Here is a 121,271-nt window from a genome sequence, read left to right as displayed (position 1 = left end):
TCAGGCCTCCGGGCAGGTGGGCACATAAGCGACGGATGAATCACTTGGCAGTTGCAAGGGTTTCGCGATAGCCCCGAAAATCGATTCGGGGCGGCATACGGAACATAAAACATATGCACCAATCGATCCTGAGGTGTTTCGAGAAGAGAGAGATTTGGTAATACACTCCAGAATAATTATAATATTTATTTTAAAAATTTGGTTTATACATATATCTGAATTGTTTTGTGTTTTAATTCATATATCTAAAGTGTTTTGTGTTTTCTTATTTTAAATCTTCTTTTTTAAATTGTTAAGTTTATCTAAATGTTCAAAATCAAATGGCACATTAAAAATATTGTAAACTTACTTATTCTATACCTTCTATATCTAGTTAGAAGTGTGTTAATAAAAAACAAAGTTAAGGTTATGACTTTTTTAAATATACCTGTCATATTGTTTTCATTCCATAGTTATGTATGATAATATAATTGAATTGTAAGGTCAAAAAAAGTTTAAGTTTTGATATTTTTTAAGTATACCTACTGTATTGTTTTCATTTCATAGTTATGTTTGAGAACTTAATTGAATTATAAGGTCATCTCATATCATCATCTTGTCCAAAAAGTCGTAAATAGAACAATGGGACTAAAACGTTATTTATTAAAAAAATTAAACTTAAAGAGACTTATGTACAAATAACCATCCCATTGTAAAACATCGGAACGAGCGAACCCTAAAAAGATAAGACAACTAAGTAAAGCCAATCTTCAAATAAAAAATAAATAATTTTCAGAATTATCTAATCCTGTAGCCAATCCAGAATCAATGATTGATATGATTGAATTAAAAGATCATATCATATTATCATCTTGTCCGAAAACGTCTTAAATAGAACAATGGGACTAAAACGTCATTAATGAAAAATTGAACCTAAGCATCCCATTGTAACATATCGGGACGAGCGAACCTTAGAAAAATAAGAAAACTAAGTAATGCCGATCTTTAAATAAAAAATAAATCATTTTTAGAATTATCTAATCCTCTATAGCAAATCCAGAACCCTGAATTGAGATGACTGCGGGAACATCCTTCGCCGTCTTGAGCTTCTTCAATTTAGTTAGACACAGCGGCGTCTGCTCTCTCGATAAGGACCCTCAATCTCAGGGCCCGTGCTCTCCCGCTCCTCCTTTCTCTCGCGCCGAAGGATGCCGTGCACCTGCCTCAATGTGCGTGCTCAATGAAAAGCTGGGCCAAAAAGAGAGCGAACTCTCCCCGCCGCTCCGAGATTGATGTAACAGAGCTTTTTTTTGGCCCAAAACCAAGCACAATGCAGGGCGCTTCCTGTATTTTTTTGCCTCACGGGGGGTGGCGCCTCGCCTTCGCGGCCGCTGAAGGCCGTCGCAATCATTTTTTATTAGGAAAGGTTAGTTGTGGTTGCTGCTGTTGTTGTTGGCCCGGTTGCCTCTGAGGCGTGAACTGTTAAACAGACGAAAGCTGCTGGATGTGCTTTTTGCGAAAGGCGTGGGCGTGGCCGCAACAACGGAGTTGCAGCGCTTCCATGTTGCAACAGCGAAAGGTACAAAGGAAGTGTAAACACCCAAGTCAAATAAAGCTGGCCAACAAAAGGATTGTTTACCGCCAGAGTCTGTAAATGGTTTCACTTGAATTGAAAGTTGTTTTCCCTTTCATTTGGAGGCTTTCTCTCATTTTTTGTTGACTTCGAAAGCCCACAAGTTCCCTTTTTCACATCAATTTTTGTATTTAAATGGATACCATTTTTTTGATAAGCTTGGGTTGATTTGTTTATGTTAAACTGAAAGCTTATTTTATAAATATTTAGTTATACCTAAATAAATTCAAAAATGTTGCACTATTGTCGTTAACAAAGATGTAAATATTTTTAGAAGCCATTTTCAAGAAAACGTTATTTTTGATATTCAGTAAAAATAATGATAGTTTTTCTGTTGTGTCATCATTTTTTATATTTATACATGTTCTAAGAACTTAACTAGTTATTTCAATCAAAAAATGTATTCAAATTTTAACGATACTTTATAAATCGTTATGAGCGCTTCTTACGTTGCGTATACGTAGAGCTTAAACCTATGCTTGTTTCATTCGATAAGCTTATTAGTGGTGACTCAAAAGTTTTCTTAGCTTTTTGGGAACAAAGCTTTAAATTTCATCGTTTTCACATACCTTTTACCTGATTTTCCTTTCCATTAATTACATGTCGAAAACATAATTCTTGCATATTTTACAAAAATTATCTAAATTTATAAATTCTAAATGCTAAAATTGACTTCAAAATAAGACTTAACAAAAATGTTTAATCCCATGATACAAAAATTGTACCTATTATTTCATTTAAGTTTTTAATTTTTAAAATAATTTATTATTTATTATTTATTATTATTTATTTAATTAAAAAACCCAATTTGCATCAAAAAAGTGTAAGTGTTTTTGCCATCGTTAAAGTATTTTCCTTTGAGCGAACTGTAATTTGGAATTCTTAAAATATGCCGGCCCAATTAGATGTACAAATGTACAATGTACATACATATAAATATTGATACAATACCTTGTACTTAATGTATTTCACCAATTATCATTATCCCGGTAGACTTCATTATCTTATGATTGGATAAACAATTTAAAATATTTTCAGTTGATATCCTTCAGCCTCGCTGCTGATTTCGAAATTGTCATAATACGCTTACGGAATAGTTATGCACGTTACTCGTAGGATAAAAAGGTATACTAGATTCGTCGGAAAGTATGTCAGAGGTAGAACGTAGCGTTTCTGACCCTATAAAGAATTGATCAGGATCACTCCATGTCCATGTCCATCTGATCGTCTATCTGTCCGTCCGTATGAACGCTAAGTTTTTGTAAACGTTAAAGGATAGAACGTTGGGACTTGGCATCTAGATTCTTGAGCTTCCTGCGCAATTCAAGCTTATTTCAGCAGAGTGCCACGACCACTGTAACGCCCGCAAACGCCCATAACGCTAAAACCCGTCTAGCAGTCACCAGTTTGAATATTTAAAAAAATATTAAATAAGATCCTGCTGCAGTTTTGATTATCAATTACCATCTACATGCCAAAATTTTTTCCATTTGAACCATTCATTTAAAAGTTATGAGCAAATAATTTGTGCAATTTTGGGAAAGACGCTTTGCTACTTGTATGTATATCTCTACCTCCCTCGCACTCCCCTCAGCAGAGTAAGGGGTATCTAATAGTCGATGGCATCAACTACAGCGTTACCTCTTGTTTTATTTAAATGCCTAGGATAATGTAAAGTAGGTCTATGATACGTATCTTTTCGTCGAAGTAGAAAATGATTCGGATGAGCTCTATCATTGTGGCACTTTAATAAGCTTATGTCTGCGCTTGGCAACAAGCCAAATATTTATGTAATTCCGTAATACTCAATTAATTTATAAATACACCAGTCAATGTACGTATATTCTCGTATTCACCCACCCATCGCTTTTGAGTACACATTAATGCAATTAATTTTTGCATTTGTCGCAAGTTAATAACAGAAAAATATAATTAAAGTGTTATGGAAATGTTTTCAGCAGAGTTTTTTATTTCAATAAGTAAACATAGATTTTCATACACAGAGAAGATTTATAACTTAAAATTAAACAGCATTTATCAGTTTTGTTTTGCTTATTCTTTGACTATAAGTCAATGGAAAAAATTTAAAGTCTTTTCTATAACATTAAATCCTTTTACTTAGATTATTTTTAAATATTGTTTAAGTTTGTCAAACGTTAAATCAGGGACTGTAAATATTGATAATGGATCTGTTTTTTGAATCAAAAAATCAGACACTTAGGATCGACTAATGCAGAAAATGAAAATACAATAGTAATTCTCTTTGCGAACTCTATCCATTTTCATTTATATACAAATTGTATACTCCTTGAAGTATGAATCTTATCCACACACAAACTATCTGCTTAATTTTGAAAGCTGTTTTCAATGTTGATACATTTTTATTTAATGTGTATACCGCTTATAACACAAATGGGACAGAATTAATGCATTTTTACTGTGCGCCGCAAGATAAGTTCGACGTCTGTTGTACCGACTGTGTGGGTTTTTTCATGCACATTTAAATTGTGTTTGCAGTAGTTAATTATATTTTACAGCTAATGGCGAAATGTCAAAATAATTAAAATGCCCACAACAGCTCAGCATTAAAAACTGTCGAGCCAAAGGTACGAGTGCATGCGAATGTGGCTGTTGCATATATTCAGGACATAATTGACAAGCGGTTGTCAACTGTCAACGGCGATTAAGGTGCAAAGCCGCTTAACGATAAATTAAATATAAATATATGTTGTAAGTCACACCGTTGTGGGTGATTCGCACTCTAAAATACGTATTGTTTAAACGACATCGGCTTGGAATTTTAGTTTATGTAATGAATTTTGTTAAATTTTATTAGTAAAATTATAATGTTTTTAAAGGACGACTAGGTGGTGGCTAATGAATTCAACTGCTGACTTTTATATGTATTTAATGAACCGAAAAAAATACCCAATCCCTGTATGGGGATGGGAAATTTATTATTAATAGACAAATGCGTGACTAAAGCTGCGGAATTCTCAACGTTTTGTAATTAGCCGCTTGGAATGATGCACCTCAACATAAAGGCACACGCAAAAAAGGTGGATAATTACACGGCATGAATGCAAGTTTATAATTATATATTAAAATCTAATTAAATTAGCAGTCAGGCAGACAATTCAAAAACCGAATGAATAGAAGGCTAGGATTTTGAGAGGGAGGAGGCTAATGAAAGGGTTTGTCCACAATGACCGGCACAAAGGTCGAACTATTACGCGCCAATGGAATCACATAAAGAATTGAACAATTTAATAAATCACTGAGCTTAATTAAAACATTTGATTGCACTTCAGTGTTCGCGGGAAGTGTTTAAAATTTAAATGCATTTCTGTTGCAAGTGGGTTCAATTTGTGTATTAGATTGCAAACAGTATCAATCGCTTTTAATAAATTCTTTTGGGAAAAATATTTGAAATATTTTCTAGGGGGTAATGCATTTTCCTAAATATCTACAAATTAGAATTGAATGTCTGTTCTTAAAAGCTATCTTAAGTTTAACATGCCAATGAGAAACGGCCCCTAATTTAGCAATTTGTCAACAAAGTTTGCAAACGAACTTTCACTAAATCAAAACTGAACGGCGCCGTTTGAGTAGACGACCATGTTATTTGGCTAATTGCCAACAGAGTTCATTACCAATGCCCTCCATCTTTCTTAAGTGCTACACATGTTTGTGCATTTATGCCAGTCTCATTAGCATAGTGATATTGATTTTCTGGTTAACCATCAATCAACAAAACGTTAGACACACAGGCCCAGATTGCTATGCAATTGAGGCTTCAAACCGCAGCACGCCATGCTCGAATGCCTTAAAGCGCCTGTTGGCATGCAGCAATTTATGTGCACATATGGGAGGCATCCCTATTTCCAAGGATGCGTGGCTGTGGCTGTGGATGTGGCTGTGGATCCTCCTTTCGAGCAGGGAACTGGGCCGAATCCAGGGCCAAATATTCGGTCGTTGTCCCTGCGAAGCCATTGGCTTTCGATAAACAATTATGCCAGCGATTCGCACAGCCAAATGAATTTACAAGACGACGAGAACAATTACCGTTTGGGCAAATGTCACTAATTAACTATTACTGAATGGCAAACCAGTCATTGACAAAACCAATAATGGGCGAGGATTATCTGGCTTTAAGGGGCCCCAACACTGTAACATTTTCAAAAAATCGATTTTTTTTTTTTTTGCTAAATCAATAGCTTAGACTTCTAAGAACATGTATGTAAAGTTTCAAACAAAAATTCGAACTCTAAGTACTTGAACAGAGCGCCAGACGCTGACGATTCATGGTACGAAGAGCACGAGGAATCAAAACTTTAAACGCGATTATCTCGAAACCATGTTTTTTGACCTGGTTGACAGCATAACTGAAAAAATTCTTATCCGATCGACCTGATCCAAATGGCATTCTATTCGGGAAAAGTGTCGTTTCAGTTGGACGTAGCCGTTTTTTGATATATGTAAATTTTTTTTTTTTATAAACAATTAAGTGCAAAATTTTACGCGAAAAAAAAATTTTTTTTTTCAAACAGCTGCCATTTTTTTTCTAATCAATATTTTTAAAATCCCATATGTCGAACGATAGCCAGTAATGTATATTTCAAGAATCTGTTTGGTTTTTTGATCTAGGTGGCGCCGTTTTGCTGATTTGCTGTCAACCAGGCAAGGGAAGTTTCAAAAAGACGCCATTTTGGATCAGCTACAGAAGAAAAACATGGCCGCCAAAAAAAAAAAAAAATTTTTTTCCGATAATTCAAACATTGATTAACATATTTGTAAAGTTTAAAGTTAATCGGAACGTCCGTTTTTCTGTAATAAATAAAATAAAAACCATGTCAAAAATCGCAGTTTACAGTGTTGGGGCCCCTTAAGCTGATGCGATTAAACCTTCTAAATGCTGGTGTCGCAATCAATTGATCGAAAACAATTGCTTTCATAAAACGGTTTTAGTGTATTACAATTAAAGCACTTATTGCAATTTACATTTGTTTTGTAAGATAAAGATGTTAAAAGTTGAATTTGGTTTTCTTTGGAAGGAATAAACAAAATTTGCAGTTTTACTTATTTTTTATAATTTCATGTTAAGTTGATTTGTACGTATTTTGTTATAAGCCTAATTTGTGAGTGGGCCTGAATATTTAAAACTTTATATATAACGTTTGTATGAGGTGTGAGTGTTTTTTCTAAGGTTGTAAAAAAATAGGGTATTTTTAGTTTTTGTTATTGCATTAATTATTTTTGTTCATACACTGAAGGCTTACGTTAGGACGTACACTCAGAGATAAAATCAAGTATTTCGTGATTGAATCAAGTATTTTCAGTGTCAAAGCTTCGCCAAGCGTGGAAAACCCCAATATCGAAAACAAAGTACAGCTTTCAAGTTGGAATTCTTAAAAAAGAAAATTCTCGATTTAAGTTCTTTTTTATAACCTTTCGGTAAGCTACAATTAAGTATAATAATTCTAAAGTCGAGTCATATTTTTACTAAAAACAAGTATGATTTATTAATAAAGTAAGAAAGTTGCAGGCACGATTTAAGGACGAATAATTCCTAAATCGATTTACATATATTGTAAATTTAAATTGTGTTTTAATTATATGCTAGTAAAGAAATAATTATTGGAAACTGAAAATAAAATAAACGACATTTATCCAAATTACATTAATATTATAGGTTTTCTTACGACTTGCCGATCACGGGCATTAACACTGTTCATTTTTTGCGCCTTATATACCAAGCACCTTCAGAATAAGCAGTTGAAATTTTTAGAGTTGATGGATAAATTAATTAAATTTATTAAATCCATAATGTGCTCAGTGTAAGACCTTTTTTAATACGAACGGTCGTTCTTAGATCAAGACTGTTTGTACTTGATTTTAGCACGGTATTTTTTCCTGAGTGTAAGTTATCGGTAGCAATCAACCATATTAAAACTATTGTTTTTTTCTAAAGTAAAGTTTACTTTTTAGTTTACGAAGATAAACAATGTAGTTTAAAGTTGTACTTTTATAAAAAACGAGGACCTATACGCTTCCTAAAATATTAAGTCCTTCAAGATAACGTGTTAGTTTGTTTATGTCACAGATATTTCCCCACAAAAGCCGGAAAAGCCCGGCGAGTAAGTAACCGCTGGAAAAGTGGCATCAGCAACATGCATTGATTTCCACCCAGACGAACCCTGCCCGCCGGTTATTCTGCATACCATTCGTATCCCCAGCCCCATTCCTCCCAAAAACGCCGGCATTCTTCGAGTCAAAGACACAATCAAGTCGCCTGAACTTGGTATTGCATTCGTTGACTGACTTCCGCTCTATTTGCTGCGACAAAGTAATAGTAAAATTTCATACTTCCGCAGGATCTGTGCTATCCATTCCCTCCTCCGTTCACACGCAGAGTTTGGCCCGAGCCATGCTACGCCCGCATTTTTGTGCCATCGACCGCCCCCTGGCTTCTGTCGCTTGTCGCATATTTTGTGCCCGCTCAATTATACGCTAAAATGAAGCTGCTTTTCAAGTCGCGCCCGGAGGCCAACGTCAGTCGAACAGTCCAACAGTCCACCAGTCCAAGTAGAGTCCCAGCAATCCCAATCCCAGACAATCCACCCAATCTCCTTCGCATACCAACTGCAGCCCTTACCCATGCGATTTAACTGTTTGGTTTTGTTGGCATTTCATTTAAGCGCAGCAGCATATTTTGTTGCCATTGTTTGCAATGCGTCCGCATCCGCATTCTGTTCGGGGATCCCCCATTTCCATTACCATGCCCCTTTCCCTTCCATACAATCCCAATCCCAATCCCGATCCCCGGGGGGCGTGGCACAGTGGCGTCTGCCCCACTGGTTTGCAGCTTATTTGGCGCAGATTCAGGGGGAAAGTAAATCAGTTATTGATAGCCGAAGTAATGAACGATTTGCATTTGCACGACTTTGGTTACTCGCGGCATCTGCTTTGTTTTAAAGTGTTGTTTTAGCGATCAATCTTATGGTGAGAGAACTTGGAAAGGATTTTTTTAATACTCTTACACTCACAGAAAATGTGGGTCACACACGTACTTAAATGCCAATAGATGACATAGGTCAAAAAGTAAATCAAACATATTTAAACGGGGGTGCCACACAAAAATAACTATGGTTTGTAAATTATTTTAAATGGGATTTTAGGTGTTTAAAGGTATGCAACAATAAATTCAAAACTCAAAAGTACTATAAATTCATGCAAAAAGACTACTATTCTCTATTAACTGCAAAATTTTTGATGGCTAAAATTACATTACATGAAAGTGATTTCAAAACACAAGTGATTTATGTGGCACCACGATACATAAATGTTTGTATAATTAATTAAAGATTGGATAAGTTGTGTCATTGTTTCTCGTTTTTATTCTTATTACTTTCACGTTCTAAAAGTGAAGCCTATTATAAATTACTTACTTACTATCGAAAATATTATCTTTACCCTTATCACACACTCAGGACTTAGAAGCTTCTGAACTTTTTATTAACCCTTTAATTTAAAGGAAATATGAATATTATAGCGTCATAGACACAACATTTAACATTACGGAAATGCTCTTGTACAGTTTTTTCCTTGTTGGGAATGCAAACCCACTTTAGGAAACTAGTTTCAAGACTATCTTGATTCTGCAAAGAATACTCCACAAAAAACATCTCATTACGGAATCCGTTGAGTCAGTTGTGCGGCAGGAGTGACACCTGCAGCGGGAACATCAAAGAAATGTGTCAACTCGGACGGGGTCTGTCCATGAAAAAGGTGAACGCCAGCCCAGCGAAAGTGCGCCAAAAATGCGAGGGCAAAAAGCAGGATGCATCGCATGGCCATATGATGTACACGCCGTGTGCTCCTGGCTGCAGGAGAACAAAAACCGGAGGAGGACTCTCGACACGTGGACAGGTGTGGCGGGGCGGCCAACTGACATTGAGTGTAATATGCCAAACACAAGCCAAAGCCAAAAACCCTCCTGCCACCGCGTTCAACCGTTGCTTATGCGAAAAGTAGTAAAAAGGTAAAAACGTGTTGCATATGCTCTGGCAAAAACTTTAACTACTTTTTCGATTGTTTGTGAAATGCAAATGTGTCGCCTGTCCCCCCAACAAACGCTCCTCTAAACTAGGACGGGCTATATCCGTTACTCATACAATATTATTCGATTTTTTCCTCTTGCCTTGCGCCATTTTTCTGTTCATTTAATTTTAAATGTATAGAGATGAAGTGGTGATTATTTCCGATCATACACATTTCTGCTTTAAAGTAAATAGTATTTTACCCAAACAAATAAAACAATGTAATTAGTAGTGCCATGTTATTTAAATATTATTAAGTATAACATATTTTGAAACATAGAAAAAATGTTCAAATACTTTAATTTTCTTATTTTTAATTAAGATTTTTTTTATTTAGTTAAAGCTTCAATGTTTAAGTATATGAAATAATGTTCTTTTAAATTAAATTTTTTTATTGTACTCTGTTGCCAAAAGTTTAAAACTTAAGGTACAGGGAGGAATCGGCCATAGTTGCTAAGACTTTCGGCCGGACTAAATTGTTTTTACAGGTTTACTTAATAACTAGAATTTTACATATGAGTGGGAAGAGAAGGAGATTAACAATTTAAATGAGTTGAAGTAGGTTAGCTGATTTGAGAAAGTTAAGAATTTGCTGGAGATTTTCATATGAAGGGTTAATTAAGAGATCAGATAGTTTTATATTTGAGTTACTAGGTCTATGTGTTTAAAATGCGGTGCAGTCGTTGAGGATATGTGAGATCGATTTTAAATTAAATAAATACTATTTTATTGAAAAAAAACCTATTATATATTGTGTGTTATCCCACACATTTCAAGCCTTTTCCAGCTAGTCAAATTTAGGCAAAGTTGACAGAGGAGAGGCGGCATTTAATGACGATCCAACTCAGACATGATGGCTCATCATCATCCCGTCTTGGTCGACAGCAAACATCAATCAGACAGGAGGCACTGAACCACGCCGTCAATCGCTTTGCGCAGACAAGTAGGCAGTAATTTGCACTTATATATATCTACTTCTTTATACTGATAAATATACAAATATCTTTGCACCAGCAGTATGTACTTATACACAGACTAGTTTCGTTCGGTTGGGCCAATTATGGCAGCTTTGATCATCAATCAAGGGCGCCAAAACGATTGACCCAAAGAGGCAGACATTGGCGAATCAGTTGGCCTCGAACAACTAATAGACCGAGGACCAAAAGGACTCAAGGACTCTGCAGTCCCGCCATCCACGGAGCGTGTGTGCAAATTTTTGACAGCTGCCAAACAAACGTTGCACATTAACAGCAATTGCTTTTAAATTGATTGATTTGCCTAGGCGAGGCGATAAGCCCAAGTCTCTGCATCCCGTTCCCAAAAGTGGGCGTTGGCGGGGGTGTGGGTGTGCACATGCAAACATGAGCAGGACGTGCAGGACGTGCAGTCCTGCCACTGACAGAGGAACCTGATTGCATCCCACCCACTGAGCCACCCACTGAGCCACCCAGCGAGCCACCCACTTCGCCCGTTAGCAGCGGCACCACTTCGCTCAAGCAGCTCTTGGCAAACAAAATATGATTGCTCGCAATTAGGCGCCACGATTTTGGCAGGCTTCAAAACCGACCAGCCCACCGCGCCAGTAACACCCCACTAATTTCCCCAACACCTCCCCTCCCTCAATAACCGAACCAAAAACCAAAACCATTCCTCCTCCAGCAGGCGCATTAAATAAGAAATTTTCAAAAATTGCCCCACAACACGCCAAAAACTAATTACCCGCCTGACCCACGGCTGCACTTTCATCTGCAGCCGAATGCTAATGAGGATGGGAAGCGAATGGGCCGGAGGTCCTGCTGCCAGGTGCTGTTTTTTTTCCAACTGTCAAAGTCCTGCCACAAAAGCGGGACAAAGATAACCCACTGGTTAATCAAGCCAATTTAATCGAACTGTTTTGATTTATGCCTTTGGTGCATTATGCATTTCTGATTGCCTTCAATGTAATTAATTATGTGCCTACATTTTTTATATATTTACTGCAGAAAATTCTATTTATGGGAAGAATAATTAAAATGATTTTTAATAACGTTTAGGTACACTGCGTTACTCAGTTAATTTTAAAAAAAGATAAATTGCTTTGATTCAATTTGAGCACACACATGTTTTATATCACTTTAAGGATATAAGTATAAAGTAAGGAATGTTTCTTAATTTAGTTTAAATTTTAACTTGACTTGACTTGATAAGGCACAAGACCTCGACTTCGGTTAATAAGTAAGGAACTCCGGTGGCATTAACACTGAAAAGGATCCCAGATGCCAGCCCTTAATTTCGGTTCAACGCACTTTTAATCAACAAACTGTTGATGCAGCAGCGGCTCAGAATCAGACGCCCTCCTTCTGCCACGCCCACAATGGGGGTAACACAATGCAGCAGGGCATCTGAAATTGGCAATTTTACCGTATCGGCAGTTTTGGGAGCAATCAATTTCGATGCAAATGCACTTGTACTTGACGACTCAATGAATGGGGTAAGAGTCTCTTGCAACGCTGAATGATCGTTGGCCACCAACAGTACAATCTTGGTAATCAACAATATTAAGGGCTTAAAGGTTCATTTATTGTCCTTACTCAAATTGCATAGCTAACAATTTTTTAGCGGAGAAAACAAGGTTCAGCTGTCTTTAAAATAACAAAATTTTTATAAAGGTGTCTAAAAGTATGCAATAATAAATAAATAAATAAATATTTTTACTGCATACTTTCAGACACCTTTAATGGTGATTTCAACCTCTAGTGATTTTTGCAGCACCCCCCATCTAAAATACTTGCCATCTGACTTTTAAATCACCAATTAAAATATTTTATAAGCCTATTATAATAAATACAAAATCCAACAATGTCGACAAATTCATTTTACCCTTATTTATTTTCAATTGTTTATTGCGTGGCCGGTAAAAAATGGCAAAAAGACGGGCTCTGCCGGCCAGCGAACATGTACGTGTTCGTGTGAATTGCATCAAACTTATGCGCATTCATTTCATGCCTCGTCCCAATCCCGCCAACTCAATGCCATTTAAATCGCGCTTTAACTTAATTTTTATTGTTGTGTCGTGATTTCCCCCACGCTCTCGTCGACGTCACCGTCATCATCTCGACCGCCAACCCATCGTCAGCATCATCATCCGTGGAATGTGTGGATTGCATTTTTATTTTAATTAAAAAGTCGTCATCACAAAGCGAATCGGCCGAGACCATTCCTCGATTCAAGTGGCCATCGTCCGATGCCAAATGTATTTACGGCTTCATTTTGCCCGATTGTTTGTTTCCCAGCTCTTTTGAGATCCAGTGCGTTAGTCAACGGTCGGGCTTTTCCATTCGCATATTGATCAATTAAAGAGACGGTCTATGAGACCCGACGATGAAAACAGTTATTTTAAAACTGATTACATTACAGAATATTGAAAATGTATTGAATTCTTAATGGATTTAAGCATGGCTGGATAAAAGGATTTACACATTTCATTACCCTTAAGCGTGGGTCTTCAACATAATCAAATAGTCAGCTTCAGGTTCGATTAAAATAAGCGATTAAAATGCATCACTTCATTTAAAACACCTCTTAGTCTATGTTAATAAAAGTAACTCCACTTAAAATAATACTGAAACTCAGCCTGAGCTCATGTACAAATTTAACTCATTTTCTCTTAAGTCAAGCGAAAAGTAAAATTCATTTGAGCACTTTTCAGGACGCTCACTTTGAGTTGAGTTAAGAACCGATTCCTTTTAAGACTCAACTCAGTTTCCGAGATGAGCATTTTGCATGCATTTTCCACTCGACGCATTTTCCGCACCAATACCACCTCAGTGCCAGCTTGCAAATTCCGTATTTCTGCACATACTTGTGCATGTATTGGGAAATTATGGCGCACACACACACCCATACAGAGTGGCACAATGCAGTGCATACATGAGTGCAGGTGAATAAAAAATTGTAGCAATTTGCAATGATTTATGATTTTGATAAATTTTCTTCGGGTGACTTTATTATTTTTCCTAATAATGATCTATGACATTGTGCAGAACCGTAGAAAGAAGAATGCGTGAATATCCGCGATATAATATAAATCGAATTGCTTTTACAGTCAAAGTTGAGGTGAGATTTATTGAATTATAAAGCCAAATAATGACACAAATTCAATGAATTCCGCACATTTTTTTGTTAAGCAAAAGGCTCTTGAGTCCTTGTTTGTATGAATCCATTTTGTGGCAAGGTCGCTGCTTTTTAATTAACCCATATATCGTTTCGCCACAACACTGTACGTACCAACAACAAATTGGTAGAAATAATAAATGCATTTTCATGTAATTGCCTTGTCTGTTACCCAAGTGGGTGGCTTGCCAAAAATATCAAAAATTTATTGAGGCAAAAAGTTTGGCACGTCGGCAAAAAATATTCGAGGGCAAATAACAACAACTGCAAAAATAACAAAAAAACCGACATCCTCTACAACGCATAAATAATGAAACATTTGAACTATAACACAAAAACAAGAAGAACTTCCAAAAACACCAGCGGCAACAAAAACACATACAAAATGTGCGGGTTTTTATGAAACTGAAAGTTGGAATACTCTGCCAGTGGAATTATTCTAGGGGAATATTTATCATATTGTTCTTAGCAAACAACAAATTACTTCGATGAATGTTCACGAAAAAAGTCCCCTACGCAAGGATTATAAGAAATGGTAAATATTCGGCTTTTAACCATTTTTAAATAGAAATTAAAAGCGAAAGGATTCTTAGGATATTAGTTGGTCAGAACATTTAATCAGTGCAACTCTTTAGCTTTCAATTTAAAAAATCAAAATAATTTGTAGACGTATGTCAAAATAGTAGTACTTTCACCGTCCTTTATCTTAAAAGGTTGGGTAACTATCCAATTCATCTGTTATCTTGATTATAATCAAGAAAAGACAATCTGGATTATACCTATTTTGAAATTCTCTGCAAGGGTATACGAATCGCTCTAGAAAAACTTGCCTAGTCAGAGGCGCGATTCGGGACTAAAATAAAGCAGAGTAACGTAAAAGGAAAAACCAACCGACAACGCGAAAAGCACGCAATATACCCAAACTAAAAACCAACAAATTGGCTAATATTAAACCTAAAATGTAATAACATTAATGGATATGGAATGCCAAATAATTGTTGGTGCTGTAGTCATATATAACCTTTTTAAAATAAATTTGCCAAGTCAAATCCAATTAATAAAATCAAATTTAGTTAATTACAATTGTGGCTCCATCAATTTCCAATCGATGCGGGAGTTATTCAAAAACACACAACCATTCATTGATGGAAAATGCAAAAGGATGATGCATAAAATCCAATGATTTGCGTATGGCGTTTGGCAGGAGTTGAGCTGGAATTCGTATCCTCGCCAGGGCATTTGACATGTCAACATAATTGCCCCGAATTAACTTTTCGTTTTTGCCGCTCCAAAGCCGTTCACAAGCTACAGCATTTTTGGGACTGGTGTTTTTCTGGTGCGAGCTGAATCATTTTACATGTGCCAAATAATTTGGCTCGGACAAAGTTTGATTATATTTTTGGGGCCAAAGCCTGTGTCAGGCGTTGTTTTGGCTGGTTTCCGACTGGTTTCTGGCTGCTTTGTTTCGCCGTTTGCTGCGTTGATTTATTCTGCACAATTAAATGCCAACGCAGTTGTCTGTGCTTGCTAATTTAATTAGCGGCTTTCATGGCCCTCCTTTTCGAGAATAGTTTTCCAACAATCGCCCCACCATGGCCGTTTGACAGTCAGATGTTTTGATAGCCAAATTGGACATTTACTCGACGCTACCACATAATTAGTGAGTGCATTTCGAACGGACAAAAGTGGCTTATCAAACGTGATTTTTCACTGCTTAAATAATATAAAAGCGTCTATAAATATGCAGAATATATTGTTGCCTGCTTTCAGGCTCTTTTCTAAGGGATTTCAAAACCCGATATCTTTCTGAGGATTCATTTTTGTAATAAAAACCTTCCAATATCGTGAAAAATAATACCTTACCCTCAAAAAACTCAATTTTCCCTTGTCAAAATAAGAATTTTAAACAAAAGCGCCCTCGAGCTTTGTAAATAAATTTCAATCTCTTATTATGCCTTCACTGTCTTACGGATGACATTATCGATCGGCCTGCCTTGCTGTGTGCACAACTTTCCATTTTGTGCACTTTAATGAACGAATTTCAATAAGCAGCCATACGGGGAAATTTATATATCGGAAAGATTTTTTAATAATAAAGCGCCATGCACACAGAATGCGTTTGCTTATGTCAGGCACACACTGGCACACCGCCCACAATGTCCAAGGGCTCCAAGGGATGCACGCACATAAACCCCCACATATTAAGGCCTATCGGACATCGAACAGACACGACAACGACGTCGGCTCAGCTGCCCGGTCTCGTGGGCTGATTAAAACTGATTTATTGCTTTAAATGCAATTTACATAAAAATCAGACAATAAGTTCTGCAGAAAGCGGAGGCGAACGGAACGCACTTTACTTTGTAAGTTGTAAATATTCAGTGCTTACACCAAAATCAGACCGAGGTGTCGTACAATCCTTGAAAAACAAAATTGTATTCAATATTTTATTTTATTATAACAATTTTTACCAGCATACTTTTGTTTTAACCATGTGTTTACTTACACATTTTACATTAGAGAAAAATTTAAAAAAAAAAAAGAAAAAACGGCTGTCTACGAGTTTTCCCTTACTAAGCGTTCATACGGACAGACGGACATGGCTAGATCGACTAGGCCAATGATCGACTATCAGATACCCGTTACTCTGCCTCAAATTTTGAATAAAATTAAATTCAAAGGCACTTCTATTAGCGCACATGCCAGTGCCACGACACCTAGCAGACAGTAGCGGTACTACAGAAAAAAGCCTGTTAAAGTTAGTTAGTTAGACATAAAATCACAATGTGATTGCTAAAATAAACGTGAGCTGCCCAAAAACATTTGAATCTTTGTTCTTAGTCCCAACTTGTATTATTCAATTTAATATTTTTATTTATTAGTTTCAATGTTGAACTCAAGATATTTATTTGTTTTGATAATTATATTTACTTATGGAATGGCATAAGCGTGCATGAAATTTTTGCCTGATAACAAACATTCTTGTTATCAGGAATGGTATGCTTGTAGGCGATTAACCTTGAAGCTTTCGCTTGAAAATCATTCTTGATCATACCTTTTAAGAAATATATATATGTATATATATATATATATATATATATATATATATATATATATATATATATATGTTGATATACACCCAGGGCAGAAAAGCATTGCGATGTCAATGCTATGCCTATAAATACAGAACAATGTTCTCGTTTCCATTTAGTTTAGTTTCAACAGTTATAGATCTTGTTTGTTAAACATAATGAGTCCGCGGTTTTTAGTTTTTTTTCTTTTAATTTTGCTTTTAAAGAAGCAACGTTGCGCGGAGGCAGATCCAATTGATACCCTATCGCCGAAATCTTCCAATCCGCTTTTTAAATCGCAGTGTGAAGGATATTTTTTGTCGATACTCAAGCCTCTTCTCGATCGCGTTGTAAACCTTAAAATAACAGCCCAAACGAGTGAAGAATGGAAAGCCAAGTCACATTTTGTGGCCGAAACTGTAGAAAAATTAGAGAATGAATTGGCAATTGCTGATCTACAAATCGAAATCAAACAAGAAATAATACAAGTAATAACTAGAAAAATTGAGAAACAGATTGAAAATATTAAAATCAAAGAAGATCTCATTATATTAAAGGAACAACAAATTGAGAAACAAACGGGTATGCTTGAGAACGTCGATAATAAAGTAAATAATATGACAAAAATTATTCAAAACTTAGAGAGTCAGTTAAAAACTGCTGAGAATAAAAAAATATCAAATGAAGAGCGCATAAGCGAAATAAATGAAGAACTTAAGAAAAACTACGAAGAGTCTAAAATCAAAGATGACCTCATTGAACTAAAAGAAGAACAAATTAGGGACCAACACAATACATTAAATAACAAAAGTTACATTATAAGTAACATGACGGACACTATTAGGAACTTGCAATATCAGTTAGCTATGGCTGAAGGTCAACTAGTTTTCGATAAAAATCAAATAAATGAAAAAAATACAGAAATTGAGGAAAATAAAGAAAAATTAAAAATCAAAGAGGATATAATTATATTAAAAGACAAACAAATTAAAGACCAACACGATCTGTTAAATACACTAGATCTTAAAGTGAATAATATGACGGAAAATATTAAAGACTTGGAGAGTCAGTTATCACTAGCCGAAGGTCAAATTACAGTCAACGAAGAACAAATAAATGAAAAAAATAAAGAAATCAAGGAAAACAGTGAGAAGATTAGAATCAAGGATGATCTCATTAATTTGAAAGAGGAGCAAATTGAGGAACAAAAGGAGTTGCTTAATAGCAAAGAAAATAACATGACTGAAATTATTAAGAATTTGGAGAGTCAGTTGGCACTTGCTGAAGGTCAAAATAAAATCAATACAGAGCTATTACTGAACCAAAATGGTGACATTGTAGATCTAAGAGAACAGATTCGAATGAAAGAAACGGAAATAAATACCAAAAGCTCGCAGGTTGAGGACCAAAGTAATCAAATTTTGAGTAAGGATTTGGAAATCCGTAACCTAAACAACAAAATTAAATCGGATTCCCAAAAACTAACTGATATAACCAACCAGTGCAGTCAATTGGACAATTGCCTCACTGGTTCAAATGGCTTTCGTTATATAAAAATACGTGATGTAAATATTTTCAAAATTCCCTGCGAAGCAAGTGGCTATATAATCATTCAAAGACGTCAGGATGGATCCGAGAACTTTAATCGAAATTGGAACGATTATAAGAATGGATTCGGCCGCGTAGAGGGTGAATTTTTCATTGGGCTGGAAAAGTTACACATAATGACTGAGGCAAGACCACACGAACTTTTGATAAGAATGCAAGATGTTAAAGGTCGGACTGGCTATGCTCACTATGACAATTTCGAAATTGGCAGCGAAAATGAAGCATACGTTTTGAAAGCTTTAGGAAAACATTCTGGTACAGCTGGAGACTCCCTATCACATCATGAGAAAATGAAGTTCACCACATTTGACCGAGATAATGACAATTGGAAGGAAAACTGCGCTCAATATGAAAGCGGTGGTTATTGGTACAACAAGTGTAGTACAAGGTATGTTATCAAAATAAATCTATTCATATTGTATTATTATAATAACTTCCAATTACAGTTCCCTCAATGGAAAATATATTGCAAATGGACGTAGAGAAAAAAATAACGGCCTAACTATATCTTGGGGTTCTTGGATTAAATACGATTTTAAAGTGTCGCTGACCCAAGTTGAGATGTTGATAAGGCCAAAGTCCTAAGGATTAACTCATTCAATGTCCTTAGAATCATATTTATCTAGTGTTGCTGATGAAAATATGTAACAGCGCATTTTTAAAGAACTCAATCCTAACTTAATCCTGTTCTAACCCCGACCATCCTTTGTTCTTAATAAAATGAAAAACCTCTGCACAGCACACCCCAAATCTCCGCATCATTTAGAATAGCAACTTGATTACAGTTACTTTTAATTATATAAATTAGCTACGTTTCCTTTTTAATCAACGAATTAATTTTCACCCAGCTTCTGTGACAGTAGCCAGATCGCTTTCCGAAATTTCCATGGGTTGAAGGCCTGGGACAACGGGAGAATAAAGTGATGGCTCCTGCGGCTGGCCGCATATGTGGGCCAACTTAGTGGCAATAAGTTAAATTAGCATAAACTTAATTAGCATAAGAGTGCTGTGCTCTGCTGGGCCAACTGGGAGACAGATAGAGGCCAGGTGGGTGTCGCAGGTCGGCAGTTATTTCCCAGCCCACCCATCCCCCCACTCTGCATATTTCACAGCAAATCCGCAGCGCATTAAAAGAAAATACGTGGCGAAAAAAAAGAAGAAAATATCAAAAATAAAATGCACAGCAAAACAATGAAGGCAGCAAAAGCAGCAAATGTGAGCATTTCGAGTCTGGGGATTGTGCCAATGAAGTAACGACCGCACACACAATGTTGCGCAGCTGAAAGGTTGGAGGTTGCAGGTTGGATGTGGATGTGGATGTGGATGTGGATGGCAGCAGTGCGCTAAGTGACTGCTGTTATACATTTAGCCGGGGCTGATGGGATTGCCGGGCGATACGGCGGAGCATGGGGATGTTATGGCCAGGGCTTCGTTTACAGTTAGAGCCGAGCCGAGAGTGCCTGGCCTCCTCACATCCCCATGTCCCCATGTCCCCATATATGAACAAATGTACATACACCTGGCGATTGTGATCCCCAAAGCGTCCAGGAGCGCGACAAGATAAAAGCTGGCGTACTAAATCTGCTGGATGTGCGCCACGGGACACAGTGGCCAAGCTTCCACTGCAGCTCTTACTCTGATTCTGGTTCTGATTCTGGTCCTGATTCTCGCACTCTCACTGTTTCCTTGGCCACGCTGCGGATGAGCAATGCCATGCACGTTGAGTATACGTATTTGTCCTACAGTATTTGGCAACCGGGCCTCATCATGGCCTCCTGCATATGCAAAATAATGCGCTCGAAAATTTTCCACTCGTTGAATTCACTTAGAGCAGAGGTATTTCAGAAGAGTTATGTAAGTGCATTCAGTACACATGTATTTCTTTCTGATTTTCATGCAACATTATATTTATTGCACAAGAGTACATATTTGTGTATAAAAAGAAGACATATAAAGCAGAAATGTTAAAAAAAAGTTAAAAAGCATTTTAAATGTTTAGTATTTTGACAATTTATATATTAAGCTGCATTCATTTTGCAAAAATACCTTCTTCCAAAATATTTAACCATAAGTTGAGCTCTTATAAAATCGTATATTAACCCCACACATGAGAAAACGATATCTGCACAATTCGCTGAAATTGCAATACATTTTGTAGCCCCCTAAAGCTCGATGGCTATCATTAATGCAACCATTATTTCACAATTTTTTATTTGTACATATTTCTTCTTATCAGGGGGCAGGCCTGAAAGGGGGGCCAAGTTAATTTCACAGAACACTTTACGTGCTGCAATTTGGAGCGGTTCGGTTGCATTCGGACCCAGGCCAGCAGCACATTTGGTAAGAAATAAATTGACCAAGCAGCCAACGCCATCATCTACTTTAAAAGCATTTGTTGCCGCACCATCACCCAAACCAGAGGCTCCGCCCCCAATCAGCAGCCCTTTGACCTCCACATCCTCCGGCTCCTCTTAGTCCCGCTCCTCCCCCAATCCCCTCCAGTTGGCAGCCCGCAATACTCGAAGCGGCGACGACGCTAAAAAGATACCGGAAATGTTACAGGAAACAAAATGACTTAATGGCCGCGATTGCAACGGCATGGAATCGTTTCAGGCATCGTCCTGATCCTGGTGCTTCCTTTCTGCTCCTTGCTCCTTGGTCCATGGCCCGCTGGCATTCATGGCAGTTGCCGAGGTCAGCAAAAAAGCATAAAGGGCAGGTTATGTCACAGGCATGTGTCGGGCGAAATGCTCTTTCGCGGATCAAAGGTATTTTATTTTTATATCAAGCAGACATCTTCTTCGGTATACTTAACAGTTTAATTCACGTTAAATGGGTAAAAAAATACAGAAATTTATCCTGAACTATGCAGTCTAATTGACATTTCGTTAAAGAAAACTTCGTGATTTACGGTATCCACGGCTGTTTTCTTTAACTAGACTTAAAAGTTTTAAGACTTAAATCTAAACTTAACAATACATTTAATTTGGCTGCAAAACTACCCTTAAAACTGAAAACTATTTAGGCTTCTTTTGTCAAAAAAACAAAATTAAGGCTACTCTTATCTCAATTTTAAGATCACTTCATCTCTAATAACAAACTCGAGAGTACTTTCGTCTGGATTATAAGAACATATCTTCTCGAAAAGGTCAATTCAAAATAAGAAATTGAGAACCTTTGATCTGGTTTTATTTTCGATCTGATTTGATCTTAGTATAGCAATTTAAAAGTTGAATATTATTGAATTAATTATACCAAAATGCTTTTATAAGCCACATTTATTTTAATACACCTAAGAGTTGCTTTTTAACTACACAGTTCCAAGGCGTTTTCCGTACTTTTGACTTAATGAACACAAACTTTGTGACCTTTTCAGCATACATTTTATCGCCATCGTTAAATAAAGCAGAATATCTCACACCTCACGTGGTGTCCTTTAAATCGACCTGATGATGAGCCAGCAAAGGCAAGATACTGTCCCTCCGATCCGACCTCCACCCATACAGGTAATGTAATTGCAATTGCGACATCATTATCATAAGCTAAACGGGGCCGCATGCTATTGAAACGGTTTTGAGGTTTGAACTTCTTTTGAGCTGTAACATATTTCTAATTAAATTAATTAAGCGAAGCGAGAATATGGCAAGTATGCAAGCCAATTAGTGGAAAATGCAAAATTAAATGTCTGTGCAATGGGTAGACAGATGGGGGAGATGGTGGGCAGGACGGGGGTGAAAAAGCCAGAAGACTGTGGGTGTCGCCCAGCCAGGACCCATTGTCCTTGCCCCTCCTGGTGGCCACTCGTCCTGCGGAGCCCTTTGTTGGCCACTCCGGCAATAATTGCGTTGAGACATGTAAGCTTTTGTTTTGCAGTTATGCGTGTGGCTGTGCGACAAAGTTAATGACAGCATAATTAAACAAAACTAACAGCAGACTAATAAAATGTTCATAGTGCATGTCGCTCAAGGCCTCGCCACATCGCCACCCCCGCATTCCATCTCCATATCTTTGCATGTCTGCTCACATACCTTCCCAGTATTTCAGGACGGTGTGTGTCAACGTTTGTCAAGCGACAATTAAAGTCATAATAAAGGCAGGCTGAAGACAATCATTATACCTGGGGCCCCCCCTTCCACCTCTCCAAAATGCCCCATTCACCCTTCCACTCTTACCCCTTTCCTTTTCGGTTAGTTATGCATAAAGTTCGCCACAAAAGGGGTTTAACCTGAGCGTAAACATACCGCTGACGGTATGCTCACTCCTTTGTTTTGCAGGCATATAAATTTCAAAATTAAAGCAAAGTTTAACCTTTGTCCTTGTGCAAATGCGGGGGAGGGAATGCACGCGATTGTTTGAGTGTGCATTATGGGAATGTACGTGTGAGGCCCGCATAAAGAGTACTTTAAGTTTAATGCTTTCGAAATTGACTTTTTTGATTTATTTTCACCTTTTAACCTGCGAGTTTTGATTACAAAAAATCTAAGAGCGCTAAGTAGAAAACTATTGGGTATTTTAAAGCAATTCAAAACAGGAAAATATGCAGGCTATGTTTTATCAATGCTCTTTTAAGTATTCACTTTTACAATATTTCTTTAGAACCAAAGTTCAACAATTATTTGAGTTCTATTAATGTACATTTTTACTAGCGGGAATTTCTCTTTGATAAATAAAACTTTTACTAAAACGACTGACCTATGTAATATATCAAAGTCATTATATTAAAGTTAACTATTAAAAAACTGTTACTAGATGACTTTTATGCATTAAAAAGTTAAATAATATCAGTTAATTAATATTCCGTTGCCTAAAACGAAATATTGAATAAATAACATTGCTTGGAAAACAATTAGCTTTTTAATACAAAATATTTCTTTTGATTACATTTAATAAAATAATTAAAAGTTATTTTCCGAAATTTACAATTAAGACATTTGATGACAAGATTTTGTTCATCATATTGATACCTCAAGTGGAGACTGCGACTTTGTTATTCGATCTTATTTTATTTACTATAATTTTTTTCCAAGAATTGTGCAAATAGCTTTCTTTGAAAAATTATGCAACCAGTATGCACTTTTCCTCTATTGTGGACAGCGGGTGTCGTCAAGCGAAAAGCGGCTGATTAAATATTAACTAATTTAATAAAATGGTCTTTCCAAATATTGAACTAGTCGGCAAAACTATTTGCCCAAGCACCAAGCAGCTATCCGAGATATATAAAAGGCAGTCCCAGGGCAGAGAGATAATTAGGGTATCAGTAGAACGACGATGCATTCGACCAAGTCATCACTGCTCCTGCTCGCCCTGGCCATCAGCGCCAGCTGTGTGGTGGCCACGCCGCAACCGGAACTGCTGGATGAACTCTTGAGCACACTCAACCAGACCGGCCAGAATATCATCAGTGGGATTGTGGATGCCAGTAAGAATGGAACGGCCATAGCCGGGGAGTTCCTCGAGAGCCTGAAGAACTCCTCCGAGCTGTACTCCCATGAAACGGTGGCGTTTGCCCAGAGAATCGCAGATGCCGTTCACCAAGCTGCCACCGGCGGAATCAGGGACTTCGCCTACGCCCTGCAGGGTGGCATCTCTAGACTCCTCAGCGAGATTAACCGGGTTAGGAATGTCCTACAGCGACAGGCCCTCAAGGACGCCCTGGCCAAATTGCAGACCATAAATGCAGGAGTCGCCGATCTGGAGGTTGCCGTTAACAACCTCAACGATCGTCTGGACGAGAAGAAGACGGAGTACTCCGCTGAAATTCAGGAGAAGTGGAGCAACTGGGCCGCCGCTCAACTGCAACGAGTGGATGAGCAGACCAATGGCGTTGGCAACGAGGAGGCGGAGGAGATCCTTGACGAGCTGGTCAACCGATATGGCGGATATCTGCACAGCTGTGTGGAGGAGTTGCAGGTGCAACAGGCAACCTATGAGCAGGTTGTCCAAAAAACCATTGCCAAATACCAGAATGCCACCAGCAATCTGACCGCCCAAGTGGAGCTCTGCCTGAAGAACAACCTCAGCTTCCGCTCCTGCCGCAATGGCATCGATAGGGCCCTGCGAGGACTCGACTCAGCTCCCCAGGATCTGCTTAACCTAAAGCTCCAGGGCATCCGTCTGCTGGCCATCGGCCTGGATGCCAGCGGATGTGTGGGCCAAACTCTGGCCGAACACGCGCTGGAGAGGCCCATTGTGGAGCGAAGGCTGGACGAGATCATCCGGCGATATCTGGAGCAGCGCGATTCCACCGATGACGACTCGAGCTCCGAAGAGGAGACCACCACCGAGAATGGCTCCGGATCAGAGGAGTCATCGAGCGACAACTCCAGCAACGATGACGACTCCTCGTAGAAATATTCACTAAATCGAATTCTATTATTAAGGTGTGGGGTAAAAGAGGCACAATAAATTTAAATTTAATGCAACAAAATAAGCCAAATATTCATCGTTTATATTTTCTGGGACAAAATAAAAGCAACTCTTTAATTTAATTGCCAATTCCTTTAAAGTTCCAATTACCCTTCAAAAAGGCTGTTCCACATTTTGTGTTAAAATTCTAAAAAACATGTTAATAGAAGTGCTTGACATATATGCCGACTTATCGGTAACATTGTAAAATATACATCAACAAGATTTATTTTGAAAGCTTCATGTTAGCATTATATTTTTTACCCATCCAAACAAACAAAAAACTTAATGGCCAGTCGCATTTTATGGGATATAAGGGTGAGCCACAAAAATATTCATCCCAGAAAAATATTACTTTGAAGTTTCATCTTACTGTGATATGTATTTTATTACTATCCAAGCGAACAAAAAACTTATTGGTCAGAGTCGGAATGCAACATGAAATTAACTTCGTCAATGGAACGACACATTTTTTTGCGGTTGCTTTCGCATTCAATTTCAATATAATAATGAGGCAACGGTCACGCCTTAATGGAAACATTGTTTCTGTTAATCATTCGTTTTTAAAGTTCGCTAGAGTTTTATTGAATACATATTTTTTAAAAGATGAATATCATGCGGTTTTTTTTACAGATGAGCCTTAGCGCTAAATGTAAAAGCCATTTCAATAAACTAAGACGGAGTAAATAAATGTTATACCAACTTGCACTCAAAATACTTCCCCTATTTATATAAGTAAGTTACAAATGAACTTTGGGGATTCCCCTTAAAAGTGTTGTACAAGTTTGTTTTGTATAACAATAAAATTGACAAAGATATGATATTGTTGTATGCCATTTACAGACTATTGTGCTATAAATGGGCGTTTGAACTTTTGGGCTTTTGTATTTATATCCAAGTAAAACTTTACACCAAATGTCATATTTATAGCGCATACGCCCTGTATAACAAACATAAACAACGAAATTGTTCTACCATATGGAATCCATTTATTGCTCATACGCCCTGTATAACAAACATAAGACGAAGAAAATGTTCTACCACAGGGATTCCATTTATTGCTCATACGCCCTGTATAACAAATATAAGGAAACGAAAATGTTCTACCATAAGGAAACCATTTATAGCGCATACGCCCCTTACAACAAGCATACGATTTTCCCTTACTGGCTTTGCGAAAGCGGGGAGCTGAATGAAACTCTCCCAGAAAAATGAAATGCAAGTTCTCTATTTTAGTTTGCTTAATTGCAATTTTATTGACTTCTTGTATTTAATAGATCTCTCTAGCATCTGAAATTGCCACTTAATTACTATAGATCGACCATTACGTCTTTGTTTATTTCGTTAATGTTATGTTTGATTTACTTTATAATTATGTTATACCTTTTGCGCGCTAAGCCAAACAAAAAGTATACAGATTTCGAAGCATTGAAAATTCGTTTCAGTTTTGTGGTAAGCCTTAACTAATTACTTTCGATTTTTGCTGCCAGATCAAGTCTAGGGACAAGCAGATATGTCCTAAGCCTTTCATAGCCCGCTAATTCAGAGTCTAAGCGCGTACCTCGGAGGATTTTTTGCCTTGCGAAATGGTAATGTTGCACTAACAGTTCGCAAGGAAAGTATTATTACATATTCACTATCTGTATGCCTTTGCTTTAACTTCCTTTCGTATATTTTACTGCTTAGTCTACAACACGAAACAATGGCTTAGATTACATATGAATTTCGCTTTAGGAATTTTCTGAATTTTGCTTAGGAATAATTTTGCATTAGGATTACCAAAAATTGGGAAACAATATTTTCCAAAACAAGAAGAAAAACTAAACTGTCATTAGTGATTATAATTTCATTAGTTGCTTCTATCTAGCATTGTCTGAGTATTTTTTGTGCAGTTAGAATACAAAAAGCGACCTTTTGTAAGTCTCACGTTTTTATAACCTGCTCTTGGTTGGAATCAAAAATAAATCCCAAAAAAAATTTTGGTTTGATAAGTTTAAAATTTTGATAACTGGAAAATATTTTTGAGGACTCAAAAAGTATTCAAAGGACTTTAGATATAATATGTTGTCTATACTGTATTCGTATTTGCTGATGTCGTTGCTTCGAGATCGTATTGCTAGAATCTTGTGGTATTGCTTTGGGCTTACTTAAATGCGTGCGGTGTTTTACTTCTAGGGTGAGCAAATAAGTATACTTAAATCGTAAGGGTCAGTTCGATTGTTGAGCATTCTGATTAACCGCAGCGGAGCACAACCAAAATATAATCTCAAACTAATTGGCACAGAAACGAACCAAAAGCCCCGTCTAAATGTTGCCCGCCAAGTCCCTATCTCATTGGTACTCCACCCGGGCCACGGGGATCCCGAAATCATTGATCTCGAAGACGATCAGCTTTCGTTTCTTGCGCACATTGGCCGAAGGATGCGATTGCTTGGGGGCTGTTGAAGTCCTTGCCGTAGTGATCATGGGTGTGGTGACCGGGATGGATTTCTGCAGCTGCTGTTTCTTCGTTGTCACTCTTTTCGTTGTTGCCTTCGTCGTCGTTGTTGTTTTGGTTGTTGGGGCAGCTGTGACAGCCATTCCTTTGATTAAGCTCTCCTTCGTTGTGACACCCAGGGATCGAGGGTCCTTCGCTTTCGATTCTCGCATCTTCTGCAGCAACTTGGGCTTCTCCTTGGCTTCATACTTGGGCTTCTCTTTGGCCATTTCCTTGGGCTTCTCCTTGGTCTTGGGCAGCGGGGGCAGGGCAGGAAGATCGCAACGCTGGCGCAGATGACGATAGACCGCATCCACCCGCTGGACCAGGCGATTTACATACTTAGTGGTGGTACGATCCACTATTGAGGGCGCCTTGATGCAGTCGTTGCCACCGAACTCACAAACCTAGTTATAATATAACAATATAATAATAATAAAATGTTTTAGTTTTTCCAAAAAAAAAAAATTAAAGAGATGTAGCTAAACATATAATACTCTTTCTTAAGCACCTATCTAGCTTATGAGGAACCAAATATTTCCGAGACCTACATTTTTAGTTTACAATGGATATCTTTTGGTATCCCATCCTTACATCAATTATTATGTACCTATGATTCTACAAAATGAATACAACTTTAATGAACTAAAAAAATCTAAAGACTATCTTAAGCTTATAAAATATCCTCCAATTTCTGCTTTCTAAAAACGATTTTATTTTTATTTTGAGTACTCACCCGATAGTGTTGCAAAATGGCCTCCTTTGGCGGAACGTTGAGGGACCCTTTTCCCGGAGCGAATTCCCACACAAAGTGATTGCCCGCCTCGACAACTGCCTCCGGTTTGCAGATGTACTTGGATCGCTGCTTTTGCGGATGTAGCTTATAGCGCCTGGGGAGGGTTAATATATATTATCTCGATTTCCTCCTCCTTTTAAAGAGTTTCACTCACCTGCGGGTCTTTCGTTGGGTGACCAGAGAAGCCCGCACACTGGCCAGCTGGTCATTGCCACCCTCTATTCCCGAACTGGCCAGACTGTCATCGGCAAACTGCAGATAGTAAAAGGCGTTCTGGAAGGAATAGGCTCCCGTGTTGCGATTGCGAAAGCGCTGGTTCAGAGATCTACGTAAAGAAATATTATTATTATTAATCAATTTCAAAATGTCTGAATTATCTTTGGTTAAGTGTATTATAATAAAAAATCGTGATTTATGCTATAAACAGAATTGTTTCGCTTCCAACTATATTAAAGGTAAGTAATTTTATAAAAACGAAAGAAGAAACAAAATCGTCAAAACTAATCTGTTTTTAGAAATACATTATATGTTTTTGATAAGGACATAAATATATCCTCCACACATCCCTAAAACTCACCTAATGAGTTCGTTAAGCGTGTCCGAGTAGCGGGGAACAATGAACTCGTCCAGATCGACCAGGGCCAGATACTTGTAGCGATACATGGTGCGGTAGAGGCAGTCGTTTAGGGCCGCGAAGAGTCCTTCGGTGCGGATCTCCTTCTGGCTGCGCATGCGCAGGTTCCAGGGCAAGATACTGAGCGTAGGTCGTTCGTACTGCGTTCTAAGAACGCGGGGCGTGGCATTATTGGCCGCCTCCGCTGGCAGCAGCGGTTCCAGATCATGGGCGGTAAGATTTGCGGGCACCAGGCCCTGCTGATAGCTCTGCAGAACGCAGGAGGCGTGCGGTCCCAAGGTGTGGTTGTAGAAGGTGAAGTGAGAGACACCCAGCAGGGCGTAGAACTCCAGGTATTCCATCAGATATAGCGCTTGATCGTAGTTAAAATGTAAGGGCTTCACGCAGACGGCTATACGATCGGGTATGTTATCGCCACTCGGCGGAGGCCGACCCACCGGCAATCCTTTCCTGGCACTCGCATTGCGCGCCGTACTCGCCGCAAAATCCGCATCCTGGTCGGTGTTTCGCAAGATCAGTAGATTACCCGGGGGAGCCCGCAGGCGTGACACCACGCTCACAAAGTGGGGAACGGCCAGAGGCGGAGATCGTACCGGACACAGGATAAAACAGGCGCTGTACTTTAAATTCCAATTCTCGCGAATGATCTAAAATACGAAAATTAAATTTGGAGAACGATTTTTTGAAAACCCAAAGTAAATAAAATACATTTCCTTAGTAAAAATTAAGAATCCTATGCCATTTACAGGCGATGTTATATATTTAATGAAACTATCTATTCTAGCTATGAAAGGACATGTATAAGAACTTATTCCATTTTAAATTTATTAATTTGATCCAATAACATAATCGTTTTTCTTTAGTTTTACTGGCTTAAAAAAATACTAGGTCCACTATTTCTTTAGTTTGATTTTAGAGAGTGCAATAGACCCTTATTATAATACTATTTATTAAGTTAAATAAAATTCCAGCCGTTAATTTAGAATCAAAATTAAAAAATAACTCATATTTACGTTAACTTCTTCTGAAACTCATTGTTGTTTCTCTAGAGTTCATGTAATCGCTTTTAAAAATCTACAATAATATTTCTTTCTTCTTTTTACAATTTATATATTTCCAGAAAATCTATATAATATACAATTTTAATTAAGAATTAATACTACTCTTTATAATTAAAAGCATAGTAAATAACCTCCTCCTTGCTTAAGGCCCACAAGCTATAGCTATACAAATAAAAGTAGTTATAGGCATTTTGTAATTGTCTAACTACAATATAAATAAATAAATAAAATTAAAATAAATTAATATTTTAAGCGAAGCTTTATGATAAATTTAAAATGTATTTTATACACGATTACCAGTTGAGTGCACTTCACCCAGACAAAGCGTTTTTAAAATAATCTTTGGTAAACAATCAAGGCAATACAAGTGCGGACATGTGGAAAGAGTGAAGTGAAGCCGACTCACCTTGACGCGGGCCATCACAGTGGCCGAGGAGTACTTGGCACGTGTCGAGGAGGAGGAGGAGCCCCCATCCGAGGCATTGGCAGCACTTGGTCCATACCAGAACCGGCACCAGACCCGCTCCGGTCCCCTCGTCTTGGTGGCACCCACCACTCGCACCAGACGCGCTCCTTCGCGCCGATCGAAGTAGGCGGAGTAGACAAAGAACTTGAAGCGGGTGCCGTTGACAACCTGCCAAGCGCCGTCCGTGGGCCGAGTGCCAAATGGGAAGTGGGGCAGCGTCTCCTCCACCTTGCCGGGCAGCACCTGGCCCCAGGGTATGAGCGGTACATTCACACCGAACGCTCCCGCTCCACCGCCCCCGCCGCCATTGAGGAGCATTCCTGCCAAGCGCTGGCCATCGGCGCCTGCGGCTTCTGTGAAATTGGAAAATTCATGAGACATGCGGCGTATACGTAATGTCCCATTGTCATCGCAGCCATCTCCTTTGTCAGTCATCCTTTTTTCGATTCGCATTATTGGCGAAATGGCTCATTGTGTGCCGGGTATTGCTTCGATTCTTACCTTGAATTTTCAGTTTATTGTCACGCAGCTGTATAAATCCTAATTTATTATCACTCAAAATGCTGGCATCCAATAGATCGTAATCGTCCTGCAAATAAATATAATGGAATATTTATAGTGATGGGAAAACATTTAATGGTTTTTAAAAAAATGTATAAAAGAAATTATCAATCGAAAAATATTGCAATATCATTAAAAAAGAACAAGCCTAGTGCAATTTAATTCGAGTAAAATTGCGATGTTTTATTTAAAATTAACATTTATCCTAAATTTTTTATTTTTAAAGTGAATAAACCCTATCCTTAAATATTTTTACAGTACGTTAGGCTTATTATGTAAATGTCTTTACTTGAGGCTTATGAAATTGTTAAATTTTTGTTTAAGTATTCAAATAGTTCTGCCCAGCGTACCAAAAAGCACATCTTTTCGTTCCCAAGGACCTTAACGAGTTGTCCCCTAAGCTGCCTAGGCCCTGCCTGCGATTTGCATAGCCAACTTACCTTAACATTATCATAATCCGGCATCGAGTCGCCCATCCGTCCGCCCAGACTGGCCCCTCCTCCTCCGCCCGCCCGCATTGCCAACATGCCGCTGTGGGTCCGCTCGTCGATCATGAAGACCTGCAAAAATGGGATGGGAAAAACGTTGCCTTTGGTCAATTTGAATTTCAAGTGGCTCTCATTAAGAATGGGACGACTGCATTTTTAATTCAATTAAGTTGGAAATAAAACTGTAATATTTAAAGCTTCTTTGAATTTCATATACACATCATCTAACCTTTTGGATTTTTAATGTTTAGCTCAACTGGAAAAATATGGTAAGAAATTTAAAATTGAATTGGATTAATTTTTCTAAAGTGTATTAGTTAAAATAATTAAAATAAGACGAGTTTTAGGGTTAAAATAAATTAAATGTAGGAAAATATATATAATGCTGGTTCTTGAGGTTCTTGCACAGTGCAAGTTTATTTCAGCAGTGTGCCAGGTCCATAGCGCCAAAAACTTTTTATATATTTTGTAAACGTGTAAATGGGATTTTCTTCTAATTATCAATACCCATCTGCATGCGTAAAATTTTTCCAATCGGACCAATAATTAAAAGGTAATAAGCAAATAAAGTGTGCCATCTAGGAAACAGCCGTTTTGTTGCATGTATATCTCCATCTCCCTCGCACTCCCTTTAGCTGAGTTACGAGTAACTAATAGTTGGGGCTGTCGACTAAAGCGTTTTTTCTTGTTTTCAATACGATATATAACATAACTTTATTAACTATCAAAGATTATTTGTGGGCATTACCTGTATGATTTTAAAATCAAAATAACAGTTTAAAATATCGAAATTATACGATCTTGTAAAAAAGTCAAGGTTAATATAGAGTTTTTGAGTAAGTGGTCTACATCATAATAAATTTTTAACTGCTTTCTACACTCACCTCGGTCAGTATGATCAATCCGAAGACGGCGAAGAACGTGATGACGATGAGGAAACTCATGCCGGACCTTTCCCTGGTGCCCCACTGCTTCTTGCCCCGCTTCATGGTGGGGGTGAGCGAGGTGCGTCCTCCGTGGTGATGATGCTGGTGGTGATGGTATTGCTGATGTTTCTGCTGCTGCTGATGTTGCTGCTGCAATTGGTGCTGGTAGCAGGCGTGCGAGTGTTGGCCCTGTTGTCCGTAGGCGGATTGGTAGTGACCCAGCAACTGGGACGCGGAGCTGGTGGAATTGACGGAGGCGATGGAACCGGCGGAACCGACGGAGCCGACGGAGCCCCCCGGGGAATGCTGCTTGTACTGAGGGGGGCTCCGGCTATTCAGCATGTTGGAGTGCAGGGAGCGGGGGATTAGTTTCTGTTCTCAGGGCGATAATCTTCCAATGACTCGGCTAGTTTTCGAACACTCATGAGCAACTTATCATGTCTATAATCTTATTTTTTTGCATTTCTGATAATACATAATTTTTCGGGCGAATTTTTGTGGGGTAACTTGGGTTGTTTATTTGCGAACAAGCTGAGCAAAACAAAGGGGCAAAATGAGAGCGGCACTTTTGGTGAGGGAAATGGGAAAGCCGTGAGCAGACAGAGAGTGCGCTCTCCGCTGACTTTTCCTTGCTGGCCAATTACAAAGGAAAAATCAATAAAATCTGTGCAAAGTTTGACGTCTATTCTTTTGTATAAAGCTGATTCAATCCACAAAAATCCCTTAGGTAATCCATATTATATACATTTTTGCTGACTTTGGGCTTAAGCGATGCTAATTTAACAATTATTTTCACATAGTGCATTTAAGCAGGTGCCTCAATCACACTTTTATCACCTTTTCAAAGCATTTAACTCGGCAATATACTTTATTTCTTTATTTCACTTATTGCTTAGCTTACGGATTGTGTCCAATTTTGTTCCTACTTCGAAATTTAATTATGTGTTATTCAATTTTAGAAGTTTTTTTGGCAGTTGGACAAAAATTTTACTCGCGTCGACAACAGCAGGAAAACAATGCGGCACAGCTGGGCCGCTCAAGGCGAAGGACATGCGCACAGGACATTGAACGCCAACAGATGATGACGAACATTGCCAGACATTCGCAGAATTAAATATCCAAACAAAATGTTACATACTTCTGCACTAAAATAAAATATTAGCAACCAACTTTCAATAGTTTCAAGTATTTAAATAAATTGTATAATCTTAAACTTTTTAAAGAGTAGACTTTAAGAATCATAATATAGTGTAAAATATATATTTAAATATAAAGTTTTATAATATAATATAGTCTTTAAGAAAGTGTTTGAATTTTTAAATAACAGTCTTATCAATCGTTCGCATTGGGTTTTTATTTTATATTTTTTAAAAATTATAGCTTAGATTACTGTAAAGTTTAGTTTTTAAATAACGTGTTTGAATTTTTAGTTAGTATTTTTAAAATTCTTAAAAAATATTCCGGAAATTAAGACTTAAATAAAATAAAATTTTAACTTTGTTCATGAAAAAATTTGATTTTAACGTTTTAACTTTGAAAAGGCTTTTAACCAACAAAATTTCCCATGTGGTTTTGCGGAATTCATTAAGTCCTAGCCATATGTGAAAGCTGGCTTTAAGTAAATCAAAATTGGCAAGAAAATCAAAAAAATTTGTATTCACACTCGGGCCACAAAGGTCCTTCAATTCAATGGCTACCATTACCGGGAAAACTTTCCGGCCGAAAGGGGTCTTTGGACCATTCCACATACCGTATCTTTTCTGCCTGGCCTGGACAAAAGGAATTAGCGGAAACAATAAAATTTGGAAAACTTTTGAAAACCAATAAATTTCAAGTGTTTGGAAATCAATTGGGAACAAATTGCAACAGACAAAAAGTAGGAGAAAGAAAAGTGGAAGTCAGATGTGTGCTTGGCCAAATGCATATCTATACGTATTCACTCTCATTCATGGCATTCTGCTCTCCACCTTTTATTTGGGTGAACATTTCTGGCAGTTCCCTGTGGAGTTTGCAAGACAAATATGCAAAGAAAAAGGTGCTCAAGTGGTTGGGGCAAACAGTTTTGTTTGCTAAACTTTTGTCATTGAGTACGCTCAACAATAACAAACCAATCGCCAGATCTAACTAAGAAAATATATTCGAATTCGAAGGGAGCTTCCAGTCTTGGGATGAACAAGCCAAATTCTCTACCAAGAAAACCAACACAAATGTATGCTCAAGTTAATGCAGGGTAAATATGAAAAACAAGCCAAAGGTAGACAAATTAATTAAGGTAAAATTGAAATGGAATTGAAATGAAAAGGCAAGTAAATAAATGCTAGTAGCTTGGTTGAACAAGAGATATGCACCCTAGTTGAGTTCTATTCTAATATTAAATACTAAATTAAATATCTGTATATTGTTGGTCAGTTATTATGAAGACATACAGGTAATTGTGTAAGTTGCCAAATAACAAGAGTAAACAAAGAGATGGAAATACAGGAGCTCAAGTATTTGGCAATAAATACGAACCACTAAGAAAACCCCAACTCATGGCAAACACTCGAGAACATCCGCTGCTGCACCTCAAGTGAGATTAAATAAAACTGCAAGAAAATTGAAATGAAAATTCGGCAAGGCAAACACAAATTCGAGACAAGTTATAGCAGCATCTATGAGATACTCTCCCCCGCTTATCCGTTGCCCTCCTCGGTAGCCGAAAATATTTCATTTATACAGATAGAACCCACTTACATATATTTGCTGGCAACTGGGAGCTGGGAACTTCCACGTCGAAGTGCCGCTGTGGCAGCTTAAGTTACTACCAGGCCAGGCCATCTCCATCTCCATCTCAGCTCCCACCGATATTGCCCAGGCATAGGCAACTTAACTTTGATGAGTTTGCAAAGTAACATTCCGGGGAAAGGGTGGATTCGCAATAAGGAGTGGCGGACTTACCTTATCCACCGTCTTGAATGCCGTGTGCGGTCGGGTGTGCTTAAAATTATGATTAAAATAACGAAAAGGATGGGTTCACCTTAGTTTTGGCTGTTCTGAGGCAGCCAAAGGAATGTATTAACATGGTTCCGAAAACTAATAAAGCGATTAAGGAACACACATTTATGAAAGGGAAATCCCTCAAGATTACTCTTTAATGTACATTTTTAAGCCTCTTTATCGAATTGAAAATTTTTCGCACTATATTTATAATTATCTTTTTGAAAGGACAATAATTTAGTTAAATATCGAATTAGTTTTAAGCCTTAAGATCTGAAAAAAATCTTCGTATTTCTTAAAATATAAAGGTAGAGTTTGCTTTCAAAGCAATCTAAAATAATATTTAACACATTGCTTTTATTATTTCCGATTTACCGATTTATTGTAACTATATTCTGTTTAAAAATCACAATATAACCTGCGAAATGTTTATACTAATTTTTGGATCTGATTCAGATCTTCTGAGCTAAATATATTATGTAGATAGCTAGAATCCCAGTTTTATGCCCCAAGCAACTAGCAATAGCAATGGATTTTTATCCAACCACCAAGTTGGATATCCGTGGAGAAGACAACGTAGCATGCTTCCAGGCATTTTATTAATTTCACTTCATTTTGATGCTCTCTCGTTATCCTGGGCAGAGGACGAGGATGAGGACAATGATGTCTGGAAATGGCTTGCAGCACTGCGGGCGCACATCTGCCGGATGCGCGGGTTGTTTGGTAATTTCCTTAACGGAAGTGCATGCAGTTGCAGGACCATAATAGGAGGAAAGGAACCATCCCTGTCCTGGCTGGGCTGTCGGCCGGAGTTCGAAGGAAGTTGGCTGGTCAGTGTATGTCGGATTGTCAGCCCTGTTCCTGCAGGCGAGTGTGCTTGAAAAATGTGTGTGGCTGAAAATTTGCTACACAAATTTCCGCAGCAATAAAAGACCAAGAGCATTGAACGCTTTCCAAGGCCAATTTTCAATTGATTAAGCACTTTCGTGGTCGGCACAAAACCACAAAAGCCTGGAGCATAGTCCAATCTTGGACACTAATCGATGGCTATGAAAATGTAAAACAAATTTAGAAGTGCGGGATCTCCCAGTAAAGTTATAATGCAACTTTTGAAGCACCTATAATAATCAAACAATTATTTTGACTTATTAACTTTAATTTCAGAATAATCGTGATATTAAAGTTAAGATTGTTTAAGGTTTATTTTATGGTAAGCATTTCAAATACAGGTCAAATTTATAAAATTTCTTTAATTTATTTGGAATAGGCCTGTAACTATAAGATTTCATAGAAGCCTATTAAAATATTCTCTGAACTACATCTACCCAAATCGAGAAGATTATAATAATGATAAATTATGTATGATTACTGGGACATCCTAGAAATAATTCCTTACAAGTTAAAACCAAGTTTCAATAAAGCATGTGCAGTTATCGCAACCTAGAGCCACCACCTCTCATTAAAAGTTTTAGTTTTTGAAGTAAGTATTATTGCGCTGACCGATTGTCGAGTGCAAGGGCTCAACTAGCCCAGCCCATTAAGTTCAGGATGAATCTGAATCGGAAGCACAATTAGGCTGAGTGCCAGGGGCGTGGGCCGTGCGAAGTGCCACAAAAATTCACCCTAAATTAGAGAACGGGAAGGGGAAAACCATCAAATGCAGAGACCGCAAGTCTGAGACGATTCCGACATAAATTCAATAGAACGATGGCAATAAGTGCATTAGCAGCATATTTCACAGATTGGCAGACACGTCGCTAGATGTGGTTCCCGTGGCCGGCGGAGGAACCAGCCAAGCACACCAGACCGGACCAAAACCACCCAGACGATGGCCAAGACCAAGCAGTAAGCCACAAATTGCATGAGATCATAAATATTTCAAGCATAAAGTACAAAATATGCAAAAGTTTCCTATTTTCCTTTAACGTTCTGTTCGCTTTGGCTATTGCCGTTTCCATTGCCAATGCCACTGCAGTTGGATGCAGTGCTGCCCATTTGTCCATTTTATTCCGAAAAATGTCATACACTCTGTCTTCAAAGCTGACTAATAGTGTAGATTATCTCAGCAAATTATACAATATTAGTAGAATACTTTTTAACACTATTATTAAAAATAAAAACGGATTTATATTAAATAAGCGAAAATAAATAAAAATGTACATGTATAAGTTGGGACCTGAACATAACCTTAAAGTTATGAATAGTTATTTTTAAAAACTACCCAAAACCTTGAAGTAATATTAATATTTTTGACCCTCTGAATGTCAATCACTCACTAAAAATTATTTATATAAATAATTATTTAGTTATGTAAATCAGAAAATAAAGAACAATTTGTTTTTTGAAAATTCGCAAAAAATATATAAACACAAGATAACGATAAAAAAACTATAGTATTTTTAAGAATAGTTGCTTTTTTAAATAGTTGCTGGCATCACTGGTTGCTGCTGGCTGTTGGCTATTGCAGTTGGCCAGATACGAAGGACGTCAAACGGAGTAAGAAAAATATATTGCTAAATTCTCGCACAGGAAACGGCAGCAGGAGCAGGAGCAGCAGCAACAGCCAGCGGGTGGACAGGACAGGACCCTTCCGTAGTCCCTATTCTGCAGTCCTGCGTCCTCCATCCTCCATCCTCTATCCGCCATTCAAGTCCAGTGTCCGTTGTCCGGCACGTGCACTACGCCAAAATGGCAAACGGAAGTTCAAAAGAGCAAAGAGCATGTAACGATATTTCGGTTCTTCTTTCTGCTTTTCCGAGTCGTATGGCCGTGCGATTGCGGGCAACAAATTTGCAATAAGCAATTTTTCAATTTTCAATTTAGGCACCAAGGCAGCGGGTGGACCAGGATATGCAAAACAGCGGGCACATATCGCCCAGCCATAACTCAACGCGAGTTGCCAAAATCCGAATCTGCAAAAAGGACAAACGGGAGCTCTGACCCAAGCCGTCAGTCAGGCGCAAAGCGCTATTAATTAACAGCGATTCTGTCCTGGCGATAAATTAGGCCCATCGAAGTTGATTCGGATAGGCAAACTAAAATAGTTAGGTTATTTAATTAAGATACCAAAGCTTATTTATTTTTTATTCGCCATCGTTGGCCAATCACCAGGGCAGCCAGAAGAAGCCACATAATAAATGCCACATATGGATAAGCGGATGCGGCCTCCTCTTCAGTCAGCTCCGAATTTTTCAGGACAAACACAAAGTTCCTGTAGTTCTCCTCGCACTTTGTGCAGCCATTGAAGTCCACAGCCACAAAGTCATCCTCGTAAGGCTCCTCCCTGGAGATTATTTTTGCATTGGCTGGAGGAAGACAGAAGCCCATCAGCAGGAAAAGAAGTGGGGAGCCCATGGGATGTCAAGCCAGGTGTGTCCATCCACACAACTGAACTGACAAACCTTCTCCAGGGCCTTTTATAGGCAAGTGCAGCGAAGGGTTTGAAATTACAGACTCGAGAATTAACCAGGTGGTCTGGCGAATTCCTAGATTTCCACCTAAACGAAATAGGTTTCTGGTAAACAATAAGTTAAGTAAATATACAGTGGAAGAAATCATTGTAAAATCTAATTTAAAAAAATTTTAATTAAAAAATATATGCTCATCTGATTTTATTTTTAACAGTTAATTTTAGGAGATTTATAAAAAAAAGACTAGTGGATCAAATCCATAATTAGATTAGTTTCTAAAAAATCGTAAATTAAATTTTAATACAATTTTATAATTTGAATATGTGTAAATGAATTTTTTTGGATAGAGTAACAAAAACAAATGTAAATATCTTTTTTGGAATACTTTTTTGAATTAGAAGTCTTAATCTTGTCTTACAACATTGTATTTTTTCAATTTTGTCTTTCAAAATATTTTTTCCACCAAATAGCGCTAAAGCACGAACTGCAATTAAATTTAAACTGACAAACTGATTTTACAACTGAACTTAATTTCACTTAAGCCTTTAAGATATTGGAACTGGTCGGTATTAAAAAATATCTTAATATATTATAAATATTAAAAATATTTTTGAGCAAAATTAAATTTGGATGTAAAATCAGTTCTCTGTAATAAGAACTAACGTAAAACAAAGACGAGTCTTCAAACATGTACTGTTTATTTGTCGGGGATTGCTTTACACCATGTACTGCCGTATATCGAGATCGCGTTCCCTCAGCTTCAGATCGATCCACTGGCGGTACAACTTGACGTTCGTGTAAATACCGAGGAACTGTGGGCCGTCGCAGCGGGCTGTCCTGGTCAAGAGACCGGCCAAGTGGAACCGATCGTCGTGGCCGGAGAGAGGACACATCAGGGGCACTCCGGTCATGTCCACGTCGCCGCAGACGAAGTCACCCTTATCGCCGCCAGCGCAGAGCAGGCTATCGTTGTGGGCGTGGCGTCGCCCCAAAAAGGACAATCGCAACTTGGTCCTGCACTGATCGGGTGGCAGGACATAGAGGGTCCATCGCTTAGGCAGGATCGCTGAGGCCCCAAAGTCACCTCTCTGCCAACCGGACACATAGCACTGACTATAATTGTAGGCCATGTGCGGGGGCGGCAGGCAGATGGGCTGCACATTGGGGGCCAGTTGAAAGGGTTTATCCTTGTCCACCAGCAGGATCGCCATGTTGTTGGCCATCGGCATTTGCGTGTAGTTGGGATGCACCAATGACTCAACCACCGATCTAGCCTGGTGTGGCTGTGGTTCCAACTCCACGGCAGCATCCCATTCCCCGGCCACCACGCGAAGCTTCCCGGCTTCTTGGACATTCTGGACACAGTGAGCTGTGGTTATCACGGCCAGCGGAGTGATGAGTGCCCCACTGCAGAGATACGCATCCGCCCCGTAGACCGCCACCAGCCAGGGAAACTCACCGAACTTGGCCTCCTGCTGCTTGTAGCCCAACGGCCGGAGATAGTACCAGAGATCATGGCGACCTCCACATGGACAGTTGGCCGCCTCCTGAGGGAGTCCCGGTGTCGAGAGCTATTGGTAACCAAGCATTATTTTAATTAATTAATTAAATTAAATTCATCTATAAAATAAGGGCTTGAAAAACTTGTACTGAAAAAACGTAACAAAGGTAGATTTTTTATTATTAACGGTTTGTAAAGAGAATACAGTTTTCCGCAAACTATCAACTAAAGGATAAACGATTTTTTTCCAATAAAAGGGATGGCTTTTTTGACGGACCAAAATTACAACTAAAATAATAATTGAATGTGGTCGTCATTGCAAACGTCAACTGGGTAAAAATAATCCTTTAGGGATTAAATAAAACAAAGAGAGTCAACGAAATCGGAATTGATTTTGTTATGAGATTCAGTAAACAGTATTGGATTTCTTCTATTTCTTTCTATTGTTTTTTTTCAGCACTGTACTCACTATATCTTGGGTATTACAGCACTTTTCCATATAGTGGCAGTTCTCATCCAAAGTCGTCCGACTGCGATCCGGGTAGAATTTTCCGTCCACCGTTAGACCCTCGTTGCACTGTTCATACGGCACACATTGCTTTTCAGGTGCACAGTTCTGGAATGCCGATATCGAGGGCCTTAAGGAGCCCAGCAGACATAGCACCATAATATAATCGAGCCACATATCCGCGAATTCCGTCCCGGAACAGTTTCCGTGCACTTGAACTGCGCAACTGGCCGACCGCTGGTTTTTATAGCCTCGCCGAAGTTCAAACCGTACACCCCGATTTGATTGGGTAAAAAATAGATTGCGATCCATTAAAGAGCTAAAAATAGTCGTCAATGCGCTGGGAAAAAGGGGCTGGACCTGGAGCAATCAAATAAATGCTTCAGGCAACAATGCACTCAGAAAAAAATAGGAATTACATTTTGAAATGTTTACAACGTGTTCTATAATGTTTATGGTAACCAAAGGTTTTTTGTTCCAATCCATTGCCTATAATCCCATTAAACTAACATATTAAAAGGAATTTATGGAATAAAACCCCAAGATTTATTACACAGAACTGAAGTCTGTAAGGATAGTTTTTAAAATACAAGTATTACTAAGATTATATGAACTGGGAAATTATTTAATTTCAGAAAATGTTTTAAAAATAGTATATTTTCTTATGATTAAAAGGTTCAAGCCTTGAATGACAAGCTCTGCTTACAGACCTTCAACAAACGTGTCTGCTGGAAGGGGTAACCAGTTAAGGTGAATTTCTAAAATACAAGTATCATTATGACAAATAGAACTGGGAAGTTATTTCATTTTGTAATGTAACTCAGAAAATGTTTTAAAAATAGTTTATTTACTTAGGATTATTCGGTTGAATGACTTGCTCTGCTTAAAGATCTCCAACAAACTTGTCGGCTGGAAAGGGTAACCAATTACCCAGATGTACTTGTATCTGGCACTTTCCTCAGTCTGCCGACTATTCCACGTATCCATATCTATTACCGAGCATTCAAATAAATCGTCCAGGGGGCCAAAAGAGGGGGAGGATGCGGATCAGCTGTGCAGTGCTTCAAGTTTGTGCGTCATATCTTAATGTACAATCGTCGCCTAAGTGCACGTAAATTGAATAAAATTTCGACAAGTTTTAATACACAAGACATGCATACAACACAGCACTCGGAGGAAAATGAGGTGGTGACAAGACAGGTTGGCTTTTTCCGGGGGGAAATAGTTTCCCAGCCGTTCGATAGACACACAATTCAAGTGAAGTGCTAGTGCTGAGTGTAGTTGGACATACACACACGTATTTGTTGCACCGACTTGTTTGGCTGGGATTTACGCAACTTAAACAGATTGTCAACAGGAATTGTGAGGGATGAGATCGAATCGAGTGAAGTGGGCTGGAGGACGGGGACACCAATACCAGGAGGACAAAACATGCGTCAAATGTGTAGAAAGTTAACGTGTCCTGTGCCTGCTGGTCCTGTGTGAAACTTAATTTGTTCAATCGTGTTGCAACACTTCTGAACAGATGTTATCCTCGAGGAAATGAATTCTGTTATTGTTGCTGGCCATCCACTTTAAACAGATTTATGAACATGTCACACCTCCTCCATCCGCCACCAATTCCCCTCTGCGGTGCCCAATATTCAATTATTATGAAAATTTATTATTCAACCAATTGCGTTGGACGGATCGGAAGTTCATTTTGCATGGGTGGGATCAAAACTGTTTGTGAATTGTGTTGTGCGTCCGTATGAATATCTTTTAATACACATCAACCGCAAAATGACATAACCTAAAGAGTTTTTTATTCAACTTACAATGGCATTCAAATGTAGAACACACTTGCAAATTGAAATTGAATGAAATAGACTTAAGCGTTAATGAAGACTAAATAGATATATTCAGAGAAGATGTGGGTATGTATTTTATCATTTGAAGAAAAGTATAAAATAAACTAATTGATTTGAGTTATAAATCTAACTGAGACTTCATTACTAGATAAAATAAATGCAGTATCAAAGAATTTAACATTTTTAGCATTTTTAACATTTGAGCAACTCTTATCTCATTGTCAGTCAAATGTAAACGCATTTGAGCACTTCCTTTGAGTAAGTAAGTTGAGCTCTTTTATTTCAAAACTCAAATTGCATGCAAATCGCTCTCTTAAATGCAATTTCTTTAACTCAACTGCAAGTTGAGTGAAAATGTACAGACTGTTAACTGCAAACTCAAGAGAAAAAGGACTCACTTAGGGAACATTGAGTGCAATCGACCGAGCTAAATAAACTTAAAATTAATCCAGGGACTGTAAATTGCACTTACTTGAGTCCTTTATTTTAAAGTAAACTGCAATATGTATTACTTAACGACAAAAATAACGCAGATTTTAGGCTCGTCCCTCTGATATCTTTATTTTTACTTGTTTGCAAAGTGCATAAATATCAGCAACATTTATAAGCAAAGAGTCAAAATCTACCCAATAGGCAAGTCCAAGTTCTGTAACTTTAATTAATTAATGTTAATATTTGATCGATTGGTAAACATATTAAGATTTGTCGAAGTTATGAAATAAAAAAATTTGTGTATCTTATTCTTATTGTGACCCTTTTAACTCCGTTATAGCTCCAAGTTAAAAGAAAAAAATTTTTGTCTTTGTATAACGGAAAAGAAAAAAAATTCGACGAAAATACGACCTTCAGATCTGGGTTACTCAATTTGAAGATTTTGACTGAAAAGAAATACAAACATTTTTAAAATTTTAAATGCTTAAGTAAAAGAGCTAGAAAGGCAAAGTATAATTGATTCAAATTAATTACATTTAACAATTACTAATAAAGCAAGCTTTTATTGCCTTCAAAAAATGGGAAACGACTGTTTTTTAAACCATAATGTTTATGCACCTAAACACATAATATTTTAAGGTCCTCGACAAGACAACAATTGTTTTAATATTATCTAAAAATAAAAGATGAAGCTTATTAAACTTGTTATACCCTTGCAGAAGGTATTATATTTTGGTCTGAAGTTTGTAATGCAGTGAAGGAGGCGTTTTCGTATTAACAGGAATTTTTGAAAATCGATAAATACCCTTTCTAAATTTTTTCTAATTTGACACGCTTTGTCAAAATCGTACGGCTAAACAGCTAATTGAATTGCAGCGTGCCGAATGGTAACAATTATGAAAGTGCATTTATTTAGTGGATCGGTTCATTTATTTTCGTCACAAAAGTTGATATCAGAACTTTTGTTTGTTGAAGGTGTGATCGTCACTAGATTTTAACTCGTTAAGAGGAGTTTCTGTTTGATACCGGAAGTTTTTTAATTTAAAAATCAATCATACAAGGTGAGTTCCAAAGTAAACAGGACTTTTTGAATCTAGCGCCCTCTATATGTCAACTGGTGCGTTAGAATCTGCTATCCTTTATCGGCTTCCAGTAAAAATTTCATGACATTTCATCTATTGGAAGTGAGGTTATTGCGTTTTAAGTGTCAGTATGTTTTTGTCATCGGTGCGAAAATGAGCTTCGAACAAAGAGCCAACATTAAATTTTGTTTTAAAATAGGTAAAACTTTTACCGAAACGTTTCAATTGATGAAACAAGTTAATGGCGATGATTGCCTATCCCGTAGCAGAATGCACAAGTGGCTTCAACGTTTTCAAAGTGGTCGTGAGGACATAAATGACGGACGAACCGAAACCCAAAAAATCGCGCCTGGAGAAGTCAAAAGTGAAGACAGTGCTGATTTGTTTTTATGATTCCAAGGGTATTGTCCACAAAGAATTTGTTCCACCCGGCCAAAACGTTAATGCGGAATTCTACCTTGGAGTTTTGAAGTGTTTGGTGCACCGTATTCGACGTGTTCGGCCCGAATATCGCGAAGATGGAAGTTGGCGTTTGTTCCACGATAATGCGCCGTCTCATCGATCGACGCTTGTGTCCGACTATTTGACCAAAAATCACATTTTAACCATCAACCACTCACCGTATTCACCTGATATGGCACGGTGCGACTTCTACCTTTTCGGAAAAATTCATTTTCCGATGAAAGGAAAGCGTTATGCAGACGTAGAGGCCATTCAAAAGGCTTGCACCGGCATACTGGCGGCCATACCGGGCAACGAGCTAAAACACTCGTTCGACATGCTTTTGGACCGTGCAAAACGCTGTATTAAAGCAGAAGGAGACTATTTTCAGTGTTTGCAATTACTACTCCGTAGCAGCGAGATGAATACAAATACTGCTATGCTATTGCTATCGCTTCCTTTTTGACGAGAGCCGTAGCAGAGCCATAGCAGGACAACGAGAAAGTATGTGCTCTGCTCTGGTAGCAGTTTTGTCGCTTGAGAAACTGTAGCAATAGCGGTAGCAGAAAATAAAGTTCTGTGCTCTGTGTAGCAGTAACGGTAGCAACAAATTGGTAGCGAGACGAGAGCAGAGCACATGCTATTTTTTCATGTGCTACGGCTCTCGCTTGTGTTAGCTTTTTTTATTTTCTGCACCTTTCTTATGGACCGATTTTCTTTTACTTGTCGCTTTGCCAGAATGAGAAAGAAAATATTTTCTGTCAGAATAAAGTGGTTTGAAATAAGAAAATAAATAATATTATTTTATTCAAAAACAAAAAATCAAAATAAAAAACTTATATTCATTCACAGTATTCAGATTAAATCAAAATTAAAAATTAAAAGTCACAGTATTCAAATTAATGTCTTAACTAAATGTTAATTAAATATAAAAAAGTAAAAAGGAATAAGATCTTATGCATTTAAAAACACGAATCACCCCTCTTCTTCTTCGTCTTCAAATAAACTTAAATTGTCAATGGCACTATCCAAGTGAGGTGAATTAAGCCGGACAAGAAGAATATTTTCTAATGTTTCGTGACTTAATCGACTTCGGTTATCCGACAACACCAATTTTAAAGACGAAAACGCCCGCTCTATTGTTACCTACAAATATTAAGAAATTTAAACACATGTTAATACATTTTTTGTTTAAAATTAAGTTATAATTCTTTGTTGAGTTGGTGGTATAGCAAAACATATTTTGCTTAGGGCATAAAGCTCTGGATCGCTTAATTTCCTTACTTTCCAGAAATTTAAAACATTCTCACTAGATTTCATATACGGCAATTTCAACGATTCAATCTTTCCATGGACATCTGTTGACTCATTTGGAACAATGTTAGCACTTAAAAAGTCGTCCAAAAGATCGAAATTATTTGCTTCATGTACAGTATCCGAAGCCATTGAATTATTTGATGATACTAAATTTGAAATGGGGCTGTGGATTTTAATTTGTGCCCACAATTTCTTTAGAAAATGAATTGCTCTTTCCTTTTGTGAGCCGTCCAGGATATGATGAAATCTTGGGTCCAGGTATAAGCAAGCGTCGAAGCCAACATTTGATACTAGTTTTTTTGTTCTTACTTCCATACTTTCAAGAAGCGTCTCTCCAATCGTATAAAGAATTGATTCTTTACCTAAAGCGCTGGTTGCTAAAATCTGTTTCGTTGACAACTTGCAAACCAGCCACAGAGCATAAAAATTCCCATAGTGCAATTGTTCTTGTTGAAACTGCACTATAGTTTTTTGCAGAGGAGCCATAATTGTAACGTAGGAGTCCATGAACTCCCATAACTCTTCATTTACAACGAAATAGTCGTCTTTTGATTTATTTTCAACAGTTTCAATAGGGCCTAAAATAGCTTTCGCTTTATTGAGTAGGTCAATCATATTATATGTTGATCCCCATCTAGTTGGACAATCCAATTAAGGTAATTTATAATTTTTTAGCTCAAAAAAATTACGGTAACCGTTTGATTGCTTCCGAATGTGTTTGGTAAAATTGCGGCAGGTTAACAAATACTCTCTTATACTTGCATTTTTTGTTACATCAAGTGCACAAAGCTGTCCAGTGTGTGCTGCACATCGACATATTTGTATTTCACCCACATACATATTTTCTGTTTTTTCGAAAAGGTCGACTTGCTTCGTGTACTCAATGTTCTCTTCAATACAGACTTCGTCAATATCATCATCGCTCATATGCATTTCTGATAAAATTTTCGAAGTTTTTATCATATTGGCCCCATTATCCGATGTAATTGATACAATTTGGGTCAGGGCTATTTCGTATTTGTCTAAAACAGCTATAATTTCTCTAGCGAGATTTTGGGATGTACTTGAACCTGCTCCTTTGAGTTCCACCATTCCAAGAATTCGCGATTTTATTTCTTGCTTGCTGACGAATTGAGCACTGATGCCGAATATATTTCGATCAAGCCGCGTGGCACTATCTATTTTTAAAGAAAGCAGTCGATTTTTACATTATTGTTGTATTTCAAGTCAAACATTCGCTGCTACCTGTTTTAAAACAGACTTGCACTTGCTTCCGTTCAAAATAATGTTTTTTCCGCTTTTTTCGTTAAGACCTTGACATATGGGATCAATTATGTTGCGCATATTAGTTGAGTTTAGCACATGGAACGGAATGCTGTCTTCAGTGACAAGACCAATGTATGACCGGATTAAATTTTTTTTATTGATTTTAACTTTAATTACTTGAGGTTTCACGGTTTTTTTAGTCTGCATGCAACCAGAATCATTTTCTTGCTGCTCAGGTCGGATGTCATGCAATTGTAAATGTTTCTTTAAATTAAAAACACGGTCGTTTTTTATAACTCGGAAACATGTTTTGCATTTAACGTGGTCGGAATCTATCTCGTCGTAATATTTTAAAATGTTGATACTTTTCTTTGCCGGTGTCATGCTTACGCAGTCAATCAAAACTCAAAAGTGCCAAATTATTCTCTTTAAGCAACAAAGTGACGAGTAAAAGAAAATCGGTCCATAAGAAAGGTGCAGAAAATAAAAAAAGCAAACACAAGCGAGAGCCGTAGCACATGAAAAAATAGCATGTGCTCTGCTCTCGTCTCGCTACCAATTTGTTGCTACCGTTACTGCTACACAGAGCACAGAACTTTATTTTCTGCTACCGCTATTGCTACAGTTTCTCAAGCGACAAAACTGCTACCAGAGCAGAGCACATACTTTCTCGTTGTCCTGCTATGGCTCTGCTACGGCTCTCGTCAAAAAGGAAGCGATAGCAATAGCAAAACGAAATACTACGAGAGTAGCGTAGCTTTTCAAACGCTGATTCCTTGATTCCGCACAAACAAAATTCAATGTTTTGCTTAAAGTTTAAACCAAAATCTTTTTTAGAATTAAAAAAAAAAACTAAAGACTTTTGCCCATAATTTTTAAACGATATTATTTAGACAAATCGAAACGTCCTCAAAGTTAGCTTTAAAATTACTCATACGACATATGTTCCAGCCAGAACATTTTTCGAAAAAATTGATTTCCCACCCCCAACTTTGTCAACATTCTAAGCTCAGTCATGGACTTACCATCTAGGAGATCCGTATTATCTAGTGTCCTCTATAGGACTAGATTTTCCGGAAAAACTTTGTTACAAAGCGCCAAAGATGTAACACAAATGCTAGTTACCATTTGGAGTCAAAGGGGTATTCCAGTCCGGCTCACCATCGTATTATTAGGATTATTTTAGCCTAAAAAAAAAGTTAATATAAAAGGAGAGCCTTCTTGGTCCTTCCTCATTATAATAAAATAAATAAAATTATTTGCGAAATGTTTTAAATGACTTATTATGCAACTCGAGGATTTTAATCCTTATTGTAAGTATTTTCAAAAATTAAATCCAATTCGATCTTGTACGACCATGTAAATTCTGGTTTTAGCGACTAGAAAAGTTGTTCAATTTTTAAAGCTTTTAAAGTAGTTCGGAAAGGTGACAAACGATTTAAGAAATAAAACCAAGTCAAGGCCACCCTTATAAAAATAATAATATTTGCAAAATATCTTTTGGTATACATTAATTACCTCAAAGCGCACCGTATAGGCGGGTGAGAGTAGGACCTTAAAATTTTCCATGCAAATGTGGACCGCCCTAGAGTACACAGTATTTCAATACACCTTTCCAACGACATATAGCACAAGCTTTAGAAATTCAAAAGTTACGGGCGTACGCAATTTAGCTATTTATAGCTGTTTTCCCGCCAAACTAGCGAGTTTTTCCAAAGGTGGTAGAACTAAAGTTTCTTATATTAAGTTGTAACATCATCTTATATTTCCAGGACCCTTAAATTACGTTTTAGGATTAACTGAAAAACGAAAAAAAATTTTCATTTTGAGAAGTCCCCCAAAAATCTTGTTTAATTTTTGAACGGATTTCAACAAAAAAAGTTTCATATGACGCTTTTTTGAAATAAAAATACAACTGGAGTAATGATCTTGTGCATGTATCCCAATACAACAGATAAAATTTACTAACTTTTCACTTTTACACTTTCACCGCTCTTTCTCCCAAACCAATTGATTTTTGTAAAGTCTTGGTATGCAAACCTGTATGTCTTTGCGTCCACAGTGATAGTAGTTGCCTTCGCACACCCTCCTGGTGCGCTTCGTCCACAGTGAAAACACTCTTAAAGATCCAGCTGTATTTCCCGCCAGAGTAAGCAAATTTTGTTTTTATTTCATTTTACATATACTACGTTTGCTTTTATTTCAATATCAACTCAGAGGATAGCTTGAACATAAAATGGCCTACAAGCAATAGTACTTTAAGTCGTAATTGTAACTACTAAAAGGTTAAGGGGTTACATTTAGTACATGTCTTATGCGGATCTTATTTGGGTGGAAATTAATAGACTTTTCAAGTTGTTTAGTCGTACCAGCTTACAATGCGGGAAAATTTCAACTATTTTGGAAAATTGAAATTTGAAAAGCACAGTTATGCGTTCTGAACTAAACAATGGTCTTAACAATTTAAAATAGCAAAATATCGAATGGAAGCTTTATCAATAATATATTAACGTGTTATAAAACCAGCATAAGTCATGTCTATGGTGGATGTGCTACCTTAATCTCCGAAGCCATGTCAGGAAGTGGGATGGTTTTTGATGTGAAAGCGGTCCCTCTTCGTCGGGTGACATTTACAGGAGAGCTAGATTGCAATCCTTTTGGGGTTATACCATTAGAGCACCAAGACCATTAATGTTCCTGATCCTGTTCCGTTCCCAGTCGTTTACACTGTACTCAACGTCACAGCGTGTCGTTGAACAGCCGCTTGGCCCCCTTGAAATTAGGATGAATCGGACCCGGTAGCACATGCGGCTTAAGGGCACTCTTGCCGGGCAGACGATCCGCGTCGTAGGGCAGCTGTGGTGACAGCTTCAGCTGGCGGTAGTAGTCGCTCTTGGGATAGGAGCAGTTGCTCTTGGTCATTATGCGCACTCGCTTGGCGCTTCCCGGTTGTGGAGTTGCAAATTGCAGTCGCGCAACCTGCTTGGGCGTCGATTTCTGCAGCTTGCTGTTGGCCTGCTTCAGTTGTACTTTTCGCGAGGGAACAAAGATTTCCTGCTCACCGGCCTCCAAAGGGGCTTCCCAGCCGTTTGTTGGCTGAGGGGTAGCGGTGGTGGCTTCATCGTCACCAGCAGTCTCGGTTTTGGATGTGGACTTGGGCTGCTCCTCCTTCTTAGGCGTAGGCTGCTCCTCTTTCTTCGGGTTGGTCTGCTCTTCCTTGGACTTGGGCTGCTCTACTTTCTTTGTCTTTGACTGTTCTTCCTTTTGTGCCTTTGGCGTAGGCTGCTCCTCTTTTTTGGGCTTGGCGTTCTCCTTCTTGGGCTTAGGCTGCCCTTCCTTCTTCGACTGCTCGTCTTTTTTCGGCTTGGGCGTGTCATCCTTTTTAGCTTTCTTTGCCTTGGGCTTGGCTTCCTCTTTGCCATCTTCTGTTGCATCCGACTCCTTAACGTCCTCGACCACCCAGGCGTTGTTTATGCTTGAACGCACCTTTGCATTGTGTTTCGCCTTCTTCTGCAACTCCGGAGGCAGAGCCTTGCCAATGATCTCATCGTAGTTGTGCTCGTCCACCTCTTCAAAGTTTATAGACTGCAGTAGACGCTTGCGCTTGGACTTGTTGAGCTTCTTTAGTTTCCTACCAGTACCGAAAACCTCATCCTCCAACTCATCGATGGCGGCCACCTTTTGTTCCACCATTTCCGACAGTGTTTGGCCCTCCACCTTAGGCATTGTGCGAACGCCGAGAGGAAACTCTCCGCCCTTGTAGGTCTCAAAGATCTGGATAAGCTTGCGCAGACCCTTACGACGCTTGCTGTTGAAATCGTTGGTACGAAGCTGTGTCTGCAGTTCGTCCAGGACGCAATCGGCGTTGAGCGGCAGCTCTGGCATGTGCACATCTACGTTACCCGCCCGGGGATCCAGGGATGTGGCCCGAGGAGGCTCCTCCTCGGCGTTGCCCTCATCATCCTCCTCGTCGAAGCCAGAGTCCAGTTTCTCGATGTCATCGATGGAGGCGGTGGGGAAGCCCATCAGCTTCCAGGCGTTGTACTTTTCGCTGTACTCGCGTCCCAAGTCGCTCTGGTAGAGCAGGTGATAGAGCACCCTTGTGCGGCACTGGGCCACCAACTTGGCATCGCGCTGAGTGGCCACGTAGATGACGAACGGACGCAAAAACAGGTTGACCTGGGCGGCGGTGATCTCGCCATCGGCCGCCTTGGCCAACTCCTCAAAGAACACATCCAGATAGTGCATGGTCATGCCGCGACTCTTAGGCTGCTCCGCCAGCACGGAAAGCTGCATGCTGCTGTTGAAGGCGGCGATGAGGTCCGGCGACCACTTGCTCTGCTTGAGCAGACGCAGAACGTAGCGCACCATGCGACGGGTGAGCATCAGGAACTTGTCCATGCGCCACTGGTCGATGCCAAAGTACTCCTGGCACATGGTGCGCATGAACGCACTAAAGTAGGCCAAACTGCAGGCCGTGTTGCCATCGAAGCTGTCCACCATCTGGGCCAGCTGCTCGGCCAGCTCCTCCTGGACCAGTGGCTTGTCCGACATCCACATGTTGTAGTACAAACCCTTCCAGATGCGCATGAAGTCCTCCTCAGTGAAGGGGAAGGAGCTACTAGCCCGCAGCTTGAACCACTTACGCAGCTTGCGGATCTGTCGATTCCGCTGGGCCACATCGTTGCAGGCGAGGGCACGGACGATTTTCACCTCCTGGGCTACCACCATCACCTCCTTGGCCACCTTCGGCTGGGTCGCCTCCTCATCCTCGACCTGGATTTCCGCCGCCTCGGCGCTGCGCTTGACTGGCTTCTTGCGCGTCACCATGCTCCGGCTAATTCAACTTTGGGTCGCGTTGCGAAAAATAAGTGAGCTGTGTATATTGAATACGGCCTTTGATGCACGTGTTGCCGTTACAGTGTTACCAGAAATCGATAACCTATCGGTGTTGCCAGAAATGCAAGGCGTGAGCATGGGCCTATTTTAGTTTACTTTTGATATAGTTTTTGTCGTTTATAGTGATTTAAAATATGATATGCAATTAATAAAAGTTAAAGTACTTAATTTCTTTGCTGATGCATTTTTTTAACCATTTGGCCAAATTCAAAAAAAGCCAGTTTAGCTTTATTTTAACTGCCAGCTCTGGCACTTTGCTCTCGTTTTGCAAACAGTCTGGCAACACTCTTCCCAGCTGATAATTCGGCCTGCCTTCCATAAATTTTGCTATTCAGGAGCATTAAGTTGCAAAAATCAAAGAAAACATGCCCGTGGTGAACGTGACTGCTGCCGAGGAGTACCAGAAGTACATAAATGCGGACAAGACGACCGTGGCGCTATTCGCCGCCGACTGGGCGGAGCAGTGTGGTCAGGTGAAAGACGCGCTGGAGGAGCTGTCCAAGATTACTGGCGAGAAACTGCAGTTCATCAGCCTAAATGCCGAACAATTTCCAGAGATTTCCATGAAGCATCAGGTGGGTTTGGAGCTGAGAGGGCAAAATAAAGGCACTAACTAACTTTCCGGCTCACCCAGATCGAAGCCGTGCCCACAGTGATCTTCTTCGCCAAGGGCTCCGCTGTGGACCGCGTCGACGGAGTGGACATTGCCGCCATCAGCAGCAAGTCCAAGAAGTTGGCCGAAAGTGCCAGCAGCGCGGCGGCAACGGGACAAACGCTGGAGGACCGCCTGAAGGCCCTGATCAACACGGCTCCGCTGATGATCTTCATGAAGGGCGACCGGAATGGACCGCGCTGCGGCTTCTCCAAGCAACTCATCGCTATTGTTAACGACACAAAGTATGGCGTTTGATTACATACTACTTTTTCTCTTTCTGATCAAAAATATCCCCAAACAGCTTACCATACGAAACATTTGACATCCTGAGCGATGAGGAGGTACGCCAGGGTCTGAAGACCTACTCCGACTGGCCCACCTATCCGCAGGTGTACGTCAAGGGCGAACTAATCGGCGGACTGGACATCATCAAGGAACTGCTGGCCAACAAGGAGCTCGAGGCCACGCTCAAGGGCTAATTTCATCGAACTGCGACCCACTCCTTCGACACCTCAATCCAAGAACAAACTTTTTGCTAAGTCCTTAGGCTTTTGTATAAATAAAGGATTTTTGCCAACATTTCTGTTTTTTTCTTTTAGAGGGTGTTTAACTTAACTGAATTACTTATTAATATTTTGAAATTACGATTTCCATATTTCAGTTACATATCTAGTTACTAGATAATCTGGAAAATTATTACCAAAGTAGTTGGATTGCATTTATAGCTAGGAGCCATTTTCAAATTTCAGCGGTTAATATAGCTTTAGCTAATAAAATAATATGTTAAAATATAAATTTAATTACCAACTCTTAAAAATAATTAACATAAGAAAAAAAGCTACATTTTTACAAATCAGCCCTGGTATAGCTTCTATGTTGTATCCCTAAAAAACAGCTGTTTGGCATCGGCTTGCAAATCGTTTTCGCAATTTTATTATTATTTTGGAAAAGCACATTAAAACCGGAATTAAAGCAGTATTTATAAATGGCTGAGGGTAATTCCGCTGGCGGTGAGGACCAGAAACTGTCGGACATATTTTTAAGGGCCTGGAACATCTTGGACGAACTGGAAGTTACCGACCTGCCTTTCAATGGCAGTGAATTTCAGGTGTGTTATTCGACAACCCGTATAAAACCAATTCTAGAACTCTCACCCACCATCTAGAACAAAGTGAAGACGGCAATGGGCCTTTTCGAGCAGGCCACCGTCATCGTGAACCAGGTGAGCATGTTCAGTGCCAACGAGATGATCGACGAGGTCTCCACGGAATCGCTGCCCTTCATGCTCCTGCCCTACTTCCTGGGCAAGCTGACCACCAAGATCAACAGTCCCCATAGCATACAGGCCTTGGAGCTGGGCGAGATCTACTTCAAGGACCACCTGCAGCGCTGCCAGGAGTACGAGCTCTGTGCGGGGCCCAAATCACAGGTGGCTCAGGCGGACGGACAGGCCCAAAAGAGCGAGCAGCGGGAGCTGATGGAGGCAGCCTACAATAGGAACGACAAAATAGCCCAGTATCGCAGGATGAAAGAGATCGACGCGTACATGGCCAAGATGCGGGATGCAGTCAAGAACAAAACGGCCGACGACGAGGACAAACGTGCGTTCTTCCTCAAGTATTTGGACAAGAGCATCATAGACTCCAAGCAGGAACTGGAATCGCTGGGCGTGATGAAGCAGCTGGCCCAGATGCGTCTGGCCCGATTGGCTGGTGGCGAGGCCAACAACGAAGTGGACTCTTTCAGTCCGCCAAGTCAGCACCAACCCCCCGCATCGTCCAGCTCCCGTGGACATGGTCACAGCCACGGACCCGGACACCATCATCATCATCATCAGCAGGCCGCCAAACAAAAGCCGCTGCAGCCATTCATTATCACTCGCAATGCCACGCAGAAGGCTGTGTTCGGCTTGGGCTATCCCAGTCTGCCCATCTTGACGGTGGATGAGTTCTACCAGCAGCGCGTCGACGAGGGCATCTTTCCCGACGAGGAGAAGGTGGCCAAGATGAATCAGGCGCAGGCCATTGCGGCCGCCCGCGATCCCAACGAACAAGAGGACGAGGAGAAGGCCATCGAGGAGCTGCAGGAGGAGGAGGACGATCCCGAGTATCTGGACCGCATGAGACGCATGGATGAGTACAAGGATGTGGTGCGTCGCGGGGACGGAAACCGTCATAACCGTAGTTAAGAAACTCACTCATACATTATGTATTTTTCTAAAAACAATAAAATGGGTTACCAAGTTCTGGTTCTAAGCCAGTGTATCCAAAAAAAAATCAAAAAAAATTTCACAATCTTATGATTTAACTTAAAGTAATTTTGATATGAGTTTAGCTCTGCTTAACTAAAACAATCAAGATTTGATTAAAGACAGTAATAGTTGTTAAATATGGCGAAAGTAATTTCATTGTTATCGTATAAATTTGTTTTTGAAAAATATAAGTAAAGATAATAGTATTTTTGTCTTTCCTAGATCTGTTAGATAAATTTGAAAAGAGTAACTTCTCAGTAAATGTACATTAGGGTGGTCCTATTCTAACCGTCCTATACGGTGCCTATATTCGAATATATTTAACGAACAAAACTTAATTCGCAACTGGACTGCTTTTTTAATCTTTCTTGACAAAAAAATACCCATGGCCATTACTTTGAAAGATGAAAAAATGGTATAAGAATGCTTAAGAACTATGAAATCCACATGCCAAGTCACAAAATTATTTCACAATCCCTTTGTTAAAAAAGAATAAAAAACCAAAAAATATAAAATATAAAAAAATATAAAATATATAGAATATTTAAAACTTTTGAGCTAACAAGTTTAAATTAAATCATTAAACTTTTCGGGATTTTTTGTTAGTCAGTGAATTGTTAATTGCGAAAGCTAAATATGTTTGATTTTTGTTTGATTCACACAGATACAAGAAAGATATTTTCCAATCTTTTTAAATTATTGTTTTATTTAAAAATCCGCCTTGCCCCACCGTTTCAGTGCTGGTTAAGAGTTTAGCAATCGTGCGTTGCACAACACTGGCTGTCACCACCACCAAGAGCAACAACAACAAACCCGAGGGCACACAAAAATTGCTATAAAGAAAAGTCGCATATAGTGAGATTGCTCCGCTGAAATACTAATAAAACAACGAAGAAACTAGAAGGTAAGTCAGTGGAGAATGTTCTAAGTGAGTGGCAACCGCAAGTGCTGTACACATATTTTTCGTACTCCGCAGCAACTTCAAAAATGTCCGTGAAAGATTTTATAAAGGGGCTGCCCATCCACGACTCGACCAATTTCACCCACTTGAGCAACGAGCATGGGATTCGCACCTCGCAGAAGCGGGCCTCCGTCTACCTGCCCACCGAAGACGAGCATTCCGAGCAGCTGATCGTGATGGACAAGCGCTGCGTCCTGCTGCGCTACCTCACCCAGCAGTGGGACAAGAAGACGCTCCAGCGCAAGCGGGAGCACGGCGGCGAGTCCGGGAATGGCAACGGCAACAGCTCCACGCCCAACGGCAACGGCACCAACAGCAAAAAGCGTCCTCGCTTGGATCCCAACGAGCTGAACTAGGCGGCAGGACCTCCAGCCAAGCACACGAAGGACATCCCCACAGCACTCGCGCCCCTGAGCTTCGCCACCACAACCTATCGTTCATTTACTATCATAAATATATTAATATATAACAAAGAAAACACAGTACAAAGGAATTGCAGTCGAACGTCACATGTCGCATAAAGAATTCGCGCTTAAAGATCACCTTCGCTTGTGTATGAAAATGTAACTTGTACCTAGCCAAAGGACAGGCCTTCAGCATTCTTCGTACTTTGAAATTGAACCAAATTATCATAGCTATATGCTTATAGCCTAGGCAAATAACATGTATCAAAGTATTTTTTAAGTTTTTTTTTTTTGCAAAAATGTCATTGAATTCCATGTATTGTTAATCTCTGGCAAGACTTTTTGATACTTTGTACTTACCCAGGCGAATAAACGTCTCGAACCATTCTGTTAGATTTAAATGTATGTACTTGTAAAATTGTTACATATTTTAAAATTTGTATCTTACAAAATGTTCCTTCTTTCATGAAAAATCATCTATAATGAGCCCTGGATAGGGCTTCAGTTAGGGAAACAATACTCGTAATGAAAAACAGATTTCGACCAATGGAAGTTCGACTGCATTCCGGTACAACACACATATTATAATAGCACACACTCTGAGCTCCAATAGATTTACTTTTAAAGACAAAGACTGTATTTGATTTGACTACGGTACTTTAAGATTAGTGGTGTCCCAGGTCCTTGGGATCCGGCTTGCCGTGTTGCTTCTCCCACCAGGTCACGTACTCCTTCTTGCGTTGCTCCCGCTTGGCAAAGTACTCGGGGTACTGGGCCTTCTCCAGGGGATGCCAGTAGTCCAGCAGCCAGTCGGGCGGGATCACCTCTCGTTCGAAGGCGCAGCCACCGGCGCTGTTGGCAACTGCAAGGATAACATGTTAGATACGCAGATATGATGACCAGCAGGCATTTGTTTACAGTTCCGGGGCTGGAAATGCTTCGTCTCGAAGAGCTCCTTCTGTGCGCAGGCCAGGATTTGGGTGCCCTCGCCCAGATCCTTGCAGCGGTTCTCGTCGAAGCGGGCACGCAGCTGCACGGCGCGGTAGCGGAACTCATTGCTGGCGGGGATTGAAACAACCAAGATGCACTCGTTCATTATATAATCTTCGGGTATTATTGGGCAGCAGCACTCACCGTCGGTCGTACCAGGCCTCCAGGTTGCGCAGCGCCCGCTTGTACAGGCTGCACACCTGGCGCTTGTGCGAGACAATTGCCAAGGGAACTTGGGCCATCGTTTGTGGCTTAATTTGTTAAATTCTAGTAAATTGCTACCAATGCCTCGGCAACAACAACAGCTGTCAAACGGCCAGTGTGCTATAACGACCTTGCTAAACAACAGTGTTGAGAGTCGTTGAAATACTATTGTAAAGCGGCAACCCTAAAACAGGCGCCTATTTAAAAACTTCTTAAATTTAAATTTTTATTTGTAATCCAGAACGAAATATAACAACTTTAAAAGAGCTTTGGTCTCCAAAGGTTCTAACATAAAAATGTATCCAAGAACAATAAATAATTTTCGAATTTAACACTTAAATTAGTAGAAAGTCAATTTTGGATTAAAAAAAGAGCACATTTGAACATGAATTCAATCTCGAGATTATTAATTAAATGCATCCATCGAAATGCTTTAATAAATTATAAACGTTAACAATTACTCTTAAACTAATAATATAAAATATTGTTAGTCCTCTAATTTCATAACATTCATTATGCATTGAACAATATGCTCTGGTATATTCAGCGGTGTTTCGCACAACTCGCCCGTCTTTTTATCCAGCATGTAGATTTCGTTGAGCACACGATCCTCGTGCTCTGGATCCAAGGACGAGACGAGGACCAACGATCCTTCCGCCAGCTCTGCGAGAATTTGTTCGATATCCGGTTCGGTAGTGGTGGGCGGAATTGGGTCATCCGGCGTTATAACTTCATCGTTTTCAATAAAGTTGATTAAATATGTTTCCGACTGTCGATTGGCCGCCTCACTTCCGGATTCAACGTCGCTCACATAGGTTAGGGTACCGTCATCCATATCGATGATAGTTTTATCACTTGGCTTGCTTACACCTACTTCATATTCCATTGGGTCATCCATCAGCAGTCCATTGAGATCAGCCTGCAGTTCTCCTCCTGATGGTAAATGGCATAAAGTTTGTTCGGTTTTGATCGCTTTCTCCTGCTTAATGGCCGCCAAGTTCGAATGTCCCTCAGCTGCCACTTGAGTTGGGGGTTTGGGAGGCCGTCGCCTAGCCTTGGGCTTTCGCTTGGCGGGAGCACTTCCATCGTTCTCGTCGGTCTCCAAGTCCTTCCGCCTTTTGGCCCAGGCCTGCTTGCCGAGCTTCTTGTTCGTGACGTGCTCGTTTTCGTAGACAACATCGCCATCACGCAGAGCACGTGATGCCTTGCTTTGCTGCTGTATTCGAGAACGCTAAAAGTATATAGAAGTTATGGTCAACTGTAATTTATATGTCCTATTTTTAAACAAACCTTTTTAGGGTTCCCCGGAACAGCTTTCGCAATTTCCTTCCACTGGCGATCATTCTCCTCTCGCTCGCGATCCTCTTCCTCCAGCTGATCCTTCAGTTCCTGAATGTTGAATGCCTTGGGATAGAGCAGCGCCTTGTTGATCAGCTGACCATTGGTACGCTCCTCCTTTTTGTACTTGAGCTTTAGATCCCGCCGTGATCGAGTGGGAAACATCTGGCACATCAGGGAGAAGTCCGTCCCGATGATCTGCAGGCTGCGATAGAAACGTACTGTTTCATCGGACGTCCAGAATGGCGTGCGCTTGTGGCGTTTGTAGAAACCATTATCACCTGCTCAGTAGATAAGAAGCTATAAAAAAAATGTACCTTTTAAGATGATCTATGAAACCCACCCGTAGTCTCGTCCATTAGAATAAGAGATGAGTTGGCCAGCACCTTACGGGCCTCCACCTCAGCTGTGGTCTCGATCTCCAGCGTTTTCTCGTCAATGATCATCTCGCCATTGGCATCGAGCTTCAGCTGAGGCACCAGCATGGCAGATGTTGACTCTCCCTTGGCCTCCAGCAGCTGATCCGTCGACGGCTTGGCCTCGTCGCCATTGGACTCATCTTTGATGGTCGTAACCGCCTGCTTGGGAACCATGGGATTGCTCTCTGGATTGTAGAAAATCATGTCCATCATCTTGAACGTGGACTTGTCGGGCACGCCCTTGTTGAAGCGCGTCTCGAAGTCACGTCGGGCATTTAACCGCGCTCCGCCGTGGCCTTGCGACTTGTCATCGCCCTTCCGCTTGCTGCCTCCCTCGGAGTACGTGGAACAGGTGGATTCGGTGCGAATGCGTCCCATGCCCGGACTCATGGGTGGGTATTTATATGGGGACGGAGGCATGGGCGATCCCACCTGATGCTGCTGTGGGGTTCCCGTGGACGAACCGCTGAGGTAGCGCTCCCGTCGCGTGGGCGTGGCCGGTGACTGGTAGTCGCCCTCATAGTCACCGGCCATTGGGGAGCCCACAAAGCTGTTGCGCCGCTGACCAAAAACTGGAGTGGGTCGAACGCGCTGGCGAGCTTGCGCCTTGCTGGGGGACATGGGAAACCCATTGGTGGTCTTCTGCAAGTCCATCTGAATGACATTGTCCTCGAGATCCGAGTGGAAGACATCCTCCAGTTGGCCTGCCGAGCTGGCAGGCATTTTGAAGGCGATTGCATCAGCTTCGAGTTCCACTTCCCCAGAGGTCGCTGCAAGGGGCGGGGAGTCAACCACCGCCGCCACCGCCTCCTCCTCCACCTCCTTCTTCGGCGCTGCGAGCTCCTCCTTGCGTGGCTTGCGCTTGATGAGCGACAGGTTGGCCGGAGCCTTGATGCGCTGGCGCCGCATGGACATCCTGCCTGGGTTGTCTTAGGATTCTTCCAGGCTCAAAGGCAGTTTCACACATCAAATCGAATCAAAATCTGCGCAACAAAAACAATGCGGCCGCACCACGAGTTGGCCAGGAGTAGTGTTGGCTAACGTCAAAAGGCAAAGACAGTGGGCAAGGAACTCAAAAAAGTTGAGTGATAATGTCTATTCGTATGTTACAATTTAACAATTATGAATTATCCAAAAAACGTCAACGAGTTAAAGTCTTAGTCAAGCTAAACATTTTTTAATTTTAACGCTTAAACTAAAAATGGTTTTTGATAAAAATCATTTTTTTAAATATTTGTTATTATTAATGTGTTACTTATGTAAGTATTTACTTTTGGAAGGCATTTTTGTAGAGTCAAATAGTTTTAGTCAAAACAGTAAAGTCGCTAAAAAAAAACAAATCCAAAAATCAAAGTAACTATAAAGCCTATTTTTATAAGTCACAGGACTTAATTTACGCAGTGTCAGTTTTCAGGCGCTGAAGCAAAATGAATTTTGCTTATATTATGGCACTAGTTTTCAGTTCTCCCACAAAAATTTGTTTAATGTAACTGTTTATTATTTATAACTTACATTTTAGTGTTGCATAATAGGTGAATTAGTGATCAAAGATCACTGATCGCAGCTGTCAACTCTCAGCAGGCGGCCAGCCGTTCTCCAACACTGCTGCCTGTAACGACACCAACAACAACAGCTCAATAACAACATAGCAGCAGACAAATTGCAAGTTGCACGTTTTTTCAATCGTCAAACATGATAAGCCCGGCCAGAACATAACCCAGCTCTCGTGCAGTAAGTCTTCCGTCAAACCGATCGATTGTGTCCCGGCCAGCAGTACTAAATTCCCCAAGTTTCGAGCCGACAAATGTGCCAAGTGTGCGCGTGCGAGGGCACACAGTAATAGCGAAGGAGCCTTAACAAAGTCGCCGCATATTCAGTGGGCTGTTATGCAAGCGGCCAAATTGAATTAGCCGGCATGCTGCTCAATCGATTTGTGCTGGCCATCAAGAACCAGTCGCGGGAGACGCTGCGCGCCTGGAGCTATCAATGCGAGTCGATCTTTGCCCAGCGGTCGCGCCGCATTCAGCAGCTGTTCAGTTTCTACCAGTCGGTGTACGGAACCCAGGGACTAAAGCAGCTATGGCGCGCCTACTACCGCCGGGAGCTGCAGCCCCCGCTCCGGGGAATGGTGATGAGTGCTGTGGGTCTCGTCGGGCTGAACATCAAGCGGCTGGGCAGCGACGGCTTTGACTGGAACAAGGAGCGCCTGGCCCTGTCCAACTTCGACATGTGCCGCCGGGACATTGAGTTCATCAACGCCCTGCCCCACAATCAGCTCTGCGAGCGCTGCCAGTCCAAGAAGATGAAGTACTGTTACTGTCAGCTGGGCAACCAGCGCTGCAAAAAGGGCCAGACCAAACCATCCACCAGCAAGGAGGCGGAGGCGGAGTCCAGCATCAGCAATTGCCAGCGACCGCTGGATCTGGACGTGCGCAATGCTCCCGCGGGCACGGTACGCATTCAGGCCCAGGATGACCACACATGGGAGCCGTACTTCAGCAAGAATGAGTTCAGCATTTGGAGGCGGCAGGAGCGCTCCTCCTTATACTCATATAAGGTGATTAAGCTACTCCTCATCTCTGGTATAACTTATCAACCTTTTGATCCCCAGGTTTATGCCCGTTTCGAGGACATCACAGCCGACGATTTCCTCCACGTTCAAACCGATCTGGACTACCGCCGCCAGTGGGACGACACGGCCCTGAGACTGGAGCTCATCAGCGAGGATCCCGTGCCAGGCAGCAACTCACATCTGATATACTGGGAGATGCAGTGGCCTCGGCTGTTTGCCAATCGCGACTATGTCTATTGCCGTCGCTATATCAAGGACGATAACAAGAAGATGATCTTTATCTGCAACCGCGGGGCCACGCACAACTCCTATCCGGCGTTGTCTGGAAAAGTGCGCGTCACCGACTACTGGAGCCTAATGGTCATCAAGCCTTTTCGAGGCTTTCACGAGCCCGGGCTGCACTTCGTCCTCACGTACTATGACGATCCGGGCATACCCATACCGCAGAATATCAAGTCCTGGGTGACGCAGAAACAGATGCCGGAGTTTCTCACCAAGATGTACGTGGCCACGAAGAACTATGCCTGTTCGCGTGCCATCAAGATGAAGGACATGTTCCACGGCTTTGCGCTTATCAACGACGATTATACGGCTAATGAGCAGCGCGGCAGTTGGCTGGGCAGTTTGAGCCGTCGCAAGGTCAACAGTAAATCCGAAGCAGAGCGCTGACTCCAATCTTGATATTCCCGATCCCTTTCGCTCACATTAGACCTTCCCGCCCCCAAAAAGCTGCTAATCAAACCACCCAGACGCCCAGTTGCATCTTCCCTTCATCCCTGCCTTCGACTTTGATATCAATTCAGGCGAAACAAATCGAAACCACAGAACACCAGAGCAAGTGTGCAATAGCTGTTGGCATTTTATGCTCTAAGAATGTGTGCCACATTGATGAGGAACTTTAAATATAAATATATATCTATACTAGCTATATAGCTAAACCAAAATATATTAAGTTTAGAAATTGTTTTAAACGCAATTAGAAACTATTGAAATTTATTGTACAATAAAAGAAATGGAAAAAGTCGCCCAGAGAGAGACTGATGACTATTGTAACGCAATATCTTGACTAACTTGAAATTTTATGCCGTGCATTTACCACTTTTGCATAACATCTACTCCAGATTGAGCAGATCGCTTATACATTCATACATAACATAACATTCTTTGTGGCCCATTACTTATTCTTATCAATTCTTGCCGGCATGCGCCATTATCTTGTATTACTATTCAAATTCTTCATAGTTTTTTTTTATTTGCTTTTCTTATCATCTGATCGAATCTGTTTTACTTGCAGATTAAAAGGAAATTGATTTCAGGGGACTGAGGTAATCTGATATTTTAAGGCAAATACTTTTATATAATTTCAATAGTTTTTATTGTTCCAATAGAGGCATCTGTGTAAAAGCATTTGTTAAACGAAATTCATCTATTAGTTTTAACATAATTTATTAGTATGCTATTCAGTTAGAAAGTGCACATATATTTTATAAAATATTCGATAGTCTAAATGACTTTCAAGGCTGATTGTTAACGAAACGAATACAATTAGAGCTAATACAAGAAGTGAGATTGCAAAATAGTGAGAGAGCAGTATAGTTACACTTGGCAGAGGCTTATCACAGCTCTGTGCGGTCCGCTGAGCTCGGCGGGTTATTCATGTAGGCGATAAAGTCCTTGCTGGTGCGTCCGCCGTTGTAGTCCAGCTTGGTTTTGAGGTAAGAAAAATACAGAATGGTTGGATAACCGCGGACATTGTACTTTGCGCAGAGCGCGGCCAGTTTTGTACAGTCGATGGCAACAAATGCTACACGCGGATCATCCTGCAAGGCTGTGGCAGCCGCCGTGAACTCCGGTTTGGTGTGCTTACAGTGTCCACACCCTAAAAGAAATAATTTATTTTTATTTAAGCTTCTAGCATATTCAATAAACAAACGCAGTTCTGGAAGCTTAACTTACAAGGAGCATAGAACATGACCAGTGCGTGCTTCTTTCTTTTCAGTGTTGAACTGAAAGTTTCGTCATCCAGAAAGAGCACCTCCTTGCTGTCCTCCTCCTCCTCCCAGCTTTTTTCTGGCGGTGGTGGCGGCGGCGGCTCCTTGGGATCCCGCATAAACTCGACAATTTTTGCTGCATCCCGTACATTAACCTCAAACTTAAAGACGCCCTTCGAGAAGAACTTGACCGTTGGATAACCCTTGACTTTGTACTTCTCGGCAATCGACGGCTCTTTCGTCGCATCCAGGGCGGCCAACAAGCCGGGAATCTGTTTTTGCTTCATCTCTAGAGCAGCCTTTTCGTATTCGGGCTTCATCCGCTTGCAGTGCCCGCACCAGGGAGCATAGAACATGACAAGGGCGGCCTTCTCATCCTTCAACGCGGGCTCGAAGCCCTGCGTGGTGAGGTGGACAATCTCAGAATTGGTATCGGCCGACCATTCGGGCTCCTTTGGCTTTGGCGTGGGCTTGGCATTCGGGTTGAGCATAAAGGATACCAGGGCGTCTTTATTGTTCTCTCCCTCGTAGGTGAAGCGTAGTTTGCCGTTTTCGAAGTAGATCATGGTGGGGAAACCTGTCAAGAAGTTTTGTTAAATAGGAAACTTTTACCATTGTGATTGCTGGCTCACCAGTTATGTTGAACATTTTGCGAATGGGAGCGTTCTCCTGACGCTCCACATTCATCGCCGCCAGAAGATAACCGCCCTTCGTCTTAAGCTCCGAGGCCGCCTTGCTGTAGTCCGGCTTCATTTTCTTGCAGAAACCGCACCAGGGAACGTGGAACATGACCAGCATAGGCCGAATGTCCTTGCGCAAGTGTTTGCTGAAGGAGGCGGCGTCACTGAAATGCAGGACATCCGCGCCGGCGGGATCCTCCTCCCAGGGCAGATCGCCGGAAGGATCCCGCATAAAGGTGACCAAGGAGCTGACACTCAGTTGCCGGTCGTAGTCCTTGTGGAAGTCGCCGTCCTTATAGTGCTTGATGGCGTAGGGATCCGGCGAGACCTTCAGCTTCTTGCACAGCTTCTTGCGATCCTGCTGGCCGCAATCGAGAAGCAGCATCGTCCCGGTACCTCGTATCGCCTCCGCCGCCTCCCGGAAAACCTTTAACTCGGCGGCAGCGGCCTTCGCATTGCTCACATACAGCGTGAGGACATTGTTCTTGGTCCGCAGCAGCTTCTTGAAGTCCTTGTACTCCGCGATGTCATCCTGTACCGCCGAAGTTTTCGTTTTAGCGGCAACAAGTGCCACCAGCAGAAGGAAAACAAACTGACCCGTGATCCACATCGGGCAGCTCGAACTTTACACTTATCGGTAATGGAATGGCTTGTCTGCAGAGATATTATTCAGCGCCACTGGGTAATTGCATGTTTAACACAGCTTTAATATTAATGCAGCATTTTAGTTTTAAGCCGCAGGTAGAAGACGTGGACTAGTTGAAAAACCTATCGATAGCTGGCTTGGCGGGGATGGTACTAAGAGCACGCATCAAAGTGCCGGCTGTGCGAAAAACACCTGTCTCATCACTAGCTAGTGCTGACATTTCGAGATCCCAGCTTGGAAAAAGCTAAAAATAGCTAACTTAGCCAACTTGTTTACAGAATATAAACACCAAAATTACTGTATAAATACGAATTAATTAATTTATTTAATAATAAGTCATATATTTAATAAATTTTATAAATTATTTTTTAGTACTATACACTTAATATTTTAGAACTCCATCAGTAAGGATGCCAGTAAATTAATCCTCCTTTTTTAATTGTTTCTTTTAGTTAGTGTTTTTTACACGTAAGGAAAACAAACTTATCTGCAGAACTGATTTATAATATGCCTCAGACTCTATCTAGAATCTAACAACGAGCCAAAGTGCCACCACTGACCCGTTTCCGACTATCGATAGCCCGGTCGGCAGCGCTTGTACGTGGCAGGCGACAACCCTAGGCCAGCTCTGACACATTAACAAGGGGAAGAAGAAGAGCAGCGGAGGCAGCAGCAAAAGAGTTTTCCTGGTCTCGCCGCAATTAATTAGTGTTTTCGCAGACAACCGTAGTTTGCCCAAACCGTGGAAGATGCCTCTCAAACTGGACATCAAGCGTCGCCTGACGTCGCGCTCGGACCGGGTCAAGTGCGTCGATCTCCATCCGGCGGAGCCCTGGATGTTGTGCGCCCTGTACAATGGCCACGTACACATCATGAACTACGAGAACCAGCAAATGGTAAAGGATTTCGAGGTGTGCGACGTCCCCGTGCGCTCCGCCCGCTTCGTGGCACGCAAGAACTGGATCCTCACCGGTTCGGATGACATGCAGATCCGGGTGTTCAACTACAACACGCTGGAGAAGGTGCACTCCTACGAGGCGCACTCGGATTACCTGCGCTGCATTGCGGTGCATCCCACACAGCCGCTGGTGCTGACCAGCAGTGGTAAGTGAACGGCGGAATGATCCGACTCCTATTTCGTCATCCTCTTCTTGTGTTTACCTTGGACAACGCTGGAAAGTATGCTTTGGTTTTGTGTCTCACTCCTGCCTCTTTTGCCAACAGACGACATGCTCATCAAGCTCTGGAACTGGGAGAAGATGTGGGCCTGCCAGCGCGTCTTCGAGGGCCACACCCACTACGTCATGCAAATCGTGTTCAATCCAAAGGATAACAACACCTTCGCCTCCGCCTCCCTAGATCGCACGGTTAAGGTGTGGCAGCTAGGCTCCAACTTCGCCAACTTTACGCTGGAGGGGCACGAGAAGGGCGTCAACTGTATTGATTATTACCATGGAGGCGACAAGCCATACCTGATTTCCGGTGCCGACGATCGCCTGGTGAAGATCTGGGACTACCAAAACAAGACCTGCGTCCAGACCTTAGAGGGACACGCCCAGAACATTTCGGCCGTCTGCTTCCATCCCGAGCTCCCCATCGTGTTGACTGGCTCCGAGGATGGCACCGTGCGCATTTGGCACTCGGGCACTTATCGTTTGGAGACCTGCCTGAACTACGGATTCGAGCGGGTCTGGACCATTTCCAGCATGCGGGGCACCAACAATGTGGCCCTGGGATACGATGAGGGCTCCATCATTATAAAGGTGGGCCGCGAAGAGCCAGCAATGTCCATGGACGTGGTGGGAGGCAAGATAATTTGGGCTAAACACTCGGAAATGCAGCAGGTTAGTAAGCAGGGGCTACTTTGTCGTAGTAGTACATACCTAATATATTTCGTTTGCTCTGCAGGTCAACCTTAAGACCATTGCCGATGGCACTGAGATCAAGGATGGCGAACGCCTGCCCGTTGCCGTTAAGGACATGGGCGCCTGCGAGATCTATCCTCAGACCATCGCCCACAACCCCAACGGCCGTTTCGTTGTGGTCTGCGGCGATGGCGAGTACATCATCTACACATCGATGGCGCTGAGAAACAAGGCCTTTGGCTCCGCCCAAGAATTTGTGTGGGCGCTGGAGAGCAACGAGTATGCCATCAGGGAGAACAATGGCACCGTTCGTCTGTTCCGCAACTTCAAGGAGCGCAAGAGCTTCACTCCCGAGTATGGGGCGGAGAGCATTTACGGCGGCTACTACTTCGGCGTGAAGACCTCCTCCGGATTGGCTTTTTACGACTGGGAGACATTGCAGCTGGTGCGGCGCATAGAGGTGCAGCCGAAGAACGTGTTCTGGAACGAGAGTGGCAGCCTGGTCTGCCTGGCCACAGATGACTCCTACTTCGTCCTGGGAGTGGACACAGCCCAGGTTGCCAATGCCGTGGAATCCAAGGAGGGACTGGAGGATGATGGCGTGGAGAGTGCCTTCAATGTGTTGGGTGAGTGGATATCACGTTTAAACTGGGCCAAGATAGGTTTATAACACCTTATCTTGTGTAAACGTGTCTTGAACACGTTTTCCAATAAGAGACAAGAATAGGCACAACATTTGATCGTATGTTCCATTTTTCATGGTATTCTCATTACTTTAAAGAATAGAACTGACTAGATCCGGTTTCACAGTTCTCCATTCAACTTCTTTCCAATCCTATCTTTTTAATCTTCTTTTTTAAATTTTAAATTGCGTGCTCCTAAAAAACTATAACTTAATTTTATCCTCTTGATCATTTTAATTGCAGGTGAGGTCTCAGAGTGCGTCAAGACAGGCCTCTGGGTGGGCGACTGCTTTATCTACACCAACTCGGTTAATCGCATCAACTACTACGTGGGCGGCGAGATCGTCACAGTATCCCACTTGGACCGTACAATGTATCTGCTGGGCTACGTGCCCAAGGACAACCGCATATACCTGGGCGACAAAGAGCTGAACGTGATCAGCTTCTGCCTGCAGCTTTCCGTGCTGGAGTACCAGACGGCGGTGATGCGCCGCGATTTCGAGCGCGCGGACATAGTGCTGCCCACCATTCCCAAGGAGCATCGCACCCGCGTGGCACACTTCCTGGAGAAGCAGGGCTTTAAGTCGCAGGCCCTGCAGGTCTCCACTGATGCCGACCACAAGTTCGACTTGGCCTTGCAGATCGGGGAATTGGAAATCGCCCTCAAGTTGGCCCGCGAGTCGGAAAATTCCCAGAAGTGGTCACAGTTGGCTGATGTGGCAGCGAGCAAGAACAACATGGCCCTGGTAAAGGAGTGCATGCAGAAGGCGAACGACTTCAGTGGTCTCTTGCTGCTCTCAACCGCTTCCGGCGATGCTCAATTGCTCGAGGAAGTGGGTGCCGCCGGCTCCACCCAGGGACGCCACAACCTCGCCTTTCTGGCAGCCTTCCTGCGTTCGGACGTGGAACGCTGCTTGGATATTCTCATCGAGACGAACCGCCTGCCAGAGGCAGCGTTCTTTGCCCGCACCTACCTGCCCAGCCAGATGTCGAGGATTGTGGAGCTGTGGCGCGAGAAGCTCGGAAAGGTCAATGAAAAGGCGGGCCAGTCGCTGGCCGATCCGGCTCAGTATACAAATCTCTTCCCGGGCCTGGGCGACGCGCTGCGCGTGGAGCAACATTTGGAGGAGGAGCGGGCCCGCAAGGCGCCGGCGCGTATAGCCTCTCAACTGCCCCTTAACAGCGAGCGTAATCCCCTCCAGGAACTGCTTGCAGTCGAGCAGGGTGGCGCCGGCCAGCAGCTGGAGGAGAAGGTGAAGCCAACTTTCGTTCCCGCTCAAGCCGCTGTTCCCAGCAGCCACGTGGCCGAGCCCACATCTGCCGCGGATGACGACGACGACCTAGACCTGGAGATAGATGGCATTACGTTGGATGACAATATCGATACGACAGATGTGAACCTGGATGATGACTTTCTAAGCGACGATTAGGGCGGGCCAAGATCGGAGCCAGATCTAGAATACCATATTAAACTATCGTTTACTGCTACGGGAGTCCCACATTTCGAGCATTTCGAGCCACAGAATTCCGCGCATACATTCACATTTGATTTGATTGAATGTTGTTTAAAATATATATTAATATTATGTACAACAGTAATGGAGCAAAAAATGCAATAAATACTTATACAACAAATTCAATTCCACCGGGCTTCTATATAGCCATTCGAAAAATCGATAGCATGGTTATCGACTTAAAGTTTAGAATCAAAACCGTAAAAAACTTTTATTTATGCGCTTTCTTTTGTATTTTTTGTTTATACATTTGAATATATTTAAAAGTACATATTGGCGGTGCATTTTTACTAAATTAAATATTTACACGACATTTCTTGGGAGATCGTTAAGTAGAAAAATTTGAGAATTTGACCTGTTTAAGTGTCTTAAAAATCATTTAAAAGTATAATAATTTAACTCGTTGCCCACGTGGTCAGAATAACTAAAATCATTTTTAAATATAAAAATATAGTGTGAGAAGTTTAAAATAAAGCCTAATACTCACCTCAATCATAAAGGCAACGAAATGAACATCTCTATACAAAATTTGATTTATGAAATTTGTCGTATGTTATTTTTGTAAGGGAATTTTTGTTTTGTTGCCTTAATGAATGAGGTGAGTATCAGGCTCAAATCAGCAGTAGCTAAACGAGACATTTTTTGTAACACCTATCATTATTTTCTTTATGGTCTCAAATCGATTTCTTAATTTAAGAAACTAAGCCAAAATAAAACAACCGTATATGCGCTTCTGTCAGATCGATTTTTATTAATTCGAGTAATATTGTGATCAAAATCAAAAATAGTTTTGAGACCATAATGAATAACTCTATACGTTTCACAAGAATCACTGATATTCGAAAACCGGGCTTTTTAGGGGTGGCAATAGTTTCTCAAATGAGTAGGCAACCCCAAAACAGTCTGGCAACCACGACCACCAGTATACATACATACATCTCAATTCGTGTGTGCGTCTGGATTTTGCTGTATTTTTTATTTAAGAATGAATTATTAACTAGCCATTAATAAATTATACTTAAATAAAAAACAGTTAAAAACCGCAAATCAACCGTGAGTAGTCCTCGAGAATCGGCGGCAGTGGGAGCTACATATCCAGCTTTCGTCCGCTGCCCCGTCGGTGATGTATCGATTTTTCAGCCACATATTACCCCCAAAACCCAAGCAGATACACACCGAGTCCTCCCGAATACCGTAAGAAACAGGAACACCATGGACCAGGAGAACTTCCAGGGGCACAGCCTGCCGCAGCAGCTGCAGAACCTTCACATCCAACAGCAGCAGCAGCAGGCGCCCCCGAATCCCGTCCAGACGGGATTTGCTCCGCGGCGGCAGTATGAGAACCCAGGCGGCCTGGGCAACGGCAACCCAGCCGGCGGAAGTCCGGTAAAGGGTGCCCCTTTGGGGCAGCGCCCCGTGAAGATCAAGAAGGAGAAGATTGCCCAGGTGATTCAGCCGGGCCAGCTGCAGCTGACGGAGGTCGGTGATCCCGCCTTGGCGGGCGGATCAGGAGCAGCCGGCCTGATGGGGGGAATCATGCCCAGCGACGAGGCTCTGAAATTCGTCAGCGAGACGGATGCCAATGGATTGGCCATGAAGACGCCCGTCAGCATTCTGCAGGAGCTACTCAGCCGGCGCGGCATTACGCCGGGCTATGAGCTCGTCCAGATCGAGGGCGCCATTCATGAGCCGACCTTCCGGTTCCGCGTGTCCTTCAAGGACAAGGACACGCCCTTCACGGCCATGGGTGCGGGACGCTCGAAGAAGGAGGCCAAGCATGCGGCGGCCCGTGCGCTCATCGACAAGCTGATCGGCGCGCAGCTGCCGGAATCGCCGAGCAGCTCCGCCGGTCCGTCGGTGACTGGGCTCACGGTCGCCGGAAGCGGAGGAGACGGCAACGCCAATGCCACGGGCGGAGGAGAGTGAGTTGCTCTGCCGGGATCTCTGCCTAGGCGCTACCTAATCCCTTTATCCTTGTGGTGTTCTTGCAGTGGCGGCGACAAGATCGTGGGCAATCCCATTGGCTGGCTGCAGGAGATGTGCATGCAACGGCGATGGCCACCACCGTCGTACGAAACGGAAACGGAAGTGGGGCTGCCCCACGAGCGGCTCTTCACGATCGCCTGCTCGATCCTCAACTACCGGGAGATGGGCAAGGGCAAGAGCAAGAAGATAGCCAAGCGCCTGGCCGCCCACCGCATGTGGATGCGGCTGCAGGATGCGCCCATCGATTCGGCCAAGATCAGCGACAGCATCTGCGGCGAGTTGGAGGGCGAAGTGAGTACCACCCAAGTCAGCGATCGATACGAGCGAATCTCTGAAGACTTTAAGTTACTTGAGATTTAACCCAGGGATTTAAAAACCCCACACTTTCTTATAACACTCCACGCATGCTTCCAATGACCGACTGATTAGATTTAATTGGTTGCGGACTATCTTAGTTAGCATATATTTGTATTGTTTTACGACCGTTCTCTTGTATTTAAGATTTTTTTAAATTGCAATATGGTAAATATATGTATTACATTGTCTAATCCCCTAATTTCCTTAAAATCCCCACTCGCCCAATTTTAAAAAATAACCAAAATCTACAAATGTGCAATATTCATAATGCATTTTAAAAAAGAGTAGTTATGTTCCATTAATCTATGTAGAGATCTTTACCGTTGCCAAAGTTGATTAGTACTTGTTTATTTCTTTCTTTTTATACCCTTTGAAAGGGTTCCATAATTTTGATCTGAAATTTGTAGAGCTATGAAGGCGACGTTTTTAACCCTTCATTCCATTTAAAATTTTAATTAGCATTACTATTTTGAAATTTTTTTTGCTCAACCGGTACGTACCTGTACAGAAACGAAACCAAAACTTTAAAATCAAAATGGATCGCTTAGCGCAATAGTTGATTCGGTGCTTAGCCGATACCGGAGAATGGAAATCGGTTTGATTCCCTGGTTCTCTGATAAAATGTACAAACTTACATTGATTTCAGTTACAGTGTTTATTATTAGCAATTTAAAATCAATAATACAAATTTTGCCAAAATGTTCAAACCTGGTTTTTATTCGTTTACTTATTTATGTGGTTTGTTTGGTTGTCTTCTTTTCCATATTCTGTTTTCTTTCTTTATTGATCTGTGGTAGTATCTATATCTATGCTTGGATTTAATTGTACTAAGCAGTCCTAGAGCTCGACCGCTTAAAGCACCCATCCCACATCCATGCGATATGTTTCAACTCACCATTGGCGTGGGAAATTTCGTTTGTGTGCAAAATACAACGGAGAAAAGAAACCAACAACTTTGCGCTCTTATTTACAGCCCCGCAGTAGCGAAAATTATTATGGTGAATTGAAAGATATCTCTGTGCCGACACTGACCACGCAGCACAGTAACAAAGTATCCCAGTTCCATAAGACCCTAAAAAATGCGACGGGCAAAAAACTTCTCAAATTACAGGTAAATTTCAGTCACTACTTAACATATATCATTTGCAAATAATTAGAGTTTTTCCTCTCAGCTTTTTGCAATGCATAGCAAAATTCAAAATGAAATCTAAAGTCGAACTTTAAAGTCTCACGCCAATTTTCTAAAGTACAGTTTTAATTTCCCACAAATTTGGTCTAGGCCTACCCAGCTTTTCCTTTAAATCTTTATCTCCTTTACCCATCCCAAACTTAAAGCATATGGCATTAATATAAATTATGTTTACCTTTTGGCTAATCGAAATATTAAACAATATCTGCTTTCATCTATTGGAAATGGTACATGCACTTTATCTAAACTATTCTGAAAGTTAAATTTTGATTATTTTTTTTTTATAACTTTGTTTAAAATTGTACCCCTAAGAGTACCTTGTTTAAAAGTTCGACTCTAAATTTATCTAAATTTGTTTTTTAAAACACAACATAATTCACACGAATGTATTCGTGTTTATCTTGAGACTGCTAATTTGGTTCCAAATCTTTCGTTTCTAGAAGACTTGCCTTAAGAGCACCAAGATAGACTACATCAAGCTGCTGGGCGAGATCGCGACCGAGAACCAGTTCGAGGTGACCTACGTGGACATAGAGGAGAAGACCTTCTCTGGCCAGTTCCAGTGTCTGGTTCAGCTCTCCACCCTGCCAGTGGGTGTTTGCCACGGAAGCGGTGCTACGGCCGCCGATGCCCAGCGGCATGCCGCCCAGAACGCTCTCGAGTATCTGAAGATCATGACCAAGAAGTAGGGGCAGCAAAATCTGAACGCACACCACGAGGATTTGGCGCAAGCGATTATGGATTCGAGAACACCGGAACCGAATAGCTTTTTCTGGCAAGGTCCCCCAGTTTTGGCTCAAAGTAATGGCGATATTAAGTTTTTGTTTTCTTTAACCGATTCCTTCGATTAGACAGTTGACTTTGTTCACTATATATGTAAATGTTCATATATGTACACTCAACAACGTATGTACACTTGCATATACAAGTGTGTAATCTATATTGGAATCTATCGGGGGTGTCACTGAAACCCCTTCCAACCAAATTTCTAACGAAAAGTAAACCCCGGAGTCACAGAAATCGGTTCAAAAAAGAGTAGACGAATTTAAAACAACCAAATATAAGGCTTTGAAAAATGCCTCCAAACTCAGACCAAATTTTCTCCGAAACTCTAAAGATTCTGTGACACTGACGGTTTTGGTTGGTTGGTTAACAAAACCGTCGACGGTTTCTGTGAAACCCCTGTATTAGTCGCTTTGAAATTGTCTAAAACTCTAACGGCCACATAAAAACCAAAAAAAAACAGTGAAACTAGCTAACTAGGCTTAAAATAGATACGTGGTTGGTCTGCTGAGGTGATAAGGCTTATGAATATATTCGGTATTTCGGTAATCGCTACTTGCGTTGTCTTTTTATTTAATAGGGGGGTTATCACTAGTTTTTACATCTTTCAGTGTTGGAAAAACGAAGAAAAAAATATGGAGCCTCGGAAAAATTAAAGTGCGGCGAAATAGATCTTGCAGAGGATCTTCCCTTTGATCACAAAAATCAAAGTTGGTTATTCAAAAATGAAATATTGGAAATATTTGGCTTTCTAAATCCAAGGAGTGTTGGAAAATTTTCAAAGCACTAAAATATTATTTTACACATATTTGGTTACGAACCGCCTCATGGTATTTAAATAAAAGTATAAATTAGTCACATTATTGACAAGCCGAAGCTTTATTCATATTAATATTTTAGTACTTAATCTACGTTTATTCTAAGCTATCATAGAGGGAATTGCGTCTATTTCTTCTTTCGGTCCTGCGTACACTTGGGGCAGAACCACTTGCCTTTTGGCTTTGTGGTGAGGCCAACGCAGGCAAAGTGGAACCACTCGATGGGGCACTGAAAAGTGATTGAAAAAACCATTACTACAAACGACCGAATGTATAGAAAACGAATACTCACGTCGGGATTGTCGCAGCCAATCATCTCGCCATAGGACACTTGGTGGCAGAGGCAATACGTTGGCTCATTGGGATCGACGGGCATGTCCATGACATCGCTGGGATGCGTGGCGGTCGTGTGACACGATTCCTTTTCCGAGTCATCCACTTCGACGGTTTTCTATGTTGAGATGATAATAAGAAGTGTGAGAAATGGGTTTTGAATGGTAGAGGCATGCAGTAACAAAAGTGAAAATGCAAACGACAGCGTGAAGACAATGGACAATGCAGGATTTCTATGGGGGTAAGCTACAAATCTAAAAAGAAATTCTATATCGGGACAACCAAAAACTGGAATATAGTAAACAAACTAAGATTCTAACAATGTATAGATGAGAATGTTGATGGTTTACCTTTTGTGCGCCCCCCTTGCGAGTTTCTTTTTCTTGATTTACCTTGGACTTTTTCTTTTTGGTACCTTGTCCGGCATTGCTGCTCGAATTGAGGCTGGAATTGGCGTTGGTCTGGTTGTTGCCACGCCCAGTGTCCTCGTCCGAGGAGGCGGACTTTTTCTTTTTGCCCGTCGTCTTGCTGTCCTTGGTCTTTTTGCGGCCCTCTGGAAGGAGTCAAATATGAGGGTTACCTTGTGGAAAGAAAGATACCGAAGTCGAATCATACTCTTGGCCACCACTTCTTCGGACTTGGCGCGTGTTGAGGAAGCCTTCTCCTGGATCTCGCCCTCGAAGCGGGCCAGGTCGTTGTCCAGTCGCCGGATCTGCTTGTCCACTAGTTCGTATGTCTGGATGGCCAGCTGCACCTTGTCGTCACTGTATTCCTTGGCCTTTCCGAACAACGCCTTGATGTCTTCCTGGCGCTCCTTCCTCTCCTCGTCGCTCATGGCCCCGTTCTCGCCCAGCTTTCGCATGAAGTCCTTGGCATGGCTATCGATGCTTTTCATGGCAGTTTGTGCGCGATCGTCCAGTTTTCGCATCAGCTTAAAGTTTCGCTCCAGCTCGGTGGGCAGACTCTCCAATCCTGTTTGGGAATCGTAGTTATTAGAGGTTTTCAAGTAAGTCTCAGGTGGATCTAAGGATCTACCGTCCAGATAGTTCTCCAAGTATATAGCAGAGGACATTTTGTGGCTAAATAATAGGTTTAAATGAATAATTTAGAGCACAGAAGCCGAAACTAGCGTCTATTTACGATTAGCAACAGCTGTTTTTTTTGGTGCGTGGGCGTCTAGAGATGGCAACGTGCTCTCCTGATTGTAATCGATATCTTTGCTATCGTTGGCTACTCTAGCAACATGCAATTCAAAAAAGTCAAAATAGGTCTTGTTTTAGAGAATTTCCTCTTCAGATCTGCTTATTTAATCTATGGTAATTTTTTAATAAACTATTATTAATATTTAAAAATTATATTTTCGAGTCAGCAACAGATGTTTTGACTGCGTTTACCAACTTTCAAGTGGTTGGCAACCCTACCTCAACAAGTCTCGGTAATTTATTTTGATCGCACTTAGTAGAGTTAATCGCAGTTTTTAAGAATGAGTGCCAGTTCGGGAGGATCTTGGATCAACGCCATCTACGATGAGGTGGCCCTCGAAGGCCTGGAGGGGGTGACCCTGCCCTGTAAGTGACTCCCATGCCTTTTGCGCTGCAATCCCAAGTAATCCCCACGTTCTCATCAGATCTCTGGGTCCTGCTGGCCAGGCGCCTGGAGTTTGCTCCTTCTCCGCTGCCCGATCGCATTCGGGAGCAGGCGTGGACCTTGCTGCTTCGCTCTCCGCCCCACAAGATCGAGTTCTTTGAACTGCCGGCGGAGCGACCTACGATGCCATACTATGACCGCTTGAACGACATGGACGAGCAGCTGGGATTGCCCGTGGTGCCGGAGCAGTGTCCCTTCATGCTGTTTCCGCCCGCCTACGTGCACGAGGGCGACATCAAGGGCAACTGCAACGACTTCAAGACCCGCAAGCCAATCCCCTCCAGCGAGCTGCAGGCTCTGAATGCCGATCAAGCCACCGAACAGTGGGCTGGCAGGCTCGTGGTGGTGGCCTCGCAGGAACTTCGGGAGTCGGCACTCACCCCCGATCACCTCATGATGCCCAAGAACCTGCCACTACCCAACTACATCTTCCTGGAGGCCATCGGTCGGTCGCGTTACAGCGGACACACCACCGGAGGCCCATGGTCGCTGATGAACTACAGCAAGGACACTGGAATCCTCTTTTACATTAAGTGAGTTGCAGCTTAGACTTAGTTTTATACTATATATGTAACATTCTGATTTAATTGGATGAAAACAATTTTTTCAGAAATAAGTTGATTAACCTGCAGCTAATCATCGCCCAGAACTACAACGAAATCAATAAGGGGCGCTTTTTGGCCTCTTCGCTGCTAATGCTGCCGCGCTTTTACCGGATCTACAAGAACCACTCGCAGGAGAACTTCGAGAAGCTATATCTTGCGATAACGCGGTCCAGCAAACGCCATATACCCGTGACCGAAATAACCGAGTTGCTGGGCCGCCCAACCAATTTCAAGACCAAGAAGCTACTAGTGACGCACGCCTTTCGCAAGTTCTTTGAGACCACGCAAGTAGAGCAGCCGGTGCCGCCGCTGACCAAGTCGGGAAAGCAGTCCAAGTCGACCACACGCAAGGTGACCGTGATACAGCTGCGAAATCCAAACATGCAGCTCAAGGATCTGTACAAAACCGAGGAAACCGATGAGAGTCCGGCGTCCGAGTTCTTGGATTTCGGCCACTGCTACCTAGATATGCCTCCGGAGGAGGAGGTTCTACGCGCCGTGGCGAGATTCGGCAAGCGTGGCCTTAATAGCACCGAATTGTGCCACTACACGGGTATTAACGCGACAACAATGCGTCATTTCATCAAGCGAGTAAAGAAAAATGGAATGGTCCAGGAGTACTCGGAACAGGTGGGAAAGAGTCGGCAGTTCCGCTTCGTGGCCGTACAGCACTTAGGAGACCGCGCAAAAGAAGAGGAGGTCAAGAAAAAGGAGCTGGAGATAAAGTGTAAGGATGAGCCGGTAAGTAAAATTCAAATATTCCTATTAAATCACGACTTTATATATATTTAATCTTTCGTCCTTAGAATATTATCGAAAGCACTGATGTGTTGCTGAAGGACATGCCCGAGATCGTAACGAATGCACGACCCGTAGCATTCAAAATCAAAAAGACCAGATTGGGCAACCAGACACAGCGCCTACTTAACCGTCAGAAAATGATTGTGCGCCAGATTGACCAGAACTGTCTGGTGCCGCTGCCGCGAATGCTAAGGACCGTCCAGGAGACAGAACGCCAGGCAGGCTTCAAGGACGTCCTCTGTCGTCGTTCTTTAATGCGCATGCTGCTTCCTATGGTGGAGAATCATATTTTAAACGTGTTCGAGATCACCCTTCACTACAACCAGCGAGTTCGCGTCTACCGCTTTGCCACTCACCCAAAGATCGGGCTTGATCACGCGGTTATGAAACGCGAGATCCTCAAGCTCAAGAGCAACTACCACCTAATCACCGAGGAGCGCATAAGGCGCCCATCACAGATGCCTCCCAAGGAGCGCAAAGAGGTACTCGCTCGTCGAAAAGTGATGGCGGAGCGCTCGAGTGTGGTGTTCAAGACTCAGGCGCCCAAACTGCTGCTGGCCAGGACGTTGCACGAGTTCCTCTACTATCTTCACCACGAGTTGCCGCTGGACCAGAAGCCTCTCGCCATGACCGCTGAACTTGTGCAGCAGTGGCAAAAATCGGAACCGGCACTGCAACCACGCCAGTTCTTTGAGGAGTGGCAGGCGGAGGAGTACAAAGTACAGCCCTACACCGAGGAGATAGGATGGCGCACCTTTATACCGCCGTTGCCGCGTTACGAGGACAAGCCATCTGGTTGGCTCTACTTCATGGACGCCATGGACCGAATGCCGCTCTCGCTATTTCTGCGCATCTGTCGCATAGAACGCGAGTCCAATGACGAGTTACGTGTCCAGCTTCAGCATCCCATCCGCCAGCACTACCTGCTTTCCCAGCTCAGGTTGGAGTCCATTGTGCCACGACTGAAGTTGCAAACGCTATACGTGGGAACTCTGCGCTTACTGAACAACATGGGTCTTATCCAGGTGAGGGAATTTCCTTACTTTCAGTTCACTACTCTTATCTTGTCAATCTAATCAATCTTTACTGAAACTTGAATGTAATCTCTTCTAGGTTAGCGAGCAGAAGCTGGGTCGCGATTCTTTGCACCGCTGGGTGTACCTTAACCAGCGCACTCGCCTATTGGACACCACATCCAGCACTGAGCACAATTACATGCAGGTGAGCGCCGACCGCTCGTACACACAGCTCAACTTTGAGTTCACCAACGTAGAGCAACTGGCCAACTACTGGGCCAAGCTGCAGCACATCTGCATCTATACGAAGCTGGGATACCGTAAATCTTTAAGCACGCAGAGAAAGCTGCCGGCGCGTCTAAAGGTCGTGGTCTTCCAGCCCACTGTTGGTTTTCAGCAGGCTGTAGAGCTGGATAACGGAACGGTTCCTGGCGATCATCTGGGAGCCGCCGGATTGAGCTCACATTTGTTTGCCCACCAGTTCCGCCACTGGTCGTGGGTGCAGCGCCAGAATGGAGGGAAAATGAATGCGGCGAGGGAAAAGGCCAAGAGGCCAGTCCGGAAGCGGGCAGTGATTTCGCGCCTAAAGATTGGTCCCCGGGTAGGGGTACGCAAAGCCCGTGAGCTGTCTACCGGTAAGACTGTTAAGAAGTCCGGTCCCCGAGACGACATCGATCGGGATGCCCTGCGAAATATGCGCACTCTGCGCGTTAAATGGACCCCAGAGGAGGACCGCCTTCTCAAGATGGGCCGGGCCGTATATATGTTCATAGACGCACCGACGGTTACCTTAGCCCTATGCGACTTGGCCGTCGTCTGTCGTGACTTGATACGCCGTTGGCTGGGCATCTGCAACAAGACAACTCAAGCCTGCGTCCGCCGTGTGCAGTTCATGGTGAAGATGAAGCGCGACATTCCGGACGTGCCCAGTTGGATATACGCGATGCAGACGCAGCCGCAGTTCACCACGGTGTACAACGATCGTTTCCTAAGCCAGCTGAAGCGGGACTATCCCAACAAGGCGGATTTTCAAGGGGCGCTGATGACTCACTTTGCCCTCATGATGGCCAAACTCCATAGGATGATTGCGAAATCCGTGAGTTTAAACCATATGTACCCAATATAATCTGCTTTTGATGTAATCTATAAATCTATTTGCCCTCCAGCAAGGTTCTGTCAGTCGGCAGTTCTTATTACCAGACTCCTTGGACGCCTTTGCCAACCAACAGTGTCGGTCAGCCCACGAGCAGCAACAGCTGCTCTTTCAGGACCCAGCTACGGAAGAGGATCTTCAGGTGGCCGTGGCCCACGGAGTTCTGCACAGCAACATCTGCTGTGCCAAGGACAAGACTCTGCTGAACCTGCAGACGTTCGAGATCTACAAACACTTCTCCGAGGAAGTGCTAAACTCTGCTTTTAACAAAGCGCGGGCGGACTCGCTGGTGGTGGCCGTAAAACGACGCAATATCCAGTCGGCAGCCAGCCGCCAAATCACAGGACCTGGCCATTTACTTAGCTCCAAGTACAAGTACCGCCTGACCTACACCAAGCTGACGCACTTCCTCTACGACAACTACTTTGCTTTGGATCAGAAGTTACGGACGGACCAGGAACAGCATTTAACATCACCGCACTTTGCCCAACTCCTCGTGATGGGTGAGTGGCTGACGGAAAATCGGCTACGCCTTTCGCTCCAGCTGCCGGCAAATATTCTGACTGTGGACACCTCCACCATGGGCAGGCAAAGTGGTTGTCACTCGGATCGCATTCTGGATCACTATAGCTGCATCTTTGACAACGCTCCGCAGACAGAGTACTCTAAGCGGCTGGAGGGCGAGTGCAGTGCACGCCAGGCGTCGCGATTGCGCTTCCATCCCGCTAACCTGAGCTTCCGACTTCCGACCAGTGCATACAACCAGCTCTCCAAACTGCAGTTGCGAGGCATGCACTTTTTCTGTGCATTGGATGCTTTGGGTGAGGCCATCACTATAAGTCAGGCGCGTTTGGATCAGGGCGACTGCCCATTCGCTAACTGCATCATGCGTAGCGGCAACTATCTGAACGCTGTGGAGCGGATAGCCCACGAGCAGCGTCCCATTCTGCGCCAATTGGTGGCCGATGCCCTGCCCTCACAGCAGTTCCATTTGGAATCTCATCCAGCGGGCACGCCCTTCACAGTGACCACCTCGAATCTGCTACCGTTTGCCCAGCAACTGGAGGCGTATTGGCGGCGAAGTCAACAGGCGATGGAGGTCAAGGATCTGGGAAAGCAGCTGGCAGAACGAACTCTCCACAAGCTCACCGACTGGAGGTCCATTTGTGCCGAACTACTCGACGACGAGCCACATGCCTGGGAAACGGATCGCGTTCAGGAGTACGAACCGGCGTTGAACAAAGAAGAACGTGCCCGGGCCCAGGATGTGTTCGTGGTCCATTTGCCCACCATTGGCATGAAGGTCGTGGAACAGCCGGAAAGCAAGCAGGCAATTGACAGCCTACGGAATTCGGTCCTGGACAAGGTGCTCAAGTAAGTCTTAATAGCCGACCTCTGGATTTGCATATTTATCCACTGCGTTTCTTTATTTTACAGGACTACCTACTGGCAGTATACGGAGAACACCTTTGATACCCTTCGGCCAAAACTCCATGAGAGGGGATTCGACGCACGCGCCATTCGCCACATGGAGGACATACTCAATCATATTGAACAGCATTCTCTCGGCGTAAAGGGCCTGGAGTTGCGTAGGATCTTTCCCTTGGGCGACTTTCTTTTGGAAACTTTGCATCTTCTTGCCGACCACAATCTCATCAAACAAGTGGGCATAGTTAGTATAATGTACGTTCACAAAAACCACATCCGGAATTGGGTGGTGCACACGTTTCACATAAAGAGATTGGAGCGTGAGAAAGTGCAGCCGTTGGTGGCGGCAGCTCCCGGAAATCTGCTAGCCGTAGTTGGTCACAAGCGCAAACTGGAGGCCCAGGAAATGGCCAGCTTGGTTCCCGAGAAGAAAATCAAACTCGTGGAGCAGCAGAGTACAGGGAGTGAGAGCGATGAGGCTGGAGGATCTGCGGCCAAGCGTCCTAAGAGGATTAAGCAAAAGGAGCCCGCCGCTGGGGTTTCTAACTCTTCGCTAGAGGCCTCACGGGATGCGATTGCCATGCGACCGCAGCCGTGGATCCGGGTGAACGCATCTCTTAATCGACGCGTCCTCGATCGCTGGCTGGGCGCCGTTCTCAGCGAGTGCATATCTCGCGTCGGCTGCACTGTGCACAACTTGTTCCTGCGGTTCACGCACATGGTGCCAGTGGATATCATGTTCCTGCTAGAGCTCCTGCACGATCTCGGCTGCCTACAACTCATGGAGATGCGGCCGCATAAAGTGCACGTGGAATCCCTGCTAGAAGATGACGAAGACGGCGATGAGCAGCCTGTCAAGGAGCTCTACGATCCGATGCAGACCTACGTTCAAGTGCATGGCAACGCTATCGGACGACTCACCAACTTTATTAGCCTCAAGAAATACAGCACAGAATTTATTTAGGGTTCGTTTTAAGATATTTCGCCCAATTAAGAGTAGATTAGGCCTGCCCTAATGCTAAAAAGTATCATACTTTGTAAGATAGACTTTAAATGATTACTAGATTTGTAAACTTCTGTTTGATTATTCGCTGAGCACACATTCTCTATAAAAAAAAACATTAAAAATATACTTTGTTTAATATACATGATCAATGGTTTTTGAAACCAAAAGTTTATCAACTCATCTGTAACTATAGTCTCTTTTTAAATGTTTAACACCAATATCCGTAAAAAATTGCAAAATTAGTTTGTTTTTAAAAAAATATGAACTTTAATTGTCGGTCAAATCTTAAAGTGCAGGTCTAATGAATAATCCAGTTTTTAGATATCGCTAGGGCGTGGAATATTTGCCTCTGATAGCAAAAGTCCACAGCTATACAATAAAGATCCAATTGTTTTCAGGCAAAATAAATATTTTGAAAGTTTAATATGCTTGCGTCTGATCCAAAAGTGATATGTAAAATCATTAAATGGCTGATTCATAAACACATTTCTTTCCACTCCATAAGCCAAGCTTCATGGGATTAAAACACGCGACAGGTTTTTTTGGTCACCACGAATTTGCATTCGCGGCGTTTGTTTAATTTTCCATTCACTTGTGGTTTCTTAAATCCTGGATTAACTTTAGCACATCACTACCGGCGAGAAGAGGTGTTTACCGCTTGCCTCCGACGCGGGGGGCGGCCTTCTGGGTGACCTTTTGGGCCTTCTGCTTGGGGGCGGTCTTCTTGGCGGGCGCTGGGGCGGCAGCCTTCTTGGCGGCCTTGGTGGCACGCTTCTGCTCCTTGGCCACCTTGATGGCCTGGTCGCGCTGCGCCTTGCGCACCTCCGGCTTCATGTTACGCTTGGCCAGGATCTCGGCCAGCGAGGCACCAACGATGGCGCGCTGGAACTTCTGGGTGCGGCGGGTGCGCTTCTTGGAGGCCTCCTCCTCGATACCCTTGCGGTGCTTGCGACGGTACAGCACGGTCCACGTAACCTTGCGGGGATTGCGCTTCATCAGGTAGGAGCGCTCGCACTTCTTGTCCAGGAAGGTGAAGGACTGAAAGGGTATCCGTGGTTTATTATCCCGTTGCGGTATCTCCTGGTTGGTAGTCACTTACCTTGCCATCGACCTTAACCATGGTCTTGCCATGGCCGGGGTAGATTTTGTACCCGCTGAATGCGCACAAGCCAATTCTGCAAGTAAAAACACTCTCATTAGCAGGGGCACTGTTTACTGTTGCCAAATTATGGTTAGCAAATGCCAAATAACACAATTAACCAGACTTTTGGGCGTTTTTCAATATCATACTTCATCTTGCTGGCGTAGAAACACGAAAAGAAAAGAAAACGGAAGTGGAAACGAAAAGCGGGGTCAAATTAGTGTGGCTGCCGCGGTCGTACAAGTGGACCTAAAAAAAACCGCCACGTGCCGGTGGCGTGCTGTTAACTGCGGGCTGTTAAGCGCACTATTTTCAAAAAATTATGTTAGTGAGGGGACTCTAAAAAAAATATTGAATAAACTTAGGGGAAATCATTGCTCGAAAAAACTAAATCATTTTATGAAAGAAAATGAAATTAGTGAGGGAATTCTTAAATATAAACAAAATATTTTTCAAAAAAGAAAAAATTAAGGATACACATTGCGAATATCATTGCTTGGATAAAGAAATTTAATCCGGTGTCAAATTAAAAAAAAAACTTTCACGTTCTAAGAAACAAAAATGTAGTGAAGTGCAGTGACACAAAACAATAAATTTAAGCTAAAATAAAATTAAAGTTCGTATATATCATATTATTTCTTTTTTTAAAGATAATCAAAGTCAAAAGATTCTAGGCCAATGTGATGATTGCCGCCACAGGATTACAAGCACATACATAAGTGTCTTAAAAAAGATCTTATTAGTTCTTAGTCCGAATTGGACCATACAAATAGGGGTTCCGTTGAGCTTTATTTGTTAGCAAATAATATTACACAACTGAAACGGTCATCCTCTTCATTCCATTTGCTGAACCTCTGGCTCCGACTCGAAATCCTCCTCATCGGTATAGTTTGATGGTTGCTCTCCTGGGCGCAGAAGTTTTCCAACAAGTGGGTACTTCTCCTTGTACTGCTGGTCCCACTCCCTCAAGGTGTTCATTTGGCTGATCGAAAGGTCGCTTAGATCATCGAATTTCATGCTATTATTCAAGTCTACCGAAAAATGTATCAAGTTCCGAGATATGTCCCGCCCGGCATAGGTTGGATAAACGCCTTCTGGTCCGTAGTAGTGTACGGCACGCGATACATCGTAGACATTGAAGTTGATGGCCACTAGGATGCGGCCATCTTCCCGGAATCCGTCGTATTCGCTAAGTTCGTAAACCGTAAAATCCTTTCGTAGAGGTGGAAGCCCCACATCCACTTTCTGTTTCTTTCCACGATTTTGACAACGACGCCGGGTAAGTCGGGCGACCTTGAAGAACACGATGGTCGATACAATCACCAGGGCAAAATTGATGGGCGTCTGCTTGATGGAGTTGTAGAAGCTGGAGTACCAGTTGGTGCTCTGGTCCATAGCCCTGGAGCTGCCCGCCATCCTGAAGTCTTGAAATCTAGTCTGAATTGAACAAGAAAACGATTAAAACTATATTCAAGTTTCCCCGAGTACTCCCAAGTAAATTGACTTGTGTTGACTGGATTCGGATTAATGAATTGTGGTTTGACGTTTGGTCTTAGCCTACTTCATCTTATTCGATATGATACAAGTTAAGATCAGTGTTGGAAAAGATAATATTGGTTTTCACCTAGGCAACGTACAAGGAATTAGCGGTGTTTTAGTTAGATTCGGCTATTTCTTATAAAAGCATTTGGAAAATGAGTAAAAAATAAATCTTCGTAGTAGTCGTCAAATTAAAAAAAAAAATGAAATACAATTTATTACAAATACCTAATTTTAAGGGTATACAATTTGAATCTAGGTAGGGTACTACACTGTTTAAAATACACTTTTTGCAGCCAGAATATCAGCGGTAAAATATTACTAGCGCGAATTAATTTATACACTGGTTTGACTATACTCTCTATTAATTAAATTCGATTTACAAATTTAACTTTAACTAAAAGAAAAAAGCAGGGACCGTAATCATTAAGTGATTCTATGATTTTTTTTGAGGAATATTATAAAAATCACAAAATTTAAAATCATGATGAAAATGGATAGGCAAACCATAGAGAATCACTATGGTATTTTCAATTTCGCCGTAAGTGGATCCTAAGTGGGTGTTTTTTTGATTCAAAAAACAGATCAATAATCATTATTTACAGTCCCTAGAAAAAGGTGGTTTTTAATAACCATTTAACTAATTCTAAGCAAATTTGCTTCACATTGCGTTTATTAAAGTGCATGTACTAACAATACATAATGTGTTACGAAATTGCTAGCCAAGATACAATGGGTTACACAAGAGTATACCCTGGTTAGGCTGTAAAGTTTGGTTGATTCTTTTCGAAAACGGTGTGTTCCATGGCGAAAACCCGCTTAGATCGCTTGGCGGCGACGGTTTCGATGCTTTCGTTGAACTCCAAAATAGCCTTGCTGAATTCCGGATCGTTCTCGATCATCCTGAGGAAAATGGTGGCCTCGTCCTCCGCCTTGGGCTCTTGGTCCTTCTTCGCCTGGGCCTTCTTCTTTTTGGCCTCCAGCTTCTCCTTGGACTTGCGTTCCTCCTCCTCAAAAATGGTGGTCAGGCGCTTCTTCAGCTTCATCTCCTCCTCGCGGGCCTCCAAAAGCTTGCAGCGCGATATCTCCCGCTCAAACATCTGTGAAAGTACAAATCAGAAGATATGTTTTCCATTTTCGGTTAGGATTCCAGTACTTACCGACATCATTAGGGACTTCTCCTTCACCGTGGCACTTCGCATGCCCTCCTCCAAACGGAGCATCACGCAATCCCCGTTGGCCATGCTCACGGCGAGCATCGACCCATCCGGCTTGAATACCAAATGGGTGACGACGTGCTTCATCTTGATGGTCAGAATCGGACGAGAGTGGGTCATGAGGAGGTCCCAGAACTCCAGGTTGCCCTTGTCGTCGCCGATGCAGAATAATGAGCAACGACCGGTGCTCCAGGCACCACTGATCACCTGGTTGGGCCGGCGGAAGTAGAAGGTGCTGGGGCAGCTCTTCACCTCCTCCGACCAGATCCGCACCCGCCAATCGCCCACCAGGAGGAAGTTCTTTACGAAGAACGGATTGCGCATCACACAGCGGATGGGGCCGGAGAAGAGTTGATAGACGCCCACGATGGTCTCCTGCGGAGTGAGTCCCTTGCGATTCCCGACGAACACGCAGCCCATGTCGGTGCAGAAGATGTAGCGCACCGGGATGGTGTACTCGAACTCGAGGACCGTCACGCCATGGGAGTCCTGGCGGTTCTGGACTTGCTGGGGATACGGTTCGGCCAGGACCTCATTCACCGGCATCAGCAGATCCCGGGTGTCCCAGTGTTTGACGGAGCCGTCCAGCGAACCCGAATAGAACTCCGTATTGAGTTTGGAGTGCACCCAGCAGAGGGCCGAGGTGGCTTCGCGGTGACACGCCTCTAAAGGGCAAATCCTTTTGGGACCGCCCATGCTGTCCGTTTGCCAGAAGCCCACCTGGCCCTCCTGGAAGCCACCCACCATGTAGCTCTCATCCCTTACGCACACCTTGGCGATCAGCAGGACTCTCTGGCAATCGTAGTGGGCCACCGGGCGAGTGGCGTCGTCCAGGTCCCAGACGTAGAATCCGTGGGGATTATCGTTGCCAAAGTCCGGCAGAGTGTTCAGTTGTTTTGTGTAATCCGGCTCCAGGCTCTTCCGGTTGGAGAAGGTCAGAAGGAACTGATTGGGATCATTGTTCAGCCATTCGCACATCACCAGCTGGCGCGGTGGAATCCACAGGTCGTGGAAGACGTGGGTACACCTGGCCGCAATCTTCATGCTAATACCGCGACCCAGATCATCGGGCAGGTCCACAAAAAAGTCTTCATAGATGTTGACAGCATTGTTGGCCGAACTGATCTGCATTACGTCGTGCATCAGCTTATTAACCTCGACGCCCCAGGTGTCGTCACGCTCGACCTTCTTGCGATAGCGCAACGTGGACTCTTCGTCCATAACGTTCACCTCCTTCACGTTCCAGCCTCCCTCAAAGTGATTCATCCCGTGCGAGTCCAGGCTCACATTGTGGGTCAGAACCGAGGAAACGGCGTACTGCTCGCTCAGCTGCGTCTTCTCGTGGATCGGATTGCGCAGGATGTACTTGAGGCGCAGGCGTCCACTGGGATTCACACTCAGGAGCATCTCGTTCCGGTCCGTAAAGAGGCACTGCCGCCCGAAGCGACGACGCTCCCGCGACAGGATGAACTGGTTGCCCAAAGTGCCCATCGCGATAGATTTGGGTTGAATTAATCGAGAGCTTTCGAAAAATATATGTATAGGTTTCCCTTGTTTTAAAGAAGTCTTTATATCGAACCGACAGAAATATATCTGACTGAAAATGTATGCTTTCTGTTTTGATTTGAGTAACGTAACAGGAAAATAAACTAAATGTTTTGGGGTTTGGTTTCTAACGAGCCCTAGGACCAGAAATTTTTCCCTTTAACTAAGTGGTTGCCTTTTAATTAAAGTTCCAAAGTTTTTGGGCCTCCCAGTTTGATTACATTCGTCTTCGTAAGTATAAATCTTAATATTGAAAATGGTAGAGCAAGCTACAACAAAACTTTTTTAAAAATAATAACAAAGGAAAACTCACGAATCAAATTTCTAAAATGAATAAAACCAAAAAGATAACAGTGTCCTAAAGAAAAAAAATCGGGCTCTATTTATCCTACGAATAAAGAGTTATGAATATAAAGAAGTAAAGCGGAAATTTCGAGAGTTTACCGATAATGTATTCGATAAGGGCGTGGAGTTAACTTATGTACTTATTTTATGGATTTAATTTTTAAACATATATTTGACTGATTTGTCTCGGAACACCCGTTGAACTTTCCTCAAACTTTCCATTTCCTTATTTTTCATATATAACAAAGAGTATTCCAACAACTATACATTAAATAATTTGAAATATTTCAATACTTTCACCGAAAACCATTTAAAATACGTGTTAAAATCTTTAGAAAACTCTTACTAATTTTTAGAAAAATCCACCAAAGGCTACAAATGTTTTTCCTTAAAGAAGATATAAACTAAATACATCATAAATTATTAATTGGTAACTTAATCTCTCGCTATGTTAACTTTCCACCTCAATTAATATTAATCTTAACTTCCAACCTAAAATTTATAGTTAACAGTGAGATAACAGTTTCCGGTTTCTCAAATCCTAACATTTCTGCACTAGGGTGACCATTTATAGGTGTAGCTTCGCGCGTTAGTGCGCGAGGTGCGAGAAGTAACAGGTAGTCAAGATGCGGTCACACAGAATTCCGCGGAAAACATTCAACTGTTTCGAAAGCGACGCTTGATTTATTCAATTAAATAGTGCGCAAATTGTAGAACAAGCCTGGTTGCGCTGGCATTGAATGTCCAAAAACGAATTGGAGCAACTTGCAATGCGGTATGTTTTGTGATATATCCAATTAGCTCATATACATGGAGTGTTTTCATAGGTATTTCTTTTGTTTCAGAGATGGACCTGCAACAGTTCCTTTCCCTGGAACGCCAGCAACTGCAAAAGGATCGCCAGCGCCTGGCCACCCAAAATCCTTGCCCCGCCGCCCTGCTGAAATGCCCTGACTTTAAAGTGCAATGTCGCAGGGCCAAGGAGTTTAAGGAGTCCACGGAGTCCAATGAACCCGGCACACAATCATCTTCCTTGGCAACCGGCGTCCAAAACGAAGAACTTCACTTGGACTTCCAACTGGTGGGGGAGGGGGAGGGGAATGAGGAGCTTCCGGAGGAGGAGGTGGTGCCTTCCAACCCCTCGAAATCCACCAAGGAATTTGCGAATCAACGCCAGCTGCTCGTCGGCAGTGCTCGCCAGTACAAGTCGCCAGATGCGTCGGTGCGGCGCAGTTTGGAGAACGAGCGACCGCTCAGTGAGAACCGTTTCCCAATCCGTCGGTCGGTAAGTGCACTTAAAGAAAAATCTATATGATGAAATGATAAATTAGATGGTTGCACCAGCAATACAGCACCATACCATCATTTACGTACTATCATTACAAAATTTACTTCGATCGCTGAAGGGTGTTTATATGATAAAATTATACATTTTGTTTGCATTTTCATGTCAGTTGTTCGTACCAAACAACAAAACGGAAACAAAAAAAATTACTTAAAAACATTTGTTCCAAATGTATGTAAACCTTGTAACAAATCAGTATATTATTATTTACTTAAACTAATTTTAAATGCATCAATAAGCGGTGATCTTTTAGACAACACTTATGTTATCACAGCTTATAGGTATTAGAACTTTCAGTTTACCAATAATAATTATTAATCAAAACGTTAATTTTGGCATGCTTTTTTTTGTGCACATTCAGTGAATCCGTTTTAGAGATCGAGCTCTAGAATGTTCGTTGCGCTTCACTGGTGCTTCTTACCGCATCGCATTGCCAATTTGCCAGGCGACTGTCCATATTTATGGCACATTTGAGCGAAATTGGTTTCTCTACGCCTCGTTGAGCTACCCATATATTTTTAAGCACTTCCAAAATTTGTTCGGAATCTTTACATCAGTTGCAATTAAGATTTCACAGTGTTCTTAACTCTAACTAGCTGTGTAATATTCGGTTAGTTTCACAGATATCGTAAGCCTTAGTTGCTCACAATGCTTAGTACATAATTATTTTCCTTCCAAAAAAAAGTTAAATTAGGTTTAACAGTTAAATAGGTTTAAATACATTTAATGCAATAAAGGCATCTACTACTTTTATCGCACATAAGAGTACTTAAAAATATATTCTTCTGCAATTAGAGAAGTTATACATATAAGCGTATCTCTAAAGATCTATACTTTGACAGACCGATATTTAAGGGGATACGCCCACAGCCTAAACCGTAACGGCTAGAGCAATCAAATTAGTACTTAACATTTCATAGGGCGCCCCGAGTCATTGAACCGAATCATAGAATCGAATCATTAAATCAAATTGAATCGAATCACAGAATCGAACCATAGAAATCGAACCATAGAGTCGAATCATATAATCGAATCAGAATCGAATCATTAATCGAATCATATAGTCGAATCATAGAGTCGAATCATGGAGTCGAATCACTGAATCGAATAGTAGAGTCGTATCATAGAGTCGACTCATAGAGTCCAATCTTTGAATCGAATCATAGAATCGAATCATTGAATCGAATCATAGGGTCGAATCATAGATTCGAGTCATAGAGTCGAATCATTGAATCGAATCGTAGAGTCGAATCTTTGAATCGAATCATAGTCGAATATTTGAATTGAATCATAGAGTCGAATCATGGAATCGAATTATTGAATCGAGTCTTTAAATCGAATTATTGAGTCGAATCATGAAGTCGAATATTTGAATTGAATCATAGAGTCGTATCATGGAATCGAATCATTGAATAGAATAGAATCATTCTTGCTGTTGGGTGTGTTTTATACAAACGGAAAACCAGGTTTGATTTCAATTCAAATATTTCTTTTATTTAACAAGCATTTTCCTTTTTAAAAACATAAGGAAATATTATTCTTAAAATGTAAAAATTAATTTTTTTTCAAACATATATATTTGGCTGCAAAGTGCATTCAAAATGTTTGAAACAAAAGAAAAGAAATATATACGTAACTCACGACTTTACAAATTTAATATAAATTAAAGTTTTAGTAACGACGATTTGCTAACAAGCAAAAAATTACCACAGGGGAACTGGCAAGGTGGCAAATGGGTAATATTGCAAAGAAGCGAAGCCAATTGGTGAAATGGGGTAAAACGCAACGGAGTAAAGAGGTTCATAATTTTATGGAGACAAAATAGTATTAATAATCTTTCCTACCACTTTTAAGAACTGTTTCTTTAACGCGGACAAAAGCGGCGGGAAAGCTAGTAATTATATATGTGCGCTGCATTTACAATTAGACAAGTTAGAGATAGTCAACGCACCTTAGGATTACCTGACTGCGTTTCCCGTTTTCACTTTTCAATTTACATTATTTATAAGCTTTGAGTTCTCGCAGGGCTAGTAAGCAATGGCCAGTCCACCTTTCACCCTTCCGATTTGTTGCATAGCCTATTAGTTTGCAAGTTACACCGTGTGTGTGTGGATTAGAGAACAGCCAAATTAGTTTGGCATTTTAATTATTCACATTATTTCTTTTGACGTCTCCGTGTTTTGTTGCGTTTTGAGTGTGGCCTCGTTTCCTTCCGCTATCAATGTTGCATGGCCCGTTTGTATTTGCTGCTGTTTTCCACTGTAGTAAGTCGATTCCGTGCTCCAGTTACCAACCATTCCGGCACTGTGAACGAGCCATTCGCTTAATGAATTTGCTGGCATCGCTCTCAGTTGTAATTCGAAGCTCGTTTGTTGCGTTTGCTATTGTTGGCCTGAACTTGAAATTACGAAGTACCCATTCGGTTCTCTATATACCCACAAAGTATACCTTTATGAGGTGAGGCGTGCCCCTGATTGCCGGCAAATCGAAACCAACGAACGGAACGCTATGAAATAGGCCGACTAATTGACTTGATTTCGCAAACCGGCAGGCGCCACAAGTTAACCCAAAAATCAAAGTGACGTAAACCAAATATTGAACGTTTTCTAAAAATACCCGAATTGACATGGATCAGTTCACCCCAAGGAAATTTAAAAATAATGGCCAATCAATTGTCCAGCCGTAATTTAATTAAGTTTATCAAGGAAACCATTCCGTTTGATTTACAGTAAAACTACATTTTGAACTAAAATGTTCCTAAATAATGTGAATGGACTATCCGTTTTGTCGACTCACTTTCTCATTTAATGATTATTGGTGTGAAAGTGAACAATCCACATGTGCCGGACCCGCCCATCTGTCAACTCCGCCCTGCGATGGTTCCCATAAATTGCTAATGATAATGGATATTGAAGCTCCTTTCTTTACTATAAATTTAAAAACTGTTGGTCAAGCTATATTTTATAAAACTTTTCACCTATGTATATATTTTGGACACATGCTATTTTTGTGTATATAATGCACATACATCGTTAGCTATTGAAACTAAAACTAAGCACGGAAACTCGAACTCGAATAGAGTTTTACAAATGTAATGTGAATGAAAGTCATGACCTGCACAAGGCCGTGGGCAGACAACTGGTAATTAAAATGCTTGTTAAGGATGGCCGGACTAATCGCTATGACGTTGTTTAGGGTAAATTGAGGTCGTCTGACTGTCGAAGCACTAACAATACTTGTACTTTCAATAGAGGTCCATCGCCCTCACTTTAAATTCCTTTGACTGCCCTTGAACTTCCAGCGAGGCGTGGCGACAACAAAGGCATCCAATATTCCGTTCAGCTTTCACTCGCATTTTCATTAGTTTTCGCACTTTTCGTACACAAACTAGCTGGCAGTTAGTTAACCCAATTTCAATGCGACACGCAATCAAAGCGGATGAATGGGCGTAGTAAACAGAGTCGTTAAAGCGACTGAACCACAGTGGGTTATTTAAGTTTAAAATAGGTTACTAAAAGTATTATAAAAATATTTTAATAACTAAAAAATTTTGAAAAGGTTGCTTTTAATAAACCCATAGTCCTATAGACTTAATTTAAGTTTAAAACTATTTATTAAATATTTACTATGCCAATTTTGTATTACATCCCACTGTTTTTAAGCTTTTGGCTTTGGTTAATAGCACAGTAAAAAACGGAACCCAGACTGGTCACCTTTTCCCTCACCTGAGATGAACTACGTGACCCCATAATTCAGATCCCTCCTTGCCTTTGATTATTTCCTTGACCTGAATTACTGGATAGCTCTGGCTTTTCACCTTTCATTGCAAGCATTTAGCTGTGCCACCTATTAACTATCACATGCTTAAATTGCTCTTAATTATGCACAGCAGAAACGTTACTCGGATATCCACGGTCTATTCAGGCACTCACCTGAAATGATGAAAACGTTAAAACGTACTTTAATTAAGGCGCACATCATCAGGGCTAATAGCGAGTGAAGCGTAATGCATGCAGCTAATAAATTGAAGTGCAGGGGTTCCCTTTCGACTGGAGGAACACCAGTAGGCTGAAACAGCTGGGCCTTGTTGATAAACTGGCGTGGAAAAAGGACTCAGCCGAGTGCTGAAGGCACCTCCAGTCGTTTTACGAAGAGTCTCGTCCTTTATGTTATTATTTTTGTTACCCTTTAAGGAAATAGGCATGTGTGGCTTAAGGATGATGAAGAATAAAGAGGATTTACCTAAGAATTTTGTTATTATAGATTGAAATAGGTCGTCGTTCCTTCAAAAATCGATTTAAATATTTATTAAATATACTTTAGAAAAGTCCAAGAGCTATATGAATCTAACGTAGTGTTTTACAAATATTTGTACGGGAATACCTATTAGGTCACTCCGATTGTTTAGGCATACTGTTGTTATAATATAAACACAGAGTAATTAATGGAGTACAGGGCTAGGTATTAGCTAAGCCGACCCCTTGTCACCAGTTTGTTGTTTGGATTATATATAATTTTGTTGATGCCATCGGTGCACGCGATTTGCGCCGTCAACGGCATAAAAATTATGTGCAAAAATGGCAGTAGGCATTGTGGAGTGTTCGCTGGAGCAGCTCCTGCTGAAGTGCCGGTGCTGCTGACCCAAAAACCAGACGAAGAACGGAGCCGGAGTCATTTGTGGCCCTCGCCACATATAAAAATGTATACAAGCTTCTTGCTGGTGGTTAGTGTCGCCGAACGAAACGCGGGGAATTAGAAAAATAAAGGGCCCGATAAGGACTATATACTTACCCCCCTTAAAGAAACACTACCAAGTTAGAACGGCAAGCCACTAACATTCGTTTTCTCTCTCGCACACAGGATGATATGGAGCAATGGGTTACGGATACATTTTATTCGTACTTTCCCGGCTTTAACAATGAAAATCAGAAGCGGCAGAATTATTTGCGTGAGCGACAGCGCGAGAACCAGCAGAACTTTCTCAAGCACCAGGTGAGCGTTTCGATATTACCATAAAAATTGTTTTGATTATGTGCGAACATTCTTAACGCTAAGCAGTGTAAGATTTACGAGCTTGCAATAAATGTTTCATTTGTTCGTATACTCTTGCAGATGCTCCATCCGCCGGTCACTAAGCATCCGCGACAGGGACAAGTGAGGAAGACATCCCAACCCCCTGCGGTTCCGGCCCAAAACCGCTCCAGCCAATCTAGCACCAGCACCTCTAACCATAGCACAACGGATAAGACTGACTTAGAGTTAATTGTAAATAGTAATCCCAACTATGTGCCGCCCAAGATTCGGCCCGGCACAACGCGTCAAAAACTCCTGCACGATCTGGGACATGTGGAGCTCTCCAATATTGTAACAGGGGATGGTATTATGGAGCGCAATCTGCGGAGTGCCGAGCTGGAAACAGCTCGCAAAAAGGACTACCAGCGGGATTTAATGCAGCAAATCGATGAAAAACGTCGCTCCATAGAATTGATAAGGGAAAAAGAGCGCCGTCAGGAGGAGGCATTAACCAGGTAATCCATTAGATGAATATATATTTTTGCATATAACGAAACAATATTTACCAATAGGCGACTGGAGGCTCAGTTGAAGACAATACAGTTGGAAGAGCAGTTGGAAAAGGAGCGTCTGCGAGCTGAAAGGGTAGGGAATCCTTTTATAAATTTTAAGCACACTGTAAAAGAAATTTGGATAAGGATAAAGTTTTTTCAGAGCATGTTTTCATAGTAATTCAATAATTAATAGTTCAATAGTTCGAGAATACAATAAATGTATTATTAAATAAAAAACCAGATTAAATTTAACTGTCAATCATATATTCCCAAATTTTAAAGACTGTATTTTTAATAACAAATTACTGGAAATGATTATATGATTTATGAAGTTTTAGGGTTTTGTTGATCAGGGTGAACTAGCCTTCTGTAGTACCTTGAGTCTATTTATATAACAAGACTGCAATTACATATCCGAAAATTCGATTAAACGTAATTGTCATTGATTGGTGTTACCATTAGATTCACAATCTTTTGCACCGAAAATAAATGACTCGACATGGAAAATTAATTGTAATTAATAGCAGAATTAGGGTCTCTGATTTTGTTTGTCCTCATCTAATGTTACTTAATTGCACTGTAGCTTTGTTTTCGTAATTGTTTTTCTCTTACTATCGTTCACTTTCCCGACAGGCTCGCATCGACTCGGAACAGAACCGCTTGATGCGCGAACAGTTGTTGGCCAAGCTGGAACAGGATGCCCAGTTGCTGCAAGCCAAGGAGACCAACAATCTAGCCGACACGCCCAGGACATCGCGCATTAAAGGCAAACCCTACAACGCCAGTAATATCAGCACAGAAAGCAACGCCAACCGGGTGTACAAATACTTCAGCAACTCGGCTCATCACGAGTACAGACGTGGTCAGCCCTTGCCGCCGGCCGTTGAACTGGACTTTGAGGTGCCCCAAATGGCCAAGATCGAGCGCGAGTGCTTCCATCTCTGCGATAAAATTTGTCCGCTCTGCGATGAGCCCCTCAAGAGCTACGAGAGCTGCTGTCTGCGATGCCAGCGGAAATTGGCTGTAAAACTTAAGCAAAAGGAGACCAAGCGGAATGGAGAAAATGGAGAAAAACGTGAAGAAGATTCAGAGGAGGGAAAGGAGGAGAAGGAGGACCGGGCTGAAGATCGGGAGGAGGAACCTAACCATAACTGCCAGAGCAGCTACGCCCTGGTGTGCCACAAATGCGAGCGACTGTATGCCATGTGCACCCAGTGCCTGGCCAAAAGCGATGTCTGCCGGGCGTGCCAGCGGGAGCGAAATGTCTGCATGAACTGTCGCCGCAATCTGTGCTCGTTTTGCCTTGAGGAAGTTGCCTGCGGCAGGGACACGGAACGCACGCATGTTAATGACAAGGAAACCACCAGGGAGCCGCCTTCAAACGACGCTTTTACAGTTCTGGAACTAAACTATTCTGTACCACCAGCTAAAGATTCCACGGCCGGTCTATCCGATGTGTCGCCTCCGTACTCCGTTAACATAGCGCGCAACTCGGTTTTCCATGCCGACTATAAGGCTACGCCCGTGAAGCCGTCTGTCCTCGAACAGCTGGCAACGACCTCGGGGAGTGCCAACACCAGTCTCGAGGTAGATAGCGCCGATGAGCAGGCTGTGGAGCGACTGCGTCGTCAAACGGATCAGCGGTTGTCCCGCTACCTCAAGAATTACGGCGATCTGGCCACCAAACAGCGCCAGAAGGTGCAGCAGATGGAGTTGCAGCGGAGCAAGAGCGAGTCCCGTCATCGGGGCACTCAAACGACGCCACAGTCGTTGGCCAGAAGGGATGTTGTGCTCAGGGAGGCGGCTGGCCACAATCTCTCAATGCCTCTGCTTCGCGAGATGCCCAAAATGACGCGACAGGAGACGGGTGCACCCTTGGCTGAAAATGGCCAGCGCAAGATTGACAATTTAAAAAAGCGCTGGGAGGTATGTAGATTTTACAAATAATATTATAAGATCAATTACACAACATTCTTACCATTTTTGTATTGTTTTCACAGGTGCCTGCCGTGCAAAAGTTCACCGTTTCAACATCATCGCCTAAAATCTTAACCCAAGTGGGAGCCATAAGAAAACAGTTGCAGGCGGCGAGATTCTTTGATGATGAAGTTGATCCGGAAGACTATTAAGAATAAGTTAAACAAAAATTATTGGATTGACTTCTCTTTTTATCCGAGCAAAACGAATTTAATTCTTTTTGATGTCTTCACATTCTAAAACATTTGCCATTATTATTTACTCGAATTTCATTTTGTAAACAACTCATGTAGTTATAGCTTTATAGTAAGCTGATTCCAAGTGCTTCGGCTGTATCATTCAGCGACTTTAATACATAAGACATACAGTTTGTTAACGTTTATTGTTCTTTTTTACGGAAATTTATTAACTACGAATGTGTTAATTAAAAGATCATTAAACCAAACTTGCCTAAACTATCTACGATGTTTCTTTTGATTCTATATATATATATAAATTTCTAAATGTTACCTAATTATTTGAAAAAGGTAATGCAACGAAATTATTAAACAAAATGGAGTAGGTACAACTGCAACTGAACGAACTTGTCTATAATAATTTCCTTGAATATTACCCTTTAGAACACTTAGATGCTTGTATTCAAAGCATGTGTCCTTATACCATCTTTATAACCCAGATAAGCCAATTTAAACAAATGAAGTGTTATGGTTAAACATAAATATTTTTTTTTATTTTTTAATTGCATTGTAGTTGTTCCTCGGGGTCAATGGCATCTATTGGTTACCACTGGAGGGGCTGGGGGGCGTAGACGGGGGCGTACTGCGAGTAGGCACCGGCGGAACCGTAGCTGGGAGCTGGGGCGCTGCATGGCACTGGGGCCAGGTTGGGCTGGCAGCTGAACAGGTAGTTCTTGGCGCAGGGAGGGGCCGGGATCGAGACCGGGTTGTAGGATGGAGCAGCTGGGGCGGCGTAGGCCTGGGGAGCGGGAGCCGGGGCAGCGTAGGCCTGAGGAGCAGGAGCAGCGGCGGGCTTGCCGTAGCCACCACCGTAGGACGAACCGAGCATCTTATCCTCCTTATCGGCAGCAACGAAAGCGGCCAGCAGGCAGACGGTGGAGATGATGGCGATGCACTTCATGTTGGATGGTTGGTGGTTTCTTAGACTGGTTGGTAGCAGACTGCGATGCTTCTGCCTTCGCCACTTGGACTTTATATACTCTGCGCTGTGCCATCAAAAGTGCATAGGCAAGCAATGACCAAGTTTTCAGTTTAGCAACTTTACCAACGACCCCTCGAAGTCGACGTGTACGGGGCTTTTTCTGCATGGCCAACAGAAAGAGAAAAGAACAAAATTATTTCCTCTTCTTTTTTTGGGCCACTGAACTTGTTGAGTAAACAAATTGTCGTATGCCAAATTCATGAACTATGAGAGTAACGGAAACAAACTTTGTGGAACACTAAAAATAAATCAAATAATAAGCACTAGAATGTACTTAAGTTTAAATTAAATAATATTCTTCTCCTTTCTTTTTACACTGCGGATTTCTAGGACTTGTTTAGCCAAATAAAGACACTTTAGTTTTTATTAAATAGTTCTTATTGCCATAATTTAACAATTTCTCGGGAGTGCCCAAAATGCATTGCATAGCATAACGTTTATATGCTTAGCAACAATCTTTTTATTCAAGTTCTTAAAAATCTTTTAAGTGGATGAGCTTACTTTGCATAATCGTATTTTTAGTATGAAATATATAAGCATATTTCAGTTTACTGAATCTTGGTAATTTCATATTTTTACGAAAATGTTTTTAGATTATGATATGTCTATTACATTTAACATTATACTAATTTTTTATACAAATTTTAAATGCCGATTTGCAGAAAAACGCGATTGAAATTTTTTTTAAGTATGGACTTTTAAGTTTGGACTTGAAGAGTGTTGTGGGAGTTATTTTTATCTGATAGGTTGGCAAAAATAATAATTAAGGAGTATTTTTCTTTTTTTTAACACCACGTAATTTAAAGTTATATGTACATAAAAAAAACGCTTGGCCATATCTTTGCTTCTGTCAAATGAATTAATTTTTTAATTTTTTTTTAAAATCCTATATCAATGGTATTATATCGTGATATCCATATATAAAATCTCGATAGGTTTCACAAAGAAACACTCATTGGTTAAATTATTTGTATTGTCTTAAGTATTTAGCTGCATGTTTCAATTAAAAATACGTATTTTCAAGATATTGCGACTGATTATTTTGATGAGAAAGGAAATTGTATACAGATCATAAATGTTATAATGGAAATCTAGTTACAGATTATGAAATGATAATGCTTTCATTTATTTACAAATCAGAACAAAATGAAGTAAACAAATTATCATAATACGACAACTGGCCTGAGTTTCTGTTAAGCTTGTTAAAATGAAACTGGTACCTCAGTTCTGGCCCAGAGTGTGGCATTTTCAGCTTAAGAATCGCGGTTTGCATGTTCCACCAGTCGAAGTGAAAAGATTGAATGACCAATTGAGAGACAAACTTGAGCACTCCACAGAGTTGATAAAACGGGCAATAAGTCTATATAAGCCAGATGAGATTATGCTGTGCTTCAATGGCGGCAAGGACTGCACGGTCTTGCTGGATATTTTAGCCAAAATGAAGCCACCATCGATGCCACTGCGAGCGGTGTATGTAAAGTCCGCGGATCCCTTCGAGGAGCTGGAGAAGTTCGTCGATGACTGTGCTCAGCGATATGGACTACAAATGCGCCGCTACGAGGGAGTCCTCAAGCTGGCCTTCGAGCAGTTGGTGGCCGAGGATCCTCAGGTGCGGGCCATGTTCCTCGGCTGCCGTCGCAGCGATCCTGGGGGTTGCAAACTCCACGAGATGCTTCCCTGCGACAACGGATGGCCAGCGATGATGCGGATCTTCCCACTGCTCGAATGGAGCTACCACGACATCTGGAGTTATTTGCGGTCCAATAACCTGCCCTACTGCTGCCTCTACGACCAGGGATATACATCTCTGGGGGATCGCAGTTCAACGCACCTGAATCCCAGTCTGCTGGTCTACAATGAGCAGCTGGGCAAGATGACCTACCGCGCGGCCTACGAGCTGGAGGACATCCGCCTGGAGCGGGCCAACAGGGATGAGCAGGGTCAGGCCACTGTGGGCGAGTCCAAGCAATAATCATCCGCCAAAGTCCAGGTCAAGCTCAAAGTTTCTTGCTGTGCTCTTGACTTGCTTTCTTCTCTTTTTACCCCCACCCAATGTGAGCCAAAGTGGAGCAGCAAGTGTCAGCTAACTGGGCCGACAATTCGTTGTTAAGACCCCATTTCAGTTGCCCGCATTTCGCTTATCAGACAATTTCAAAAACTTCCACAAGCCGGCCTAGCTTGTTATAAAAGTTAACTTGAGTATAAGAGAAAAAATTGTGAAAGTTTCAGAAAAAAGGTGAATTTGGCGAAAGCTATTCGTACCAAAAGCTCAGGAACCATGTTGTTTTTAATTCTGTGATAAGTATCTTTATATTTTTAAAATCTAACAACTTATGAATAAATAAGTTATTTTATGTCTTATTATTAATATATTTTTATAACATTGTATTATAATAATATTGCTATTATATATTAAATGTAATACCAACATCTAATACTCCACTCAAATTTCGTAAAGAAATAGGCTTTTCTTAATACTCTTTAGATATATATGTTATTAGAACTCAAAATCTTTTAACCCCATTAAAAATTTATTGATTCTAAATAGAAAAATGTTCATTATGCTGCAATATTTCCTTTTTAATATATAAATACTGTTTAATTTTATAGCTTAATGTACCATTACGTGAAATTCAAGAACTGTGGTACTATTTCTCTTTGTCGTTACTTAAGCCCCTTTATGAAATAGACCAAGTTGTTTGCCGACTGCGGTTGACTTTGCCCTGGTGGTGATGATGTTGTAGAGCTGGTTCCCTCTTCTTCCACGAGGAGCAATCGATGATCGTGCCTTCGGCATCCCTGCTTCCTTGGCACCTTTTCCTCTTTTTCGATTTCGTTGCCATGGGGAAACTCCTGGGATGACTCTGCCTGCGGCGTGTATGCCAAGAGGTCACGATAAACCTTCAACAGACTTTGATCCTCGGAACGGTCCAGCCAGTTGAGCAGATCCTGAATGGTCTTATCGTGCCGATGGGCCACTTGCGAGTCGAAGGGTGGATGCTTCCGAGTGGCGAACTGTGCCCGGTAGCCCGTTTTGTTGGTTTTCGGGGTAAGACTAACACGATACCATTGCTGATCTTGCGGATCCTCACCCAGAAGGGCGTATTCAAAGTCCGGAGCTGGGGAGGATGTTTCCAGTTTAAGACCCAGGTTATTTGTGGTGCTCACTATACTGTTGTTGGCCTCCGGTAATGGTCCTTGTCTGTTAAATTATATATCCATTAAATTAATTAAGTTACATATAAATATAATTACCCCAACTGAGTGTATCTGGCCAACTCGGTGGGTATGGCCATTCCATTGCTGACCATCATACAAAAGATTATTATTCCCATATACGGTTTGTTCCACATTTCACTTATTTTCGCTGAGTGCGACGAAGTTTCTGACTTCAGTGGGTTATATAGTGATTTATGCTTTTGCTTTGTCATTTTTCCCGGTTGCTGGGGCTTCGTGTTCGGCGAAGAAATCGTCATGTAAATGTAGCTTTAATAATTTCGATTTGACTAACGGAACTTCTCAGATAGCTAATGCTCGCGATATTCCGTCACGTTTCTGGTTTGAGTTACTGTTTCTCAAAAGGTGGTACTACTGGAATGAACCATTATCATATACTTTTCCATAATAGTAAAACGCTTATGAGACTTCGATATTCTTTAATTAAATTGTTGTTAGGCAATTTAAGTTTTTTATTATATTATAGAATCTTTACTTTAAAGGAAAATAAATATCTATTTTCTAATTATTAAAGTCATTAGTATTTGTCATTGCTGAACACAATTACACACAGCATTTACTAATTAATTGGGCTTTAATTACGCTATTATTCGATATTAAATTATTTTCTTCATTTTTCTTCAATTTTAATTATGAAATAAAATGCCTTATCCTGTTTTGGTTGTGGCTAATAAGAATATTTGTTGGCCTTTTGAATTTGCTTGGGGAAATGCCACTTGGCCAAGTCACTTCCGGTGCGCTCTTTCCGTTTCCGCTTCGCTCTCGCAACAGCTGTGGCGGCATTGCCAGCATGAAGGAATGTTATTATCAGTGAAATTGGCGACCTTTCCAATGTGGGTAAACTCTGAAGGATGTTAATCAACAAGGCTACTTTCACTTTAGCACCCCCCTTTCTCCACCCGCTTTCCTGTTGTGAGCGTGCGCCCCAGAGGAAACTTTCTCCAGCCATTTCTTCCGCTCTCCCGCTCGCTCTCTCGCTCCTTTAAAAGAGATTTTAACAGCAGCTGAGACGGCACAGCTGTTTGGCATTTTGCGCGCGCACTTTCCTAAAACAAAACGAAACGCATATCACACATACGCGCCGTGGTACGGCGAAGGCAGCTCTCCTTGGGTTCGACAGGACTCGGATCCGTTTCGCACACTCAGTAGACAATCTTTCCTCATTTCGTTAACACACTCACAGCACCTTCAAGCAAAAACCAAATAATATACAGAAGAATTTCCCCAAAGCAACAAACAGCAACAGTAGCTAAATTAAATACCCAAAGATGAAACGAACATAGATATATCTATATACCTATAATAATCATTTCCGAAACAAAAAAACAGTTTTGAAGAGCTTGAATAGATCTGTGTGCTTGCTGTTCGCCGATTAAAATATATAAATATGTTAAATATATTCAATAAAACCACATTTAATTAAATTGAATGTCAACGTGCGTGTCTAGTGCAAAAACCTATATCACTCGTCTTGTTGTTGTGGCTGTCGTCGCCTGTAACTTTAAACGAAAGTATGTAAAAAAATGTATCTCTTATCAGGCAGCTTCGTTTATGCGTGGCACTTTAATGGCAAACAGCCAGAAATCGTCCGATAAAGTGCGGCCAACTCGCTTGACTTTAACCATTCTATCCACTTTACTTTCTGTATCCTGTTTTACTGGAGCCATTCCTTGAATAAGTTGGCCACTTATCAGTTGAGAAACGAAACCCATGGGTTGTAGTGTGTGTGCAGAGTAATTGCTGTGCTCGATATCTGATAACAATCCCATATTCCCATTGAAAGCCAATCGTTATTATAATTGATGGGTTGCCAACATCAGTCGATGTCAGTGAGGGAAAATTGTGAAAATTGACAGGGCCTTGAGTTGTCCAAAAGGTGGAGGCAATTTATTTGTTTACTATATATTAATTTAGTTACAGAAACATGGTAAAATTTTAGGAATACCTGTATTCGCCTTGAACTTTCCACAGTCTTTCCTTGTTACCTAAACCCAAAGTTTAAACAATTCAGTTTGTTTGAAGTTCCTTTTTCGTTCAGCATTATCTATTATTTTTAATTTAATTAAATGTGTTTGGATCGTGTTTGTTGGTTGGTTTGTTCGTTGCCTGCGTGTTCAAGTGGCGTGTAAAGTAATTTACCAAACCCGCAAACTTTTCGTGGCCGCTTAATTTTTAGCGCAAAACAAATAAGCAATCGCCAAAGGCAGAAGGCAGAAACGGAAAACTGCGGACCGAAAGTCCTTCAGATTGAGCTGAGCGGAGTAGAGTTTCAGCCAGGTTAGTTAAGCGAAAGAAAAAGTTTCGGCCTGCCCATTACTTTCACTTTTTCAGCTGTTCCCGTGTTCGCCACTGCAATATTTTTGCCGTTGTCTAAGCCAACTTGGGGCTTCACCTTAGGTGTGTCTACAGCATGTATATATATTTGTATATATATGTGGGGGTTTGAGTGGTAGTGCGCGGACTCGTCCTTCAATATTTCTACCGTTAGATTTTCCTCGTCAAATGCTTATCAAGCGTTTTATGATCCTTGTATTTGACTTTCAACTTGCAAAACTTGAACTAACTTGGGCTGTAAAATTTGAATTAATTGAGGGGCAAAAGAGTTTGCCTAGTCAATTTCGTTAAATGTTGCCTCAGTCAAAAGTTACTCAACTAAAATGTATTTATCTCTTATAAGCTAATATTTATAAGTTTAAAATTATAAATTTGAAAATATAATTTTGTTTTAATTTTTAAAATTAATTTAAAGAAGATTTTGTAGATTTTTTTTAACAGTAAGCCTTATTATTTGATTAATTTTTAAGTAGAACGATTTGGGTAAATTTTAAATTAGCTCCAACTTATTTGTAATAAAGCTTTGAAATACAGATTCAGCTTTCTTTATAAACGTTATATCAAATGATTTGTGATTATTGTATTTTTTCAGCATGCAGTTTGAATTTGTACATCTATCTTATCTTATCTTTTTTTAAAAATGTTGTTAGTCGTTCTAATTTTTTTTGTTCAATCTATTTTTTATCTGAACAATCATATTTTTTAATTAAACCTAATAAAAAAACGCCAATAAACTACAAAAGAACAAAATAAATATCTAATAATAAAAGGATTTATGGAGTTTTTTATTATAAAACCCAAGTACGTTAATATTGGTTTAAAGACATAAACTCGTTTAGAGTGTTTTGTATGGTTTTGTTTTACTTTTTTACTGGCCATTTTGTGAGCGTGGGTGGCTACGTGTTCGTGAGCAGGAGGAAAAAGGTTGCTATTATGTGAGGTGAACTGTGGTAACTATAAAAAAGTCGACCTACTCGGTTTGGAGTCGTAAATTGTTGATGTTGCTGTTGCTATTGTCATTTCCTGTTGTTGTAATGAATATAAAACTGCCTTTTAACTGCCTCGGCTGAAATCCTACCCCTAGGTCGGTTTTTGTGCATGTCCGAGGGTATTGCGAATTCCTTATCCTGACTTTTTTATGACCCCTCCGCCTAGAGGCTTTAACTCAGGCAAATAGTTGTTCTTCAACGAGAAACTTGTTGAGGCAAAGTCGGATCAAACAATTGAATTGGGTGGACAAAAAAAACTACAAGATTTTGGCACGCTATAAACTTGTGTATCATTTTTTCGATTCTATTTTTCGTTCTCTGCCTCGAATGGAAAAGATTTCGACATTTCACTTTTGCGATTTTTTGCCCCAATTCCTGTTTGGCAAGTCGCGTCGTTTTCTTTCGCCAAAGCAACCAGTGTTTTGAGATAAGCAGCTTGACCGTGGGCACTGCCAGCTATAGGAAGTGGGTGGTTCGGGGGCTGGATGAGCGGGATGAGCAGGACTTCCACGGGCCACCATCCAAGGCACAAGGACAGGCGAAAGCTCCAGCTCCATGGATATCCAGGCGACGACACGTACGAAGGCGAATCGTGCACAGCGAGATGATAATTTCGTTGAATACCCAAGTCAGCCTCGACTTTATTCCATATAACACCATGCTCGGGTGGGGAGTTCGGGGGCTTAGGGAGTGCTAAGTGTTGAGCTGATATGCAAATCAGCTATATGTATTTTGCTCTGGACAAAACCGAACGAAACCAAACCACATTCTGTTTAGGTATATCGATAGATAGAGAGGCAAAGCAATTTTGGAGAATTCAAGGACGAGACCGCAAAAATTCCAATTGTTAGCTGTTTAAATTTAAACCTTTAAGAGGCAATAACTCTGCATTGATTTACCATAAAAAATCAAGTATTTTTATGTTTATTAAAGAATTTTTGCATCATAAATTAGGAAATATTTTAAAAAGTAATTGAAGAATTGGAATTGTCTTAGACTATGCATGGTATATGACCGATGAGCATATATTTGTTATTCTTCACGATGAGATTGACTCCTATTTGTCAGAGCCAAATGCGGTTGTAACCCACATTTTGAGCCGTCATTTGGCTCCATTATAGACTCATTGACAGACACTAAGCTGAAAGCATCAAATTAGTCAGCTTGATGGGCTGTATTTCTTATGTACATACACATATTCCGCTTTGTATGCCAAACAAGACAATAACTTCTGGCTTTAATGAGAGTGGCCAATGCCAAAGCCAAAGGCCAGCGTGAATTTGTTTCAAAGTCGTTTGGTGGGCGTGTGAGTCGCGCAAGGATGTGGCTAAGGAGTAGTCGTACATATATGGGTGAGAGAATATATGGGAGTGTTTTGGCCAGGCCAACGCCTGAATGTCTCAGCGTCAAGTGAAATCTTTTAAAAAGCCTTGAAGTTGTCCGCTGCCAACTTTTCGACAGGCCAGCTCCAAAAGTTCAAGTTAAGTGCAGCGGGCAATAGCAACAGCATACCAGCAGCTGAAAAACATGGCCAACGACGATGGCTCTGGACATACTACATATAAAGGGTACTCGTACTCCCCAACTGTTGTGTTGTTGTTTTTATAAACAAGCCAGGAACTGGCCAAGTTGGCAACTCTCCGGACGCTCCTGCGCGCGCACATTTCCTTTTTTTTTGGCGAAAAGCCCAGAGAGCCAAGAGAGACAGAGAGTTTTCTTCCCACAGGACCTGAGGACGCAGCTGCTTGGCATCCAGTGGCAAGCCCATGTCCTTTAGTATACAAAACGCCAGCAAACGAAGCGTTTGCCACACGGCCAAAAAAAAGGAAAAAACAGCGATTTACTAAAGCAGCAACAATATCAGCGCCAAAAGTTCGCGTCTAATGAAGTGAAAAGTGAAAGTTGCAAACTTGTGCAAAATTATTATTCCTCCAGTTTTTGCCCAGGTGGGTCCTGTCGGTGGGGCGCACGTGGCGTATGTGCGATATTTCCCAATGAGATTGAATTAAACGCGTTTGTCGTCTCCGTTCAGCCTGGAGGACTCCCTGGAGCATCCTCACCCTTGGCCAAAACAAATGTTTTATGCCTCGCCATTCTGTTCCGTGGGTTAAAAATGGGTGCGTGATTAAGTTAACTGCTTGGGAATCGAAGAATTTCATGGCCAAGAAAAGTAGAAGCTTGAACTTTGCTGTAAAAACTGGATTTCGAAGATAACTCTTTAAATGGACAACACATCCCCTTAGGTTTTATACAAGAAATTGATAGCCTAAAATAAGCAAAGACAATTTATCTATACGTAAATGTACAAATGTATAAATTGGAAAACTGTTAAGTTATTTAGTTATCTTTGTTTTTAAGACCCAAAGGTTTATTTAAATTTATTTTATGGAACGATTTTTAACTTTAATGTTATAGAATGTCTAATTTTCCAAGCCGATGATTATATATTGTTTTAGGTGTTACTATAAGTTAAATTAAATTTGAGACTTTATTTTTTTAAGGTTAGACACGCTTTAAAAAAAAATATTTTGACATTTAAAATTTGAACTAATTCTGAATTTTTGTTTAAATGATGTTAAAGTCAGAGAATGTTTCTAATTATAATTTTTCCACTTATTTTTGAGTACTACTTGCCTTTAATACAAATATTTAATAAAGAATTTGTATTTTCTACATAAATGTTATTTATTTTTTTGAGCTTGTTCTTTTTTTTGTTTTATTTATTCGCTTTTAATTTCCTTGGCAAGCCAATACACAGGCAATATGTCTAGGGTTAGCAAACAAATGTGCTTCAAAAATGTACCCACCCAAAAATCACCAACATTGTGTGTCCAAGGAAATAGCCTCCTTCTGCTAACCATATTCAATGGGTTTTTGCTTGTTGTTTTTCCTCAACGAGCTATCATTGTATTTCCTTTCAGTTTGAGTTGGTGCTTCCGTTTTATGTTTATTAACCTCTTGGATTTTTGGCCAGCAAATGTTTGATCAACTAACTTTAACTGAAGTTCTTCTTTGGTTTTTCACATATTTTATGGAAATTGCTACAGGCAAAGTTTGCCAGCCATGAAAACCCCTGACTTTGATAACAAACTGCGCGTATAAACTGCAAAGGGAAATGAGCACACACGAGGAAAAGCCATTGTGAAACTGTGAAAGTGTAATCAAATAAATTCTCTCGCTGGATAATCCGAATAGCAAAAAAGGTCAGCCGTGGAAGATGTGCATAAAAACCTGCGACGACATCAAATTCGGTGACAATAGCGACGGAGGTCACGAAGGTGGAAAGAATAACGTCATCCGCACATCCAATTCGGGCTACGAGCACTTCCAACTTCAACTGCAGTTGCAGGCCAAGCTAAACAAACAAAAGCACAAAGGCTACAAATTGCCCAACTTTAAGATTCTCATGTGTTGTTGCTACTTCATCATCATAGTCCTGATGATATGAAAACTGCAAGCAAAAACTATCATCCAGTGCAAACGAAATACTCCAACCAAAAATGCTTCAATTATACAGATAAATGCAAACATACTGAAACCACAAAACGTACCAGAAATTAATGTTCAACTAAACGCATAAACAAGGTAAAAATTTAGTTGCCTACTTTTGGGAAGGTATAGTTTTTAAGTGGCTAAGAATTGTTTGGTGTATGAAATACTGAGTGGATAAAAAACATACTTACATATCTAAAAAAACAATATTATTTCAATATTTCTTAAAACAAGCCGATATATTTATTACATTTTTTAATACTGGGTCTACTCAGGATTTTCCTTTGGGTGTAGGTCATCAAACACGTTTTGTTCAATTTGAACACAATAGAAAAATGCAGCTTATTAAATTTTGATTTTAATAAACGAATAGTTGCTGATGTTTTTGTATTGTTTTAAAGTACATTTTCAATTTTAATTATATACATTTATTTCTTAGTCATTGTGCTTCCAGAAAAACTTAGTTTAATTTTTTTTGGGAAACGACATTAACTATACTTAGGCGCGTAATAAGATAATATTCCTATGTTTCACCTTCGATTTTATCAAATATATTGATTTATTAAACGGTTTTTTCATTTAAAAGCCATAAGCTGTATAATTTAATGGTTTTTCTAAACCACATGGTCTAATCCAGTGAGCAAGGTCATCTAAAAATAGTTCCGAGCTATAAACTGGTCGACTAGTTGGCTTGGTCCTTAGCCGCCATCCTTTCTACTTATCGAATTATATCAATTGGTGTTTTATGGGCCCGTTTGGTTTATTGAAATTAGCGCTAAATTGATTTATACCACAATATGTTGCCGCCGTCAATACACGAATTACGCATACGTTCTGCTCTTTGTTCGTGCCCAGGCTTTGTTTGTTTGGCTTGTCCCCGCTGATTACTCATACGACGCGTGGCACATTTCATGAAAATTGATTTTACACTGCGACAAAGCTCAAAGAACACACACTCACACACATTTTTCCACCGCATGTGTGTCGGTCTGAGCATGTGGTATTTGTTTTTGTTTTTATTCTGATTTTCAATTCACATCGCTGACCTACATTTTCAGTTTGCGTGGGTGAGGCCTGGTATTTTTTATTGTTGTTGGCTTTTTGGCCACAGGTTTTTGGAAAAATAAAAGAAATCCTGCCAGGGCCCATAATTTATTCGTTTACAGCCAAGAAATTAATTAATCTAGGGGCCACAAATTTGTGAAAATTCCCAATGAATAATTTAAGGTGCGTTTAAATTCGGACGATAGACTGAACGGTCTACGAATAATTCATTGCGTTTGGCATAGTGAAAAATGCAGCTTAAAATCATTTTATTTAGATATACAAATATTTACACTATATATCGTATATGTATTATATAAATGTATAAAGTATGTGTATGTCTTATAATATTTTTGAGCATGTCTTATAATATATTTGAATATAAATTTCAAATCAAAAAGAAAGATAAAATTTGTGTCTTCTATCAGAAATTTTCGCATCATGTGGATCTATAAACTCTTTTAACTCGTAGAAATGTAATTTCACCTTAAATGATTTTTTTATTTTATACTTTGGTATGGTCATAAGCAACGTATTTACAACAGAGGGAACTCGTAAATGGAGGGAGTCGTTATTGCGCTGATATTGTCAGCTTTGAATTTATTTTTATATTATCGTACTTTATGGCTACCGTAAACATGCACTTTTTGTTGCTTTCTTTCATTTGAGGATTTTTACGCGAGTTTTAAATCCTGGAAGGAACATGCTTAATCCTTGTTTTTATTCTGCTGAAATTTTCATATATATGTAAATGGCTTTACTCATGTGTCATAAGCCCTAGCGAAATTTATTCTTTATTTGGTGAACATGCCTGAAACGTGCATTAAATGTCAGAAAATAGGATCTCAATCTCTTTTTTGGAATGCCTTTGGCACAGCTGCACCAACAAACAGGACGAAACGGAGCAAAAATATTAGAAAAAAGGGTTGACCCTTTGAGAGCACAGAGCCCACATTAGCAGCAAAATAACATGTGGAAATAACGTGTGGGGAAATTGTTTTCATTTGGTTAGCTTCCAAGCAGTTGTATATTAAGGACTTCCGCTTCTCCATTCCTGAAAAATTGGATTTAATTTATATATTTGCTCTAAAAATGTCCAAGCTGTATTTATGCAAAAACTATTTTTCTGTTTATTTGTTTTTATGTTTATCCTTTAATAAATGTTGTTTATTTATTTTTCTTAAATTGAATTTAGTTGCTGCGTAAATAGATTAAGTACACAAAAAACACTCTGAAAATGGTTTTTATTTCCGTGATAAATAACACAGGTTTTATTTTCGAGACAGATATATTACCACTGTGCAACACGAAACATTTTTCCGAAAAATGTACAGACAAACACATGTGAACCCGATACATACTTTTTGTCATTTGTATGCGTAGCTAAACCCTTTATTATCCTTTATATGCTTTTATACCAATTCACACACACATACCCAGCAAGGATATCCTGTCAAAATGTTGTTGTGTCTAGCCATTGTGCAATCAAATTGTTCAGTGGGCGTTGCTTTTGGGCTAGCTCTGCTTACGCGTGCATTTACAACAAATTATACCAGGAGAATTGTTATTAATGTTTTTGGCAAGGTCACGGAATGGCTTTTGGGAAAATTAGATAAAGGGTTTTGGTAGGGAGAGGTGGGATGGGGTGGTGTATGTGACTAAAATGATAAAAAGATTTCTGTAACTCCCAAATCTAATTTATTTTTCCTCTTTTACTTGCAGTTCTCATTCTATTGGTGTCTATAAAATAAACCATCAGTTATTTACATACGTGTGTTAATACAAATCAAATATATATGTATAGTTTAATATAAAAATATTAAATATTTTCAAATCTAGCTTAAAGAGAAAATAAAAGCTAATGTTTTTGTGTCTGTGCAAAGTGTAATTGTTTATCCATAATCATTGAAAAGTATATGTTTAACTGAAAAGCATTCAATACTTTAAATAACCTGTAGCTGCTATAATAAACACCAGTATTCGGAAATGAAATCGACGAATGGCTCCGGCAAGTGGCATTATCTATAAAAATAATACAGACGTAAAGTGAGTACAATTTATTTATTTTACTATTTTCAGTAGACGCAATCATATTGCAATTATTATCTGCAATGAGAGTTCCATCAAGGACTTTAAAAAGTATAAAATCAATTTCATCAAACATATGTTTAACATGCTATAGAAATTAGAAATTGGAAAATAATAAATAAAGTTTTTTAGTACTTTTATAAAATCTTTCGGAATTAAGTAATATATATTGTGAATTAAGTTTACTAGAATAAAAACATGTTGGAACGCTCATTGTTGAATATATTTATTTGTAAATAGAATTTAGACTTAAAAGGTTTAAAGTCCTTTAGGCTCTTTCAAAACATGTTATACTCCTTAGCTTTCCACGTATGCTCCATTGAACCCCCAGTAAATCATTCCGAATTAGTTATAACCCCTAGGCAAATAAAATCTGGCCTGTTGTCGAAATTTATTAAAGTAGAGTTTAACCACTTTGTTCACTAGTCGTATGCGCAATGTGGATTCGAATCATCAAGACTCGACCGAAAATGTTTAGCAAGCATCAATATTGAATGGCAAAGCAAATTTGTGGAGTATGTTGACAGACATGCGAGAATCGTCCCAGGGCCTGGGCAAACAGAATGTGTTTCAAACTGAGAATCAGGGCGAGGGACCCATTTCTGTGATTGTGTGTCCTGTTTGCCTTTTCCAGCTTGCCCACTGTCAATAGCAAATGCAATTTTAAACAGGTCCTGGTAATTGTTTTATGGCCCTCGAAGGAGTCACAAAGAAATCAAACTGGAAAAACAAAAAACAACTCAGACTTTAGGCGTAAGATTTATGAGAATGCCTTTACAGAAGAGCGCTGGCATTATGAAGTCGTAAAGAAAGACGCTCACTTGGCAATTTGGCTTATCAAAATGCCAATAAATAATAAGCCAAAGAGCTCGTTGCGCGGTACATGAAAAGTAGATCAAGATTATGGGAGAGAAAACTTGTTTTTGTTTTACATGTAGATGGAATGCGAACGTGTGTATAGGGATACATACTTCGTGTGCTGGTTGTCTACAGGACATGTTGACACTTTTTATGGCTTATTTGTTGGCAACATAAAAAATTCATCTAATTGGCAAAGTCTGCATACTTGATTTCACTAATGGAGGCCTGTCAATGTGGGCCACAGAAGGTATTGGCATTCGGGGTGACAGCCTGTGATTAGAGCTTCTCGAATTCCATTGATTTTCCCCATAAATTTAAACTGCCAGTCGTTTTTCGGTGAGGTCAAGAGGTCAAGTCCCACACCGAAGTACCAAACTCAATGGCATTTACACAGAATTCCGTCTGTGAGTAACAAGGTCGAGGTCTGGTCTCTTTGCAATTCGAAATACTCACCGAAGTTGACTGACATAGACCAGGTTTGCCTTTGTCAGAAAAGTGCGTTAATTAAGTAATTTGCCAGGTCACGCTCACCTGTCCCTAGCAGAATAGAACACACCTTTAATGACCACCTCGGTTGGGCGAAAATCGATTTACTTTACCATTTTCCCTTCCATTGTGGAGCCACAAAAAAAAAGGTGGTCTGCTCCTAAAATCGATAGCATTTTGGGGGCGTAATCATTTAACAAATGCTGTAATCGGGGTTATTATAACCAATAAGCTCTAAGTTATTATATATTTCCTGTCTCTAGATTGGAAAAGTAAAAATAAATGAATATAAAGGTATTTAATAATAAGGTTGTGAAGGGTACATTATATTTAAAAGATTGCTAAAGGCGATCTTAACAAATATAAGCATTTGAGAAACATATAACATTTTAAAGAATCCTAACAAGTTAGTGGAGTGTGAAAAATAGTTTATAAAATTTTAAAACTTAAGTTTTTAATTTAGTTCTCCCAGTTATAGTCTCTTGCTTTAGTGGAGTGTGAGAAACAGTTTATACAATTTTAAAGTTTACGTTTTTAATTTAGTACTCTATTACGGTCTCTTGCTTTTTATGCAGTGCAAACTATATTTCTGGTTAGCTGCCCCATAACAATTTGCAAGACCAATTAATTTGCATCGCAAATTCGAAACTTGAATGAATAAAAAATGGGAAAATGGGATGAAAAGTTGCCTGATGAGCTTAGAGGACGAAGGCCTTTTTCTGCCTTCGGCTCATTGCATTCACTTTGGCTTTCTCTCCGGTTGTCCTGTCCACAGGACACACCTTTCCTTTTTTACCGTGTCAGCAGAGTGCATAGTTAAATACCTTTGCGTTCCTTTCTTTTCCGCTTTCACTTTCACCCAGCAAATGGCAAATTCCGCATTTTCCCTGACACATTTTCTTCTTCTCTAGTTTCTACCAGTTTATTGCATTTTTCTTGCATTCCCAGTTTACCTAAAATGTTTGGCTTTAATTAAAATTGGCTTATGAGTGAGAAGGTGACTTGCGGTTCATTTTGGTTTTGGGCTTATTTCGTTGGAAGTCTCGAACGTTTCTTGAACATAAATCAGGGGCCACAGCCGCACACACACTCGCACACAGCGGGGACATTGAAAGTGCTTACATAATTTGTTAGGCGCGTCCAAGTCGCAGCCACTAAAAGCAATTTGCTGTAAAAGTAAATACGAAATCGTATTTCATGCCATGTCGTGTCCCGACAGCCGAAAGACATATGCAAATCATTACTGTAGTCCCTACTTAAGGACGTTCGGTTGTACACATCCGTGTATGCACTTAGTCGAGAATTGTGTTGGTTAGCCTAAGTTGGGTAGTATAATTTATGGCCTGAGCCATATTCCTCGGGAAAGTTGAAAGTGCCTAAATAAATACTTAACTATCCTTCTAGCTAATGCGAACTGTGTTTTATTTTTTACATTTTTAGGAATTTTGTGATAGTATAAAATATAAAGATAAATACGTTCATCTATTGCCGAGTATAAACCAATTTTACACAAAATTAATGACTGTATATTATTATTTTTAAACTTTTATTTTGTATATTTCGGCTTCTATATCGGTTTTAAGAATGAAAAGTTCAAAGTACAGTATTTATTCCTGTTAATGGAACAATGGATTACAAATAAGTTTATACATATTGAATTTAAAATGTCGTAAAATATTTGAGTCAAGTTGGAAAGTATTGGAAACGTTGTTAGTAATTGCATAATTTTGTTGCGACATTAAAGATACATTTTTTTTATTGTTAGTATATTTAATAATTGTTTATTTGTAGTTAATGTCAACTGCAATATATATAAATCGTAGCGGATAATATTTAAATTATATATTAAATTCTATTAAATGCTACGTGTTTTTAGTGCATAGGAATCCACTGTGGCGTTCTCCTAAATTGTATTGCCTAACTTTCGGCGCCCCGTTATTTAGAAACTTTGCTTTTTATTTAATTTTTAATGAACAGTACTTGGACGTCTATTACGATTAAAAATACTCGCAGTTTGAGCTGGTTGTTTTGCTGGCGCTGTCGCTCTGCGAAACTCGATGTCCAAGGCCGGAAACGGAAGTGTGCACATTGAAGAATGGCGCAAGGCGAAGACGCCAAGATCTTGAATGCGGTGAATGGGCCAAAGTAAGTAGTTGGCCTAGGGAATGTTGCCAAGTTTGAAGGCGCAGGAGAGGCCACTTAAATACCTGCAAAAGTTTTTCGCGCTTCCGCCGGAAATTGCAGGGGGGGGGCGGCAGGAAAAAAGGGAGTTGCTTTCTTGGTTGATGGCTTGGTGGGTGAGTGTGTGTGTGCGCCCCATATCAAATCTTCTGCAAATGCACAGCGAGACAGCCAGGAAATGCTGAAGGAAATTCGTTTTCTTCTGAGACACAGACGAAAAGGGGATGATTCGGCTGGCAAAAACAAGACGAGAAAGTCCTTTGAGCGTCTGCTGCAAATATTGCACAAGTGCTCGCCACTCATAGAGCTGCACAAACACACGGTACACAGTAAGCAAAATAGCAAAATAGCAAAACAGCAGCAGCAATACAGCAGCTCAGCGGGAAATGCAAAGAAACAAAAGCAAAGGCAAAGGCAAGCTCGTTAAAATTACAAATAGAAGGCAAGTGGCAGAAAAGTGCGCTCAAGGACGCGTTGGCGTCTCCAGGCCCGTCCGTCCACCCACTGCCGCCCACTGCACCACCGCCCAAACTGCACCACCCCCTTTCTAATCTCCACATGTGCGGCATTGTGTGGCATGCATGCGAAGCGTTGAGGCAAGACGAGGCTGCATTTGAACTTACTCGTACTCGTACTCATATCATGCCATCAGAAACTTGCGCCTCAATTACGAAATGTTATGCTCCCCTTATAAGCCCCCCCCCCCCCTAAAAAAAAAGGAGTCCTTATAGCGATTACAGGGGGCGTGGCATGCGTGTTTACCCTTGCATTAGGCTGCACCAAAGTTTTCGTTTCGGGTAACTACCTTTTTGCCCGCTCTTCTTAAAACTGTTGCATTTCTGGCTTAGTTTGTTGATATGGTTTTGGCTTGGCATTTGAAGGTCACTCCTGCCACTGACAGGACCTCATGGGGCGGCATTTGGTTGTGTTCCTTGGGCTAGACCAATTTAAAAGTCAAGTCAGCTTTCGAATGTCCGAGCCACGTAAGAGCCAAGAAAAAGGCATATGTAAATTACAGATACGGTAGCTCATTGCAAATTTAAAAAGCAGTGGAAGCAAGGTTTTGTTTTAGATCGATACGTCTTAAGAAATTAGAGCAGCTTGCTTTCAAAAGTTTTGCGGGTTCTAAAATCATATTTGGGAGTTGAATAAAACAGAAAGGGCGATGGGACACTAACCAATATTATTTATTTCAAAATTCATTTGTTTTTATCGCTGTGAAAATAATTTCCTTAGGTCTTCATTTATACATTAATAATAATTATAATCGCCATATTGCATTCTGCAGCTGTAATAATCATTTCTTATTTGCATTTTGGTATAAATTTTAATTTTTTTTGTGAAATATCAAATTGCATTGTCAATAAACAAGGCATTTATTGGTATTTTCAGTGCTGTCTGTGGCAAAACGATTACCAATTACCTTTAAAACCTTGCAACTTTTCTCCGTTTACCGTCAGCGAAAATTGTAGCTAACTTTTGTATTACTTCAGAAACAAATTTTGTTAGCAATTCGCTCAATTAGGCAGCAAATTAACTGCAGCCAAACCACAAACCCAACGCCCATCGATCCAATGGATTCAAGTCGTGCCCTGCCGCACCGGAATAAAACCCCAATCCGACGAGTAGACGCCGAGATTTATGTCGACAAATTATGCACATTTATTTCAGCATAAAGGCGAATGGCAAATGATGCAGCCAGAGTCGCAGGATAAGCCCCAATACGAATCCGATTCCGAAATGGAGCCAGAAACGAGAATCGAGTGCAGCGAGGCCAAAGAGCACATAATAAACCTATAATGCGTGACAGGATGCGTGTCAGGATGCAAGTCCTGGCGTATCCTGCCGAAAGCCATAAGTGGTTGCGCCTCATTTGACACACCATTTGGCATCTTTGTTTGGCCAGCTCATTTCCACACCAGCCGAGATTTATGTGCATTGCATTTTTATTCAAATTTAATTGATATTTGCTTATGGCCATAATAACAATGTCGCCGCTAATTTAATGACAATGCGTATGCGCAACTGCTCTTCACAGAAGGATTTATTGTGCATGCCATTGGCAGCGCTGAAATGACACTACAAGTGGCCTTCAATCGAGTGGCGTCAACTTTCCTCGCCCAGCATAAAAAAGAAGAAATAAATTCGAGTTCATTTTATCGATAGAGTGTTACTGCATTCGAGGCAAATGTCAAGCTTAAAAATTTTTAATGATATAAAGTAAAGTGCCTCTTAAGTGTTAGTAATGAACTCAAAGTACTACTATAGTACTTCTATTTCGAATATACTCTGTATAATTTAACTATATACGCTTTAAAATTAAAGTAAGATTAAAGTAGAAGAAAACATATTTGTTAAAACTTACATTAGATAGAAGAAGTATTTAGTACACTTGTAGTCAATAAAAAAAATATTTAACCTTTTGTAGGAAAATACCAAAAAACCAAATATTTATTTTTTTTACAGTTTTTACCCTCGAGATACACTTTAAAAGTGGTAAAAGTCGTCTTTAATATACTACATATACATATAAGAGCATATATAATTATTGAAATGGTTCGCTTTAAAAAGAGTTATGAAATCAGCAAACCAAAGTTCTTACGCAGCTCGTTAAAATGATAATTTCTAAAATTTATGCCGCTCCATGTCGCATGTCTCTTTAATTAATAAAGTTGTAAACAATGCAAATATTTGAGTACAACACCAGGGTTGATTTAATCATTATCGCATGTTCCATAAGGATGTTTTTGCTGGTGTTGCCAGCGATGTTGCCGATGATGCGACAGATAAGACATGCATTACGGCGATATAGCAAATATGGCGGGGAACTCTGGCTCCGGGGCGACTCTCGAATGACATAATCGACGCTGCAGTTTCCGCGCCCCGGAGTCCGGACTCCGGAACATAAAAGATGGAGGTGGATGGTGGGATGGTCGGATGGGTGGACGTGGATGGGGATGTGGATGTATTGCTGCTGCTGACGGGCTGCTTCCTGTTATGAGGATACGGCGCCCAAGTCCCAACTGATGACTGCTGAAGGCTGGCAGTTTCCACACATTATAAAACACAGAATGTTATGTTGTGCTGCTTTTTCCTTCCTCTGCCTGCATGGAAAAGTTCCTAATTAGTCGGCAGTCGGCTGTATGAGCGACGAGAAAAACGAAATTAAAGCTGCAAAGTTTCGCCATGCCGCAGCTAATTGCATTTGGAGTTGATGCTAATTATAATGATTAGGCTGACGTTGATTAGCTTTTAGTTGGTGTCTCTCATATCGAAAGTGTTGGCAAACTTATTGTTCTCATTTGTTGCCAAAAATATGCCAAGCCTATCGACATAAACTTTGGAAATTATGTAAATAGCAGTTAAGTCATTTCCAATAGTTAACTAATTTTAGTATACTCTTGGGATTTTATAGCTTAAAGGTTAGAAATCATTGGAGAAATTTATTTAAAATTTGAAGGCATTATTTTAGCAACAATTTGAATTTAATTTCAAACATTTTAAAATGTTGTTTTACTAATTAAAAGTGATTAGTTTTGAATTACTTCAATTTCATCCCATTCCATTTATATTTAAGCTTTATATCATGTTGAGCTGCAGCTTGCATTTATACAAACGGTACACATATGAATTACAATTATTATTCATTTGCACACATTATTGCTACTCCTCACAGTTGAAAAGGCATATTAAATGGATCAATTCGATTTTAATTGAATCAAATTAAACAGTTAAAAGTTGGAAACATGAATAATTTTATTTACATGTAAATAAATAAGCTTTAAATAATTGAGTGTTTTAAGTGTAAATCATTCAGTGGAATTAAGTACGTGCTCATATGGCAATTTCCCCAATGGCTCATTAGTGTGCTATACTAAAAAAAACAACAGGCAAGAATATTTGGAGAGCTTGCAAGATTTATTACCTGCATTTCAGTGCCCAATTTTGAATTACTGCTGCACTAAAACTTACTGAGATAGGCAATTCCCAAGCCGGAAAAGTCAAATGTGAAATTCCGCAATGAAAATTTTGCGGTTCGCTGAATCGGATGATGCTGCAGCTAAACTGCATAAATTGAAGCATTTTGCGGAGCGCACCTTTCTCATCACGTCTCATTAATTTCCACTGGCATTTTCCAAGTGCACTTTTCCGTGAGCCACGTGGGCGTGGCCCCCTGAGTGGGCGGGCGCTTATAATTTATTGTATGTTTACTTTACACTCGAGCGCATGCGGAATGTGGAATGCGTGGGGATGTGGATGTGGATGTGGGATGACGAACTGCAGGATGCCCATCCATCCACGCACCGATTTTTCAGCTCTTCCAACTTTTGCTCCGGCTTATGCAAATAAAAGTGCATAAGGATGTAGATGACTGAAAGCTGCACGCACACAAGTGCAAGTTTGCATACTTTATGCGCTGCAGTTGTTTTGGGCAATGGGGAAAAAGTAATCTTTACTCGAGAAGGCAACTTCACGACGCTGTGCACAGTGGGCTGAAACTGAAAAAGTGTACATTAAATTATATTACGCCAGTACAATAAGTACAAATTTAATACTCCTACGTTCCTGCATATAACAAACATGATTGAAAATATTTTAAATTGTATAATATTATTTTTAGCTGTGTAAACAAAAAAACAAATTGATCACGAGTTGTTAATAGAAAAGTTTATATGGAAACCCATTATATTTTCTAGGATTTTTTTTATATATATATTGAATGTATTTATATTTTTTTCCTTACTTATAAACGTTACTTCAACCCATTGTAACTTTGTTAAAAAAAAACAATGGGGATTTATTATTGCCGCAGAGCAGTTTAACCTACAATTTAAAATATATATATTTGTTTTCCTGTTATAAACGCTCCTTTTAAAGATCCCTACCACAATTGCATTTATTAGCCCCTGTTGACCATTGTCATGAACATCTGGAAAGTGTTTCCATCTTCAAGTTTCCCGAAATCGTGCCTCGCAGCAGTCGTAGCCGGACCAATGCCTAAGCACAATATTATTATTATTACTTTCTGCCTGTCGAATTTTAAGCAAAAAGTTTATCCTTCGGATGGACGAAGAGGAGCTTGTCCAAGCAGTTGTTTAAACTTGGCCCCAAAATGGGAAAGTAGAGGGAGCACGGGGACCCCAGGGGAAGGGGAAAGTAAAGAGCTGCCGGCGGGTGGAAGGCGAGGATGGAGAACTCAACAGCCGAGCACTTGAAAAAGTTGACCCCATCCCTTCGTACTTTCTATCTCGGTCCCATCTTCGGGGCGCCACAGGTAGAGGAGAGCATCATTCACATAGATACAAAGATACAAATGTGTTTGCGAATATATAGCATAAAAAACTGCACTATATAGAGCTGCCGTGCTGTGCGCTGCCTGCTGAACTCAACTTGCAACTTTGTTGCCCTGGCATTTCGTACTTTTTTGCAATTTTATACCCGGTACTCCCATTGCCCAAGGGTATGCTGGGTATACAAATGGGAGAAGAAGGCATTTTTTATTATACACATATTTATATTTCGTTGATGATGAAAGGCTACAAAGGCTTGATAAAATATTCTAGGCTCTAACAATGTCCTTTTCATCACAGATAGAATATATTTTGGTGGGTTCGAAAATTCAACAAATCTCAGTTTAACATTTTTTATAAAAACAATACAAAATGTTTGGCTTATTTATAATAATTAAAGTCATTATACCCGGTATTTTGCAGTCGGTCCCGATGTTATTTCCTTTCACATTTTTTGTACAGCTCTTCCTTTCGCGCAGTTTTATGTCGAATTTGTTGCTGCTGGCTGTGTTGCAGTTGGATTTTCAGTATTTTGGCGTAGTTGCTTCATGCCCCGATGCATTCGAACACTTACGATGTCGCATGGCCTGCATCTGGATCCAAAAATAAATGGAAAAAGCTGACATTCAGCATGTCAGGGGATCCAGGGGGGTTTCTCCGAGGCTTGTTCCCTGCATCTGCTTAATTTCTTTGAAAACTGCCAGAAACTTTCGATTCCTCAACATTTTCGTTGTTTAATTTGGTTGCAAAAAGCTTTAGATTCCCCATGTGGCTTTGGCACCCTGGGGTATTTTCTTGCATTTAAGTTTGATTTCGAAACTGCGAAAGGTTATTTGTTGAGGGGTATTCCTCAAACGAAACTTTCAAAGAATTTGCCGCATTTGCCAAAATGCCAAGGAAGCGTTTAATGTAGCGAACAAATTACAAAATGCAATCCTGCCAAAATGAAAAAAAGAGATGCTGGAAAAGACCAAGACAAAAGACCACACATGCGGCTGACAATAATGTTGACGACGTTTTCTGCTGTTGCACAAAACAATGG

General features: G+C 41.0%; 24 protein-coding genes across 35 annotated transcripts; 12 read left to right on the top strand and 12 right to left on the bottom strand.

The window, feature by feature from the left end:
- The first annotated feature begins 9,634 nt into the window (after positions 1-9,634).
- LOC119546887 (fibrinogen-like protein 1) lies at positions 9,635-19,283 on the top strand. Of its 2 annotated transcripts, XM_037853504.1 has the most exons (3): positions 9,635-9,653; positions 17,162-18,930; positions 18,989-19,283. In XM_037853504.1, the coding sequence occupies exons 2-3, from the start codon at positions 17,519-17,521 to the stop codon at positions 19,125-19,127; spliced, it is 1,551 nt and encodes a 516-aa protein (XP_037709432.1). In that variant the 5' UTR covers positions 9,635-9,653; positions 17,162-17,518; the 3' UTR covers positions 19,128-19,283. The 2 variants fall into 2 exon arrangements, with proteins under 2 accessions (XP_037709432.1, XP_037709431.1); XM_037853503.1 differs by lacking the exon at positions 9,635-9,653 and having other exon boundaries at positions 17,096-18,930.
- Positions 19,284-23,781: 4,498 nt separating this feature from the next.
- LOC119548532 lies at positions 23,782-24,978 on the top strand. The gene has a single exon (XM_037855827.1). It carries the CDS (start codon positions 23,811-23,813, stop codon positions 24,888-24,890), a length of 1,080 nt encoding a protein of 359 aa, XP_037711755.1. The 5' UTR covers positions 23,782-23,810; the 3' UTR covers positions 24,891-24,978.
- A 1,197-nt stretch (positions 24,979-26,175) lies between these two features.
- Positions 26,176-33,374, bottom strand: LOC119548057. 2 transcript variants are annotated; one of them, XM_037855141.1, is made up of 9 exons: positions 33,193-33,374; positions 32,314-32,886; positions 31,382-31,501; positions 30,882-30,969; positions 30,321-30,733; positions 28,797-29,500; positions 28,374-28,544; positions 28,160-28,313; positions 26,176-27,830 (listed from the first exon to the last, which is right to left on the bottom strand). In XM_037855141.1, the coding sequence occupies exons 2-9, from the start codon at positions 32,695-32,697 to the stop codon at positions 27,279-27,281; spliced, it is 2,586 nt and encodes an 861-aa protein (XP_037711069.1). In that variant the 5' UTR covers positions 32,698-32,886; positions 33,193-33,374; the 3' UTR covers positions 26,176-27,278. The 2 variants fall into 2 exon arrangements, with proteins under 2 accessions (XP_037711069.1, XP_037711068.1); XM_037855140.1 differs by having other exon boundaries at positions 32,314-33,374.
- A 5,753-nt stretch (positions 33,375-39,127) lies between these two features.
- Positions 39,128-40,958, bottom strand: LOC119547208 (phenoloxidase-activating factor 2). The gene is made up of 2 exons (XM_037853956.1): positions 40,712-40,958; positions 39,128-40,312 (listed from the first exon to the last, which is right to left on the bottom strand). The coding sequence occupies exons 1-2, from the start codon at positions 40,925-40,927 to the stop codon at positions 39,458-39,460; spliced, it is 1,071 nt and encodes a 356-aa protein (XP_037709884.1). The 5' UTR covers positions 40,928-40,958; the 3' UTR covers positions 39,128-39,457.
- Positions 40,959-49,317: 8,359 nt separating this feature from the next.
- Positions 49,318-52,053, bottom strand: LOC119547768 (ribosomal RNA processing protein 1 homolog). Its single transcript, XM_037854777.1, has one exon. It carries the CDS (start codon positions 51,966-51,968, stop codon positions 49,878-49,880), a length of 2,091 nt encoding a protein of 696 aa, XP_037710705.1. The 5' UTR covers positions 51,969-52,053; the 3' UTR covers positions 49,318-49,877.
- Positions 52,054-52,310: 257 nt separating this feature from the next.
- On the top strand, positions 52,311-53,271 carry LOC119546945 (glutaredoxin 3). The gene is made up of 3 exons (XM_037853585.1): positions 52,311-52,612; positions 52,672-52,934; positions 52,994-53,271. The coding sequence occupies exons 1-3, from the start codon at positions 52,403-52,405 to the stop codon at positions 53,169-53,171; spliced, it is 651 nt and encodes a 216-aa protein (XP_037709513.1). The 5' UTR covers positions 52,311-52,402; the 3' UTR covers positions 53,172-53,271.
- Positions 53,272-53,585: 314 nt separating this feature from the next.
- LOC119546652 (immunoglobulin-binding protein 1) lies at positions 53,586-54,958 on the top strand. Its single transcript, XM_037853106.1, has 2 exons — positions 53,586-53,800; positions 53,858-54,958. The coding sequence occupies exons 1-2, from the start codon at positions 53,678-53,680 to the stop codon at positions 54,878-54,880; spliced, it is 1,146 nt and encodes a 381-aa protein (XP_037709034.1). The 5' UTR covers positions 53,586-53,677; the 3' UTR covers positions 54,881-54,958.
- A 773-nt stretch (positions 54,959-55,731) lies between these two features.
- LOC119548255 (DET1- and DDB1-associated protein 1) lies at positions 55,732-56,940 on the top strand. Its single transcript, XM_037855398.1, has 2 exons — positions 55,732-55,847; positions 55,920-56,940. Exon 2 carries the CDS (start codon positions 55,931-55,933, stop codon positions 56,258-56,260), a length of 330 nt encoding a protein of 109 aa, XP_037711326.1. The 5' UTR covers positions 55,732-55,847; positions 55,920-55,930; the 3' UTR covers positions 56,261-56,940.
- Positions 56,889-57,623, bottom strand: LOC119548254 (NADH dehydrogenase [ubiquinone] 1 beta subcomplex subunit 9). The gene is made up of 3 exons (XM_037855397.1): positions 57,443-57,623; positions 57,227-57,366; positions 56,889-57,170 (listed from the first exon to the last, which is right to left on the bottom strand). The coding sequence occupies exons 1-3, from the start codon at positions 57,538-57,540 to the stop codon at positions 56,974-56,976; spliced, it is 435 nt and encodes a 144-aa protein (XP_037711325.1). The 5' UTR covers positions 57,541-57,623; the 3' UTR covers positions 56,889-56,973.
- Positions 57,624-57,902: 279 nt separating this feature from the next.
- LOC119546249 (transcription factor TFIIIB component B'') lies at positions 57,903-60,890 on the bottom strand. 2 transcript variants are annotated; one of them, XM_037852403.1, is made up of 4 exons: positions 60,772-60,890; positions 59,184-60,242; positions 58,793-59,121; positions 57,903-58,733 (listed from the first exon to the last, which is right to left on the bottom strand). In XM_037852403.1, the coding sequence occupies exons 2-4, from the start codon at positions 60,172-60,174 to the stop codon at positions 57,990-57,992; spliced, it is 2,064 nt and encodes a 687-aa protein (XP_037708331.1). In that variant the 5' UTR covers positions 60,175-60,242; positions 60,772-60,890; the 3' UTR covers positions 57,903-57,989. The 2 variants fall into 2 exon arrangements, with proteins under 2 accessions (XP_037708331.1, XP_037708330.1); XM_037852402.1 differs by lacking the exon at positions 60,772-60,890 and having other exon boundaries at positions 59,184-60,296.
- Positions 60,891-61,137: 247 nt separating this feature from the next.
- Positions 61,138-62,866, top strand: LOC119546251 (stAR-related lipid transfer protein 7, mitochondrial). Its single transcript, XM_037852405.1, has 2 exons — positions 61,138-61,816; positions 61,871-62,866. The coding sequence occupies exons 1-2, from the start codon at positions 61,175-61,177 to the stop codon at positions 62,498-62,500; spliced, it is 1,272 nt and encodes a 423-aa protein (XP_037708333.1). The 5' UTR covers positions 61,138-61,174; the 3' UTR covers positions 62,501-62,866.
- Positions 62,867-63,182: 316 nt separating this feature from the next.
- Positions 63,183-65,143, bottom strand: LOC119546250 (protein disulfide-isomerase A5). Its single transcript, XM_037852404.1, has 3 exons — positions 64,455-65,143; positions 63,788-64,399; positions 63,183-63,710 (listed from the first exon to the last, which is right to left on the bottom strand). Exons 1-3 carry the CDS (start codon positions 65,110-65,112, stop codon positions 63,448-63,450), a joined length of 1,533 nt encoding a protein of 510 aa, XP_037708332.1. The 5' UTR covers positions 65,113-65,143; the 3' UTR covers positions 63,183-63,447.
- A 629-nt stretch (positions 65,144-65,772) lies between these two features.
- Positions 65,773-69,336, top strand: LOC119547353 (coatomer subunit beta'). Its single transcript, XM_037854167.1, has 4 exons — positions 65,773-66,252; positions 66,373-66,992; positions 67,057-67,639; positions 67,940-69,336. The coding sequence occupies exons 1-4, from the start codon at positions 65,898-65,900 to the stop codon at positions 69,124-69,126; spliced, it is 2,745 nt and encodes a 914-aa protein (XP_037710095.1). The 5' UTR covers positions 65,773-65,897; the 3' UTR covers positions 69,127-69,336.
- Positions 69,337-70,103: 767 nt separating this feature from the next.
- Positions 70,104-74,080, top strand: LOC119548610 (interferon-inducible double-stranded RNA-dependent protein kinase activator A homolog). Of its 4 annotated transcripts, XM_037855971.1 has the most exons (5): positions 70,104-70,263; positions 70,379-71,132; positions 71,202-71,487; positions 72,527-72,664; positions 73,183-74,080. In XM_037855971.1, exons 2-5 carry the CDS (start codon positions 70,423-70,425, stop codon positions 73,429-73,431), a joined length of 1,383 nt encoding a protein of 460 aa, XP_037711899.1. In that variant the 5' UTR covers positions 70,104-70,263; positions 70,379-70,422; the 3' UTR covers positions 73,432-74,080. The 4 variants fall into 4 exon arrangements, with proteins under 4 accessions (XP_037711899.1, XP_037711898.1, XP_037711901.1 ...); XM_037855970.1 differs by lacking the exon at positions 70,104-70,263 and having other exon boundaries at positions 70,370-71,132; positions 73,186-74,080; XM_037855973.1 differs by lacking the exons at positions 70,104-70,263; positions 72,527-72,664 and having other exon boundaries at positions 70,370-71,132; positions 73,186-74,080.
- Positions 74,081-74,380: 300 nt separating this feature from the next.
- On the bottom strand, positions 74,381-75,845 carry LOC119548611 (inhibitor of growth protein 5). Of its 3 annotated transcripts, XM_037855975.1 has the most exons (6): positions 75,817-75,845; positions 75,712-75,755; positions 75,292-75,648; positions 75,027-75,229; positions 74,636-74,794; positions 74,381-74,572 (listed from the first exon to the last, which is right to left on the bottom strand). In XM_037855975.1, the coding sequence occupies exons 2-6, from the start codon at positions 75,746-75,748 to the stop codon at positions 74,471-74,473; spliced, it is 858 nt and encodes a 285-aa protein (XP_037711903.1). In that variant the 5' UTR covers positions 75,749-75,755; positions 75,817-75,845; the 3' UTR covers positions 74,381-74,470. The 3 variants fall into 3 exon arrangements, with proteins under 3 accessions (XP_037711903.1, XP_037711902.1, XP_037711904.1); XM_037855974.1 differs by having other exon boundaries at positions 75,712-75,838; XM_037855976.1 differs by having other exon boundaries at positions 75,069-75,229; positions 75,712-75,838.
- Positions 75,846-76,083: 238 nt separating this feature from the next.
- Positions 76,084-82,756, top strand: LOC119548609 (general transcription factor 3C polypeptide 1). Its single transcript, XM_037855969.1, has 7 exons — positions 76,084-76,244; positions 76,304-76,856; positions 76,934-77,669; positions 77,735-78,754; positions 78,843-79,841; positions 79,912-81,272; positions 81,336-82,756. Exons 1-7 carry the CDS (start codon positions 76,160-76,162, stop codon positions 82,288-82,290), a joined length of 5,709 nt encoding a protein of 1,902 aa, XP_037711897.1. The 5' UTR covers positions 76,084-76,159; the 3' UTR covers positions 82,291-82,756.
- Positions 82,757-82,869: 113 nt separating this feature from the next.
- Positions 82,870-83,700, bottom strand: LOC119548612 (60S ribosomal protein L24). Its single transcript, XM_037855978.1, has 3 exons — positions 83,623-83,700; positions 83,432-83,507; positions 82,870-83,370 (listed from the first exon to the last, which is right to left on the bottom strand). The coding sequence occupies exons 1-3, from the start codon at positions 83,625-83,627 to the stop codon at positions 82,984-82,986; spliced, it is 468 nt and encodes a 155-aa protein (XP_037711906.1). The 5' UTR covers positions 83,628-83,700; the 3' UTR covers positions 82,870-82,983.
- Positions 83,701-84,243: 543 nt separating this feature from the next.
- Positions 84,244-85,005, bottom strand: LOC119547697 (membrane-associated progesterone receptor component 2). Of its 2 annotated transcripts, XM_037854670.1 has the most exons (2): positions 84,509-85,005; positions 84,244-84,455 (listed from the first exon to the last, which is right to left on the bottom strand). In XM_037854670.1, the coding sequence occupies exons 1-2, from the start codon at positions 84,887-84,889 to the stop codon at positions 84,351-84,353; spliced, it is 486 nt and encodes a 161-aa protein (XP_037710598.1). In that variant the 5' UTR covers positions 84,890-85,005; the 3' UTR covers positions 84,244-84,350. The 2 variants fall into 2 exon arrangements, with proteins under 2 accessions (XP_037710598.1, XP_037710597.1); XM_037854669.1 differs by having other exon boundaries at positions 84,244-85,005.
- A 662-nt stretch (positions 85,006-85,667) lies between these two features.
- On the bottom strand, positions 85,668-88,236 carry LOC119547059 (dynein intermediate chain 3, ciliary). The gene is made up of 3 exons (XM_037853740.1): positions 88,219-88,236; positions 86,173-88,162; positions 85,668-86,112 (listed from the first exon to the last, which is right to left on the bottom strand). Exons 2-3 carry the CDS (start codon positions 87,718-87,720, stop codon positions 85,771-85,773), a joined length of 1,890 nt encoding a protein of 629 aa, XP_037709668.1. The 5' UTR covers positions 87,721-88,162; positions 88,219-88,236; the 3' UTR covers positions 85,668-85,770.
- Positions 88,237-88,752: 516 nt separating this feature from the next.
- Positions 88,753-97,466, top strand: LOC119548266. 2 transcript variants are annotated; one of them, XM_037855410.1, is made up of 7 exons: positions 88,753-88,894; positions 88,965-89,404; positions 94,325-94,456; positions 94,577-94,992; positions 95,050-95,122; positions 95,665-96,957; positions 97,032-97,466. In XM_037855410.1, exons 2-7 carry the CDS (start codon positions 88,967-88,969, stop codon positions 97,158-97,160), a joined length of 2,481 nt encoding a protein of 826 aa, XP_037711338.1. In that variant the 5' UTR covers positions 88,753-88,894; positions 88,965-88,966; the 3' UTR covers positions 97,161-97,466. The 2 variants fall into 2 exon arrangements, with proteins under 2 accessions (XP_037711338.1, XP_037711340.1); XM_037855412.1 differs by lacking the exons at positions 88,753-88,894; positions 88,965-89,404 and adding an exon at positions 91,868-91,921.
- A 273-nt stretch (positions 97,467-97,739) lies between these two features.
- On the bottom strand, positions 97,740-98,200 carry LOC119547198 (vitelline membrane protein Vm34Ca). The gene has a single exon (XM_037853938.1). The coding sequence runs from the start codon at positions 98,143-98,145 to the stop codon at positions 97,789-97,791; it is 357 nt and encodes a 118-aa protein (XP_037709866.1). The 5' UTR covers positions 98,146-98,200; the 3' UTR covers positions 97,740-97,788.
- A 1,172-nt stretch (positions 98,201-99,372) lies between these two features.
- Positions 99,373-100,594, top strand: LOC119547503 (FAD synthase). Its single transcript, XM_037854395.1, has one exon. The coding sequence runs from the start codon at positions 99,434-99,436 to the stop codon at positions 100,196-100,198; it is 765 nt and encodes a 254-aa protein (XP_037710323.1). The 5' UTR covers positions 99,373-99,433; the 3' UTR covers positions 100,199-100,594.
- Positions 100,595-100,749: 155 nt separating this feature from the next.
- On the bottom strand, positions 100,750-101,607 carry LOC119547519. Its single transcript, XM_037854413.1, has 2 exons — positions 101,482-101,607; positions 100,750-101,428 (listed from the first exon to the last, which is right to left on the bottom strand). The coding sequence occupies exons 1-2, from the start codon at positions 101,577-101,579 to the stop codon at positions 100,891-100,893; spliced, it is 636 nt and encodes a 211-aa protein (XP_037710341.1). The 5' UTR covers positions 101,580-101,607; the 3' UTR covers positions 100,750-100,890.
- A 1,015-nt stretch (positions 101,608-102,622) lies between these two features.
- On the top strand, positions 102,623-108,261 carry LOC119546684. 2 transcript variants are annotated; one of them, XM_037853153.1, is made up of 2 exons: positions 102,623-102,974; positions 107,834-108,261. In XM_037853153.1, exon 2 carries the CDS (start codon positions 108,004-108,006, stop codon positions 108,232-108,234), a length of 231 nt encoding a protein of 76 aa, XP_037709081.1. In that variant the 5' UTR covers positions 102,623-102,974; positions 107,834-108,003; the 3' UTR covers positions 108,235-108,261. The 2 variants fall into 2 exon arrangements, with proteins under 2 accessions (XP_037709081.1, XP_037709082.1); XM_037853154.1 differs by lacking the exon at positions 102,623-102,974 and adding an exon at positions 106,582-106,732.
- Positions 108,262-121,271: the final 13,010 nt, after the last annotated feature.

This window comes from Drosophila subpulchrella, chromosome 2L (assembly GCF_014743375.2).
Source record: "Drosophila subpulchrella strain 33 F10 #4 breed RU33 chromosome 2L, RU_Dsub_v1.1 Primary Assembly, whole genome shotgun sequence".
In the NCBI taxonomy this organism is placed as follows: Eukaryota; Metazoa; Arthropoda; class Insecta; order Diptera; family Drosophilidae; genus Drosophila; species Drosophila subpulchrella.
The sequence above is the reverse complement of the archived record's forward strand: the minus strand, read 5'-3'. Positions and strand labels throughout refer to the sequence as shown.

Bases quoted from the DNA above. Each gene is read 5' to 3' on its own strand.
- LOC119547353 (XM_037854167.1), top strand. From the start codon at position 65,898: ATGCCTCTCAAACTGGACATCAAGCGTCGCCTGACGTCGCGCTCGGAC. The intron at 66,253-66,372 runs GTAAGTGAACGG...TTTTGCCAACAG, and splicing joins GCTGGTGCTGACCAGCAGTG to ACGACATGCTCATCAAGCTC. The intron at 67,640-67,939 runs GTGAGTGGATAT...TTTTAATTGCAG, and splicing joins GAGTGCCTTCAATGTGTTGG to GTGAGGTCTCAGAGTGCGTC.
- LOC119547198 (XM_037853938.1), bottom strand. From the start codon at position 98,145: ATGAAGTGCATCGCCATCATCTCCACCGTCTGCCTGCTGGCCGCTTTC.
- LOC119548266 (XM_037855410.1), top strand. From the start codon at position 88,967: ATGGACCTGCAACAGTTCCTTTCCCTGGAACGCCAGCAACTGCAAAAG. The intron at 89,405-94,324 runs GTAAGTGCACTT...TCTCGCACACAG, and splicing joins GTTTCCCAATCCGTCGGTCG to GATGATATGGAGCAATGGGT. The intron at 94,457-94,576 runs GTGAGCGTTTCG...ATACTCTTGCAG, and splicing joins AGAACTTTCTCAAGCACCAG to ATGCTCCATCCGCCGGTCAC.
- LOC119546250 (XM_037852404.1), bottom strand. From the start codon at position 65,112: ATGTGGATCACGGGTCAGTTTGTTTTCCTTCTGCTGGTGGCACTTGTT. The intron at 64,400-64,454 runs GTGAGCCAGCAA...ACTTCTTGACAG, and splicing joins CAAAATGTTCAACATAACTG to GTTTCCCCACCATGATCTAC. The intron at 63,711-63,787 runs GTAAGTTAAGCT...TATTTCTTTTAG, and splicing joins GGTCATGTTCTATGCTCCTT to GGTGTGGACACTGTAAGCAC.
- LOC119546251 (XM_037852405.1), top strand. From the start codon at position 61,175: ATGCTGCTCAATCGATTTGTGCTGGCCATCAAGAACCAGTCGCGGGAG. The intron at 61,817-61,870 runs GTGATTAAGCTA...TTTGATCCCCAG, and splicing joins CCTCCTTATACTCATATAAG to GTTTATGCCCGTTTCGAGGA.
- LOC119548609 (XM_037855969.1), top strand. From the start codon at position 76,160: ATGAGTGCCAGTTCGGGAGGATCTTGGATCAACGCCATCTACGATGAG. The intron at 78,755-78,842 runs GTGAGGGAATTT...AATCTCTTCTAG, and splicing joins ACAACATGGGTCTTATCCAG to GTTAGCGAGCAGAAGCTGGG. The intron at 81,273-81,335 runs GTAAGTCTTAAT...TTTATTTTACAG, and splicing joins GTCCTGGACAAGGTGCTCAA to GACTACCTACTGGCAGTATA.
- LOC119547059 (XM_037853740.1), bottom strand. From the start codon at position 87,720: ATGGGCACTTTGGGCAACCAGTTCATCCTGTCGCGGGAGCGTCGTCGC. The intron at 86,113-86,172 runs GTAAGTACTGGA...GTACTTTCACAG, and splicing joins AGAAGTCCCTAATGATGTCG to ATGTTTGAGCGGGAGATATC.
- LOC119546887 (XM_037853503.1), top strand. From the start codon at position 17,114: ATGAGTCCGCGGTTTTTAGTTTTTTTTCTTTTAATTTTGCTTTTAAAG. The intron at 18,931-18,988 runs GTATGTTATCAA...TTCCAATTACAG, and splicing joins TACAACAAGTGTAGTACAAG to TTCCCTCAATGGAAAATATA.
- LOC119547768 (XM_037854777.1), bottom strand. From the start codon at position 51,968: ATGGTGACGCGCAAGAAGCCAGTCAAGCGCAGCGCCGAGGCGGCGGAA.
- LOC119548532 (XM_037855827.1), top strand. From the start codon at position 23,811: ATGCATTCGACCAAGTCATCACTGCTCCTGCTCGCCCTGGCCATCAGC.
- LOC119548254 (XM_037855397.1), bottom strand. From the start codon at position 57,540: ATGGCCCAAGTTCCCTTGGCAATTGTCTCGCACAAGCGCCAGGTGTGC. The intron at 57,367-57,442 runs GTGAGTGCTGCT...AATCCCCGCCAG, and splicing joins GAGGCCTGGTACGACCGACG to CAATGAGTTCCGCTACCGCG. The intron at 57,171-57,226 runs GTAAACAAATGC...TTATCCTTGCAG, and splicing joins GCATTTCCAGCCCCGGAACT to TTGCCAACAGCGCCGGTGGC.
- LOC119547503 (XM_037854395.1), top strand. From the start codon at position 99,434: ATGAAACTGGTACCTCAGTTCTGGCCCAGAGTGTGGCATTTTCAGCTT.
- LOC119548611 (XM_037855975.1), bottom strand. From the start codon at position 75,748: ATGTCCTCTGCTATATACTTGGAGAACTATCTGGACG. The intron at 75,649-75,711 runs GTAGATCCTTAG...ATTCCCAAACAG, and splicing joins CTTGGAGAACTATCTGGACG to GATTGGAGAGTCTGCCCACC. The intron at 75,230-75,291 runs GTATGATTCGAC...GACTCCTTCCAG, and splicing joins CGAAGAAGTGGTGGCCAAGA to AGGGCCGCAAAAAGACCAAG.
- LOC119547208 (XM_037853956.1), bottom strand. From the start codon at position 40,927: ATGTGGCTCGATTATATTATGGTGCTATGTCTGCTGGGCTCCTTAAGG. The intron at 40,313-40,711 runs GTGAGTACAGTG...GGTTACCAATAG, and splicing joins GCTGTAATACCCAAGATATA to CTCTCGACACCGGGACTCCC.
- LOC119548610 (XM_037855971.1), top strand. From the start codon at position 70,423: ATGGACCAGGAGAACTTCCAGGGGCACAGCCTGCCGCAGCAGCTGCAG. The intron at 71,488-72,526 runs GTGAGTACCACC...TCTTATTTACAG, and splicing joins GCGGCGAGTTGGAGGGCGAA to CCCCGCAGTAGCGAAAATTA. The intron at 72,665-73,182 runs GTAAATTTCAGT...TTTCGTTTCTAG, and splicing joins AAAAACTTCTCAAATTACAG to AAGACTTGCCTTAAGAGCAC.
- LOC119548057 (XM_037855140.1), bottom strand. From the start codon at position 32,697: ATGCTGAATAGCCGGAGCCCCCCTCAGTACAAGCAGCATTCCCCGGGG. The intron at 30,970-31,381 runs GTAAGTTGGCTA...ATTTATTTGCAG, and splicing joins CGGATTATGATAATGTTAAG to GACGATTACGATCTATTGGA. The intron at 29,501-30,320 runs GTGAGTCGGCTT...TTCGTATTTTAG, and splicing joins CTGTGATGGCCCGCGTCAAG to ATCATTCGCGAGAATTGGAA.
- LOC119546249 (XM_037852403.1), bottom strand. From the start codon at position 60,174: ATGTCCATGCGGCGCCAGCGCATCAAGGCTCCGGCCAACCTGTCGCTC. The intron at 59,122-59,183 runs GTGGGTTTCATA...TCTACTGAGCAG, and splicing joins TCTAATGGACGAGACTACGG to GTGATAATGGTTTCTACAAA. The intron at 58,734-58,792 runs GTTTGTTTAAAA...ATATACTTTTAG, and splicing joins TTCCGGGGAACCCTAAAAAG to CGTTCTCGAATACAGCAGCA.
- LOC119547519 (XM_037854413.1), bottom strand. From the start codon at position 101,579: ATGTGGAACAAACCGTATATGGGAATAATAATCTTTTGTATGATGGTC. The intron at 101,429-101,481 runs GTAATTATATTT...ATAATTTAACAG, and splicing joins GCCAGATACACTCAGTTGGG to ACAAGGACCATTACCGGAGG.
- LOC119546684 (XM_037853153.1), top strand. From the start codon at position 108,004: ATGTGCATAAAAACCTGCGACGACATCAAATTCGGTGACAATAGCGAC.
- LOC119547697 (XM_037854669.1), bottom strand. From the start codon at position 84,889: ATGGCGGGCAGCTCCAGGGCTATGGACCAGAGCACCAACTGGTACTCC.
- LOC119546652 (XM_037853106.1), top strand. From the start codon at position 53,678: ATGGCTGAGGGTAATTCCGCTGGCGGTGAGGACCAGAAACTGTCGGAC. The intron at 53,801-53,857 runs GTGTGTTATTCG...CCCACCATCTAG, and splicing joins TCAATGGCAGTGAATTTCAG to AACAAAGTGAAGACGGCAAT.
- LOC119548612 (XM_037855978.1), bottom strand. The intron at 83,371-83,431 runs GTAAGTGACTAC...ATACCCTTTCAG, and splicing joins TGGTTAAGGTCGATGGCAAG to TCCTTCACCTTCCTGGACAA.
- LOC119546945 (XM_037853585.1), top strand. From the start codon at position 52,403: ATGCCCGTGGTGAACGTGACTGCTGCCGAGGAGTACCAGAAGTACATA. The intron at 52,613-52,671 runs GTGGGTTTGGAG...CGGCTCACCCAG, and splicing joins AGATTTCCATGAAGCATCAG to ATCGAAGCCGTGCCCACAGT. The intron at 52,935-52,993 runs GTATGGCGTTTG...ATCCCCAAACAG, and splicing joins GCTATTGTTAACGACACAAA to CTTACCATACGAAACATTTG.
- LOC119548255 (XM_037855398.1), top strand. From the start codon at position 55,931: ATGTCCGTGAAAGATTTTATAAAGGGGCTGCCCATCCACGACTCGACC.